We start from the raw sequence: 123,556 nt of genomic DNA, 5'->3' as shown, positions 1-123,556 counted from the left end.
GCAGCACACTGAAACCCCACCTCTACAAAAAATTAAAACATTAGGCATGGTGGCATGTGCCTGTAGTCCTAGCTACTCGGGTGGCTGAAGCCAAAAGGATCATTTGAGTCCAGGAGTTCGAGGATGCAGTGAGCTGTCACTGCACCACTACACTCCACTCTGGGTGATGGAGCAAGATCCTGTCTCTAAAATAGATATTCCTAAGCAGCATTAGAGGTCTGCTTCAGGTGAGTGATCATAAATTAAAAGTGAGACCAATGTGCATGGTTTTGCATTTTTCTGCAGGTACATTCAGTTGCTTGGGTGCAGTGAAGAATAGGTAGAAAGCTGGATTCACCCAAAGTTGTCGGTTAGCCAGACAAGCTCTAAGACATGAGAGACAGGCAAGGAAGTTGAAGATGTAAGCAAGAAACTGATTCTGATGATTGACCATGGGAATCTAAACTGAGTAAGGAGATAAGTAGAGCCATGAGTCAATAAATTGAAGGAGCTGCAGTGAAAAGAAAATTAAATCAATGGAAAGAAATTGAGATAGATGGATTGTCTTGGTGTGGCCTAAGATTTGTTGGAATTGGAATACCAGAAGAAGTGAACTGGAAAACATATGAGATAGTGACTAGAAATGAGAATGCTTGAAACTGACATCATGCAGAAGTTCAGTTACTGGTTACGACAGTTTACTAGGGTATTACTGCAGGAATGAATGGCTAAGGTAGAGTAGACAACAAGATTGTGGGAGGAGAGGAGGTCACAAAACTAAGAAGCAAGGATATTAGGTGAATTGTCATAGTATGCTTTGAGATAACCAAGAATTAGAGCAGGGGAAGAGTTGGTGAGAGTGAAAGTGAGCTGTGAGGTAAACTCTGCAGGGAACGAGGTGCAGTGACCCCAGGAGGAGGTAGTCAGTGGCACTGAGACAGCAGATAGTAGTGTCTTATGACATTAGACTCAAAGATGGGAAGTTTTTAGGGAGGGTGAAGGGGGAATGGTTCAGATTTAACAATAAGGAGCAAGGAGGATGCCAATCCCACTAAGTCCAATAGCACAGTTATGAAAGATAAAACAGCTACCTTGTTCTTATAGACTTTAATATTTTTTAAATTTTCATAATTTAGATCTAGATCACTTCTTGGTGTTTATTCCAATAATAATAAATAATATTTTTGTGTTACAATTGTAAACAGGATCTTTTTTTTTTTACTCTTTCTAGCTTCTCTATACCCCTCTTAAGCCCTGAACCCCAAACTGAACATGCCACTCCAGAATTTCTGAGAAGGATTTCATCAACCCTATACCTCCTGCCCATCTCCATTGTGACTATCTTAGTTCAGGTTCTCATGAAAGCCTCCTAACTCCCTGCAATCCACCCTCTACACTGATGCTGCAAGGAGTTGCTATATATTTGTTCAACTCCCATGTAGTTAAGCACCTACTAAGTGCCAGACACCGAGCTACATGCTTGTCTCTAATGTTCAGATCTCATCATGTCACTCGCCTACTTAAAAATTATAAAGGCTTCTTCCTGTGTCCTGTAGGATAGACCCACACAGGTGGCACACAAGTTATCACCATAGTCTGGGTGCTGACTGCCTTTCCAAGATCTTCTCCACCACTCCCCACCCCAACTCTACCCCCTTTGGCCATTTTTTTTTTTAAAGACAGGGTCTCACTCTTTCACTCAGGCTGGAGTGCAGTGGCGCGATCTCGGCTCACTGCAACCTTCACGTCCCTGATGCAAGCGATTCTCCTGCCTCAAACTCCCAAGTAGCTGGGACTACAGGCGTGCATCACCATGACCGGCAAATGTTTGTATTTTTAGTAGAGATGGGGTTCCACCATGTTGACCAGGCTGGTCTCAAACTCCTGACTTCAGGTGATCCACCAGCCTCCGCCTTCCAAAGTGCTGGAATCACAAGTGTGAGCCACCACAACCGACCCCTCTTTGGGTGTCTATATTCCAGCACCAGACCAACTTTTTTTCTTGACTGTGTGGTACCCTTTGTACTTCCATGCCTCGGCTCTTGCTACTCCCTCTTCCTGAAATGCCATCTCCTCTCCATTCTCCACCTTCTGAATTGCTTTTATTCTAGCATCCAGCTTCAGTTAACTAACTAGTGACTCTTTCCTGACCCTCTCAGACTGCATGGTCCTCCCAGACCACTTGGTTTATTTCCCTCCTGTATAACTTAATAAGCAATGTTTTGATTGTTTGCTTATATGTATATTTTCCCCATAAGCTTCAAGTTCCCCGTAGAGTGCAGGGATTGTATCTTATTTGTATTTTATCCCTGGTGCCTAACACAATGTGTGGTTTATAGTAGGTGTTCATTTAACATTAACAAAGACATGAATTTTAATATATAACATGAGTGTGAAGTTGCTATTGTGAGGGCTGTTCTAAGTGCTGTACATGTATTCATCCATGTCAAAAGACAAAATTACCAAAAACAAATAGTTTAAAGATCTTAACTGGCTTTTATTTGAGGTTCTAGAATTGGGTGACACCTCATTCTATAAAATAGAATAAGTCTTCTGATGAGCCGAGCAGAGGAGGTTGATTTATAGACACAAAGGGGCTGAGGAAAGCAGAAGCAGAAAATTAAAAAGCAGATTGATCTTTTCAACATAACTTTTCTTGTAAAGGTGAAAGCAGAGGGGACTTCCTTATCACATCTGCTAAAACTGGTCTGTTGGGGATTTGGCTATTACCTGTCTCTCTCTCCCCACTGATTTCTTGGAAAGTTAGATGAAGACCTTAGTTTTGGCTGGTGTTGGGGAACTTCAGCCTGAGTAATTGCATTTTGGTTTGGTCTGTTGGTTCTAGTGCAGGAGCTCAGTCCAAATCAATGGCCTCCTGTACATTTTATTTAACATGCATTTAATTTTCCAAATAACTCTAAGACTAGGACTAATTATTATCCACATTTTGGCCAGGCGCAGTGGCTTACCCCTGTAATCCCAGCACTTTGGGAGGCCGAGGTAGGCAGATCTCTTGAGGTCAGGAGTTCGAGACCAGTCTGGCCAACATGGTTAAACCTCGTCTCTACTAAAAATGGAAGTAGCTGTAATCCCAGCTACTTCAGAGGCTGAGGCAAGAAAATTGCGTGAACCTGGGAGGTGGAGGTTGCAGTGAGCTAAGATCAGGCCACTGCACTCCAGCCTGGGCGACAGAGCGAGATTCCGTTTCAAAAAAAAAAAAAAGAAAAGAAAAGAAAAAGACAACAGAAACAAAAAATTATCCACATTATATAGATAAGGAGACTTAGGCACAGAGTGGCTAAATAACTTGCCCAAAGTTACTTGGCTGTGACATAGAACATCCAGGATTTAAACTCAGGCTGACTGTACACTTGTATGCTTACTCAATACCGTATACCACATCTCTGTGAAAGACCTGCATCTATATAGCAGGTATGGCAGAAGGAAGACTCCCCCTACTCCCGCTTCCACACACATTCTACTTTTATGTATGTTTCTTGTAACAGAATGACTCCTACTGTTATATTACTGAGTGTAATCCACTAAGACCTCTGGATCTTTTTCTGTCATTCTGTTTTTAGTTCCTAAATCTCTTAGTCCCTTGCACCTATCCATATTAAACCTGGTACTCTTTGTGTTTGCTCTTTTGCTCTCTTTTTTTTTTTAATTTCAGCTTTAATTTCAAACTCTTTGTGTGGCAGAAGTTTATTTTTTTAACTGAGGTAAAATACACATAATTTACTATCTTTACCATCTTTAAGTGTACAGTTCAGTGGTCATAAATATATTTATATTTATATCCTTTTTTTCCCCTTTCATTCACTTCCTGCCCACTTCCCAGCCTCTGATAACCACCAATCCACTCTGTATCTTCATGAGATCAACTTTTTTAGCTCCCACAAATCAGTGAGAACATGTGAGATTTGTCTTTCTGTACTTGGCTTATTTCACTTAATATAACGGCCTCCAGTTCCCTACATGTTGTTGCAAATGACAGGGTATTTTTCTTTTTTATGGCTGAATAATATCCCATTGTGTATTCCTTTATTCATTCTTCCACTGTTGGGGACTTAGGTTGATTCCGTATTTTGGCTATTGTGAATAGTGCTGCAATAAACATGGGAGTGCAGGCATCTGTTTGTATATTGCTTTCCTTTCTTTTGGAATATATATACACACACACACATGCACACACACGGTAGTGTTATTTTTCGTTTTGTGGGGAACTTCCATACTGTTCTTCATAGTAGCTGTACTAATTTGCATTCCAACCAACAGTGTACGAGTGTTCCGCTTTCTCCACATCCTCACCGGTATGTTATTGCTTGTCTTTTTGATACAAGCCATTTTAACTGGGGTAAGATGATAATGAATTGTAGTTTGGGTTTGCGTTTCTCTGATGATTAGCAACGTTGAAAATTTTTTCGTATACCCATTGACCATTTGTATGTCTTCTTTTGAGAAGTGTCTGTTCAGATCTTTTGCCCATTTGAAAATCAGATTATTTGGTTTTATTTTTCTATTGAGATTTTGAACTATATATTCTGGTTAGTAATCTCTTGTCAGCTGGCTAGCTGGCAAATATTTTCTCCAATTCTGTGGGCTGTCTTTTCACTTTGTTGATTGTTTCCTTTGCTGTGCAAAAGCTTTTTAGTTTGATGTAATCCCAGTTGTCTATTTTTGCTTTGGTTGACCACGCTTTTGATGTCTTACACAAAAAGTCTTTGCTGAGACCAATATCCTAGAGCATTTCCCCAAAGTTTTCTTCCGGTAGTTTCATAGTTTTAGGTCTTTAATCAATTTTGATTTGATTTTTGTGTAGGGTGAGAGATAGGGACCTAGTTTCATTCTTCTGCATATAGATATCCAGTCTCCCCAGCATAATTTATTGAAAGGACTGTCCTTTCTCCATTGTATATTCTTTGCACCTTTGTAGAAAATAAGTTGGTTATAAACACATGGATTTATATCAGAGTTTTCTATGCTGTTTCATTGGGCTATGTGTCTGTTTTTTTATGCCAGTACCATGCTGTTTTAGTTACCATAGTTCTGTATTAAACTTTGAAGTCCAGTATGGTAGTATGATGCCTCCAGCTTTGTTGTTGTTTTTAGAATCTGGGTCCCTGTCATCCAGGCTGGAGAGCGGTGGCACAATTATGGATCACTGCAGCCTCAAACTCCTGGGCTCAAGGGATCCTCCCGCCTCAGCCTCTCAAATGGCTAGGATTACAGGCTTGTGCCGCCATGCCTGGGTTTTTTTTTCCTTTTTTGTAGAGAGGGGGGTCTCACTATGCTGCTCAGGCTGGGCTCAAACTCAAATTCCTGGCCTCAAGTGGTCCTGCAGCTTTGACCTTCCAAAGCACTGAGATTACAGACATGAGCCACTGCTCCCGGCCCTGTTCTTTTGCTCAGGATTGCTTTGGCTTTTCAAAATCTTTTGTGGTTCTATAAAAGTTTTAGAATTTTTTTTTTATTTCTATGAAGCATGTCATTAGTATTTTGATAGGGATTACTGTATTTGCCATTTCTTTAATTCCTGACACTTTTTCAGTCTCCAGAAAGTCAGAAATCCACTCTGTTCTTTATTTCTCTCTGTCTTAATCTCTCTCCTCTCCTCCCTTTCTCTCCCGCATCCCTCCTCCCCACCACCACCCCATTTTTTCTCTCTCTTTCTCTGTAGGTGAGGATCAAATTCACAAAGTAAGGGACCAATTGAGATCTTCAAATCCCCTACATCCTACAGAGGATTTCCCACTTTTCAATTAAAGAGGAATATTCCCATGTCTCTAATGATTTCCATTCAGAGGGAGATGCTTTTGTGTTAAATGCATATATGAAAGGTTTTCCATCTGACATCACTGAGTCTTTATTGCTTTGTTTCTGTGTGTTTGTGTGTGCGTTCCTAGATGTGTTTGTATTCATTGAATATTGGACCTTTCTCCACTATCTGCAGGGATCTCTTGACCCTAAAGTCCCTCATTCCACTGCCTCACATTCATCTTTAGCCTCCACTACCTCACACTGAGCCCCGGTAAGGGGCTCCTTTTCACTGACTTCTGGATCTCAATTCCTTGCAGTAAAGATGACTCCAAGATCTCCCTGGATTCCCACAGAGAAGCAGAGTCTGCCCTGGGAAAGTCCAGCCTCACTCTAACCTCACTCCCCATCTACACAATGAGATGCATCTAGGTTTTATGGGCATGGAGAGAAGTCACCATTCTGACAAGTCATGGGAAATACTCCCTCTCTCCTTCCTTCTGTTTGTGTGTCCCTTTCCATTTCTTATGGCTTCTCTTCCATGTCTCTCTCCCCTACCCCCATCCTGCTGCCTGTTTATTCTTTAAGCCTTACCTCCTAAGTCCTGATTGCATAGCTCATAAATATTCAGCATCTCCTAGGAGCAACCTCTGAATGGTATTTCACCACCCAGCATTGTTCCCTCCTGTAATCAGAAATGGGGCTAGACTTTTCTCAGAGTCACTTGCCTTCAACCCCTGAGCCCTCCACTTATCAGGATGAGGGCTTTATTTTCCTCTTCATGGTCTTAATCATAAAAAGATTTCTCACTGTGACTTTGGAGCCCGGTATAGATTCTAAGCTCCATCATCTCAGGGTCCTGCATCTCTAAATGTGAAAACTTCCAAATATTCCATGATAAGAAAGTATACCTATTCCAAGGCAATTACACTGGCATTAGAAAAGGAAAAGGAAATAGAAATGGGTCTAGAGTTATAATCCAGGTGGAAAAAGTATAAGCACTGTACCTGGCACATAGAAGATAGTCAGTAAATATTTCAATTATGCTGGATGATTTCCAGTGTGCCTATGAAAAAGATGGAATGAAAAATAAAACAAAGTATAACCAACAGTGGAATTAGGTGTGAGAGAATGCATACAACTTTTCCATCTTTCCTCCATTTTTGAATATTTTGTCATCCTAATTAATAACGGAAAAATATACAATTATCATTTAGAAAGGGTGAAGTAGAGGAAGGTGGGCAGGCAGATTACGGCCAGCTCCCCTTAGCACCCCAAGCTCCTGCCTCTGTGGGCATCGTAGGGCAGCCCAAGGCCGCAGAGGCTAGAGTCTCTTTCCCCCCAGGCTCCTGCCTCTGTGGGCATCGTAGGGCAGCCCAAGGCCGCAGAGGCTAGAGTCTCTTTCTCCCCATTGGTTTGGCACCAGAGCCAGCAAGGCCAGTTGTTTGTATTAGGGCGAAAGAGGGAACAAAGAGGTGGGAATAGGAAGTAAGTGCAGAGAATCAGAGAAGTGTGGTTTCTTTGCAAACATCCTCCCCAAACCTCTTTTCTATGATATTTTAAACAGATGTCATCCACGTTTGTCTCGAATCCTTCCAGACGCAGGGAGCTCAGAACCTGATGGGCAGTGCCTAGGGCAAGGTAAGGCAGCTCTCACAAACAGCAGGTCTTCTCTACAGACACCTGCCTCATCTGTTGGGCTGGTCCTGCCTCTAAATGATTGGTTCAGAAATGAATAGGAAGAGAGGCCGGGCACAGTGGCTCATGCCTGTAGTCTCAGCACTTTGGGAGGCTAAGACAGGTGGATCACTTGAGGTCAGGAGTTTGAGACCAGCCTGGGCAACATTGGTGAAACCCCGTCTCTACCAAAAAGCAAACAAACAAAAATTAGCTGGGCATAGTGGTGTGCACCTGTAGTCCCAGCTACTTGGGAGGCTGAGGAAGGAGAATCACTTAAACCCAGGAGGCAGAGGTTGTAGTCAGCAGAGATTGCACCACTGCACTCCAGACTAGGTGACAGAGCAAAACTCTGTCTCAAAAAAAAATAAAAATAAAAAAGCGGATGAGAAGAGAGAGCAGAGGTGGAAGTCCAAGATATAAGGAAAAGAATATCTCTTGGCATAAGAGTCACATATTGATTGAGACACTAAAGGCTGAAGGTCGAGCTCATTGTTTAACTTGCCTTGAGCCATTTCTGCTCAAAATCTACAAGAGGACTGAGGTTGGCAGAATTTGGGGGTTGGCTGTGTAGCAATGACTTGGGCCAGTATTCAGAAAAGCAGCTTCATAATCCCCATTTAAATCCTATTTCAGCACAACTTACGTTGGAGATGGGAGTGGGGACTATTCCATGGGGCTATTTCAGAAAGACCAGGGATGCTGTCAATGGAAGCTGTGAAAGTGTCTGTGTGTGGAGGGTGGAGACAGGGCCCATGTGTTTTGGGCTCTATTAACTATCTCCCTCCCATCCATCACAGCCTCCCCCCGGGCCTCCACAGCCCTGGCAGCTGGGTCACCCCGGGGAGGCTGGGCTCGGGGTCCCTAAAGGGAACTAGGCTTCAGGCAGAGCAGTGGAGACACATGTGTGCCGGGCTGGGATGGGGCCGGCGCCTCATTGAGAAGGGGGCTCTCCAAGCTGGGCTTCATTAGGGCAGTGGCACTAATAGGGAGGGGGTCCTGGGGGCTGGGCTGACAGCCAGTTACTTGCTCGTCTGCATTATGGATTAACCCATCTGGGCCTGGGAGATTGGCTCTGAAAGGGGCACAAAAGGAGGGGGGCGTGACCACAATCACACACTGAATTATCCCATCTGAGCGCAATTGTCCACCAACAAACGGGGCCTCAGGATGGTGACCCCCTTGGGTTCTCTTCATCCCCCATCCCTTGCCCCATAGGAAAAGCCAGAGATAAACTGCTGCCTGGTTAAAAAACAGGGTTTGGGGCAAGGAGGACAAGGATGCCATTCCAGAGAGATGAGGAATTTAGGGGAGAGGAGTGGGATTTGAGGTTCAGCCAGAGAAGCCAGGAGCCAAGCAAAAGTTCTCCCAACATACTTTTTGACTTCAACTGTCCACCTCAGAAACAAAGAATGACGTAAGAAACACACCTGTCAGGAATACCAGGCAGAATCCAGGAGCAGAGGGGCTCAGTCTAGGGGAAAGGCAAGCGAAGGACCAGAGTCAGGTGTCTTGCATCTCACCTGTCACCCCTTCTGAGGCTAATTGATTCCAGACATGAATAAGGGGCTCTCACTTGGGGTCTTGAAGGACCCCTGCCGTGCTCTGGCATCTCTGATGCTCTCCCAGTGGGAGTGCCCCAACCCGTTCCCCACGTCCTCCTCCAGGAATAAGACCTTGTGCGATGCAGGGTGATGGAGGGAAGAACAGGAGGGGGCGGCAGGCAGGGGGGCCCTCTCCTCTGCCTAATCCTCTCATTACCATCTCATAATCAGAATCACGCTTTCAATGTAAATGGGGATGTTAAATATTGGTTTCTCTAGACACAAGCTCCTTTGGAGAAAATTATTTATGCTCCCCCTTTTGCCAGTACTGGTGGCCCCCACAGTGGAGGGGGGGATGATGCAAAGCATTACTGAGGGCTGGGGGCTTTAGAGTCAGACTGGTGGGAAGGTGGAAGTGTCTGACTTCCGCGCGGGGAGACTGATTTGTTTTAGGTTGGCCTGGGCAGCCTCAGTTTCCCTGATTCAGCAGAAGAAACTCATCCAGAGGAAATTGGCTCATTTCAAACTCATCAAGACTTGGTAGGAGCTGATTGGCTTCCGGTCTCAAATCATTCTCGACTGGAGATCGATATGGAGTTGTAGATCCCAAAATCAGATTACTAGGGGAGGGGAAGGGCATTCACGGGAGAGCTCAGGCTCTTTGCCCTGTTGCCCATTGCTAGAAACTCCTGGCATGTCCCAGGGTAGTGACCTGCACTCTCCAACCACGGACAAAAAGTGACAATGTCCTTTCACATCCAGAACTTCCTGTTTGCCATTTCACAGCAGTCCTGCGACATAGGGAGAGCAGCTACCATTCCCAACTGGCAGGATGAGGCTCAGAGTGGATAAGCAACTCACCCAGGCTCACACAGCTGGTAGATGACAGATTCATATGGTAACATGGGTTATCTGAGTCCAAACTCACCCTCATCCCTTCACACCATGCTCTCTTAAAATTCAGGCTACTACTCCTCTGCCACTTGTAGGGAGATGGGGAACATTTGGTGTGTCCGTGTTTTGACTACAGAAGAGTGTGCATTGAGGGTGTGCGTTGAAGGCATGGGGGTCACTGCCTGAGGTCAGGCAGAGGTCACTCTCAGCTCTACTGCTGCAGTTAGGACACAAGGATGCGGACTGCTGGAAAAGCCATCACCCTGCCTGCTCTCTCTCTCTGTTCAGTGGCTCCATCCCTCACTGCCTTGTCTCTACTCTGGGTTCAAAACTGGGAATGAATGTGAATCACAAGAGTCTTGAGCTCTTGGCCTCAAGTGATCATCCTGCCTCAGCCTCCCAAGTAGCTGGGATTATATGCACAAGCCACAGAGCCCGGTAAGTTAATATTAATAGTAATAATAATTGCTTCTTCTCACATTTGCTTAGCATTTTACAGTGTACAAAGTCCCTCTCTGGGCCAGGCATGGTGGCTCATGCCGGTAACCTCAGCACTTTGGGAGGCCAAGGCGGGCAGATCACTTGAGGTCAGGAATTGAAGACCACCCTGACCAACATGGTGAAACCCAGTCTCTACTAAAAATACAAAAATTTAGCTGGGCGTGGTGGTGGCCACCTGTAGTCCCAGCTACTTGGGAAGCTGAGGAAAGAGAATCACTTGAATCCGGGAGACAGACATTGCAGTGAGCCAAGATTGTGCCACTGCACTCCAGCCTGGGAGACAGAGTGAGACTGTGTCTCAAAAACAAAAACAAAGCCCCTCTCTGGATTTGAGGGTATGATTTGATGCTCACACCCCCCTTGAGAACTAGCACCACAGCCTTATGCTAAGGACAGGACACAGGTTCTGGCATCAGCGTGTGTGTGTTCACTTCCGGCTCCACTGCTTATTAGCTGGGTCATTCCTGGCAAGTAGCAGTGCCACCTGAGGCAAGTTAAGACCCTGCTCTCTGCCTCAATGTCCTTATCTCTGAAGTAAAGACGATAATAACAGAGCCTACTTCCTAGAGCTGTTGGGAAGAATCAATAAGATTATACACGCCAAGTGCTTGGAGAAGTGTCTTGCACTCACTAAAAGCCATTTTTAGGGCGGGTAAGGAGTGTGATCCCATCTTACAGACGCAGAAGCTGAGGCTCAAAGGACTAAGTAACTTGTCTAAGGTTACTCGGTTGGCACGGCAGAGCTGATCCTTAATTCGGATCTGGAATGCAATCTGCAGGTGGTCTGGGACACATGCCCAAAGTTCCCTGAGGAGAAGAAGAAAGTGGCGGTCTCCTGAGGTCCTTTGTTGTGTTTTAGATGGCAAGGCAGGCTCTTTTGCTGTTTAGCCGGGTTAGCCACAAGCGGAGGAGACCGACTTCAGTGCGGCCGGTATGACTTGGGGCGACCCCTCTTCCCCCCCCGCCCCTGGCTTGAGGCGGCGAGAGGAGCCTGGGGCACCATGTGGCTTGCGCTAAGCCGCTACTAGAAAGAGAGGGCGGGAGATGCCTTCGGAGGACCCCCTCCAGGGCCTCGGAGAGGCCTTCCGCGGCTCAGCTCCCTGCGTTTAGCTTTCTCCTCATTAACTCCCCGGCCTCATTAATCAGCCCCGATGAAATGCGCCCCCGGGAACGCTGCCCGCCCGCTCCGCCGTTTGGCGCTTTAATTATCCTCCCAGCGGGAGGAGGCGGGGTTGGCGAGGCTGTGTGTGTGTGTGTGTGTGTGTGTGTGTGCGCGCGCACACACACACACACACGCGCGCGCGCGCGCGCACACACACAAACGCACACATGTATGCACAGGTCCGAGGATGGCCGAGCCAGGCAGAGCCCGGGTCGTGACCCAGCCAGAGCTGCAGACCCGGCTGGCCTCCCAGGATATTACCTCAGCCCCAGGCAGCCCTAATATCTCCTGGGCATCTGCCCAGCGAGCCTACTGCCAGGCGGTCGTTTGCATCAAGTCCCTTCCCTGCAAGGGAAGGGGGATCCTCTTTCTCTCCAAAACAGTCCACAAACCTTCATCTCTTTTGTTTAATTTCATTGACTAACCAAATCCTTACTGGCCTGCACCTACTTTGTGCATTGGGAACACGGTTGGGAACATGATTTAGGAGCTGGAGATACAGACATAGCCCCTGTCAGGCATCAGGAAGCTTCGACACCGGCCAGGAGGGAAACAAGTGAAAAAGCAAACCAAACAAAGAGCAAAACAACCCATCAGTGGCAAGGTCCTCATCTTAAAGTGAGCCAGAATGCTATGGAAGTGCAGAGTAGGACATGGAATGCAGTCAAGGCTTGCCAAAAAGGCTTTTCCTAAGATCAAAGCCTGGAGTGGGACTTAAGCTATAAGTGGGAGCCAGCCAGTGAAGCAGTGGATGTTTAAAGGAGTAAATAGCAAATACAGAGAGGACATAACATAGACAAAACTGTGTGCACAGAGCCCTGTGGCTATTCCGTCCAGCTGGAGGACAGAGTTGTGACAAGGAGACAGCATGAGGTAAGGAGCTAGCCATGGCAGAGCCCAGGACATGAGGAGCCTTGTGTGCTGTGCTAATGTTGACTTCGATGTAACCTAAAGGCAATGAGCAGTTAGTGACGGATTTTAAAGCCAGAGAGTGACATGGTTAGACATATGTTTTGGAAAACCTCATTGCGAGTGAGGAGGATGAGTTGGAGGAGGACAGGAATGGAGGAAGGGAGGCTAATTAGCAGGCTAGGTGGCTGATTGGATGTGGGAGGCAAAAGAGGGAGTGGAGTTTGGAATATTCCCAAGTTTCCTCTGCAAGGTGTGTTTGCAAATGGGGAGGAAGGTTATCTTGAAGTGGTCCCAGGTCTCTGGCTCAGCTCAACTTGCAGGTAAGGCAGAAACCAGCTGGTTTTCCCTGTTTGCTTTACCCTCGTCTTGGTAGGCAGCCAGGAGACTTGTCTTCCAGTCTCAGGAAGGTAAGCTACTCATCAGCTCTCTCATCTATAAGGTGAGAGACTTGGATTGGATCTGCTTTACAGACTTATTCCTGCAGGGCAGAGGGTCCAGGGTCTAAGAAGATCAAAGCATGCCAAGGCAAGAATGAATGCCTACTGAAGGAGGCAGTGCACCTCAGCCAAAGTCTGCTCTAGTCTTGCTGGAAAAGGACTCAAGGTTGCCAGATATTCTACAATGGAAGCCAGAGGTCAATGTTTTTAATATGACATCTTCTAATTTTAAAATGCCCAATCAAAATATACTTGGTTTGAAACACATGAGATATATTTAAATCCATTTGTTCATAAGTGATTTAAAAAAAATCATTGGTCACCATTAGGGGAATCTGAGGAATCACCTCATTATTTTGATAAATAATAAGGGAAAGAATCTAGCATTTATCCTGCCTTTCCTATTTGACGTGTACCTCTGCATAAACAAATCATTGATGACAGATTCTCTTTAGAGAAGTATTCAAGCTCATAAATGAAGAGTGAATCATAGAACTAGAATGTCACAACTTGGCAATCCCTAATGAAATAATGGGTCTAGACAATGGTCATCACTGACAAGCAGACATTACTTCGGATCGAATTAAACTATGGTCTATGAATTATTCTTTTAAAAATCCAGCATTAATTGATCAAGCCTCTATATCTAACAACCAATTTACAGGAAATGTAGAGGTAGAAGAACATGTTAAATGGCACCATGGGGATACATTTAACAAAATCCAGACTGTGGAAAATTCTACAGAACAAATGATCTGGTTTATTTAACAAATAAATTTCAAGTAAAAAAAGAGATTAACTGGGGGATTATCCGATTAAAGGAGAGAATGCACTGTGGAGATTCATTTGGATCCCAATTTGAACAACAATAAAGAAAAATAAGACAACTGGGGAAGTTTGAACATTGACTATATATTTGAGGACAAGGAATTATTGTTTTAGGTGTGATAGTGATATTATTATGCTATTTAAAAGAATTCTTATCTTTTAGGACTACTTTTTAGTACTTAAAGAAGAAATGATAGGATTTCTGAGATTTGCTTCAAATTCTGGAGGAGAGTGGGAGAATAGATGAAGGAAGATTGCCTTTGAATAGATTAAGTGCTGAAACTGGGTGGTGGGACTATGGGGGTTCATTATAGCATTCTCACTAATTTATATATATTTATGATCCACAATATGCTATTATGATGGAAAGTTTAAAAAACACTTTATGGACCAAAATGTGTTGGTGGCCTGGATTTGGTCCACAGGCTGCCAGACTGTGGCCTCTAAATCTGATGACACTTCAGCTTCCATCCAACTGTAAATTGCCTGTGAGTCCAAACTATCAGTGGTAGGACCCCTTATTACTAGACTTTGATTCCCCAAACCTTTTTCTGGTCCCTTGTCAGGTCCTTTCCCAGAGGTTCCCATCCCACAGGGAACGCGGTAGTGTGGCAGAGAGGAGCATTAAACAAAGCCATGACGACCAGCCAGAGTTCCCTGGGACGGAAGATACCAGAGGATTGGGGTGCTTAGGACTGGGGTGCTTGGAGCAGGGCGTCTGGAGCTGTCACAGACTAGCGCTGCTCCTCTATCCAATTCTCTAGCCTCCATGTTGAAGATACACACTGCATCCGGCCAGACCCACTTTTTACCTGAGCATTCCAGAGCCCAGCCAAGGCAAAGGCATCTACTACCCAGGAAAAAAATAATAATAAAAGGCTGAAGGCTCCCCTGCGGAGTTCGGGTTAGAGAAGAGGGTGGTCAATCTCAGGGAGACAGAGCGATTGGGGCAGAGGAGGGGAGAGAGTGAAAGTCCCCTTGTCCGAAGGCACGTGAGAAGGACAGTGCAGCAGACAGGCACGGAGCTATTTCCGTGCGGTCTCTTGTCTTACTGCATGCCCCCCGCCCCACGCAATGAACTACCCTTCCCTTGGCACGTGTCTGCGGCGCTGGCTGCTCATTTAGAAACTAAGGGGCCAGCTCGCAGAGTGCATCGCGCGGGCGGCCGCAGAGGGGACGCACAATAGGCAATCAGCGGCCGCGGAGCGGGAGGGGAAGGCGCGGGGGCGCTGCCGGGGGCGCCCGCAGCCTGCGCGCTCCAAGGGCGCTTCCATCCCTCCCCAGCCCCGGGGCCTTTTATTGTTCGCTGGACCAGCTCCTGTTCGTCGGACTGGCGCTGGCGTGGGAGGTTTGGCGAGAGGCGGTCTAGGCCGTTGCCCAGCCCGGGATCCTGCGTGCAGGCGCGCCCTCCACTCGCCCGCGCTCCCACCCAGGTGTCCGCGTGCGGGGATTAGGCGGCCCGCCGGGCTCCCGCCTCCTCCATCAGCCGCTAATGGGCCGCCCTCGGCCTGGCCCCCGCGCCATTGTGTGCGCGTGGGGGTGACGCCGGGTCTCCGCGGCGCGGTGGAGGGTGACCGCGCGCCGCTGCCACCCCGCTTCACACCTGCTCCCCGCCCCCAGCCCCGGCCGCGCTTCGTGTTCCCTCCCTCCCCGCGGGAGGGGTCTCAGCTGGGGCTGCAGTTGGTAAAGAGGCCGTGGAGAGGCCGGCGGCGGCCCGAGGAGGAGCCATAAATTTGGAGCAGATGCGGCCTGACAGTCACCCAGCCCGGGGAGGTGGGGGAGGGCTCTACGCCCCTCCCAGGCCGCGTCTTCTGGTTTGCAGCTGAGTTAGATGGATTCCAGGCCGAGGTGACCCGGGACTTTGGACACACGGAGCCTGTGCTCCTCACTCCCCCACCTCTGCCGGCCGCCCATTGTGTGCCCACGTGCAGGGAGAAGGAATAGGGGGCAGGGACATGTCTGCATTGGCTTATGATTTTCCCCCTAAAAAAAGTCGTTTTCCAGCAGAGACTGTGACAAAGTCGGCCACCCTGGCTCTGAGCTGGCGCTTTTTGACAGCAGCCAGAGAAAAATATGGAAGATAGTAGAAGCAAGCTTCAGCTGTACATTCTGCACTATTTTTTAAGTGCCTGTTTTGTGCTAGAAAGGTAAGGAGGCACAGGCATACAGGATGGGGAGATGGGAAAAGGTGGCAGAAAAAATACCAAGGACTAATACTTGCCATACTATAAGTATTGTGTATACTGTAATTCTGCACATTAAATAGTATTTTCCTTTAGAAAGTGGCAGTTCCTCCAGCAGAGGAGGGAGCAGGGTGCAGTGTCTCGGGGGGTTGATGGAGTTCGCTCTCAATCCGGGTATCCCATCCACAAATATATGTGTGTCAGGGGTGCTTTCCGCGGATCTGGAAGGGAGTGAAAAGAGCTGGAGCTGCACCCAGGTGGGGTGGACACAGCCCTATTTATCTTATTTGCTCTGGGTACTGTAGGGATTCTTCTCTAGTGTCGCTTTAATTGAAGACTGAGTCTCCCATCTGAAGATCTTGTGACCAAGGGTGATTGGAGGGTCAGTGTCCACAAAGCTGGTGCTCAGTTGGCAAAAACCTCTGCAACCTCCCTTTGTGGCTGTTCTCTGCTCCCTCGAACACTCTGGGCTGGACTGGGTAACTAGATTGGCTTCTAGGAACCATTGCTTCTCCCCTTAGCTCCCACTCCGACAAGTCTCCCTGGTCTGTGCCCACAGGATCACCCTAAGACTAGAGCAAGCTTGTGCAACCCACGGCCCATGGGCCGCATGCAGACCAGAACACCTTTGAATGCGGCCCAACACAAATTCATAAATGTTCTTAAAACATGATGAGGTTTTTTGCAAAAAAAAATTTTTAGCTAGTGTATTTTATGTGTGGCCCAAGACAATTCTTCTTCCAATGTGGCAGGGAAGCCGAAAGATTGGACACCCCTGGACTAGAGATTCACAGCTTGCATGAAAATCACCTGGAGGCCTTATTAACCCTGCCCTACAGTTTCTGATTCCTTTGATCTGGGGTACAGACAGAGATTTTGCATTTCTGAAAGTTTCCCAGGTGGTGACAGTGGTGATACTGGGGGCCACACTTTGAGAGTACTGGCCTACAAGGAAAGGAAAATAGGGGCAGGTGAAAAAAGGAAGGAGCTGAAGTCTTCAGTGCTGGAGGAGGTTACTGGAAGCTGAAGCTCTCCAGGGTACTTGGGTATCTTCACCCTCTGTGAGGGATCCATAGGCCAAATCCCCAAGTAATTGTGGACATATTCCAGAATTCATATTCCAGTATTCGAGTGTGTGTGTGTGTGTGTGTGTGTGTGTGTGTGTGTGTGTGTGTGTGCGTGTTTCTGAAGACTTAGCACTCCCCCTAATGGCCTCAGATGATTCTGCACTCTCCTCAGCCTTTCAACGGGAAGCAAGAATTACTCTTATTTTCCCAGCCTAACTTGGTTATCCACTCCCATCTCCTTGTCACTGATGGAGCGGGGCATTGTCTTACACATTTGTTTACAAATTGAAGTGCATAGTTTTTTTTACACAATAGTTTGTGTACTAATGAATGAATTAGTGCTATCTTTCCTCTTTAGGAGAAACTTGTTCTCCTAAACTGGTAGGTAGAACCACCTACCAGTGTTCTAAAACACTTCAAATGTGTTCATAGGGATTGAGTTCCAGATGGTTGCCTAAAAATTCTCCCCAAGGTGTCGGTGCCGTTGTCATCAGTTGGGAACTTTTGGCTGGCGGCAAGCACAACCCGAGTCAGAGGTTAAGGATGGATTTGCAAAGTGGAATTTTTAAGTGTGGTATATGGACAGATCAGATGAGAAAATCAGGTGGCATTTTATTTCTCACCACCAGGTGGCAGACCTAACCTCATTAATGAGAATCATCCCTAGACTTGAAGCCTGGCCTGAATTCTACTTTTTTCATATATGAGCCACGGCAAAAGAGCTGTTTCTCTACTTAAATGACTCAGAAATTTGGGGTAGGGAGAACAATGCTTGAAAATATCTTTGTAGGCCGCGGTGGCTCACGCCTGTAATCCCAGAACTTTGGGAGGCCGAGGCGGGTGGATCACGAGGTCAGGAAATAGACCATCCTGGCTAACACGGTGAAACCCCGTCTCTACTAAAAATACAAAAAATTAGCCGGGTGTCGTGGCGGGCGCCTGTAGTCCCAGCTACTTGGCAGGCTGAGGCAGGAGAACGGCGTGAACCCGGGAGGCGGAGCTTTGCAGTGAGCGGAGATCGCGCCACTGCACTCCAGTCTGGGCAACAGAGCGAGACTCCGTCTCAAAAAAAAAAAAAAAAGAAAGAAAACATCTTTGTAACTGCCGCCAATGTACTTGAGTAATCCCCTGAGCTTCCTGATACGTGAGGAAGGGCTCGCTGATATTTTTTTTCCTTCTGGAAAGAGGGAAAACATGTGGATGTGACAAAATGGGTTACCTAAGAAAAATGTAAGCAATCTAACTTCTAACCAGAGGTTTCTGCCAGGGCATAAACACATGGCAGCCCTAAACAGCTTTGCAGGCACATGGCTTCCTTCGCTTCCAGCCCGTCTGGCAGGCACCCTCTTAATTCCTACCAATTTAATTCCTACCACCCGAGTTCTTTGTTCTGTCGCCCATATTGAAGTTTCCTCAAACTAAAAATGAAAGCTTTATTATAATTCTGGAATCTACTCAGGGCCTTCTTACTAAATTCTAACTTGCAGTATATGGACATGTGGTTGATCTCTCCTTTATCCCAAATGATCTTGACCCTCAGATCATAGTCAACGTATAAATTAAATTCAACCTAAATCATATAACTATAGCAAGGGTTACACACACACAGCAAGAATGCAGGACGGGCGCGGTGGCTTATGACTGGAATCCCAGCACTTTGGGAGGTCAAGGTTGGCGGATCACCTGAGATCAAGAGTTCAAGACCAATCTGGCCAACATGGTGAAACTCCATCACTACTAAAAATATAAAAATTAGCCAGGTGTGGTGGCGTGTGCCTGTAGCCCCAGTTCTCAAGAGGCTGAGACAGGAGAATCTGCTTGGGAACCTGGGAACCTTGAACCTGGAAGGCTGAGATTGCAGTGAGCCAAGACTGCACCACTGCACTCCAGCCTGGGCAACAGAGCGAGACTCTGTCTAGAAAAAATAATAATTATATATATATATCTTACAGGAGGGGTCAATGAATGTTTTGGGAGAAGGGCAGTGAAGATTTCTGTTCTACACACCTTTCTCATCTCAGGGCTATATTACAGCAGATACTGACAGTATAGTAGCTTTCTTCACAATGTCAAGATCAGAGCAGATCTATACCTTACATAGAAGACAGAAAATTGACTATACCAACATCAGGTCCTCTAGCATAGGTGGGACATTACCTTTTTAGCCTGCAGGGCTTAGTACTTCTTTCAGCTGATTGGCTTTAGGCCTCTTCCTCATTTTGGAAAGGGCAAATCTCAGGTGCACACTGAAAATCTTAGACTAAGTAGCCTGGTGCAGTGGCTCACGCCTGTAATCCCAGCACTTTGGGAGGCCGAGGAGGGTGGATCACGAGGTCAAGAGATCGAGAACATCCTGGCCAACATGGTGAAACCCCGTCTCTACTAAAAATACAAAAATTAGCCAGGCGTGGTGACATGCACCTGTACTCCCAGCTATTCGGGAGGCTGAGGCAGGAGAATCGCTTGAACCCAGGAGGCGGAGGCTGCAGTGAGCCAAGATCGCGCCACTGCACTCCAGCCTGACGGCAGACTCCGTCTCACAAAAAAAAAAAAAAAGAAAGAAAATCTTAGACTAAGTAAAACCCTCCAGCCCAGAGTGCTTCTCTGCATTGGGCAATTCACTCTCACTGCCAGAGCTCCCTTATACACTTTAAATGCTTATAAATACACTAACAGACAGAGCCTATGGGAAACAATATAAGAGGATTGGATAGTAAGTATTTGGTTTTTTCTATGTAGTATGTTAACAGAATCAGTCAAAATATATTTATGGAATGCCCACAGGCTACATAGCATGGTACTTCACCCTTCATTGAAAATCCATTAAAACAATTACTGGGTCATGCTTGGAAACTTTTTTCACAAAGGAATTTTCTTTAGTTGCTGGGTGGACAGGAACTAATTTGAGATGCAAAACTAACAACCCCATTTGAACTAGCAAGCCCTTATGTAAACCACTACAAGTGATATGTTTGAATTTATTTGCACCTGTGCCTGTATATATGGACTTAAAAGCTAAAGATATCGTGGTATTAATATGCATATAAGGGAAGGAGAGTTTTAAAAGTTAGTGAATCATCTTCCACTAATGCTTGGTAAATGTTTACCAAGAAGGTTGTGCCCTGGTTATAGGCCGGTAATGACCACCAATAAATAAAACTGTTTTCACCTCTATAACGGTTATGGAATGTCATTCCTTCTTGCCTTTCATACCAGGAAAACTAGGCTGAAGAAAAAAATCACTTCTTTTTAATCAAGGCAAAAACAGACTCACCCAACCAAAAACCAACCCTTGGTATTTGAAATTAGTTTATTAACATAGGGAGATTTCATATTTTTTTATTGTTTTCTCCCACCACTAACTTTAAGACTTTAACAACCTTTATTAGAATACACACACATCCATATATATATATATTATTTGGTTCTGTCTTCTCTAAATCATTTGTTTAACAAGGAATTTTTTTACTTAAGGCACTGGTATAGAAAATGTACCCCATTTCTTGCATATCTTGCATGTTATGGGGTCTTTTAAGTGTTTCCAAGTTTAGTGGAATCACCACCATTTCTACCCCTGGTCCATATTTTTAGTTTCAGATCTTCTCTGCAACCACTATCCCAGTCCAAAACCCTCTACTGTATTCGCTGTCTTCTTAGTGCGGAGGAGAAAGAAAGAGCAGGGTTGGGCAGAGGGTCTTATTCTGCCTTAAAAGAAGGTTATACTTTCTGTCAAACGATAGAACTCTGACTGACTTAACGAAAAATACAGTAGTATAAGTTTAGACCCAAGGTCAGATAGTCCTGGGGCTAAAGCTCAGATCCATCACTTAGCAATTATGTGATTTGCTGCAAGTCACCTAACTTCTCTGAGCCAAGGCTGCCCTTCTCACTTGTAAAGTGAAGCTTAAATAAGATAATGCATGTGAAAGGCTGGGTGTGGCAGTTGCACCTTAGTCCTTGCACTTTGGGAAGCCAAGGCCTGTGGAGCCCTTGAGCTCAGGAGTTCAAGATCAGCCTAAGCAACATGGCAATAAGCTGTCTCTACAAAAAATACAAAAATATGCTGGCTGTGGTGGCATGTGCCTGTATTCCTAGCTACTTGGGAGGCTGAGGTCAGGAGTTCAAGACTAGCCTGAGCAACATAGTAAAAACCCGTCTCTACAAAAAATACAAATATGCTGGTCATGGTAGCACATGCCTGTAATTCCAGCTATTCAGGAGGCTGAGGTGGGAGGATCGCTTAAGCCCTGCAGATTGAGGCTACAGTGAGCTGTGACAGTGCCACTGCACTCCAGCCTGGGAGATACAGTGAGACCCTGTCTCAAAAAGAAAAAAAAAATGCACATGAAATGCTTAATGTCTGCCCTACTACAATGCATCAGAGAACAGAAGTTATTAGTATCTACCGGACCCAAACCTCTTGAGAATAGAAGCTTGCTTCACTTCTGTTGCTTTGGGCAAAACTTCACCTGTGATCAAGAGAGTATGTGTGTGTGATACTGTGAAATATATATTTGGTCTCCTCCTGTCTCCTGACATATAGCTTCCCAAACCCTTGGAATCTCTAAAGCAACAGGAGTCTTTTGCATGCTAATGAGGTAAATGGTGGCCCAGCCATGATTAGAGGGCTGGGACTTTCAGCCCCACCCTCCAACTTCTGGGGAAGGGAAAGGATCTGAAGTTTGGGTTGGTCACCAGTAGTCAATGATATAATTATTCATGCCTACATAATGAAGCTTCCATGAAAACCCAAAAGGACAGAGTCTGGGGAGCTTCCAGATAGCTGAACACATGGAGGTACCTGGAGGGTGGTGCCCTGGAGAGGGCATGGGAGCTCCGCACCCCTTCCCTGTGCATCTCTTCCAGCTGGCTCTTCATCTGTGTCCTTTGTAATATCCTTTTAATAAATGGGTAAGTGTAAGTAAAGTGTCTCCCTGAGGTCTATGAGTCACTCTAGCAAATTAATCAAACCCAAGGTGAGGGCCCTGAAAACCTCAATTTATAGTTGCTTGGTCAGAAGCACAGGTTACAGCCTGTGCTTATGACTGGCGTTTGAAGTGGGGCAGCCTTGTGGGACTGAGCCCGCAGCCTGTGGGATGTGACGGAGCCTGTCTCCAGGTGGAAGGTGTTAGAATTGAATTGGAGGACGCACAGCTGGTATCTGCTGGAGTTAGAATTGGAGGACGCACAGCTGGTATCTTCAGTTTTTTTTTTTCTTGCCTCTTTAGTATGCATGTGCAAATACAACAGAAAACTCATTGATAGCTAAGCACAGTGGCTAGCACCTGTAATCTCAACACTTCGGGAGACTGAAGCGGGAGGATTGCTTGAGGCTAGGAGATTGAGACCAACCTGAGCAACACAGAGGGAGAGACCCAGTCTCTTTAATTTTTTTTTTAATTAGCCAGGTATGGCAGCGCATGGCTGTAGTCCCACTTACTCAGGAGGCTGAGGCAGGAGGATCACTTGAGCCCAGAAATTCCAGGCCGCAATAAGCCATGATCGCACCATTGCACTTCAGCCTGGTGACAGAGCAAGACCCCATCAAAAGAAAGAAAGAGGGTGAGAAAGAGAGAAGGGGGAGTGGAGAGGAAGGGATGAAAGGAAGGAAGGAAAGGAAGAAAGGAAGGGAGGCAGAAAAGAAGGAAAGGAAAGGAAAAGAAGAGAGAGAGAAAGAAAGAGAAAGGAAGAAAGGAAGAAAGAAAGGAAAGAGAGAGAAAGAAAGAAAGAGAGAAAGGAAGGAAGGAAGAAAGAAAGAAAGAAAGAAAAAGGAGAAATCTCATTGAACCACCAAATCCAGGATACTGCAGCATAGGACTTTCTTTTCTGGGAAAAAGCTGTGTTTTGAGCAGGATTAAAAGATGACCAAGATCCTTTGCCTTTCTCTAATTGTTGGTCAATTGAGTTGGATCCTTCCAGAGACGGACACTGAGACAAGCTTTTGAGTGCAAGAAGTTTCTCTGGGGAAGATCACCAATAGGAAAATAAAGGTGTGAGAAGGGCAAGAAGCCAATACAGGGTAAATTGTGGATATCTGGGGCTTAATTCCTTCAGGGAACTCTGGGACAGATGGTTTAGGATGCACCTCAGAGTTTTCCTACCTGAGGGGCAAGGAAGTTGGGATATTTATCTACCAACCCTCTATCCATCGTTTGTTAAGATCCACTTCTGGGAGCACTAACTGTTGCAGGCACAGCCTTGCCACAGAACCCTAGAGGCCAATACTGCAGCTTTCCTAACAGAGCTTGCAAGAGACTCTGTGTGGCCTACACGCCTGCAACAAGCATCTCTAGCACCATGGAATTACCAGGCACATGGCCCAAGCAGAAAGGCCACTTAAACTGCAGCTAGAACCTGCTGCGAAGTGTAGTCTTGCTCTGGGCCTCCCTCAAAATCCGTAGCCTTCTGAGTCACCCAATACATGGGTGGGAGCAGTATTCAAAGAGGTGTGTTGCTGTCTCCAAAATCCAAAATCCCAGCAGTACCATACCCCTAAGTGGAAGAAAAGCAAGGTACAAGAACTTGTCCTCACCCTGGGATGTCTTGGCATACCCCAGACAAATGGACCCCTAAAAATGTCACTGATATGGGAGGCCCTGAGTCATTTTGGGGTTTATTTTCTCACCTCTGGTGATATAATTGACATAATGTATTAAAATAGGGAAACTGCATGGAGTTCTGGGGTAAATATCAAGAGAAGCAAGGTCTTTCAGGCAATATTTTGAGGCTGCTCTTGGAAAAGGCCTTTAAGATTCTCAGAAGCCGTGACTGCAAGGTTCCTTCAGACATTGCCTTAAATCATTCATAGGTTTTCACAGGGGTTCTTACAACCATACCCTTGATGTGATTTTTGGCTTTAACTTTCAGGAAGTCCAGGTCTTGCTCTGTTGCCCAGGCTGGAATGCAGTGGCTCAGTCATGGCTCACTGTAGCCTCTAACGCCTGGGCTCATGCAGTCCTCCTGCCTCAGCCTCCTGAGTAGTTGGGACTACAGGTACACACCACCACTGACTTTTTTTTTTTTTTTTTTTTTTGGAAATGGTGTCTCCCTATGTTGCCCAGTCTTGTCTCAAACTCCTGGCCTCAGGCAACCTTCCTGCCTCAGCCTCCCAAAGCACTGCCATTACAGGCATGAGCCACCACGGCTGGCCAACTTAGACTAATTTTTACCAGCTGGGAAAACAGAGGACAAGAGACAGTTATGTTTTCCAAACTAGCAAATCCCTGGGCTTCTGTAAATCCTCTAAACTTTGCTTATAAGCTGAATGGTTCCTTCCTTTGCTCATCTCTCTTTTCTTGCATGTTATCATACCCAGGAGAAGCCAAGTGGCACTTTCAACATTATGCCTGGAGATCTCCTTAATCATGTTTTTAAAATGTTATTAGGTACATTTTTTTTTATCTTTTAAGTTTCCCCAGAAAACATTTTGCCAATTATTCCAATGAGGACATAACACAAGTTGCCCTTTCTTCAGCCTGCAGTGACTGTTTTCTCACTGCCTTTCCAGCTCTGGTTGCCCTTTCTTCCGCCTGCAGTGACTGTTTTCTCACTGCCTTTCCAGCTCTAGCCGCTGTTGGTTTGCCATTTCTCCAGCCTCTGCTCACAGCTTACTTGGTGCTTTTCCAGCCTCTAACCACCAACTGGTCTAAGGGCAGAATTCCAAGAGAAGTAGAGTGGAAGCTACAAGCCTCCTAAGGTTAGGCTCTAGAACAACATCACTTCTGCCACACTTTATTGGTCAAAGCAAGACACAGGGCCTCTCCACATTCAAGGAGTGGGGAAATTGACCCAACTCTTTATGAAAAGAGTTGTAAAATAATGGAAAAGTGTTTTTCAATTTGCATCAGACATCTTTTCACTAAAACATGGATAGACCTATAGAATAAATTCCTAAACGTGAACTTGCTGATTCAAATGCAAATATGTATTTGCAATTTTGTGATGTATTGCCAAGACACCCTTCACAGAGGCTGTACCAATTTTGAATTTTACTGCCAATGCATGGGCGTGCCAGGTGAGGTTTCCCCAGATCTCACAACATGGTGTGTTATCCAGAATACAGAGTTTTTCCTCTGCCCATATGACAGGTAAGAATGGCATCTCCCTGTAGTTTTAAGTTGTCTTTCTCATATTCTGAGTGAGATTGGGCATCTTTTGTTTAATTAAGAGCCAATTACATATTTTTTCTCAAAACTGGCTATTCATAAGTTTGCCATTTTCTATTTATTTTATTGGCTTGTTATCTTTCCGTGCACTCAAGAACTAGCATATGTTAGGAGTGGGGTATCTGGATACCAATTCTGGGACAGGCTCTCTCTAGACTCTGGACTAAATTTTCCTTAAATAACCAATTTTGGTCTTGCTGAGGTCAACAAATTCTCTCTTCCCCCAGGAAAGGCCATCAGTATGAGGAGAATATAGTAGCTTAATTAAATAAAATATGGCCAATTTCACTCATTATATGCAAAGTTTACTTACTTCAGACCAGCTCGCTACAAAATAGGAGGTTCCCATGATTACCCTCAGGTTCAATAATTTTCTAGAACGACTCACAGAACTTGGGGCTGACAATTGTAGTTTTATTATAATGACAGGATACAAATTAGAACAAGCCAAAGAAAGAGACACATATGGCAGAATCCAGAGCTAAGAGCATCCTCAGGAATGTGTGGCAACCCAAAAAGCTCATCCTAGTTTTGACGTCCAGACTCTCTATTGAGGCTTCAGTAGATAATAACTCAATTATTACATGGGTATAATTGAGGGTGGCTGGAATTGGCTAAACACAATTTCCCACCACCTTCCCTCCCTGGAGGTCAGGCTGATTTCACTCCTGTAACTCAGGACATTTCAAGGGATTCGAGGGAAACTTCCAGAAGCAGAAACAAAGCTCAGACCTTTCTTTGCATAGTGGTAATTCTTCACTACACAAATACCAGTAGTTTTTCTTTGTTTTGGTTTTTAAATCTTAATTTAAAATGTATTTTTCTACAAAAATTAGCCCAGTGTGGTAGTGCACCCATAGTCCCAGCTATAATACTTCAGAGACTGAGACACAAGCATCGCTTGAACCTGGGAGGCAGAGATTGCTGTGAGCCGAGATCATGCCACTGCACTCCGGCCTGAGTGACGGAGTGAGACTCTGTCTCAAAAAAAATAAAAATAAAAATAAAAATAAAAATAAAAATAAGGCCGGGTGTGGTGGCTTACGCCTGTAATCCCAGCACTTTGGAAGGCCGAGATGGGCAGATCACAAGGTCAGGAGATCGAGACCATCCTAGCTAACACGGTGAAACCCCGTCTCTACCAAAAATACAAAAAATTAGCCGGGTATGGTGGCGGGTGCCTGTAGTCCCAGCTACTTGGGAGGCTGAGGCAGGAGAATGGCGTGAACCCGGGAGGCGGAGCTTGCAGTGAGCCGAGATCGCGCCACTGCACTCCAGCCTGGGTGACAGAGCAAGACTCCATCTCAAAAGTAGATAGATAGATAGATAGATAGATAGATAGATAGATAGATAGATAGATAAATAAATAAATAAATAAATAAAATAAAATGTAGCTTTCTTACATAGTAGCATAAAAAAACAGCCGACACTTGCCTTTCACAACTTGTGTGGCCAATCCCATGTACTTTTGATAGGTTTTGGTCCATTTCTGAGTTGTATCTTTTTTCCTTAAAGGACTGGGGCATATATATACCTCCCATGGAAGGTCCCCTTCATTTTCCCTATGCTAATGTGATCTTGTACAAAGTCTTGGAAGGGACAGAGTGTTTTTCATGTCCTCTCCACCTTCCTTTTCTGATATTTCCAGTAACCCAATCGCCTTCCTTGTTCCCTGTGCACTTTGTTCACTGTGCCCAGGTCCTCCGCTCCTGCTTTTCACTCTTAGCCCTTGCTGGGGAGAGCACCGTTCAAAATTTACTAGGTTACCATTTTCACCCTACTCTCTAGTTATCTGCATGAAAAAACAATATAGTGAACTCTTTTTTATTTCTTTTTCTTTTTTTTTTTTTTTTTTTTTTGAGACGGAGTCTTGCTCTGTCGCCCAGGCTGGAGTGCAGTGGCATGATCTCAACTCACTGCAACCTCTGCCTCCCAGGTTCAAGCGATTCTCCTGCCTCAGCCTCCCTAGTAGCTGGGATTACAGGTGCCTACCACCATGCCTGGCTAATTTTTGTATTTTTAGTAGAGATGGGGTTTCACCATGTTAGCCAGGCTGGTCTCGAACTCCTGACCTCAGGTGATCCGCCCATCTCAGCCTCCCAAACTGCTGGGATTACAGGCATGAGCCACCATGCCTGACCCAATATAGTAAACTCTTAATGTTAGGCTATTAATGTCTGATAACGGATTTAGTGTGTTCTCCCTTTCAGGTATATTTGATTTTGAAAAAGAAATTTTTGTAAAGCACATGGGGATGATTCTCTAATTGCAGAATTTCAGGCCAGAGGGGAAGATATACTTAACAGAGGTCCTGATGAGGGAGTGAACCATGTGGATATTTGGGGAAAGGGTGTTCCAGGCAGAGGGAATAGCAAGTGCCAGGGTTCTGAGGCAAACGTGTGCTTTATATACTCTAGAATCAACAAGCAGGCCAGGGTGGCTAGAGCAAGGGAGGCAACAATAGGAGATGAGGTCAGAGAGGCAACTGAGTTATTCTGATTGTTTGGGTGAAAGTAGACTGAAGATGGGGGAAGGGGTAGAAGCAGAAAGATCTCTTAGTTGGCTCTCAAAATAATCTAATCAAGAGATAATGGTGGCCAGAGGTGGTGGCTCATGCCTGTAATCCCAACACTTTGGGAGGCCAAGGCAAGTGGATCACCTGAGGTTAGTTAATTCAAGACCAGTGGGCCAACATGGTGAAACCCCATCTCTACTAAAAATACAAAAATTAGCTGAGTGTGATGGTGGGGCATGCCTGTAATCCCAGCTACTCAGAGGCTAAGGCACAAGAATCACTTGAACCTGGGAGGCAGAGGTTGCAGTGTGCCAATATCAGGCCACTGCACTCCAGCCTGGGTGACAGAGTGAGACTCCATCTCAAAAAAAGAAGAAAAAAAAGGGTGGGGGTGGAGTGATAATGGTAATGGTGACTTGAAACAGCAGTGGATGCTGTAAGAAATCCAATTTAGAATAAATTTTGAAGGTAGAGCCACCAGAATTTGCTGATATATTGGACATAGGGTGAGAAAGAGACAATGACAACTCCATGGTTTTTAGTCTGAGCAGCTGGAATGATGAGGAGGACAGGAAGGAGCAGGTTTGGAGGGGAAGACCAGGAGCTGTTTTGTGCAAACAGTTTGAGAAGCCTGCTAGGCAATGTGGAGATGTCCAGGAGGTGGCACATTATATAAGTGTGCAGTTTGGAAGAGAGGCTTGGCCTGGAGATATAAATTTGGAAGCAATTAGCATATGGATGAGTACTAAGAACTGGGAGACTTGTGCCCTCGATGTGGCACCATTTTCTGGGGTGATCAGCCTGCTACTTGGTGGCAGGTTGATTATATTGGACCTTTTCCATCGTGGAAAGGGCAGAGGTTTGTCCTCACCAGAACACACACTCCGGATATGGGTTTGCCTATCCTGCACACAATGCTTCTGCCAAGACTACCATCTGTGGACTCACGGAATGCCTTATCCACTGTCATGGAATTCCACATAGCATTGCCTCTGACCAAGGCACTCACTTTACAACTAGAGAAGCGTGGCAGTGGGCTCATGCTCATGGAATTCACTGGTCTTACTGTGTTCTCCATCATCCCAAAGCAGCTGCATTGACAGAATGAGGGAAAGGCCTTTTGAAGTCACAATTACAATGCCAATGAAGTGACAGTACTTTGCAGGGGTGGGGCAAAGTTCTCCAGAAGGCTGTGTATACTCTGAATCACAGTCCAATATATGGTACCGTTTCCCCCATAGCCAGGATTCATGGGTCCAGGAATCAAGGGGTGGAAGTGGAAGTGGCACCGCTCACCATCACCCCTAGTGACCCTAGCAACATTTTTTCCTTCCTGTTCCCGTGACATTACATTCTGCTGGCCTAGAGGTCTTTATTCCAGAGGGAGGAACGCTGCCACCAGGAGACACAGCAACGAGTCCATTAAACTGGAAGTTAAGACTGCCACCTGGCCACTTTGGGCTTCTCTTACCTCTAAGTCGACAGACTAAGAAGTAAGTTACAGTGTTGGCTGGGGTGATTGACCTAGACTATGAGATGAAATCAGTCTACTACTCTACATTGGAGGTAAGGAAGAATATGCATGGAATACAAGAGATCCATTAGGGCGTCTCTTAGTATTATCACGCCCTGTGATTAAGGTCAATGGGAAACTACAACAACCCAATCCAGGCAGGACTACAAATGACCCAGACCCTCAGGAGTGAAGGTTTGGGTCACTCCACTGGGTAAAAAACTACAACCTGCTAAGGTGCTTGCTGAAAGCAAAGGGAATACAGAACGGGAAATAGAAGAAGGTAGTCATCAATACCAGCTACGACCATGTGACCAGTTGCAGAAACGAGGACTGTAATTGTCATGAGTATAGCCTCCTCATTTTAAGAACATATTTGCGCATGTATATACTTGTACTAAGAAAATATCTTCATTTTATTTCCTTTCTTTTTCTTTTATCATGTGACATAGATTTATGGACTTCATGTCATCATTTAAGTGTTGTTAACTTTATGTAATAGCATTTAGGTTAAGGATTAGTGCACTTCCAGTTGTATGAAGGATAGCTGTATTATATTAGGCATAATTATGACCTTATTATTGTCTTTATTTGAAGATTATGTATAATTTCAGGAGATGCGTATGGGTTCAAGTTGACAAGGGGTGGACTTGTGATGGTTAATATTGAGTGTCAACTTGATTGGATTGAAGGATGCAAAGTATTGTTCCTGAGTGTGTCTGTGAGGGTGTTGCCAAAGGAGGTTAACGTTTGAGTCAGTGGACTGGGAGAGTTAGACCCACCTTCAATCTGGGTAGGCACCATCTAATCAGCTGCCAGCATGACTAGAATAAAGCAGGCAGAAGAACATGGAGTGAGAGAGACTTGCTGAGTGTTCCGGCCTTCATCTTTCTCCTGTGTTGGATGCTCTAAGTTCTTCAGCTTTTGGACTCTTGGACTTATACCAGTGATTTGCCAGGGTCTCAGGCCTTCAGCCCCATACTGAAGGTTACACTGTTAGCTTCCCTACTTTTGAGGCTTTGGGACTTGGACTGGCTTCCTTGCTCCTCAGCTTACAGACAGTCTACTGTGGGACTTCACCTTGTGATCATGTGAGCCAATTCTCCTAATAAACTCCCCTTCATATATACATACATCCTATTATTTCTGACCTTTAGAGAACCCTAACTAATACAATATCCATGTTAGTGGTGGCAAATCCGTAGGGGTCTACAGCAACCTCAATGTTTGCCTCCTCAGAAGAAAGAATTCAACCAAGAGGCACAAGGCAGAGTGAGAGACCAAAGCAAGTTTTAGATCAGGAGCGAAAGTTTATTTAAAACTATTAGAGTAGGAATGAAAGGAAGTAAAGTACACTCAGAAGAGGGCCAAGTGGGCGACCTGAGAGATCAAGTGCATGATTTAACCTTTGACCGGGGGTTTTATACATTGGCATTCCGTGTGTGCGGTGGCCTGCCAGCAGCTGGGAGGGGCCACATGCACAGTATGTTTACTGAAGTTGTGCACGTGCTCACTTGAGGCGTTCTTCCCTTACCAGTTGAGTGTTCCTATAACAAAGTCATACACCAGTTAAACTCTGCCATTTTGCCTCTTAGTGAGCAGGCTTGAGCCTACTTGCCCAACTCCTGAGATTTTATCAGGAAGCTGGTCAGCTTATCAGCAAGTTAGCCTGGAATGGTTTCCAGGTCTTTCTATCTATTGGGAGACTGCCTTTCCCTGGCTCCAGGCAGTGTGACAGTGAGACAGACAGTGTGACAACCACCTGACCATCACATGATGGTCGCCTAGACATTCCTGTTGTGGCTGGTGGGGTGGGTCTCTCCCTCCCCGCTCATGTCTGTCTGACTACCTACTATAACATCAGGATCCCTCCCCTGAAGCTTTTAAACAAATATATGGCCAGATAAGTGAGTATGGTGTGTGTTTAACAAGCATCTGGGTAAATAAAGGTGCATAAAGCATGGGAACATAAAATGGGAAAGGGAAGGGAGTGGAGAATCACAGCGCATTTCAAGGCTGTATTTCAGGATGAAAGGAAATACATATGCGGTTTGTCTCAAAGTTATATCTTCAGATTGGGGAGAAAGGAGGAAAGGAAACAAAGTTTTAACATGCAATTTGAAGCCAAGCTGCTCAGTTACAAGATCATCAAGGAAGTAAGTGTAAACCAAAAATAAAATTCTAAGGCCTCTCAACCATCTGAATGGACTTTCCCCTCAGCCAGGGCATTCTTAAAACTTAACCAGAGAGACTGGTTCAGGACATGATGGAAAGTGGGGGCCAGACATGCCTCATTATACCTCTTCGACATTAATATCGATACTGACCTTTGAGTCTGATAAAAAGCATTTATAATCTATTCTGTCTGCAGCCTGCTACCTGGAGGGTTTATCTGCACGATTAAATTTCAGTCTCCACTACCTCTTATTGCAACCCAGACATTTCCTTTCTATTGATCCCAGGTCTTTAGATAAACTCAACCAGTTGTCAACCAGAAAATTTTAAATCTACCTATAACCCGAAAGATCCCCCACCCAACATCCCCCCGACTCCTGCCACCCTACCCAGCTTTAAGTTGTCCTGCCTTTCTGGACCAAACCAATGTATTTCTTAAACATATTTTATTGCAGTTTCACGTTTCCCTAAAATACATGAAACCAAACTGTACCCCAACTATGTTGGACACGTGTTCTCAGGACCTCTTGAGAGCTGTGTCATGGGCCATGGTTATGCATATTTGGCTCAGAATAAATCTCTTCAAATATTTTACAGAGTTTGACTCTTTTGGTTGAAATAAATGTAGTTAAAAAGAAGAGATCGAAGGACAGGTTCTGAGGCACCAGCAAAGGAGACTAAGAAGTAAAATGATATACTGATAGAAGTAAAGCTAGGAACTAGGAGAGCATAGTGTCCTGAAAACAAAGTGAAGAAAGTGTGTCAAAGAGAAAGGTGAGACCACCCATGTCAAATACTGCTGGCTGGTCAGATAAGATGAAAATGAGACTTGACTATTGGATTTAGCCATGTGGAAGGCATTGGTGACCTTGATGGGAGCACTAGGGTTCATGGAGGGTTAAAGCCTGATGGGCGGTGTTGACTCAGAAAAGAATTTGCGGGTGGGGAGGAGACAGGAACTGAGCATAAAGTACTAATCAGGCTTTCAAGAAGTTTTGGTTAAAAGAGAAGAATAATCATTTCTGGAAAGGCAATGTTGTTGTAGGACTTTCTCCTTAGTTCAGGTAAAAACGGGGTCCTTGTCACACGACCATGAAATATATTAGGCTCACCGACATTTTGAAGGGTGAGAAGGGCAGGGTTTATTGGGTGAAAAGGAAAAAAAGGGAAACAGGGACTCGGCAGAGCAAGTGTCCTGCTAGTAGTCTTCCCACCTCACAGATTGAATCCCAGGTTCCACCCAGAACAGGAGAGGCCAGGCTCCTTCCCTCTGCAAACTGAGTGAACTTCCCAAGGCTCCACCCCAGTGAGCACTCCTCCCAGTGCCCAGATCAGTTGGAGGTTCTCTGGTGACCCCTTTATACTCAGCTGTCTCAATGTGAGGAGGTCCAAAGACCCTCTCCCCAACAAAACAACTGTGACTGGTGAAATTATTTTTTAAAATAACAACCTTTTAAAGTCCCTGGAAATTGTCCTAAGGACATGCAGTAAATGAAGAAACATTTATTCAAGAAACTCTACTAAATCTTGGTAAGAACAGGGAGAGTCTGTGGCACTTAAGCTACTATCTGCTCCCTCTCTTGCCCACTTCCCCCAGCTCAGCAGCATAGATGCTCCACTCTGGGTAGCTGCAGCCATGAAGACAGGGCTCCCAGCCAAGCACTGTGCTATCTCCCTGTTAGGGGCAGACCACCAGCATTTCTCATACCCCCAAACTCTATGTTGCAGAGGCTAAATTCCAGGGAGGTGCTCCCAAGAGGTTAGGAGCTCTCTTTCTTCATCCAGATCCCATTTTAGGTCAGAGGCTCTATCCAGGAGTAGCAAACCAATAATGAAACCGCCTTTGCAAAAATTTTATCAATGAGAAAATCATGAGAGTGAAAGAGATCTGAGCTAGCCCACCCTGGATCTTGTCTATCCATTAACCATTCCTGGGCTATTGGGTGGAGCTAACTTTGGAAAACATTTAGGGTATTGTTTAGATGATAACAGGCATTGCCCAAAACTCAGCAGCTTTTATAAAGCTCATGGGAGGCCATCAGGCTGCAGAGAGGAGCCTAAATCCTGCTAAGGGGCAGACAGAAGTGATTGCCAGCCATTACTCCAGAGGTTATAAGATATGCAACTTCCCCAATTATGCCTGCAGATAACACCACTATTGTAGGTTGGCCTTTTGGGATATCTTTTCAGGTTTTTCACATGTTTAACACCCATGGCTCGACCTGGACCCACCAACCCCATTCCTGTGGCCCCACCCAGCAGTAATTCAGCCCACAGGAGGATGGCTTCAATCCCCTTGATTTCATCTGCGGCCCAATAATTCAGCAGCAAGCCTAGCCACCCCCACCCCTTTCCCCTAAACTGCTTCTGAAAAACCCCTAACCTACCAGTTTTGGATGAGATTATTTGAGCACAAACTCCTTCTCCCAGGTGGTGTGGCTGACCTTGTGTCTACTAAACTTTTTCTTTACTGCAATGCTGTGGTCTTTTTTTTTTTTTTTTTGAGACAGAGTCTTGCTCTGTCACCCAGGCTGGAGTGCAGTGGCACGATCTCGGCCCACTGCAACCTCCACCTCCTGGGTTCAAGTGATTCTCCTGCCTCAGCCTCCTGAGTAACTGGGACTACAGGCATGCGCCACCATGCCCGGCTAATTATTGTATTTTTAGTACAGATGGGGTTTCACCATGTTGGCCAGGATGGTCTCTATCTCCTGACCTCATGATCCACCCGCCTTGGCCTCCCAAAGTGTTGGGATTACAGGCGTGAGCCACTGCACCTGGCCGCTGTGGTCTTTATGCTGCCAGCAGGAAGAACCCCTTGGGTGGTTATAGTAATACTGGGGCCCCAATCGCCCTAACCCTAGTTCACTCATAGGGCAGAGGTTCCACATGAGGAAAGGCGAGACAAAAAGGCCAGAGGCTGACCACCTCCATGACGTGCCCTGCAGGTCACTCTGAAACAAGCAGGCCACTGTCCCTGCCACCAACTTGGAAGCAGTAGTACTGAGATTTTGCACAGGAGAAAAGTAGGCCATAAGAGCAAAGAGCACCTATGCTTTCCCCAAGGGAACTGACTTTATTTGGAACCAAGTGTAGGGAAGTTCAAGCCTAGGGGCACTTTTTCAAAACAACGAAGATGCTGGTGGTAAGCTATTAAAAGAAGGCTGGTAGCTCTATGAGAACAATAAGCTAAACTGTAGGCTAGCTAGTGTACCAGAGAGAACCAGGGGAAAAGACAGCAAAGAACAGCCTTCCTGGGGTCAAGACAAACCTCAAAGACTGTCTTTCAAAACTACCCCTGCAAAGGGGCCCAAATTTAGTGGATTAGATTACGGAGCAATTTACACCCCAGGTTATAGCATAAGACAGTAGAGCAATTTGTTGGCAATTAGTGGAACCTAACAGTTGGGTGCAAATAGAGATGTAAAAATCCTCAACAAAATACTAGCAAACTGAATCCAGCAACATATAAAAGGGATTATATGCCATGACCAAGTGGAATTTATCCCAAAAATGCAAGGTCGTTTTAACATATGAAAGTCATTTAATGTAATCCATCCACTATACAATATTAATAGAAAAGAGGACAAAAATCACATGATCATCTTAATAGAGGTTGAAAGAGCATTTGAAAAACCAACACCCCAATGTCCCTTAGCAATAAAAATACGCAGCAAACTAGGCATAGTAGGGAAATTCCTAAACCTGATAAAGGACATCTACTAACAAAATCCACAGCTGACATCATTCTTAATGGCAAAATACTGAATGCTTTCTCTCTAAGATCAGAAATAAGACAAGGATATCTGCTCTTGCCACTGCTATTCAACATTGTATTCTAGGATCTAGTCCGGGAATTTAAGCAATGCAGTGAAGTAAAGAATATCCAGATTGGAAAGAAATAATAAAACTCTCTCTATTTCTTAGATGGCATGATCTTGTATATAGAAAATCATAAGGAATTCACTGAAAATATTAGCATTAATAAACAAGTTCAACTAGGTCACAGGCTACAAGATCAATTACACACATCAATAGTATTTCCATACACTAGCAATGAACAATCTGAAAGTGAAATTAAGACAATACATTTACAGTAACATCAAAAAGAATCAAATACTTAAGAATATATTTGACAAATGAAGTTCAAGATTGCCACATACATTATTAAAAGGAATTAAGAAGACCTCCATATATCAAAAGATATTTTATGTTCACTGATAGGAAGACTTAATATTGTTAAGATGGTATCTTAGTCTGTATGTGCTGCTATAAGCAAATACCACAGACTGGGCAATTAGAATATACATTTATTTCTTACTGTTCTGGAGGGTGGGGAAATTCAAGATCAAGACACCAGCAGGTTCGGTGTCTCATGAGGGCTGCTGTCTGCTTCCAAGATGGTGCCTTGTTGCTGCATTCTCACAAGACAGAGAGAGTGACTGCTGTGTCCTCACACGGCAAAGGTAGAAAGGCAAAAGAATCTAGCAGTTCCCTCCAGCCCTTGTATAGGGGTACTAATCCCACTGCTCTCGTGAATTAATGACCTCCTAAAGGCTCCAGTGTTACAGGTTAAGACTGGCTAGGGCTGGTGTCACAGGTGATAATAGAATTTACCTAGACAGTTGTGGGTAAAGGAAAGCAGATTTTGGGCCAGGCACGGTGGCTTACTCCCGTAATCCCAGCACTTTGGGAGGTGAAGGCGGGTGGATCATGAGGTCAGGAGTTTGAGACCAGCCTGGCCAACATGGTGAAACCCTGTCTCTACTAAAAATACAAAAATTAGCCGGGCATGGTGGCGCATGCCTGTAATCCCAGCTACTTGGGAGGCTGAGGCAGGAGAATCGCTTGAAACCAGAAGGCAGAGGTTGCAGTGAGCTGAGATTGTGCCACTGCACTCCAGCCTGGGCAACAGAGCAAGACTCCATCTCAAAAAAAAGAAAAAAAGGAAGGCAGATTTTTTAGAGAAAGTATGAAGATACATTACAAGAGTGCAGCAGGCAGCACAGCAGAGAAGGTGGGAGACATCTTTGGGAACAGACTGATATACTGTTTGCAGCATTTGAAGGTGAAACAGCTGAATTCTAGAAGACACAAACTTGACTAGTAAGCTGAGATGCAAATGCTGAAAGGAAGGAGAAGGGCTCCTCATAATGAGGAGGCACCGAAAAATGACATCCGAGGTTGAGATGTCGGGGAAGGTGAGGGAGAAGGAGCAGATGGAGTAAGTGTAATTGAACATAAAAGTGGTTTGTCAGGGGAAGCATGTGTGGCCTCCATCAGTCCACCGGATTGGACAGAATGGAAGAGAGTAAAGGAAGGGTGGTTTAGAATGTCAGAAGAGTCAGTGGGGCCAGAGAATTCGGCCAGGCATATCTGACAGGTTCGGCAGAGATTGGGATCCCGAGAGACAGTCAGGAAATCCTGGACATAAAGAACTTGAGACCACGTAGAGAAATTATGTCAGAAGAGGTCAAGCTGTAAAACAGTATTGGAGACAAGGGTTCCACCCAGAGGCCAAGCCTCCTGGTCTGGAAATTTATAAAGTGGCCATTTTGTTATTACATGAGAAAATTAGATGTTTCTTTTTGAGAGTCTGCGTGTCAAATTTATCCCAATGCTTTAAAATGCAGCCCAGGGGTGAGTATGAGGGAATGGAAGGGCTTTGTCCCATAGTGGGTCCAGGAAAGAATCTCTGCTGGGGACACGAACCACAGTTTTCTTGGGGGCATCTCACTGAGGGAAAAGGGCTCCCCTCACATTCACTGAAAGACTCTGAGATGCACTTTCCAAAGGGGCAGCCCACCTACTGGAAAGGGTCTCCTGGCACTAGGGCCTCGTGTTAGATGAACACTGGGTGAGCAACCCCAGGTCAGTGCAGGTGCAAATTACACTGAGTGCTCAATCCAGGTACGAGGGGAAAAGACTGAAAGAAAACTCACCATCCCAGTGCTGTTTGGGTGATGGTGAAAGAAAACTCACCATCCCAGTGCTCACCTGGCTTAACACGTCTGGAGCTGGCTGGTGGCTGTCTTCACGGAAGAATTTAGGGTGAGAAAGAGGGGGTTTGAGTTCCCCAAAACATGTGTGGATTCATCCTGGTCAAGCTGCCACCACCAATTATGCCCCGCATAGGGATAGGGGACTTCTGACCAGAAAGGATAGGAGACAGCCTTCCTCCCTTTCAGGCAAGGCAGCCAAACCTGTTCACCCCCTGGACTTTAGGCTACACCAGGGAGTCGCCCTGGCCAGTTGCCATCACTTGCCAAAGGGATACTAGAGATTGTCAGCTAGAAGACTGAAAAGAAAAGTAAACTCTAAACTCTCATCCAACTGGGCAGCAGTCAAATGTCTTTCCACCAGGACCTTCTGCTCTGCCAGGGAGTGGCCCCGGCTAGGACTGTCAGTTGTCTCCAGGCCCCAACACTGTTTGCCAAGAGGTTGGGGTTGAAGGGTGAGAAGGGGAGAGTTCCCCATATGAGCCACCAAAATATCATGGGTTGCGGCTGGCTGGGGCTAGAATCCAAGGTGATAAAAGAATTTACCAAGACAGTTGTGAGTAAAGGAAGGCAGATTTATTAGAGAAAGCATGAAGATACATTGAAAGAGTGCAACGGGCAGCACAGCAGAGAAGCGGCTATCCGCCAAGAGGCAGTTTTAAAGGGTCGTGCTGGAGGGGACTACATGTGGATAAGGTGTGCAGATAAGGTCGTGCTGCCAGGGCTATATGTGGAGCAAGATATTTGGGAACAAAATGTTGTACCAGTGGGTTGTTTGCAGTTAGCCATTTCTCAGAACAATTACTCTCCCCGACCTGGGGCCCTTTCCTTATTGTTGCTTACTTATCAGGACTCCACATCCACCTCTTTTGTTTGTTTGTTTGTTTTTGTTTGTTCGTTTGTTTGTTTAGAGACGGAGTCTCGCTCTGTTTCCCAGACTGGAGTGCAGTGGTGCGATCTTGGCTCACTGCAACCTCCGCCTCCCGGGTTCAAGAATTTCTCCTGCCTCAGACTCCACAGCAGCTGGGACTACAGGTGCATGCTGCCACACCTGGCTAATTTTTTGTATTTTATTTTATTTTATTTATTTATTTTTTGAGATAGAGTCTCACTCTGTCACCAGGCTGGAGTGCAGTGGCGTGATCTCGGCTCACTGCAACCTCTGCCTCCTGGGTTCAAGTGATTCTCCTGTCTCAGCCTCCTGAGTAGTTGGGACTACAGGTGCGCGCCACAACGCCTAGCTAATTTTTGTATTTTTAGTAGAGATGGGGTTTCACCATGTTGGCCATGATGGTCTCGATCTCTTGACCTTGTGATCCGCCCTCCTTGGCCTCCCAAAGTGCTGGGATTACAGGCGTGAGCCACCGCGCCTGGCCAATTTTTTGTATTTCAGTAGAGACGGGGTTTCACCATGTTGCCCAGGCTGGTCTCGAACTCCTGAGCTCAGGAAATCCACCCACTTCGGCCTCCCAAAGTGCTAGCATTACAGGTGTGAGTCACCGCGCCCGGCCTTTTTTTTCCTTTTCTTTTCTTTTCTTCTTTTTTTTTTTTAGACAGAGTTTCACTCTCGTTGCCCAGGCTGGAATGATGCAATGGTGCAATCTCAACTCACTGCAACCTCCACCTCCTGGGTTCAAGCAATTCTCCTGCCTCAGCCTCCCAAGTAGCTGGGGTTACAGGAGCCCACCACCATGCCTGGCTAATTTTTTTGGTACTATTAGTAGAGATGAGGTTTCACTATGTTGGCCAGCCTGGTCTGGAACTCTTGACCTCAGGTGATCCACCTGCCTTGGCCTCCCAAAGTGCTGGGATTACAGGCGTGAGCCACCATGCCCGGCCATCAACCTCTTGATGTAATCACATTGGATCTTAGGTTCTATTGTATGAATTTTAGGAAACACACATATTCAAACCATAGCAGATGTCAGTACTCCCCTTCTACAAATTGATCTACAGATTCAATGCAATCCCATCAATATCCTAGCTTTTGGCTTTTTTTTTTTTTTTGCACAAATTAATAAGCTGATGCTAAAATTTCTATGGAAATGCAAGGGACCCAGAATAGCCAAAACAGTCTTGAAAAAGAGCAAAGTTGGATAACTCATTCTTCATAATTTTAAAACTTACTATAAAGCTATAGTAATGAAGATAGTGTAGTACTGGCATAGGGATAGATATATATTGATGGACCAGATGAGAGTCTAGAAGTAAATCCTCACGTTTACAATGAATTGACAAGCGGGTCAATTCAATTGAGTAAGAATAGTCCTTTTCATGAACAGTGATGGATCAACTGGATATCCAAATGCAAAAAAAAAAAAAAAGAAAAAGAAAAAGAAAGCTGGATTTCTCCCTCATACCGTACACAAATATTAACCTAAAATGAATTATAAACCTAAGTGTAAGAGCTAAAATTCTCAAAGTCTGCAAAGAAAACATAGGAGTAAGTCTTTGCGACTTTGGGTTAGTCCTAGACTTCTAAGATTTGACAGCAAAGGCACAAATGACAAATTAAATAATTAGGTGACTTGAACTTCATCAAAATTTAAAACTTATGCTTCAAGTGATGTTATCAAGAAAGTGAAAGACAGCCAGGCATGGTGGCTCACCCCTGTAATTCCAGCAACTCAGGGAGGCTGGGGTGGGAGAATCTCTTGAGGCCAGGAGTTTGAGACCAGCCTGGACAACATAATGAGACCCTGTTTCTACAAAAAAATTAAAAAATTAGCTGGGTGTGGTAGCCTGTGCCTGTAGTCTTGGCTACTCAGGAGACTGAGGTGGGAGGATAGCTTGAGCCTAGGAGTTGGCTGGTTGCAGTGAGCTATGACCATGCCACTGAACTCCAGCATGGGCAACAGAGTCTCAAAAAATTTTTCTTCTACATGAATATGCATAGCAATATTATTCATAATAGCCAAAAAGAAGAAACAACCCAAATGGCCATCAACTGATGAACAGATAAAATGTGGTTTGTCCATACAATGGAGTATTCGTTGGCAATAAAAAAGGATGAAGTACTAATTTATGCTACAATATGGATGATCCTTGAAAACGTTAAGCTAAATAAAAGAAGCCAGTCACAATAACCAACATATTATATGATTCCATTCACATTAAACATTCAGGATTGGCAAATTTATAGGAAGAGCAAATGTATTAGTTGTTGCTTAAGGCTGGGGTGGTGGGAGGAAATGGGGAGTGATAGCTAATGGGTATGGCATTTCTTTGGGTGATGATGAAAATGTTCTAAAGTTGATCATGGTGATGGTTGCATAACTCTGTGAAGGTATTAAAAATCATCAAAATGTACACTTTAAGTTGGCCAATTATATGGTTTAAGAAAGAAAAAATAAAATATTAAAAAATTTAATAAAGTAGCTATATCTTTTTTTTTCTTTAGATGGAGTCTCACTCTGTCGCCCAGGCTGGAGTGCAGTGGCACAAATCTTGGCTCACTGCAACCTCCGCTTCCCAGGTTCAAGCAATTCTCCTGCCTCAGCCTACCAAGTAGCTAGGATTACAGGCACATGCCACCACGCCCAGCTCATTTTTGTATTTTTAGTAGAGACGGGGTTTCGCCATGTTGGCCAGGCTGGTCTCCAACTCCTGACCTCAGGTGATCCTCCAGCCTTGGCCTCCCAAAGTGCTGGGATTACAGGCATGAGCCACCGCGCCTGGCTGTGCTCTATCTCTTTTTAAAGGGAGAGAAATTGGACAGTAGCTGGAGGAAGAGGGTAGGTTTTGAGATTTTTTTTAATGAGACAAAAATAATGAAAGCATGATATACTGATAAGAATGATCCAATACAAGGGGAAAACAACTGCTGCTGAAGGAGTTAGAAGAGAAACTTTCTGGAACAATGTCCTTGTAGGTAGAGATGATAGCATTTAGTGCTTAGGCAGAGGCACTGATCTTAGCTAAAAGTATAGACTAATTAGCACTAACTAGAGGTACACCATGCAGGTAAGTAAATGTGTTGGGAGCTTTGATTCTAATCCTTTCCATTTCTTTTTCAGTGAAACAGGAAGAAAGATGATGAGCTAAGAATGAAGATTGGAGAAAGAGATTTTCAAAGTTTGAGGTGGCCAAAGGCATAACATAGTTCTATAGGAGAGTGAGAGAATGAATTAATACGAGAAATGAAATGGTTGCTGAGCCACATTAAGAGCTCACTTGAAATCTGTGGTCACATCTAATTGAAAGGAAGACCAGTTGGCATAGTTTTGTGGGTTTTTTCTAGCCATAAGCAGTTATATGGTGCAGGCGTGACATAGGCAGACAGCTGGATTTAAACAGGATTGTGGTTTTGCCAAATGGATACTACAAAGAAAGGAAGGAACCAGTGAGCTGAGAAGTAATAGCCCTCACTTACAAGGGCTGAGGGGGAAATGAGACAGCCAAGTTTGAGTAAGAGCCAGAAAGTGTAAAGAATGATCAGATAAGAGATTGAGGACATAGGGATTTTTTTTTTTTTTTTTATCACCTACCCTGAATACCAGAGGATTTTGGAAGGGGTGAGTAACAGAATTGGAAAAGAGAATTTACAGAGTCTCTTGGTTACTAAATTCCAGAACATTTAGAGTGTCCTCAGATTCTTGGGCTTCTCATGGTGAGTCTCTTCAATGGGTAAAAGGGCATGATGAGATTGCTACTGGTGGTTCCAAGTCAGATAGTGTGACAAGGCTGTCAGTGTTAGATAGGAGTGGGTTTGGGGATGGGAGCCCTTCCATGCAGATGAGAGGAAACAGCATCAGTGATCTTTCATTGTGTTTAGTAGTACCAGGCTCCATGCAAAGTACCCTTCATGAATTACCTTATTTATGCCTCATTCTTTCCCATGAGGTAGGCATTATGTCCCCACTGGGCAACAAATGTGACACAGACTACCTTCAGTGTTACAGTGGCCCAGGGTGGGCTGCACCATGGAAGGGAGGAAACACTATTGCATGATTTCCTCCAATACTTCTTTTTTGAACAACTGATTTTCCTTTCTTAAAAATCACAAGACCATCACTTCTTTCTCAGTAAGAAAACAAAGACAAACAACAACAAAACAAAAAACCAGCATTCAGTCTAGCCAGTACTAAACCAGTTGCATATTTATTTCAGCCCTTTTTAGAATTAACAAATGTAGGGCTATTTAAAAAAACATTTTAACAAGCTTTATTTCTTAGAGCAGTTTTGAATTTATAGAAAAATTGAGCAGCAGTACAGAGAGTCCCTCCCTGACACCCCCCACCCGGCACCCCACACAGTTTCCCCTATTATTAACATCTTGCTTTAGTGTATAGTACCTTTGTTACAATTGATGAACTAATATTGATACATTAGTATTAACTAAGACCCATCATTTACATTAGGGTTCACTTTTTGGGTTGTATAGTTCTATGCTATGGGGTTTAACAAATGCATAATGTTACATATCTGCCATTACAGTATCATACAAAAGAGTTTTACTGTCCTAAAATTCCCGTGCTCTATCCCTTAATCCCTCTCCTCCTCCCCCATGGTAACCACTGGTCTTTTTACTGTCCTTATAGTTTTACCTCTTCCGGAATGTCATCTAGCAGGAAACATAGTCTTTCAGACTGGCTTCTCTCACTTAGGAATATGTATTTAAGTTTCTCTCATGTTTTCTCACGGCTTGTTAGCTCATTTTTTTTTTTACCAAATACTATTCCATTGTGTGAGTATACCAGTTTGTTTATCCACTCTTCTATTAAGGGGCATCTTCCTTCCTTTCTGGTTTTGGTAACTACGAGTAAAGTTGTTTTGAAAATTCATGTTCAAGTTTTTGTGTGGACATAAGCACTATTGCTGGATCACATGGTAAGACCATGTTAGCTTTGTGACTGTACATTTTGCATTTCTACCAGCCATGAATGAGAGCTCCTGTTGCTCCACATCCTCGCCAGCATTGGGTGTTGTCAGTGCAAAATGAGTAAAATGTAAAGCGTTGGGTGTTGTCAGCGTTGGGTGTTGTCAAATGCAAAATGAGTAAAATGTTTTGCATTTTACTCATTTTAATAGGCGTATAGTGGTAATTCATTGTTGTTTCAGTATACCAATCCCTAATGACATCCTTCCATGTTCATAGTTTTCATCTGTTTATCATCTTTGTATAGATCTTTTGCTTATATTAGGAAATTGAATTATTTGTAATTCTTATTGTTGAGTTTTAAGAGTTCATCGTGTATTTTAGATGCAAGTCCTCTATCAGATTTGTATTTTGCATATATTTTCTCCCAGTCTGTGGCTTGTCTTTTCATTCTTTTAACAAGCCTATTATTGGCTGGGCGTGGTGGCTCATGCTTGTAATCCCAGCACTTTGGGAGGCTGAGGTGGGTGGATCACGAGGTCAGGAGTTCAAGAACAGCCTGACCAACAGGGTGAAACCTCGTCTCTACTAAAAATACAAAAAATTAGCCGGGCATGGTGGTGGCACAAGCCTGTAATCCGAGCGACTCAGGAGGCTGAGGCAGGAGAATCGCTTGAACCTAGGAGGCAGAGGTTGCAGTGAGCCGAGATAGTGCCACTGCACTCCAGTCTGAGCGACAGAGCGAGACTCCGTCTCAAAAAAAAGCAAGCCCATTATTATTATTATTATTATTTAGGAACACGGTCTCACTACGTTGCCCAGTCTGGCCTCCCGAATAGCTGAGACTACAGACTACAACTGGCTTAAACAAACCTGTTATTTTGAACTAAGTTAGTTCATTTACTATACTATTTTTTATGTCAGAATAATATTTCATGGAATGAATACAGCAGTGTTTACTAACCAGTCTCTTACTGCTGGCTTTGTAGGTCAATTCTAATTTTTGACATCATCAACAGTATCGTGCTGAACAATCTCGTGACTAAATCTTTGTGTGCAGTCTTGTTTTCTTAGCATACATTTCTAGAAGCAGGACAGTTGGATCAAAGGGTTTTTATGTTGTTGAAGTTTTTGATATTTATTAAAATTGTCCAACAGAAAATTTCTCCCAGTTTACATCTTATTAGTAGAGTAAGAGAGAGCACCTATTTTCCCAATCTCTTGTCAAGTAGGTACGATAACATGCTCTATTTATTTATTTATTGAGATGGAGTCTTGCTCTGTTGCCCAGGCTGGTCTGCAGTGGTGGCATCAAGGCTACTACAACTTCTGACCCCTTGGGTTCAAGTGATTCTCGTGTCTCACCTTCCCAAGTAGCTGGGATTACAGGTGCACACCACCATGCCTGTAGAGATGGGGTTTCACCATGTTGGCCAGGCTGGTTTCGAACTCCTGACCTCAAGTGATCCACCCACCTCCGCCTCCCAAAGTGCTGGGATTACAGGCATGAGTCACCGTGCCCAGCCATCACATGCTTTAGAAATGGAAATTGCTTCTTTTGTTCTTCCAAATATAAAATAACATGCTTATTCTATCATTTAAAATTATTTGCAAACTGAAAGGTTAAAAACAGTATTTCATTATTTTAATCTGTATTTTTAAATTGCTAATGAAGTTAAACATTTTGTCAGAAAAAAATAAATTATCTTTAGTGTCACTTAAATGACATGAATTTGATGGATATGTAACAGATGATAACATTCTTTTTTTTTTTTTTTTTTTTGAGATGGAGTTTTGCTCTTGTTTACCAGGCTGGAGTGCAATGGTGCTATCTCAGCTCACTGTGACCTCCACCTCCCGGGTTCAAGTGATTCTCTTACCTCAGCCTCCCAAGTAGCTGGGATTACAGGCGCCTGCCACCATGCCCAGCTAATTTTTTATATTTTTAGTAGAGACAGGGTTTCACCATGTTGGCCAGGCTGGTCTCAAACTCCTGACCTCAGGTGATCCACCCACCTCGGCCTCCCAAAGTGCTGGGATTACAGGCATGAGCCACCAGGCTTGACTGATAACATTCTTAAAATAGCATTTATTGAGCACTTACTCCAGCATGTTATTTTGCCAGGTATTACATAAACATGTACAGAATAATCAATCCCTAACTGCTAACAAGTCACAGTCCAAGAAAGTCAACGACTAGTTTACAAATGTTTATTGAGTGTCTAGTATTGCCTGGAACTACTTTTTATAATAACTTTATTAAGGCATAATTAATATACAACAAAGTGTACATACTTAAAGTGTACAATTTGATAGCTTCTAACATAGGCATACAACTGTAAAACTATCACCACACTCAAGATATCCACCACCCTCAAAAGTTTCCTTGTGCATCTTTGTAATCCTGGCTGATTCTGGCCCCTCTGTCCTCTCACCATTTCCGGGCAATCACTTTTTGTTATCATATATTAATTTGCATTTTATAGAATTGTACAGAAATTGAATCATGAAGTATATATTCTTAGGGAGCATGGTCTGACTTCTTTGACTTACCATAATTATTTTGAGAGTAATCTTTATTATATGTATCAATAATTCATTTCCTCTTCTTAATCCAGCTTGTGTGTGTCAGAGGTTTATTTCTTTCAACTGCTAGGTAGTAAATATACCACAATTTGTTTATCCATTCTTTTGTTGCTGGACATTTGGGCTGTTTCCAGTTTTTGGCTGTTACAAATAAAGCTGCAATGAATATGCATGTATATCTCTGAATGAACATATGCTTTCATTTTCCTTGAGAAATGTCTAAAAATTGTATGGCTGGGGCATAAGGCAGATGTATGTTTAACTTTTTAAAAAACTGCCAAACTGTTCCAAAGTGGTTGTGCATTTATCTATCAGCAGGGTGTGAGAGTTCCAGTTGCTCCAAATCCTCATCAGTTAGTATGATTAGTCTTCTCAATATTAGACATTCTAATAGGTGTGTAATGGTATCTCATTTTGTTTTAATTTGCATTTTCCCAATGGTCAATAATATTCAATACCTTTTTGTGGGCTTATTTGCTATCTATATATCCTCTTTTGTAAAATGTATGTTAAAATAATTTCTTAAATTGGATTGTTTTCTTATTATTGAGTTTTGAGATTCTTGTGCATATTTTGGGTACAAGTACTTTATCAGATATGTAATTTACAATTACTTTTTTTCCGAGTTTGTGGCTTATCTTTTTATTCTCTTAACATTATTTTTCAAGGAGAAAACATTCTTAATTTTAATGAAGTCCAATGTATCCATCCTTTTTCTTCTATGGATTGTACTTTTGGTGTCAGACCTAATATCTTTGTCAGTCTGAGAGATATGTCAGAGAGCTGAGCAGCCATGACAGCCTATTTCAATGAACAAGACTGCAAGCTCTTGAACCCCAAGCAGGAGACCCTAACCCACATACTGCTGGAGCTCACCAGATCACTTTTCAATAGGATGGATTTTGAAGACTCGGGGATGGCAGTAAATTGGAATCACCACCTGCCTCCACCAGCTGCCAAGACAGTGTGGTTGGGAACCTCCCCAGGACAGTCATCAGGAGCTCTCAGGCTGAGAGACACACACAAGTGCCCCATGTGCTTGAGGAGGAGGAGGCTGTTGTTGGGATGCCTTGCCATTAGCTTTTCCATTCTAACTGCATTTTGCCCCGGCTAAGCAAGACAAATCCCTGTCCCTTGTGCTGCCAGGAGCTGCCCGCTGATAATGACACTTGTGAGGAGCACAGAGGAGATAAGTCTCGAAACAGCAGCAGCAGCACTGTCTGGAGAACCTCTACAGAGCCATGTGCATATGAGGAGGCTGGGGCTAAGCAATGGCTCTCTACAAGGTCCTCCTCTTACACCTTGAACCCTCATTAAAGGTTTCTTTACCCACAAACACAAGAAAATATCTTTGCCTAATCCAAGACCACAAAGATTTTATCCCATTTTTTTTTCTGAGAAATTTTAGAGTTTCAGATTGTTACATTTAGGTCTAGGACCTATACCTATTTTGAGTCAATTTTTGCATATGGTGCAAAGCGTGGATCCGAGTTCATTTTATGGATATCCAATTGTTCCTGCACCATTTGTTGAAGAGATTATTTTTTCTGCGCTGACTTGCATTTGTACCACTGTTGAAAATCACTGATCATATATGTATGAGTCTATTTCTGGGACAAAACCCTTTTGAGGATTGTGTAGCACGGTGACTCATTAATCCTCTCTAACAATTGTGCCTCAATATTCTCTGCTATTTCATCCATTCTTCTAGTTATGGTGTTAGCTGAAAGAGGAACATGTGCCACCTTTTGAACAGCAGCCTCTCCTAAAAGTTCATGACAAATGTCCTTAGCAGCAGGCAGGATCAACTCTTCACCAATACTAAAGGGCTTCTTAGCTTTAATAACGTGGTTAGCCACTACGAACAATGCTCTCAGTACAGACACACTTAATGAAGTAGTGGCCTTCAATAATTACTTCTGTTCTCCGTGTTCATGTTTTTTCTTTAGAAAAACTCCAAAGGCTTGTCTTTTAATGCAGGGTGCTTGGTCTCCAGGTGGTGAAGCAGTTTTGAAGTTTTCATGGCTTCCTTGACTAGTGGGTCAGCACATAATATACAAATTGGGCTTAGAGAATGTGAATCACCTGTTGCAATTAACCCATAATTTAAGTAGAAGTTTTGGCATTTTCTTTTTTTTTTTTTCTGAGACAGAGTCTTGGTCTGGCACCCAGGCTGGAGTGGAGTGCAGTGGCACAGTCTCAGCTCACTGCAACCTCTGCCTCCTGGGTTCAAGAGATTCTCCTGCCTCAGCCTCCTGAGTAGCTGAGATTACAGGCACGCACCACCATTCCCGGCTAATTTTTTTTTTTTTTTTTTTTTTAGAAACATGGGTTTCACCATGTTGGCTAGGCTGGTCTCAAACTCCTGGCCTCAAGTGATCCACCTGCTTCAGCCTCCCAAAGTGCTAGGATTACAGGTGTGAGCCACCATGCCCAGTCTGGTATTTTCTTTTAAGTGCAGCTTTCTTTTTGTTGGCAGTCTTAAGAGTCTTCTGCTGTCTCATCATTGGGTCTCTCTGACTTTTCAAAGAAGCTCTCCAGTGTCGTTTGCTTTTTACTCATTTTAGCTAGGGTTAGCTTGTGGGCTTACCAAAACTGTGACTGAGACAAGTGTTCAGTGCAGCAAAGAGGCACAGACAGAAGTGGTAAATAAAATAATGGGCAGGCCATGCACAGACTAAATTAAGTGTCAGATTCTGACTTAAAACTTGCCACCAGATAGAGCTGTGCAATTGAAATACATCGACTCACTTGCCTCTATAAAGTCTGCCACCAGATGCAGCTTAATTGTCACTTGCCACTCACTGATAGGGTTTTGATATGAGTCTGCAGGCAACTGTTTTATTATGGTCTCTGTGCAGTCAACCCTCTCTGCTAATGTTAATCTGTATTTGCGGCCACTCCCCAGCAACAAAATACCTACCTCCTAGCTATGCTGCCTCAGCTCCACCTCAGATCATCAGGCATTAGATTCTCATAAACAGTGCACAACCTAGATCCCTTGCATGTGCAGTTCACAATAGGGTTCACGCTCCTATGAGAATCTAATGCTGCTGCTGATCTGAGAGGAGGTGGAGCTCAGGTGGTAATGCAAGTGATGGGGAGTGATGGGGAGTAATGCAAGTGATGGGAGCTATAAATACAGATGAAGGTTTGCTGGCTAGCCTGCTGCTCACCTCCTGCTGTGCAGCCCAGTTCCTAACAGGCCATGGACAGTACTGGTCAGTGCCCCTGGAGGTTGGGGACCCCTGCTCTACCTAATGCCTGTTATCTATGGGGTCTTCAATTTGGCTGGTGAGAACTGAAATTATTCCTGGTTTGTATGTGCTCCAAGTATTCTTCTCTTCATACTTTCAGGTGATTCTTCCCCTGGCCTTGGGGTGCTTTGTCACATGCATGTACTGATATGTGCACAGCTGAAGAGCTGAGATCTTTTGCAGATCTCTGAGGTTCTCTCTGTGCATCTATTTTCTTTCTGGTACTCTGCTCTACAAACTCCAGCTGCCTTGACCACTCTGGAATTTCAACTTTGTTTCCTCAACTCAGGGACACCACAGAACCTCAAAGGATCCTCCTCCCTCTGCCATGGTCGGGAAACTCTTTCCAGCTAGTAATGTTGGGCAATTGCAGTACTCACCTTGTTTGTTTCCTATCTCAGTGTTTACTGTCCTTGATTGTCTGATGTCCTATGTCTTGAAAACCAGCGTTTCATAAACTTTGTCTGGGTTTCCAATTATTGAAGATAGAAGGGTATGTCTTTTCCCTGTTATTCCATCTTGGTTGGTGGGGAAAGCCTGCCTGGCATTCTTCTAAGTGCTGAATCTATTGGAAGTGAACAAAACAGACAAAGTCCTCGGCTTCAAACAGCTTACATGCTAGAAAGAAAATGCAGACAATAAATACATGAAAAAAATTAATATGCATAAACAAGTGTTTTCTGAAAATAAGTGCTGTTGACAAAAAGGTAACAGGCCTCTCTGGGGAGGTGACATTTGAGGAGATGAATTACAAGAAGGGGATTGTCACTGGAAGAGCTAAGATAAGAGTGTTCTAAGATAAGGAGATATGACAACTCCAAATGCTCCAAAACAGAAATAAGTTTGGCTCGCTTGATGGGGCAGATGAGGTCAGGGTGGCTGGGGCATATTTGAGGTGGTAGATGAAGTTTGCACAGTAGGTTAAGCTCAGAGTAAAAAGGGCCTTACAGATTGTTGTTCCAAATACCCATTGCTACGTACAAATACCCCAGAATTCAGTGGGTTAGAACATACAACAATAATTCATTTTGCTCACAAATCTGGGGGGTGCCTGGGGTCAGCTAGGCAGCTCTCAGGATCTCTGATATGGTTGTCGTCAGGTGGTGGCTGGGGCTGGGGTCATCTCAACACTTCTTCATTCACAAGTCTGGAGCCTGGAGTAGGCAGAAAACCAACTGGAGGCTGGAATCTTTCTGGTTCATTGGCTATCTTTATTGTTCTCTTTGTGGTCTCTCCGTGTACACTTAGGATAGCCTAACTTCTTACATGGTGGATGAAATGCTTCTGAGCAAGTATCTCAAGAGAAACTGCCAGAAGCTGCAGGGTATTTTCAAATCTAGCCTTAGAAGTCACAGTGTCACTTGTATCGCATTCGGTTTATCAAGGTAGTCACCAAGACCCACCCACATTCAAGGGGAGGAAATATAGACTCAATTAATTTCTTCCTGGGAGAATGTCAAACAATGTGCAGACATGTTTTAAAACCACCATAGGCATGGCAAAGAGTTTGGATTATATCATTCCAAGGGAAAGTCATTGGTGGATTTTTTTGTTTGTTTTTGAAACAGGGTCTTGCTCTGTCACCCAAGCTGGAGTGTACTGGCTCGATCATGGCTCACTGCAGCTTCAACCTCCCAGGCTCAAGCAATCTTCCCACCTCAGCCCACCGAGTAGTTGCAAGTACAGATGTGCACCACCATGCCAAGCTAATTAAAAAAAAAAAAAACTTTTTGTAGAGACAGGGTCTCACTAGGCTTGGGTTTTTAAAAAGAGAATGACGTGCAATGATATACAATTTTAATCAACTGCTCCATCAGGATTACTAGATACAAAATAAGATAATCGATTAGTATTTTTATATACCAGCAAAAACAATTAGAAATTAGCCAGATGTGTTGGTGCATGCCTGTAGACCCAGCTACTTGGGAGGTTGCAGCAGGAGGTTTGCTTGAGCCCCGGAGGTTGAGGCTGCAGTGAGCCATGTTCACACCACTGCACTCCAGCCTAGGTGACAGGGCAAGACCCTGTCTCAAAAGAAAAAAAATAGAAAATAAAATTTAAAAATGATACCACTTACAGAAACATTTTAAAAAATCAACTACCTAGGAACAAACTGAACAAAAATGTGTAAGACCTTTATGAAGTAAATAACGTAATTTTATTGAGAGACTAAAGGTTTATACCATTTCCAAGGACTCTAAGGGTGATTACTGTACAAATGTCAGTTCTCAAATTGGTCCACAGATTCAATGCAATACCATTCAAAATAACCGCAGTTTTTTTCTGTAGAATTTGACAAACGAATTCTAAAATGTATAGGAGAATGCAAAAGATTAAGAATAGCAAGCTACTCTTGGAAGAGGAGGAGGAAAAGCAAGAGGGTGAGAAGGAGGCACTTGCTGTATTCGACATAAGACTTACTATAAACTCACAGTAATTAAAGCAGTGTGATATTATTACAAGCAACACAACTAGAAAAATGGATAGACAAACAGACGAATGTAATAGAAGAGCCCAGAAACACACTCATGCATATAGAGACACTTGTTTTTGTTTTGTTTGTTTGTTTGTTTGTTTTGAGACGGAGTTTCGCTCTTGTTGCCCAGGCTGGAGTACAATGGTGCCATCTCGGATCACCGCAGCCTCTGCCTCCCAGATTCAAGCGATTCTCCTGCCTGTGGCCCTTTGGGGAGTCCAGACCTAGGAGCTCCCCGAACCAGGGCTGTTACACCCTCTTTGGGACTCTGCAGTTCCTGGTGTCGCCAAGCTTCTGGGAGCCACCACATTCCCTGGTACCAGCAGCAGAAGCTGCTCGTGGTATGCCTGGTCCAGCCGCAACCTCACAGGGAGCCAGTGCCCATGCTGGCTCCTGGAGCTGCCCAACCTGCCATAGCTGATGTGCCTGGCTGTGGGCAGTGGCCAGACCCCACACTTGCTCGCTCATGCACCCCTTGCTGCTCTGTGCCTGGCTTACCCTTGGCAGGTGTGGGATCTGGGCTGGTAGCATGAGCTGAGTACAGCCTGCCAGGCTGAGTGGGCAGAAGGAACCTAGTGGGCCCAAGCAAAACTTGGGCAAAGGCACCACCAGCCACAGAGATTTCTGGCTGGCAAAGCCACATCCCAAGGATCCCATGATAATAGGAGGAGGGGTTTTTGTTGTTGTTGTTTTTCAGACTTGTGGGACAATGACAGAAGGTTAAAGTGGTAATTTAAAAACTCTTTGGAGGGCTGGGTGCAGTGGCTCATGCCTGTAATCCCAGCACTTTGGGAGGCAAAGGTGGAGGATCACTTGAGCCCAGGAGTTTGAGACCAGCCTGGGCAACATGGTGAAACCCCATCTCTACAAAAAATACATAAATTAGCCGGGAGTGGTGGCACATACCTGTGGTCCCAGCTACTTGGAAGGCTGAGGTGGGAGGATCGCTTGAGCCTGGGACCAGAGGTTGCAGTGGGCTGAGGTCACACCACTGCACTCCAGCCTCAGTGACAGAGTGACACCCTGTCTCACACACACACACACACACACCTCTTTGGAATCTCTGATTTAGAATATGATTTAGGCACAACTCTCCCTTTCATACACACCAAATACCTTATGACATTAAAACATTTATCACTGGGCTGAATGAGAGTTAATTTTGTTTTGATAGATGTTTCAGATTCTTTTACAGTCCTCACACAATGTTTACTGTGAACCAGGCACCGTTCTAAGGACTTTACCTGTATTAATTCTCTCAACAATGCTGTGACGTCATCCTCATTTTACAGATGAAGAAAACAAGGCACTGAGAGCTTGGTTAAGTAACTTCGCTGAGGTCGCAGAACTGGAATTTGAAGCCTGGCAGTCTGACTTTAGAGTCCATATTCTTAACTGAGGTGCTAGACTGCATCTTTCTTTGGAAAAAAGGGAAGAGGATATCATAAATTCGGGAACTTCCTCAGGCTTCTTCTGTTAGCTTATAAACTATGGTAGCATTTTCATATGACATATGAGAACAATTATCTCCTCCTCTACTTTATCCCTATTGCTTAATCCTTTGGCTTTTCAGTAACACCCAAAGACAACCAGTCATTCTCTCCAGTGAGTCTCAGAGTTAAAAATTTAGCTGTCTTCAATAAGAATGATACATTGGACTTTGGGGACTCGGGGGCTCGGGGGTAAGGGGAAGGCTAATGAGGGACAAAAGACTACACATTGGGTACAGTGTACATTGCTCGGACGCACCAAAATCTCAGAAATCACCACTAAAAACCTTATTCATGTAACCAAACGCCACCTGTTACCCCCAAAAATCGATTGAAATAAAACAATAATTTAAAAAAGCACATACCCCCTCAAAACATAGTTGACCTCAGCTTAAAAAAAACTAACATACATTTGTTATTTTAAAAAATATTGCATAGTTTATTTGCATTCATTGGTCAGCATCCTCAGTTATGTCTGCTTTGAAAGAAAAATCCGCTGAGGTTTTAAGTTAATGATCCAAGATATCCAATTAAGATTTTCAGCTTTGAAAAATACGGAAATACGGTACAGCTGTGTACTGGATGTGGTGTGCTACTGTTAAGTTCCAGCACTTTAAGGAACGTTTCAGGAGTGACTAATACACTAATTCATTACCAGAGGTCACAGAGCTGTCATAATTGACAGTGTTCTTTGAGTACGAAAAACCGGAAAACGATGCAACTTCCAAAGCACGGAGGATGGAGAATGGTATTGGAAAGTAACTTTTCTGCTGGGCTCAGGAGTTTTTATACGCTCAAGCTACAGACAACTGTGCCAACGCAATAAAGACTAATGTAATCTAACTATTCTACAAACGGCCACACCTACCCAGATTAACTGGAAAACAATAGTTTATAACTGGAATTAAATAGTTGCTGTTCTTTAATTAATGAGATCGGTGTTCTTGAAAAGCTACAGCGTACGAACTCTACCCTGGTCCATATCCGCTTTTTAAAGCCTTCCCCAGAACCGCTCTCACTTCAGCCTTGGTGCCTTCCCGGATATACCCTCCAGAGGCTTCCCCGGTCCCCATCCTGGACGTCAGCCTCTGCACCTAGAGGCCGGCTTAGAGGGAAGACGGGCACAGGCGGGGGAGACAGGAGAGAGAGAAACGGTCAATTCCTCCTTAACTCCGGGCCCCCTCGCGGGCCTCACCCCTCCTCTCGGGGGCTGAGATTGGAGAGGAAGTGGGAAGGCTCCAATCTGTTCCTCACTCCAGCGCCCTCATGCCCCCACCCTTCTCTTCAGCTCGGGGCTTCGGCGCGCCTCGTCCCCGCCCTTCGCCCCGGGAGAGGAGCGGGCGGCGTGGGAGGGCTCGCGGAGAAAGGCCCAGGGGAGTGGACGACCTCCGCCCGGCAGCCACATCGTCGGCAGCAGAGACCCGGAGCCATCCGCCCGCGGGCGAGCCAGGCCCGAGGGCAGCCCCGGAGACCGCGGTGGCCGGATGCGCGGGCGCGTCACTTCCGGGCGGTGCAGCGGCGGCCGCTTGGAAGATGGCTGCGCCCTGTGGCTCGGAGCTGCCCGCCAACTCGCCGCTAAAAATTCCGAAGATGGAGGTGCTTTCCCCGGCTTCTCCTGGTGGCCTGAGCGACGGAAATCCATCGCTGTCCGACCCTTCCACGCCTCGGGGTGCCTCCCCGCTCGGGCCGGGCAGTGCGGCGGGCTCGGGGGCAGCGGCGTCCGGGGGTCTCGGGCTGGGGCTGGGGGGCCGCAGCGCCGCCTCGTCCTCGGTCTCCTTCTCCCCTGGTGGCGGCGGTGGCGGGGCTGCGGCAGCCGCCGCCGCCGCCTGCCGGGGCATGTCGTGGACGCCAGCCGAGACGAACGCGCTCATCGCAGTGTGGGGCAACGAGCGGCTGGTGGAGGCGCGGTACCAGCAGCTGGAGGGAGCCGGCACGGTGTTCGGCAGCAAGGCCCCCGGGCCAGCCATGTACGAGCGCGTGTCCCGGGCCCTGGCCGAGCTGGGCTACGAGCGGACCCCGTCCCAGTGCCGGGAGCGCATCAAGGTAACCGGCCGCCCGGCCTGGGGCAGCGAACCAGAGGCAGAGAGAAGGCGGGGAAGCGGGCCTCGGGGGCGGGGGCCGGTCTGAGGGCAGGGCGCCCCTCCGGGGCCCGGTGGGCGATTCGCATCTCCTCCGCCTTTTTCTTCTTTCCCTGGGAAGGGGGCTTTTTCCCAGATGGCCGCCAGCCCGTAGGTTTCCTGAGTTTGAAGTTGGGCGTGCCTGCCGCCGCCCCTCTTTCTTGCCAATTGAGGATGTTCCTGCGCTCTGAAGTTGGTAGTTTCTCATTGTGCGCCGTGCGGCAGTCCCCGTGCCGCTGGCGCCTCTTGCCCCCACCGCCGGGGCCCCTCGCTTTGTTCCGGGCGGAGGGGCTCCCAGGCAGAGGCTTACCGGCCGGGGCAGGATTGAGGAAGGGCAGAAGGGGGGGCATTGAGCCCCTAGTTTAGGAATAGTTAATAAGTGGCCATAGCGGAGCCACAGAAAAAGCGCCTTGGGACGACTGGCCTTTGTGTCAGTCGCTTTGCTTCTATCTTGAGCTACGAAGGACGAGTAAGACTAGAGATGCTTTGGAGAATTGGAAAGGCTTGATTGTAGCCAGATTGTGTATTGTTACCGCGGAGTTAGTGTACACTATGAAAGTTAGCTTGGCCAAGAGTTGGTCTGGAATTTGGATTGTCGATGGCTCCAGAGTTAGATTGGCTTGAGGCCCTGCGGTTTCTTAGGAAGCTCCTTCAGGAAAGCCAGTTTTTCCCTGCTTCAGTTTCTGTGCCGGATGTGGTGACAAGTAGAACTCTCAGTGTGCATCTGGCCGTCCTTGTGTACCTGCATGTTTAAATGCAGAGGCTTAATTTGGGCTAGAAATCTTAGCCAGGTTAAGATTTTGCTACTAGAACTGACTTTAGGCGTTCATATTTGTATTATTGGCAGATAAGGAGTTGTATTTTAGTTAAGCTCATTTCCTCATCGTAGTGGCTGCTAAAAAGATTGTGATAGGATTCTCCCAGTTTTTACTGAACTACTTATCCTATTATCTGTGCACTTCTTTTCTGATACAGCTGGCACTTTTTCTGGGAACTTCTTGAGGGGGGATAAAAACCACCAAGAACAATTATAAAATAAGAATGATCACACTAAAGAGCAATAATAAAGTCTAATAGGCGCAATCATGAGTTAGAGTAAGCTAAAGGAGGGAAATTGCACCAAAGTTCTCCAGGTCTTGGCTCCAGTAGTATTTCTTTGGGGATGTTGTTGCTTAGAAAACTTGGTCCAGAAACTAAGATATTTAAAACCTACTATTGTTCAAGGAATTTGCCACCCATTAATTACTCCATTACAAATTTAAATTAGTGTATTTGATAACATTTATCTTTGGGACTTCTTAAGCTTTCTCTTTTTTTAACAAAGATATTAAAGTAGTAGCTAACAGGACAAAGCTACTCTTCTCTGAATCTCATTTGTTCTATTCAAAGTCATTAAGGTTAAATTTTAATTTTTATTTATTTATATTTAGAGACAGGATCTCCCTCTCTTGCCCAACCTGAAGAACTCCTGGGCTCAAACAATCCTCCCCAGTAGCTAGGACTGCAGGCATGCCCCACCACACCTGGCTCATTAAATTTTTTTTTTTTTTTTTTTTTTTTTTTAGAGACAGGGTCTTCTACGTTGCTCAGGCTGGTTTTAGCTCCCTCGTCTCAAGCTGTCCTGCCTCAGTCTCCCAAAGCACTAGGATTACAGGCGTGAGCCACCGTGCCCAGCCAAGGTTAAATTTTTGGGAGACTTTTTGTACTGTCTTGGCTAGCGTCTATCCATGACCTCTTCTTGAGTTTAGAAGTGCATTTTAGGCATTTTAAACTGTTTTAGCTTGATTGTTTTCTGTCTGTAGAAACTTCCCAATCACGCAGAAAAAGTGTGTTGTCAAAACCTCACGGAATATAAATCTCTCCATAAAATTGTTTCTCAACCAGGGAGTATCTAATTGGGTTGTTTCATTGTCCAGTTATGAGAAGGATAACTTAAAGCAAGAAAAGGAGATTTATTTGAATAATTTTTAAAAGAGGATTGGTTTACCTGTGTCCAGACAGGTAAAACCAAGTTGACCTCAAGCTCTTAGGATATTTTGAGAATGTACTGATGAGTATGGGTTCTCTGATCCATAGTAGCTGTTAACAAGGAGGGCAGATAACTGTTTTGTGTTTTAAAGTGCTCTACTCTTTATGTGATTTCAATCAAAGAACCCAGACTTTTTCATTAGTAATGTTGAGTTTTCCTGCCAGAATGATAAGCTCTCTAAGGACAGGTTCTGGTCTCTCTTATTCACTGCTGTACTAGCATATGGTAGACACTACTTTTTTTCATTTGTTTTATGTTTATTTTTAATGGAGGCAGGGTTTTGCTCTGTTGCCTAAGCTGGAGTGCAGTAACGTGATCATAGCTCACTGCAGGCTTGAACTCCTGGACCTAAGTGATGCTCCCACCTCAGCTTCCTGAGTAGCTAGGACTACAGGCATTTACTACCACGCCCAGCTAATTTTTAAATTTTGTATTTTTGTTTTTTTAGAAACAGGGTCTCACTGTGTTGCCTAGACTGGTCTCAAACTCCTAGAATCAAGCGATCCGCCTGCCTTGGCCTCCCAAAGTGCTGGGATTATAGGCGAGAGCCACCACATCTGGCCTTATTTAATTAATTCACCAAATAAAGTCTAGAAAGAGAATATTGGAAAATATAAAAATCTGCAGCAGTATTATTCAATAATACTGCTGTTTAACGAAAAAACAGACTTTGGAACCCAGTCTGAAGAATACTGCATTTAAGGAGATTTAGTGTGAATGTAATCTTCAGCACAGAAGCAAATGTGGTCACTGAAATCATATTCCTACACAATTATGAAGTGGATGTTCAAGTAACTCAGATTATGCTTATGAAAATAAAACTGCTATCTTAAAATCTCAGAGAATCTCAAACCTCTGAAAACAAGTCATTAGATCCCAGTTTCGGAAATGCAGATTTAAAACAAGTAGTTCAAAAATCTCTTTCACTTTGTGTTGATGAGAACTACAAAAAGAAACTTAGTAATACTTTTTGCTTTAGATTTTACAAAATAGAAGCAAAGTAGTAAGATGTGGAAAAGGAAAAGGAGGAACTTCTTATACAGACTAAAGTACATGTGAACTCAATGTCAGAGGCTCACACAGAAGGAATATATGTGAATCAATTACATTTCTGGGCTAATATATTTGAAATTCCTGTCAAAAATTCAATTATGAGCCAGGTACAGTAGCGCTTCCCCGTTGTCCCAGCTACTTTAGAGGGTGAGGTGGGAGGATCGCTTGAGCTCATGAATTTGAGGCTGCAGTGTGCCATGATCATAGCACCTGTAAATAGCCACTGTACTCCAGCTTGGGCAACATAGTGAGACCTGGTCTCTTAAAAAAAAAGAATTCAACTATGAAAACCCAGTAAATAATTTCTTCTAACTTGAAAAGGAAGAGCTATATAGCAACTTTAATTTTTCCATGCAAACCTTCCTTTAGTCAGATAATTTCTGATTAGCAGCCTTCCCCACATTGTATAAAGGATCAGAAAGCTGAGCCTTATTGCACCCTTTTCTGACCACCTTCCTGAATCACCTTAAAGCATGTCACTTATCTTCTCTGGACTGTGCCTTGGTCCTCTTATCTATACAGTAAAAGTACTAAAATTATAAACATTGAAATTGAATTAATAATTTAACTCTTGGATTTTGAGACTAACATCCTACTTTTTAATACTGTCTAAATGAACATGTTTCTAAGCACACAAGATTTTAATTTACAGTCAGATATGAAAATTTGTTTATTGCTGCAAAGTTTGATTTTGATGTCTGTCATCTTATTGGTATTTGTTCTATCGTTTGGGTAAAACGGATGTGTTTGACACTGCCTTACTACATAGATTGTTTATCTTGAAGTTTTGTTGCATTTTTGTTTGTTTGCCAGAAGAAAATTTGTCTGCTAACAATTCCAGCCCAATTTTGGAGTCAGATACACAAATCTAGGTAGTTTTTTATCTAGTGATTGCATGATTTTTCTCTTTTACTGTAGGCCTTTTCATATCTCCAGTCACCAAATACTTAAGTGCTTACTATGTGGAGGGCTGTCTGCTAGGTGTTAGGATGAATAAAAGAACAGTAGTTTTAAAAATAAAAATAAAAATAAAAGTGTAATACACACTCCTGTAGTCCAAGAGCATAAAATCCAATTGAAGCTTGTGTACAAACATCAATGAGTTAAAAAGCTGGACAAGACAACACAAGGGATGGAATGCAAGGCGGTACTTGATTTAGTGTTACTTGCCTAAAGCAGGCTATAAGTGTGATGACTTCAACGGAGTGACCAGTCTCATCGCTGGCCATACTGTAGTAGTTGAAAGACCTATCTAGACTTGGAATTCATGAAAGCATTCACTCTGAGCCAGATGCTGCATTCACACTTCAGTCAGTTAATCTGACGCACTGCAAAACTCATTCTCAAGTCCCATATTTTTGGGTGTTCTCCAAAAATTTGCCTCTTGAGAGTTGGCTTTATGTCTTTGAAACAGATGTGTACTTCTAGCTGTGCCTCGAGATGAAATGCAAGGTGATTGAATGTGACCTAAAAGACTTGCCTTTTCTGAATCAGTGCTGGTCGCTCATCAGACAAATTTAAAAACGGTAAAAGAGGCCGGGCATGGTGGTTCATGCCTGTAATCACAGTACTTTGGGAGGCTGAGGCAGGCATATCACGTGAGCTCAGGAGTTGGAGACCAGCGTGGACAACATGGTGAAACCTGTCTCTACCAAAAATACAAAAAATTAGCCGGGCGTGGTGGCACACACTTGTAGTTACAGCTCCTCAGGAGGCTGAAGCGGGAGGATCGCTTGAGGTTGGGAGGTGGAGTTTGCAGTGAGCTGAGATTGAGCCACTGAACTTCAGCTTGGGTGACAGAGTGAGACCCTGTCTCAAAATAAATAAATAATAAATAAAAGATAAAAGAGTCTTCTGCCCAGAAAACAAAATGATTAATTTTCTGGGGACATTGCTTAGATTTATTCATCAGTAATTGTCATCATCTTTGGAACAAATTTTGTACTCTAACAGGAAAACCACTATATAGTATATTTGGTCTTTCATTTTAGCTCTGAAGCCTTACAATTATTTGTAAGAACCAACAGGGCAAAGATAACTAACTTGGAGCAAAAAGCTCCCATTGTCCCTGATAAGCATTTTAATCCACTCCGCCAATCTCTGAGGACTTCTCTTTGGCGTTTGCAGACAAGACATTTCTTCTACCTTCTCATTGAAAGATTTCTAAGAAATATGATAAGCTTCTCAAATAGGTTTAGATTTATTTCCTGTTATTTTTTATATATTTAGTCTCTGTTGTTACCATCCCAATGTTACCTGAAATCTTGTGCCTTCCAGTTTGCTTATCTGCTTGTGAATTTGACAGATGCTTGATGTGTATCCTCAAAGAATAGACCATCTTTGACTACCAATCATACACTTATATTTAAGATTTCAGTTTTAGAAGGAAAGGAGCTAAGAAGCACATGTTAAAACTGAATGAGTGGAATTCTGGGTTTATTTTCTGGCATTTTTGGAAATACAGTGAAGGGTGGAGTTAAATATTCTGGTTACTTCATTAAGAGGATATGTTAAAGGAAAAAATAATTTAGAAAGCATATAGTACAAATAGTACTGTTCCATAAAATTTTGTGATGATGGAAATATTCTCTGTCTACCTCAGTTCAGTATGATAGCCACTGGTCACGTGTCTGTTCAGCCCTTAAAATGTGTGGCATTGTGCCTGAGAAACAGAATTTTAAATTATATTTAATTAATTCAGTTTTAAGTTATAAATAGGCATATGTGACTAGTGGCTACCATATTGAACAGTTTCAGGTAAAAAGTTGTTATTCACAGTATCAAATTCATCTTTGTAAAAGGATTCTCATGGCCACCCACTCAAACCTCTAGGGGGAGCTCAAAGTTCCTTCTTGACCTTTCTGTCACTTTACCCCTGTGTAGGAGGAACCTTGATAAAAGTAAAAAAAAAATGGCCTGCCATTCCAGGAGGTGGTGCCAGGAATAAAAGTCTTATAACTTCAACTCAATGGGGCAAACAGTGCATATTCTAGGTTCCCTAGGACAGCCCTGTCCAATAGAATTTATTGTGATGATGGAAGTGTTCTGAATTTGCACTGTCCAGTACGGCATTACTAGCCACAGGTGGCTCTTGAGGACCTGAAATGTGGCTAGCGTGACTGCAAAATTGAATTTTTAATTTTATCTAATTTACATTTAAATAGTCACCTGTGGCCAGTGACTGTTTTGTTGGCCGGAACAGCTTTTGAATAATGGGTGTTCAAACTTTTTGCTTGTGTACTCCCAAAAGGCTTTGAAACCCATGTATCCTCTGGAAGATTTTTAAGCTGACATTAAAATTTTTCATGATGTGTTTGGAAATTTATACGAGGTTAGCAGGACATAGAAAATGTTAAGTCTGGTATGAGATGAATATGATGAGAATTGGCGATAAAATGTACTGAATAACAAACTGAATCTGAAAAATACACATTAAATCATTATTTGTGAGTTTTACCAACTGTCTCTTGAAATTTTTGCTGTTTAGGAAATATTCAAGTTACATTTAAAAGAAACAGTATCACTGGCCTATATTGTTTTTGTTATTCTAAATTCAGGGGCCAGGATTGATAACTTAAACAATATAAATAAGAGGGGGAATGACAGGAATCCCTAAGGTTTCAAATTGCCTCCATCAATTATTAAAGGAGACTACCCCAGTTAAAGACTGCTGCTTTAGAACTCAGTATCTTTTTGATATCTTTCTTGGCTGATGTAGTGGTGCTGGGCTCCTGAATTCCCTTGCCGTTAGAAAGCCAGAGGGAAACAGGGAAAGGTTACAGGGGAAAAGTGTGGAGCTTAACTTTTGGCTGAAGTTCAGGTATTTGGAGGTGGGGAGGGGATTTAGACATTTTGCTCATTCCCTGTCATCAGATTCAACTGACAGATTCATCACAAGTTTTCTTTAAATGCTAAGGTCTGAAATAAGGTCTTTATTTTTTTCATTATTCATCAACAGATAGTGCCTACTGCAGTAAGTCCGAGAGTTACGGTAGTATACCATCACCTTCAAGATGTCCATCTTCTAATAAAGGAGTCAGATTACTAAAGAACCAGTTACAATATTGTGAACAAGGTCTTGTGTGTCATGTTAATGTTATGCTTATGGTGCTACAGGAGCACACACATCCTAGGCTTTCAAAAGGTGGATCCTGAAGGGTGAAGGTGGACTCAAAGGTAGATGAATAGTTGGTGTAAAAGCTCAGAGGCAGCATAACCTAGAATAGTGCCAACTGCAAATATAGTGAGATATACTTACCAAAGAATGCAAAACTGGAAGCATCCAGACAGTGACATACTTTCAAAAATCTTTAAGTGTTCAGCTGTTTAAAAAGTCATGCTTTTTAATTGAAGAATAATTTGCCAGTAGTGCATGGCGTGTGGTGAAAGAGTGATGTGGGAGCCGTAAATGATGCCTTGGTGGTGTCATAATCACGTAGAATGGTGGAGCCAGTAGTTTTGGGATGACATTGTAGTGAACATACCAATTCCAGGTCATTTATATGTTGTGATGAGTAACAACTTTTTTATGGTGTTGAATTGCAGTTGTGCAAATATCCATTACATATCTCATTTCTTAATTTGTATACTGGAAAGTAAAACCAAAACAGTGCATCTTTTTTTGACCACAACTCACAGGAAGAAGAAATATATTTTACCCTGGGACCTAGTAGTTACATGACATATATGTATAACTGAAACAGATTTCACAAAACAGTGATTATAGCCAACATATCATATTTTCTATGTGCCATGCACTATTCTAAGTGCTTTGTAAATATTAACTTAATCCACATAATGACACTATACTGAACTACATGTAATATACTCTGATATGTTCTGTTCTAATTGAAGGCAGACACTCCAGCTGTAGAGCCTCTTTCATAACAGTATACACAGTGAATGCACCTAACACAATACCTGCCCCTGGTGGGGCATCTTTCTCTGCCCCACATCCTCCTCCTCCTCCCCAGTGCTTGTCAGCATTGGCTCCCCTTTTCACCCCAGTCTCTGTGGTACCTCTCATCTTTCCCCTTCCCCAGCCACAGCCTTGCCTGTCTCCAGAAATGCCCTCACCAAATGCTGGTGCAAAGAAAGTCTGGAAGGATGGAAGCTGCTGATCCCACTGGTATTGGGCAGCGGGCTTACTCCTCGGAGACTGGCAGCTCAGGGTCACATTGGTGACCCTTCTGTCTGCACCTTTCTGTCGTTTCATTTATCCCTTCTCCAACTCTTGCCCTCAGCCATTTAGGAGAGTGACTCGCCTGACCTCCCAGTGCAGGTGGGGAGGGGTCCGGAAGTCTGTGCTTCTCACTCACCCCATACACTGAGTTCTAAGGTTTTGATGCTGTAGCCCCTAATGATGCCTTGTTTGTCTTGCACATTCACGGAGCAGCTGTAGGGGCCAGAGTCTCTCTCCTGGAGACCCTCCAGCCACAGGGACAGTTCTAGGGGGGCATGGAGTAGACCAAGGATACTCCAGGTTTGCTTGTTGTGACCCCATTGATGGTCAATGATGGCATTCTCCAAATGTCCCTCACATGCACCCATTCTTCCAACCTGAACCAGCTCCCCATTCACCTTTTGTCCCTTGCCCCCTTTCACTGTCCCTGGGTCCTCTTCACCACAATAGTTCACTTCTTGGTCCCTTACACGTTACCTCTTCATCTCCTACTTGTGTTTAGAAAGGTGGTCACAACTTGCTAAAATTAATTGTACAACCCACTAATGGGCCATAACCTACAGTTAAATAAAAGAGGACTAGAAGATAATACAGTGAGATCAAGATTTTTTCATTCATTGTGTTCTTTTAGACTGAACATATTGAAACTCCAGAAGCATTAATTTGCAACATCTGTCCCAGATATTCTGGTGAAATTATATTACATAGTTTTAGATAGCTTGAGCCTAGGCTTTGAGATAAAGGGTGAAGCAGGGGAGTGGGAAGTAGTAAGAAATGAGACTGGAGACTTAAACAAGAGGTCAGGTGATACGCTAAGGCGTTTGGACTTTATTCTAATCATCAAAGGATTTTAAGCCAGGCAATGACATGGTTAGTCTTAAATTTTAAAACAGTCCCTGGCTGTAATGTGGAGAATCAAAAGGGTAAGACTGGAAGCACAAAGATTATTTAGAGGCTTCTTGCAGTAAGCTAGATGGAAAGTGAAATAAAGCAGTGGTAACGAAGATGGAGACACAAGAATAAATTTCATATACATCAAAACTGAGGACCTGTTTTGAAGAATCTGGGAATTTTAATTTCCAGAATTTGTTAGATCCTAACCTGTGAGACAACTCACTATCTACTTCTCTACCAACTTACACAGAGGGTTCTTGACTGCGGTCAAAGACCATAACAGTATTTCATAGCTGAAGTTTTCAGGCTTGATTTCTAAGAACCCAAGGAAAACCAACTGAAATACCAAATGAAGACAGTCCTGTCTGTGTTGCCTCTACCATATACTCTCTACAGACTCTTCAGTTCTGCTTCCCAATCTTCAGAAGTGATTATCCTGCTTTCCCCCCTACTTTTCCACAATATTACCAGAGAGTAAGAACTAAAATTCAGATCCAGTATTTCAAATGTTAAGTGTCATGTAGCTAGATACTTAGATTTGTGCTCCTAGTGTTACGTTAACATAGAACCAGCAGTTTTTTTCTGTGGAAAATTGTATCTGTGTAATGTTAAAACAAATGAAATAAAATAGAAGGAAAAACTTTCTGAGTTTCAAAAACAACAGACCAGTACTCTAAAGAACTTTTTAAAACAATTAACTGTTAGGATTGCAGTTATGATTGGATATTATTTAATTCTGTTTCTGATGTGGGGTTCCTCCACTGTGTTCTGTGTGCTATTAATATTTACCATTGCAGAAGCTTCATTCAGTGTTGAAAATGAATGCTTAGTGGATCTGTGCCTCTTATGCATATGTTACAAATTATCTGGAGTTCCTAATCAATGCAGAGTTCCCCTCCCCTCCGATTGTTCTAAATAATTGAAAGATGTCTGCTGTGGAAAAAGGCATGTATTTAAATCTGTATGATTCTCAACTATCTTTAGTTGGGAAAGGTCCTTGAAAGCCAATGGAAATACTTTTTTTTTTGTTGGCACTAATCAAGTGAGTGTTACCTTTTCACTTAGTAGGATGTGTTGTTACGCTAGTAAAATAGAAACCTGTGTTCATTCTCAGGTATTTTAGAAACAACAGCCATCATTTTATTTTATGTGTGTGTTCTTGGCTGTATTCATAAATTATATATTTTGGGCTATCAAATATTACTTCATTCAATATAAATAACAATAGTAGAAGTTGTTTACTTAGATATGCTTTCTAGTTGCATTTTCTCAGCCTATGTAAGACTACTTTGTTGTAATAGCCTTTGAAATTTACAGTACTGTCTCTCTACTATCTTCAGATAACTTGATTCAAATAAACCAATTATGTTTGTAATTGATATTAATAAAACCAGAATAAAAGTTCATATCTACCCAAAACTGCTTTTATTATTTTTTTAATTTGCAAATACTTTTCTCTAAAGGGAAATAGCTGGTTTATAATTTAGAAAGAATAGGATAGGTCAAAAAGCACTTCAACCTAATATTTGGTATCTCCACTACCTATACACCATCTTAAGGAATTTTCCATTCATTCATTCAACAAAAATGTATTGCACCCCATTAACATGTTAGGCATTGATTTGGGCTCTGGGAATACCTCAGTGAACAAAACTGACAAAACCCTGCCTTCAAAGAGCTTACATTTTGGTAGAAAATAATGTGATATTTAAAATATATAATTAAGCAATTAACACAATTAGGGAAAAAGACCCTCAAATATGATATTCATTGATAAATCCTTGAAGTTGAGCTCTTTCATTATGCTTATGAAAGAAATTCATTTGCTATTGTTATATTGAGAATGATTTACATGATTCTATATCATTCCTTTGTCTTGTGTATATCCAGTTGTCATTGAGGTTTGTACTACCAAGAAGCAAAGTGCTACATTCTTACTCATCAACCATCAGTTCATGAGCATCTGCTGTTGTGCCAGGCATTATGTGGAGCCCTAAAGAGTCAGTTTTAAGGAAAACCAGGAGAGATCCCTTCTCTGTTATACAGTTTAGGAAACATGGTTAATAGTTGGTTGGGCCTTGAGCAATCAGAGTTGTGCCAATTTTACAACAGTACAAATAATTACTTTTTTCCTTATGTAAGTAATATAAGCACACTATAAAATTAAGAGGAAAAATCAGGAAAAAAATTCTAACTTCTTCACTGCAGCATAACCATATATTCATGAAACCTTTTGTTATTTTTCAAGAAACAGTAGTGGTAAGTCTGATTTTAATTCCAGTAAATTTCGATACACCAAAAAAGGAATGAAAGATCTACATGCTTTTTATTTTGTTTAACTCCAAGAGCATATGTGGGTTATTCATATTTCTTATTTCTATTCATGCTGAGTTTTGCCTGCCTTCTGCTTCTTGTAAACAGGTTGCCCAGCGAGTGAGGCCTATTCCTCACTCTGCATGGGTAGTTAGGATTCCTTTTTCCCCATTGGTTTATATGTCAGTGTGTTAGTCACCATATTCTTGCCAAGGCTATAAATCTTTCAAAATGATTAATTAATTGGCTTTTTTTTTTTTTTTTTTTGAGACAGGGTCTTGCTCTGTTGCCCAAGCTAGAGTGCGGTGGCACGATCACCTCAACCTCCCCAGGCTCAGGTGATCCTTGCACCTCAGCCTCCTGGTAGCTGGGCCTACAGGCATACAGCACTAAGCCCAGTTAATTGTTGTATTTTTTTGTAGAGATGGGGTTTTGCCATGTTGCCCAGGCTGGTCTCTTAACTCCTGGGCTCAAGCAATCTGCCCACTTTGGCCTCCGAAAGTGCTGGGAGCCACCACCCCCAGCACTAATTGGCTTTTATCTATAAAGGAAGAACTGAGCAAAAAAGTCAAAGAAGCTATGGCAGTATAGCCAGATGTTTGTGAAACTCGAATAATGTATGAGCAGAAAGATGTTTATTTTCATAGGTACTCCTAGGTATAAACTCCTTTTACCTATAGAGTTCACATGTTAACACAAACAGTTGTGTGAAATACTTTGAATAAAATGAAAAATCAAAAAAATCATTGAGACCAGCCTGGCCAGTATGGTGAAACCCCATATCTACTAAAAATACAAAAATTAGCCGGGTTTGGTGGTGTACACCTATAGTCCCAGCTACTCAGGAGGCTGAGGCAGAACAATCGCTTGAACCCAGGAGGTGGAGGTTGCAGTGAGCCAAGATCGCGCCACTGCACTCCATCCAGCCTGGGCGACACAGCAAGACTCCAACTCCAAAAAAAGAAAAGTCAAGTTGGCATTCGTTTAATGATGCTTTAGATGATGTGGTTTAGCTGAAGCTTGCTTTTCTCGACATGCCTCTGACACTGATTGCTAGGGTAAGGGTTCTTTTGAGTATGTTACTCCTACATGTTATTCCTACCCATGTTGCGCCTCGTGATACCACACTTTGCTGCACTACTTTATTTGAACTAACCTTAATTCATAAGGCCCCTTGGTCTCCATATGGTGTGACTGTATCATTTTTGTAATAATTATAATAATAATGCAAACATTTACCGAGTGCAGGCAATTGAGCAGACACTTTGAAATGCTGTTTTCTCATTTAATACAGCAAATCTATGATGGAGGTACTGTTACCAGCCCCACCATATAGATGAAGAAATTAAGGCACAGAGAGATTAATTTGTCACAAAGCTTGCAGGTGGTGACACTAAGCAGTGTTTCTCTGGAACCCATGCTCTTCTTAACCACTTGCTTATGTCACCTTTTTCTGAATCAGCCCATCTTTATTAAATTTTGAAAATTGAAGTCATGTTTTTGGCAACGATGTGATTATCAACATTCATAAATACGATACCAAAATCATATAGTGACACCCAGATGGACAGCATTATGCTGATATTTCTTGTCATTGAAATGAAAAGAATTTTTAAAATTCTTGGAGATAATTTATCGTTTCCTAAGATTAGAAACACAAGGAGATTTGGAAGTCCTGAGGAAGAATTTAAGATAAGTATTGAAACCTAATAAGTAAAGACTTAATTGTAGATTCATTCAGTCATTCATTCAAGATCTCAGATAAATGATGGCATTTATTGGATCACCAACTCCTCCAAAAAGAAGTAAGTTTGAATTATAGGAGCAGAAACACAATGTAGAATTACTTTTTGACAGTAAAAGCAGGTAAGGATGTGGCTTATCAAAGGAGGCTGTGGAATGTTCACTACCTTATGCCTGCCATTGCTTACCTAATATGTAAATGGTTTGAGTACTTCTTAGAGATAGATGATGGGGATGAGATGGACTGTTTTTTAATATATGATATACCAAACAAAACACATCAGCATATTGAGAAAGCTAAAAGTAGAATCAGGAAATAAGAAAACAGAGAATGCCAGCTTGGCGTGGTGGTGCACTCCTATAGTCCCAGCTACTCAGGAGGCTCAGGCAGGAGGATCACTTGAGCCCGGGAGTTTGAGGCTGTTGTGCATAATGCTTGCCCCTATGAATAGTCACTATACTCCAGCCTGGGCAACACAGACCCCATATTAAAAAAAAAAAAAAAATGATGCAGGGCAACATAGCAGTAACCTAGGTAAATATGTTAAACTAAATATTAAAATGAGCTATGAGCTTCCTGGCAACGGTAGCAAAAAAGTAAATACAGTGACTTGCCATAATTTTCAGTGTCTTCTGAAGAGAAGTATACCAGGTCTTAGTTTTGAAACTAAAGATGAACTTACATTAAAGACACTGAAAGTGACTTTGGATAAGCTCTTAATGTTTCTCTGCCTTATTAATAATTTTCTTGTCTGTAAAATAGGGGTGCACCATATATAAATATGATACATATATCTTAATACATATGTAATATATACATAAGATACATATATCGTAATATATATGTAACATGCTACCCAGATCCCTCTTCCAGGAATGAGACGCTAGTCCCCCCCAAGCTGTCTGGAATGCTGACTGCTGGTGGCTTCTGGTTGATTTCTTCAGAATTTCACTCTGCCCAAGGCAACTGTCTCACCCAAGGTGAGGCCCCCCCACTCTCTGGTGGCAGCCTGAATCCAGTGACTGGTCAGTGCTGAAATACCAAGGTCCAACCTCCTTGCCTCAATTCGGTATAACTCTGAAGGACAGCCTGAGTTCCATACCTCATTTTAGGATTAGCAGAGGCTGCTGTTGCAACTCTACTTTAACTTCTTTCTGTGCCCAGCCCTGCTTCTCAGTCTTTCACATGTGTGGTTCCCAAGAGCCTTCCCCAGCATACCTGCACAGTCTCCTCCGACTCTCTTTCCTGGGACACTCTCTTTTAACATTATTGTTAAGTAGGAATGATCATGTAAATTGCTTAGCCCAAATTTCAGCACACAGTTGGCACTCAGGAAACGGTAGCTATGATTTACCTTCATTACATGGCACGTTGAGCCATGTGAGCCGTGTAAGGAAAATGTTTGGTTTTTGTAGAAGGTACAGATATATTTTTTCATATGGTCGTTTCTCTTAGCAGTCTTCATAAAGCTAAGAATAGAATATAAAAATTCTACCAAATGAGCTATAAAAATAGTTATGATTGCCTGAATTTATTTCTAACAACTTCCTAACTAAGTTCAGATCACCCAGGATAGTTGCTTTTAATAAAACATGCTTATTTTCAGGTTTTTCTTAGAAAGGATATGTGTCAGGATATGAAGATGTATTCTGTTCTTGCATTGGTGACCTGTAGTTTACACTGTGTAAATGCAAAAAATATATATTTTTTGAATGTTTACATTTTCACAAGTTAATGAATCTGGATTTAATGTTTGTACCCAGAGGTCTTGAGAGAAGATTTCAGATAACCTTAGTTTTTGTATGATTTTATCTGCCTATCAGGATTCTTTTTCTCATAACCAAATGTGTAAAATCTACTAATGGAAACATCTCTATTATAGGTTATCTTTGCACTATAGATGGTAGTTTTTAGTGAGAAAATAACTACAGAACTGAGAGAATCACATGGTCAACAGATGAAAGGAATAAAGTGGCCTACTGCTTCAGGGGAAGCCTGCTCTGCACAGTCTCCCTTTTAAACATTGGTCTCATGAATGGAAACACCTTCGTATTTGGGAAGCAATACGATGTTGTAATGGTAAAGCTGTGTGCGGATTTTTGAGGTGGCGGGGGGGTTTTAATTTTTAGACATGGTTGTCCATGGAATAATTAGTTCGTAGTGGAGGGTGTTTGGGAGTACTTTAATGAAGACTGGTTCTCCCCTGCTATGCCAGAAATATTTTAGATAATTTTCTTGCATGTGTTTTAGATATCACATACTAATAAAAGTATCATTTTTAGTGTATCTGAATACCTCTTTGATGTAGTCCCCCAAGATGTGAACTGAGAAAAAGATTCAAAGAGGTGCTGACTTAGCAACTTCAGAGGTAATGTAGGAGGTCAAATGAAAATAGCCTCTAATCCCAGTCAGTTCTTTGCCAACAACTGATTTTTTTTTTTTCCCTTTCAGGTGAGGAGGAAGTTCTAGACAAATAGTGTTATCTGCTATCTTTGGTGACTGTAGCTACTACCTATTGCTGCTTATATACTGAAATAGTTCAGTATACCCTACTTTTTTGACCTTTATTGTTGTAAATAGAAAAGCACCTGAGAATTCCTTGTCTTGAAGGATTCTTGTACCCTAAAGAAGCTCTTATACATGAACATGCATGCTAGGTGTGACCTTTACAAGTATTACTGCTCATCTGAGATCATTGTATGAGTGTCCATGAGAAGCACACATAGCATAGGGTCAGAAGCTTTATGGTTACATGAATTGAGTTCCTTGAGCCATGGAAGATGTTTGTTTTTAACAATTAGTATTGTCCTTCTTTAGGGTTTTTTTCTTAGTAATCTGAATGGGCATGACGCTCAGCTGCTAGCATGAAGGAACCTAGAAAACTTAGAACTTGATATTCATTGACAATCAAAATTTCCTGAATTTTATATTTTTTTAAAGTTTTGTTTTTACTTTCTTTTATTTTTTATTTTTATTTTTTGAGACAGAGTCTCACTCTGTCACTCAGGCTGGAGTGCAGTGACACAGTCTCAGCTCACTGCAACCTCTCCCTCCTGGGTTCAAGCAATTCTCATGCCTCAGCCTCCCGAGTAGCTGGGACTACAGGTGTGCATCACCACACTCGGCTAATTTTTGTATTTTTAGAAGAGACAGGGTATCTCCTGTTGGCCAGGCTGGTCTAGAACTCCTGGCCTCAAGCCATCTGCCTGCCTTGGCCTCCAAAAGTGCTGGGATTATAGGCTTGAGCCACTGGACCTGGCCCTGAATTATTAATATATATTCTAGGCAAGAATCTCTTCTCATGGAGGCAGTATTGACCAGTTATAAACACAAAGTGAGTGAGTCATTGATAGCCAGATTCAGAATGAAGTGCAAGCTGATAGGATTCAGTCCTGGACAGTTCCCCACAAAGACTGAGGCTCCAGAGAGGTAAGATCTCTTCGTTTGTGGTGGTCATTCTGTTTGACCCGATTAAAATCAGAAAGCAATCGAGTCTTTCCCCCTTCCTGTCTTTGACAGAACTACCTTACATTCTTGACTATTTCATTTGCTTGTTTACTTTGTAAGGCATAAGAAATAAAATGTGGACAGGGCTGCAGAGCTCCCTTTGGCACATGGCCTGCCCGCCCAAAGAAAGGTATAACAACAAGAATGATAGATATTTTTAAAATAGCCTTGCCCAGCTATTTTCAAAAGGTTTCAGGAGCCCCGCCCATCAAGATTCATTGATTTGATAATTTATTTTAGTTAAGCAATGAATTTTCTGATGTTCTTTGCTAAGAAAAATTTTATCCTCTTGCTAGTGATTTACTGCTTTAAAATTAGCTTAAGTATGTATTGAATAAATATATATTTTGAATAAGCCTCATGTGATTAGCACTGTTCTAGGCTTGGGGAATAGAGACAACCAAGGTAGATAAAATCCTTACCTTATGGAGCTTACAATCTAGTGAAATAACTTCTTAGGAAACATTAAAGTTTCTTAAGTGGCATTTGATAATTTTCATATGCCAAACTCCTCTTAAAGGAATACTTATCTTTGGGCTTTGCTTCCTCATTTGTTAAGTGAGGAAGATGAACTAGATGATCTCTAAGGTTCTTTTATGTTCAGAACTTGTATTACGTTTTTCTATTTTTATTTTTTTTAGAGACAGGGGTCTCACTCTGTTGCCCAAGCTGGAGTGCAGTGGCGTGATCATGGCTCAATGCAGCCTCTACCTGCTAAGCCCAAGGGATCTTCCTGCCTCAGCCTCCCCAGTAGCTGAGACTGCAGGTGCACACCACCACACCCAGACTAATCTTTTTTTTTTTAAGTAAAGACAAAGTCTTGCTATATTGACCAGGCTGGTCTTGACTCCTGGCCTTGAAGCGTCCTCCAGCCTTGGCCTCCCAGAGTGCTGGAATTATAGGCATGAGCCACTGATTCCGGCTCCATGATGTTTAGAAGATGGAGCCTGGTTTGTAATTAGAACCTTAGGCAATTCCACCCACCTTTAGTGGATCAGTATATTACAAAAAGTGTTATAAAGAGACATTTGCCAAAGACAGTGATATCAGCAGGTGATGAAGAGTATCAAATGCTGCAGGGAAGTTAAATGAGTTAAGGACAAAGTTTGAGGACCATTCAGTTATTAAGAAGACATTGGCCAGGCGCGGTGGCTCACGCCTGTAATCCCAGCACTTTGGGAGGCCAAGGCAGGCGGATCACCTGAGGTCAGGAGTTTGAGACCAGCCTGGCCAACATAGTGAAACCCTGTCTCTACTAAAAATATAAAAATTAGCCGAGCGTGGTGGTGGGTGCCTGTAGTCACAGCTACTCGGGAGGCTGAGGCAGGAGAATCACTTGAACCCAGGAAGCGGAGGTGCAGTGAGCCCAGATTGTGCCACTGCACTCTAGCCTAGGCGACAGAGCGAGACTCTGTCTCAAAAAAAAAAAAAAAAAAGACATTGATGATCACAATAGGAACAGTTTTAATAGAGTCATAAATTAGACTGTGATCCCATTGGTTTGAGGATTGAATTATTGTAGACATTGCCTATTCCTGTGAGACCCTTTAGACATTAGGCAGTGTTAAAGCTGGAAGATGTGAGAGCTTAGCCATAGAGACTACTAAGGAACGTAGTCAAGACTTACTTTACTATACTTGTTTCTGGATGTGTGTTTTTCTGTTTTAAGTTGTTACTTGAGGTAGTTTATCTGGCATCTATATTGATAAGTTAATCAGATAATAAGTGATCAAGTACTGTGTGATGCAGTTGGAACAGATAATCAGCATAACGAATCATTTAATATCGCTTAATTATTACTTCAGAAAAAAGATTTCTTGCCCAGCAGGTAGAAAGAAGTGCTATATTTTTTAAAAGAGTAAAGTAATATCCTTGTATGCTTTCACTTTTTTTTTTTTTTTTTTTTTTTTTTGAGACAGAGACTCCCTCATGTCGCCCAGGCTGGAGTGCAGTGGCGCGATCTTGGCTCACTGCAACCTCCACTTCTCAGGTTCAAGTGATTCTCCTGCCTCAGCTTCCCAAGTAGCTGGGACTACAGGTGCCCACCACCACGCCTGGCTGATTTTTGTCTTTTTAGTAGAGACGAGGTTATGCCATATTGGCCAGGCTGGTCTCAAACTCCTGATCTCAGGTGATCCGCCCACCTTGGCCTCCCAAAGTGCTGGGATTACAGGCATGAGCCACCGCACCCGGCCCTTGTATGCTTTTACTGATAGAAATTATTTCCTTCAAGAAACAGGAATTTGGCTAATTTACCTCTTAAAGGAAATATTAATGCTGCTTTATCTAAATGAACAGGATAGTGAGTGAACTGATAATTGTACTTAAAGTAGTTGTTCCAATCTTTAGAATCTCCTATAAAATCTAAGATACAAGTTTACCTTATTTTAGGGTTTCAAACTAATGTATGTTATATTTTATGGAGGAAAGAACTACGTAATGTAGAGCAGAATTTTTTAACAAGAGGTTCTTGTATGAGTTCTTTAGTGAGTCCAGGTACCCCCTTGAAATTGTATGGGACAGGTTGTGTATGTGTGCATTTTTCTGAGGAGTGGATCCATGACTCAAAAAGGTTAAGAACTTCTGCCCTGGAAAGGAAAAGCAAAAGATTGAAGAATAAAAACATTTTGTATTTGCCAAAACTTGTTCTGTAGCAGTAAGTGTGAAACAAGTTTGCTACATTTTTCTTTTTGGTTTTACTTTGTTGGGGCTTTTTTGTTTGGTTGGTTTTAAAGGATTTAGGGGATTGGCAAGTCAGTTTGTCAGATGTCAATGAACAGAAAACCTAAGAAAAAAGGTAGCAAAAGTTCTGCTGGCCCCAGATGGATTTTGCCTTAAGTAATTTCCTAATCATTAGTTACAGCTCTGTGTCAAAAGATGTACATAGAAATTTATGCTAGATTCTTAACATCTTTCTTACTGTGTGCAGAAATGTTTTTTTATTTATGTATGCTACATAAGATATTTTCTTTCCTACTTTTATGCTCACAGTAACAAAATATAGCTCAAGAAATTAATGTTTTTCTTAAAGATATTAAATGGTGTTTTGTTGCCTCAATTAACTAAGAGCAACTAGTTTTAACAGTTACAATAGTAACTTTAAAGGAATAAGAAAGATCTATTTTGCAAAGATCTTGCTTCACAATACAAATCTGCTTTAGTCTGAGGTATCATTTTTAACAGTTTTATAAGAAAATTAGTCACTGGAAATTTACTCCCAGTGTAATTTCTTCATCTCTCGTGGAGCATAATATGTGATTTTTAAGGCCTTGTTTGTGAATAAGTGTGCTCTTTAATCATTTGGGTAAAAGGAATCTCAAATTTATCATGTGTACTTGGCAGTGGATTAAGATAACTATGTAATCCATTTCCAGTGTGGCCAGCTTGACAGCTACATTTGAAAATCTGTTTCACTGCTTGTTTTTTCTTGTAACATTGTTTCCTGCTATTATAACTAAGCTGTCCTCCTTGCAGATTGACTTTATTTTTCATCTGACATCTTAGACTGATCAAGCCAATGTTTTCTAAACAATACATTTATATAGCTGTTATGCCTTATTTCTGTTCCTCCACGTTATAATGCTCCATTCCATGTATGGTCAGTTAGCTAGAACAGTGTTTTTGTCCTGGTGAATATTTTATGATTGTATGAAATGGGGCAAACTTTGAGAAAATTATTAAGTCAATACTGGAATTGGTTGGCATATGCCTTTATGATTTATTTAGTTTGTTTTCTACTTTGCCCTACCAGGGAAGAATTTAATTCTTCCCATTTCCTGAAAGTCAAAGGATTGGAGGACACTAAAGCAAAATAAACCTTAATCTCACCCCAAAAGTAGCTTAGGTAATGTCAGGAAGGGCTTTGATGAAACCACTGTCCCTGCTTATAGATCTTATTTTCCAAGCCTTTCAATATTTTATTTGCCCTTTTCTGAACTCTACAATTTCCCTCTCTTGTAGCTGGTTCGATGCCCAGAACTGAATGCTGTGCTCCAGCTGTGGCCTCACCGGTGCTGAATAGAGAGGAAGAGCCACCTTCATAGCTTACATGTGATTCCTCTGCTTATACAACCCAATACTGGATTTACTTACTTTGGCAAGATAGCTGCATTGTGCACTGTATTTAATGTTACGTGTACTGTAACCCTGGGTCTTTCTCTACATTGCTGCCGTTAAACCCCCAATCCTGCCAATCTAAAACTCCTGCCTTTGTTTACCTTCCCCCTCCCCCATAGACTCCCCATACATTCATCCACAATGAATGTCATCTTTTTATTCTCTCATTTCCTTTTACTCTAATCTTAAACTTTGGCAAAACTTTCACTCTGTCCTATAAATTGTCAGTTGTCAGCCATCTTATTTTTCTCCCTGCTTTGGTAATGGGACATCTTTGAAGTCTTTTCTCTGGCTCTTTTCCCTTCATAGTCATGAAGCACTTGGCGTGGTGGATTTAGTAAGCATTCTCTTGCCATTGCTTCCAAATCAAATACCATGAACTCCTCTGGGTTGACCACCGATCAAGTTGTTACCTATGCTTTAGTTCTTCAGTCCAGGTTTTCCTGACTCCTCCTGACCTCTATCCCTACAGCTTCTTTCAGGATACAGTATTCTCTCACAACTCTTCCTCCAGGGGGAGACAACAGCATCATGTCAATTTACCGGGGAGATTTCCGACAGTCAGGAAAATTACAATCTCTAATTGTGAATAGAATAGTTTTTAATAATTTTAAGCACATTTCTGCCCCTGCCCCAGACCTTAATTTTTAGAAACTATTAAGCTTAAGTTACTACAAATTTCTAGGATGAGTAAAATAAAGGAAGAAGAAAGGGAAGCAAGATTTTTGTGTTGAATAGGACATGGTTCTCCAAGAAAGCCAAATTGAGGTTCTTGTTGGGTTTGAGAGCTGTCTGAAATGGGAATTGAGGCTTCGTTTTTCTGAGCATTATTGTAATCTCAGCTCTAGAGTAGGTTTTTAAGTGGGTTTATTTAGGACTGTTGACACGCACAGTCTTAATTACATGCTTTGGCTAATTTAGAGTGTGGAAAGTGTAACCTTTTTTGCTTTATTGTGGGTGATAATTGGAAGGTCTCCATAGTTCCTTTTTATCCATCTCTAAACTCCCTCAAGTTTAACTAAATCCCAGTGCTTCTTACAGTACCAGTCAAGCCGAAGTTTCAGTTCTTACTCTTTTTTTTCTTAGTTGATGTGATTTAAATAGCCTCTCCTTGGATCTGTGGTCTTTACTGAACCCAGAAGTTACCTCTTAAGTGCATTTATATCTTGAGAGAGTTAAAATCAGTTGGGAAATCTTTTTTAACATGATTTCAATACATCAAATTCCTATCATGGATTTAAAAGTTACCAAACATCTTTCCTTCAGGCCCCTGATATTTTACATACTAGCATAGTGCAGTATTCAAGTGTATTACAAAAGTACACTACAAAGTAAGAAGTAGCAAGATCTGTTAGTGTCTTTTGATAAATTGTAAAATGTGTCACCTGACTTTTCTTCCATATCTGTAAGCATTAGATACTGCTAGTTTCCTTATTCACAATTACATAAGCCAAGTGAAGTATTAAGCTCAATTTGGTGGTTCCAAAGAGAGTAAGAGTCTTTGCTGTGGTTTCCTACCATGTCTATTGCCAGAGATTGGTGGCTTTGCTTATGCTTGTGTCACTTCCTGATATGTGTGGCACCTTTCTTGAAAGGAATGTTAGTTTTATTCCCTGACTTCCGAAATAACCATCAGCAACAGAGCCAACTGGGCCCTTGTGTGTGCTGAATGCTTTTCTCCAGGCAGTCAGTAAGTAGTGAGCAGTGGCATGGTTTCCTTCTCCATTTATGGCCTTGGAAGGGTGAAAGGGACATGGTTGGGACTCTCCATTTACGGTCCTTGGAGGAGTTGAAAAGAGTGGTTGGGGTGTTCTTGGAGGCAGAAACTAGACATTGTGAGATAAAAATAAATTGGCAAGGGATGTTTGGAATTCAAATTCCAATCCCTGCAAGGAGGGCAGAGGGCGCTGGGAAAGGGGGAGTGTGTAGAAAGTCAAATGAGCTCTGCCGCAGGCATTTGTCTCCTTCCATTGGAAGGTTTGCCCATGACACACATTTGCCAAGTTCGTATTTCTGGTTTGTTCTAGAAAGTTTTGTCTTATGTAATTGTGACTATCTTTTACAAAGAGGAAGAAGAAACACTTTTTAAAAAGAGTGTATTGTTGGAAACCTCAGTTCTCTAAGGCATCATTTGAGGCTCCAGAAGAGATCTCAAGAAAGGGAGGATGAGGCAGATGTTTGTGCAGGGGGTAGGCCAGCTGGCTTTAGGGTGGGAGACTCTTAATTGTTGCTCTGTTTTTGTGTGAGGAAGATCATCACACATGTCATGCTTTTATTATTCCTTTTATGCATCTAGATTTCTGGCTTCAAGGGACAAATTTTTAAGTATCTGATAGAGTGTCTTGTAGATTGTCAACTGTGATTTAAAGATACTGAACTTCCTGGCTGGGTGTGGTGGCTCATGCCTGTAATCCTAGCACTTTGGGAGGCCAAGGCGGGCGGATCACCTGAGGTCGGGAGTTCGAGACCAGCCTGACCAACGTGGAGAAACCCCGTCTCTACTAAAATTACAAAATTAGCCAGGCAGGGTGGCGCATGCCTGTAATCCCAGCTACTTGGGAGGCTGAGGCAGGAGAATCACTTGAACCCAGAAGGCGAGGTTGCAGTGAGTCGAGATGGTGCCATTGCACTCCAGGCTGGGCAACAAGAGCGAAGTGCTGTCTCAAAAAATATATAAATAAAGAGACTGAACTTCCTTGGAGGCTCTGTAGAGATTATTAAGAGTTGTTTTAGTTTGGTGAAAATAGTTAACATATTGGCTTATGGAGAGCAATCTCACGTTTAGGATAAATTTATTCTGGCAGTGCCTACAAATTAAGTCTGAGGTGAACTACTTTTGAACAGTTGAGTTAGAAAGTATTTGGTGGCCACCAGGGAAAAGAGATCTTATTTCAAGAAAATTATTAGTGAAACTCAGTAACGTAGAAGGGAGATTAGAAGGAACAAAGGGAGGCAGAGATGGGATAGAGACTGGTTGCAACTTAACTAAATTTGGAAGCTGGGATTAAGTCCTTGATTTATCTTTTGAAATGCCATATAAGATAGCATAAGATGTACCATTAAATTCAGGAAACTGGGCTAATAATCAGAAATATGTGTTAGAAATAAAGACCATGGTAAAAGTGGAAGGGTTGTACAAGAGAATAAAATTATTCAGGTTTTGTCTGTGGATTTGCATAATGATATTTATTTGCTGTGTGCCACATGGCAGAAAAGGAAGTGAAATAACACCCCTCTGTCCCGTCCTTTTCCCCAGAAAGAAATCACTGGCTTCATTTGTTGGTTTGTTTAGCTGGCAGCTTGAGTTGGTAGAACAGACTAGTAGATTGTCTAGTTTTAGACGTAGGTATTAGTGTACTGTTTCTTGATCATTGATGTTTGAGACCTGGAATTTGTAGCATTATTGATTTGACCTCTGTTTTAAATTTTAGCGGCTTCCACAAAGACTGAGTTAGTAAGGAATACAACTATGTAAGTAATATGTTTTACTAGCTAATTTGTTTAGGCAATTATTTTTACCCTGTATTCATTCCTTCTTAATCAAGAGTAAGGCAGGTATTCTTTGCTTTGGGAAATTCTTCTTTCTGTCCTCCCTTCCCTCACTTTTTCCAAATTCTGGGCACAACAGCAGCTCTCTCTCTTCTGTGGCAGGTGTGCATCCTATTGGCTGGCTGGTATTTCTTGTTTTTTTTCCCCCCTTATTCTTTTTAAATGGGGGTGGGGGTATAAAAATATGTGTATGGGGTACATGCAATAATGTTGTAATGTTTCTTGTTGTTTAATGGATAATTAATTGCAAAATGTTTTAATTATAACATGTTTGAGTAAATGCTAAATTAGTATTTTTTTCTAATATAATAATGAATTTGAAATCTAGCATTCCTGTAACAATGTGTCTATGTTTGTCTGTCTGTGTCTGTCTAATAGTAATTAATATCTGTGGTCCGTACCTGGAAGAGGAAGTACAGCTTTAAAGGAATAACAAAAGACTTTGTGTCTTAGACCCTTCGCAGGTGTTACAGTCGGGTGAAAGAACATGGTGTTGGGAAAAGAAAGAGCAGTTACACATTTGAACAGTTGGAACAGGTGTTTGGTCAGGGAGGATGGGATGCTCAGCCCTGCCAGCCTGTACTTATTAACAGTAGTGGCTTGTACCAGGAGCTGGAGTCAGATGGCAGCACTATGGAGGACTATTCACAGGAGGACTGGGGAAACCACAGTCAGGATCTCCATGGCTATCCAACAGATCAGGAATTGGGTAAGAAAGCCAACATATATGATACTTATGTTTGTGTATATTTATATACCTTTATGTATGTGCACCAGTACTTATTACCTGTAATTATCTTTGGTACTGTTCCCTATCGTGGTCAGCATAAGGCATAAAGGGCATCTCTGCCTTGTATGTCTTTTATGAATTTGCATGTCCCAGTCTATTTGGGGCAATGTGGGCATCCTTGGTTTAGCCTTAAACTGCCAACTGGTGCTTGGTGTTGTTCATTTGGCAAGTTGTTTACCAGCAGGATTCCCAAAGACACAGAAGAATTTCTAATTCTGAGCTGTACAAGTACACTCAGTGACAGGTAACATCCTATGCAATTCTAAATATCCTGTACCTTCTAGTTCTAAGATGACTGCTAAGATAATGACTCTTGGCCCAACTGCTGTAGATGTTGTTCTTAGGAATTCCTTCTTTTATCCCAAATACATTTTTCTTTTCTGTTTATGATTTGGAAAAGGTCTTCTCTCAGACTTGAGCCTGAACACAAAATGAGGGGAAGCCTCCATTTATCTTGAATAGAGCTGTTATTTGAACTGTGTGATCATGTTCCTTCAGACTTCTTAAGGGATCGCATCCCAACAGTAGCTGGAATTATTTATACAGTCATAGGCATTAAAAATGGAAAATAAAATTCCTGATCATCAAATCTAAACTTGTAGGGCCTAACTAAGAGTATATATGTAGTTGTGGGGTTGTTCTGTTTCTTTGCGCATTACATGCTCCAATTTTTATTTTCATAATTTGATTTCATAATTTGGAAGTATTGATCAATCAGCCATTGTACATTAACAGGAGGTTATGTAATGAGTGCTCACTTAGAAGGATATATTCTTGCTCCCAGCCCTTGGTACTCAGGCAGCCCCCAAGGAAGTATAAGTAGGATTGGCAGTATAAACATGCTCCCTGAGCTTTAGATAAGTCCATGGACTCTGTTTTTTACCAAATTCTTGATGATAGAAAAATGTTAATTCCAAAGAAAAAGGACTAAATGCTAATATGTTTCTTAGCAATGTTGTTTTAAAAATACTCTTCAAATATTGGAAGACAGTCAAAGAAGAAAGAGGTTATAAAACGATAAGACTAACAGCGTATAAGAAATGGACTTAACGATTAGAAGAATAAAAGGGGTAGATGGTAAGCGATCACTACCGATTAATTTCAAAGGAGTAATAAGGTCTAAATTACTTTGGCATTCCATAACACTGGTTTTGCTGTAGAGAGTTAAGTCACTCAAACCTTTGGGAAAAAAGCAATATGCAGAATATGTTGATCCTGACATTGGGGGAATAATTGCTTTGTAAAACCTACATAGAAAATCTAAATGGAACAGAATTATTTGTATTCTTGTCCTTTTAAAATCATGTCTGCAGTGAAATTAAGCTTTAAGCTCCTAGCTAGAAATCCACTGGTGACCTTGAAGAATTTTATACTTGTAGAGCTGGTTTCTGATGTTACATATAAATGTATGCATCTCATTATATAAGAGCTATATTTATAAATCTGACATTGGACAGTGTTTGACACTAGAATAAAAGCCTGGTTTTGGAAAGTATGGAATGATCAGTAAACATAGCTGCTTATCTACATACATGCATGCCACCACTTAGGAAAGTATAACTTTTTTCAAAATCTTTGCTTTTCAGATGAAATACCTGTCACAAAGAGAACATTAAAAATAAAACAAGAGTCTTCTGAAGAAGCACAGTAAGTAGATGCTTCACCTTTCCAGAAAGTGTGTCTGCCTAAGTTTAATGACCATTGGGAAGACCAGAAAATATTTAGACATGTTATGAAAGTTCCGGCCATTCACCAAGGAGGCATGTCTATTCATTCTTTAGATTTAATCAGGGACTCACTTAAAGCTATTAGAAAGCATCACAAACATAGCATCACTGGTAATTCCAGGAACTGTGATGTCTATACATTCTTTTTTTTTTTTTTTTTTTTTTTTTTGAGACAGAATCTCGCTCTGTCAACCAGGCTGGAGTGCAGTGGTGCGATCTCTGCTCACTGCAAGCTCTGCCTCCCGGGTTCACGCCATTCTCCTGCCTCAGCCTCCAGCGTAGCTGGGACTACAGGCGCCCGCCACCACGCCCGGCTAATTTTTTGTACATTTAGTAGAGATGGGGTTTCATCGTGTTAGCCAGGATGATCTCGATCTCCTGACCTGGTGATCCGCCCACCTCAGCCTCCCAGAGTGCTGGGATTACAGGCGCGAGCCACTGCACCCAGCCAGATGTCTATACATTCTTTCGTATCTTAGCTTAACCCTTCCAGTGATTATCTAAAATGTTGAGAATTTTGTATAGAAGAAATAAATGTGTTACAGGAAGACAGATGTGTTTTTGGTATTTGCCTGTGTGTGGATGTGGACATCTGGATGTTTAAGGCACAAAGATGAGTCACAGGAACCTGAGTTTATCTGAGGTTAGGTGAAATGATAGGCGGACCAGAGGGACACCTGAAGTATTTTGGGAATCAAAAAGAAAGCTCTTAGATGACCTATTATACATTTGGAGAAGAAAGCAGTTGCTAGAGGAAAGACTAAGAAAGTCCAGGGACAGAGTCCTCCCTGGTCCACACAATTTGATCTTCCCCGAGTTTAGCATTATCTTTTGTGCAAGGACATCGTAGTTCTTGGAATTACCAGTGACATTATATTTGTGGTTCTTTTTAATAGCTTTAAGTGAGTCCCTGATTAAATACAATTACTGAGGAGAATATACTGACCGAAAATTTATGGGGAAAGTAAGGAACGCCATTCATTTTTTTTACCTGTTAACCTTGGAGCATTGATAGCACCCACTTATTCTTGAGTGCTTCATCCCACACATGTGATCTTGATGTCTGAGAGATGGTAGAGAAGAGGCAAAAAGGGCTGTGATAGGTAACAGGCAGCACAACAAGAAAACATTAGTTGTTTTTTGTTTTGTTTGTTTGTTTGAGACAGAGTCTTACTCCATCACCCAGGCTGGAGCGCAGTGGTGCAATCTTGGCTCACTGTGAGCACCTGTAATTCCAGCCCGAGTAGGTGGGACTACAGGCGCGTCACCATGCCTGGCTAATTTTCGTATTTTTAGTAGAGATGGGGTTTTGCCATGTTGGCCAGGTTGATCTCGAACTCCTGACCTCAAGTAATCCACCTGTCTAGGCCTCCCAAAGTGTTGGGATTACAGGCGTGAGCCACAGTGCCCGGCCACATTAGTTGTTTTTGTTCAGCAAGCCACCACTACCACCTCCCCTTTGTAAATGCTCATTTCTTTTTCAGAGTCTCTCTTTGGAATCAAAGAATTCCCATTGTCATCTGATTCCATGTCTGGAAAGAGGGTGAGAGTTCAGGGATGAGGAGTTTTTCCCCCAAATTGTAGCCATTATTTCATTCCTCAAAAAAGAAGCTAATCGCCCACATCAGTAAGTTTAAGGCCATTTCTTATTGGGAAGTAGTTGTCTTTTAGGAGTGTGACATCAAAGTTTACCAAAGGAAGGGAAGCTGATTAATGTTGTAAAAAATAAGTTGGGCGTGATGACTCATGCTCACGCCTTTAATCCCAGAACTTTGGGAGGCCAAGGTGGGTGGATCGCTTGAGGTCAGGAGTTTGAGACCAGCCTGGCCAACATGGTGAAACCCTGTCTCTACTAAAAATACAAAAATTAGGCTGGGTGCAGTGGCTCATGCCGGTAATTGCAGCACTTTGGGAGGCCAGGGCAGGCAGATCACGAGGTCAGGAGTTCAAGCCCAGCCTGGCCAACATAGTGAAACCCTGTCTCTACTAAAAATACAAAAAATTAGCCAGGCATGGTAGCGGGTGCCTGTAATCCCAGCTACTTGGGAGGCTGAGGCAAGAGAATTGCTTGAACCCAGGACACGCAGGTGCAAGACTCTGTCTCAAAAAAAAAAAAAAAAAAAACAGCAAAAAATTAGCTGGGCATGGTGGCACACACCTGTAATCCCAGCTACTCGGGAGGCTGAGGCACAAGAATTGCTTGAACCCAAGAGGCAAAGGTTGCAATGAGCCGAGATGGTGCCACTGCACTCCAGCCTGGATAACAGAGTAAGACTCTGTCTCGAAAAAAAAATGTGAGTTATTACAAGGCAAAGCGCGGTGGCTCATGCCTGTAATCCCAGCATCCTGGGCGGCCAAGGTGGGAGGATTGCTTGAGCCCAGGAATTAAAAACCAGTCTCGGCAACATAGCTAGACTCTCATCTCCACAAAAATTTTTAAAATTCACTGGGTATAGTGGCATATGCCTGTAGTCCCAGCTACTCAGAAGGCTGAGGTGGGGGGTTACTTGAGTCTGGGATGTCAAAGCTCCAGTGAGTCATGCATTCCAGCCTGGGTGACAGAGCAAGATCCTATCTCCAAAAAAAAAAAAACAAACAAACAATAAAAAGAGTTATTACAAATGTATACCTTCAAACCTTTATTCTCCAAAAAAGTCACTGGCTTTAGAGATTCTGAACAAGGTCTGGGTAGGCCATTTATTTTCCAGTGCAAGAGTTTATTTAAAACGGTTCTTTGCAGGGTCTGACTATAGCATTAGTGCCATGACAATGCTGAAAAAAATAACGTGATTTGGGCATGGGATTTCTTTTTCTCTGTAGGTATAGGTGGGATTAGCTGAACCTGGCTAATCCCCTAGTCTGCTCATTTATTCAACACACGTTTCTCAAGTGCCTACTATATGTCAGGCATTGGGATACTTCATTGAGCATAATAGACAAAAATCTCTGCTCTCCATCCCAACTCCTTAGCGTAGTCCTCTGTAAGATCAATAAAACATTTCAAAGGAGGGCAGGGAAAGATGGTAGCTATGAAAGATAATTTTCCTTTAAAGCATCGACCTATGCAGAAATATGGTCTATGTCTTAGCCTCATAAGCACCACAATCAGACATCATAAAATTGACCAAGCGCTTTTGTCTCCTCTGAGAAGAGGAATAATTCCCTGAGAAGGTAGTGATTTCATCTAGATAGCCACTCCCATACTTGAAAGCTTTCAAGACAAACTAAAGGATAGAGGGTAAATTCAGGGCAGTCTTAGCTCCAAGAAGCAGCTGATAACAAAATATTAATTCTCTGCCATCTTGCAAAGAAAGTCAAGGAGAGCGAGAGGACAGACTGAGAATGGCCATGTGAAGCCTCCCCAGAATGTTCCCAAAGCTCCTCCCCTAGAAGGTATGAGAATGTAGCAGGAAAAGTCTCAAGGATCAAGCTCCTTCCAGAGCCCTTTTTCAAGAAGCTGTTAGCACGCACACCCCCCTTTCTTGCCTGTATATGATTGTATGTAAGTGTGGTAGTTGAGTGTTTTTATAGGTTAAACCCGTAATTGATGTGGAGGGTAGTAGTTTGTTGCCAAGTTAATATTTAACAAACCAATCTTCCAGTATCAAAGTTTTGCTGTACTTGAGAAGCAAACTTTATATAGCTTCATATACATACAAATTACATGATTTAAGCAGCCCGTGAAATAAAAATTCCAGCATTTTCTGTCTTCTTCTGTTAAGTATATGAGTCAAAATTGAAATAATTCCTATATTTTTGCTTCCCTTTATAAAGGGTTTTCTAGAACAGTCTCAATTTATTATCTTGAATGTTGCTCTCTTGAAATCTAAGCCTAATGTGAGCCTTTTCCATCTGAATTCCCAGATCTTAATTCTGTGCTAACCTGACTTCTATTAATTTTGGGATTAGTAATGAATTTCAGACAAATAGAAAATGTCATTTTAAAAAGGTCATTAGCCGTAATCAGTTGTATATTTTCCCACAGCACACACAAAGCCCATTATTGGACTTTCTGAATTTCCAGGTTAGAAATTAAGCTGTTAATTATTTTAAGTGACGCCAGATACTTTTCTAAATACAGCATTTTTCACCTTATTTTGGTAGGTAGGTAGGTCTGAAGGCCATCATAGACATAACAGCCACTTTAAAATATTATGATCCATAGATTTCTGAAATCCTAGAGTCTAAGGTATTGATTCTGATTATACAGTGAGGCTGTAGAAGTCATGGAAAGCAGTTTATCATTAATTCTTAGAAACTTGCTAGGGGTGTGTTTCTTTTCATTTTAATAGGTTGATTGTCTAGACTTACACTGCCCAGTACAGTAGCTGCTAGTCACATGTGGCTATTTAAATGTAATTTTAAACTAAATATAATTAAAAATGTAATACCTCAGCCACATTTCATGTTCTAGTGGCCACCATATTGGGCAGCAGATACAGAACATTTCCATCATCACAGAAAGTTCTATCTGACACCGCTGTTCTAGATACTTAGGGAATTTGACTTTTATTTCTCTTTCCAGGAAGAGAGACATCATGCAGAATATTGTACAGATTTTGGAATCGGTACAGTTGAAATGGGAACTTTTTCAGAGCTGGACAGACTTTTCAAGGCTCCATCTTTCTAATAAACTGGCCATTTTTGGAATTGGTTATAACACCCGTTGGAAAGAGGATATCCGTTACCATTATGCTGAGATCAGCTCCCAGGTGCCCCTTGGCAAGCGACTTCGGGAGTACTTCAACTCTGAGAAGCCTGAAGGACGGATCATTATGACCCGAGTGCAGAAAATGAACTGGAAAAATGTTTACTACAAATTTTTAGAGATCACTATTAGCGAAGCTAGGTGCTTGGAGCTGCACATGGAAATTGACTGGATACCCATTGCCCACTCCAAACCAACTGGTGGGAATGTTGTTCAATATTTATTGCCTGGGGGTATTCCTAAAAGCCCAGGCCTTTATGCCATTGGCTATGAAGAATGTATTGAGAGGCCCCTCTCACCACACATGGAGCAACGTTCCCTGGACCCAGGAAAAGAGGGCCGGGTTGACCTGGAAACCCTTTCAGCACAAGCCTCATTACAGGTGGAAATAGAACCCACCCGAATTATCTATTGCTACCTCGGGATTGCTGAGGTCAGGACTCTACAGCAGTGCTTATTTTTACATTTCCAAGCGAATACCAAAACCTTCAGCAAAGATTGGGTTGGTATTAACGGGTTTTTGTCTCAGAACTGTATTGTGGATCCCGGAGTTTCCCCCAAATCCATCTACATCAAATTTGTAGAAGTAGAGAGGGATTTTCTTTCCGCAGGCTCTTTAGTTGAGTGCCTGGAAAAAGCCATTGGATACCCCTTAAAATTTAACAACTGAATGTCATCCTTCATAAGGATTTGGGCTCTTAGCTTCTTCTTCTCTACTCACTTCCCATTACCCGGACCACCCCTCATCCAGATGCCGCCATCAGACTTCATGGAAACCCTTTCTTCAATTGGGCCAGTACGACTTCTAAGGAATCATAGTAGACTTGGGCCAGAAAAAACAGACCTCACCTGAAAATGCTCATTTTGAGCACGCAAGATATGTAGCGAACTTGCATGGTGGGTCAGCTATTTCTTTTTTAAAAACAGAAAAACAATTTTTAAATGGATTTTAGAGCCCTAATATAAACAAATGTAGGTACATTCCATATTGGACAAAACTTATACTTTGAGTTTCATATGAAATTGAAAAATTGTATTTTTTTCACAATGTTTCATTTTTACACATCTCTATGTCTCTATATAAGTAATATTTACAACCCTGAATAAATAAGCAATAGATAATGGCAAGTTAAATCTTGATTCACAGTTAAAAAGACTGTTTTTCAATATCACCCTTAGCTACTATTGTATATAATTTAGATTTTCATTTTTTTCACCAACCAAGTGTTTTGCTATTTCCAATCAGTATTGCTTGCAAAGACCTTTGTTTCTGTGATGTACCAACTTTACAGTTGTGTTGCCATTTAAACCTTTTTTAAAAAAAAAAAAAAATTAAAGTAATTCCTGGCCCCTTGGCGTACTAGTTGAGCTTTTTGTAGCAGAGTGTGGCTGCACTGGCAGTGGGGGCTGCGCTCTGACTTGACTGCTAAGAATGAAGAGAACATACAGAGCAGGGTATCTTCACATCCTTTCATTCTCTATACCTCACTGACCAATGTCATTATTTACTGTCAGAGTACCAAAGGTCACTGAACATCTCATTTTGTAATTCTTTGAAAAATGACTAAAAATGACTAGGATAATCCTTTTGACCCTAAGTACATCAATTTGTAAAAGACTCATTCCTCATCTTTTACACTCAGTACTCAGGGGCAGCTCTCAAGGAGTACAACTGGAAAACTGATGTAATCTTGCTATCTCTCAAAAGGAAGGAAGATCCAGTAGAAACTTTTTTTTTTTTTTTTTAAGACAGGGTCTTGCTCTGTCACCCAGGCTGGAGTGCAGGAGTACAATCATAGCTCACTGCAGTCTCGAACTCCTGGGCTCAAGTAATCCTCCTGCCTCAAAGCTTCCTGAGCAGCTGAAACTACAGGCTCAAGTGCCACCACGCCAGCAATGTTTTTCACTTTTTTTTTTTCTTTTTTTGGTAGAGACAGGGATGGTGCTATGTTTCCACCGAGCTGGTCTCAAACTCTCGTCCTCAAGCAATCCTCCCACCTTGGCTTCCCAAAGTGCCGAGATTACAGGTGTGAGCCACTGGGGCCAGCCCAAAAGTATTTTTTTAGGAGAGGGAATTGAGAAGTATGAGTCCATTAGGAAGGTAACTGTCATGTTTAAATCTTTCAGAGATTTCTAATGGGCCAACCACCACTCCACTTAACAGGTTCGTACTCTTGGCTCAGAATCGCTTACTAATAGAGTAGTCAAGGATCACTTTGGTCTCATGGCAGGAATTTGTTAGATTGGTTATTTATCTTTATGATTTCCCAGCATCTCTCAGGTGCTCTACTTTAAGTGAGCCGCAAATCCAGGTAAGAACTCTCGTTCTTCTCATTTTTCTGTACTATTGAAGATATAGTTACATATTAACAAAAAGTGTTCTTTTCCTGCAGCCTGAATGTTCTCAAATCAGTGATTTTCTCATTCTGATGCCTGTTGGTTGATTGATGCTTATTTATTTTTGTAGTAACTAGAGAGCTTATAATCAGTGAGATGGCTTTTATTTCTGTTATTTGAGTCTGGGGTTATGGAGTTGGGTACTAGTTCAGGGAGTATATAAATAAAATGAGAATGTTTTGAGTGTAGCACCTGTTCTCCCCGGGCAGCATCTATAGGCAGGGGCCTGAGGAAATCCTCTTGAGTTTGCTCTTTGGAACTTAGAATTCTGATCCTAATGGCTGAGGCAGTCTTGACCATCTTTTAGCCGTAATCCCATAGTATTCAGTGCTAAATGCTGTAGGAAAAAGCATTATTACCAGGAATTCTTCATGGCATCTCTAAAACGTTGCCACTGACCAGTCCCAAAACTAACATTATGCTCCATGCATTTTTTTTTTCTGCATCTTCCCATTGTTATTAGTTGCTCAGCTGGAGCAGAACATTTGGGGAACATTTCGTGAGGATGTTTTAGACCTACCAAACATTACCGAGAAGGGGACATTGCTAGACCCACTATGAGCAGCATGAAGAAGATAGCAAAGGCTGGATCCAATAGATGTTTTCATCATTTGCCTTGGGATGGGTGGGGGTAGAGGACAAAGATGAGCATTGGGAAATGGAGGTTTACCAAGAAAGTAGCTTGCTGATACTGGATCTCCAGTCTCTTTGGCCAGAACAGTCTAGAAAAGAAGATAGCAGGATGTCAGATAACTATGAGCACTGCTGAAAATAAGAAATGGAATATTTAGACCTTAATGAAGCCTTATAACTGATTCGAGGGGGACAGAGAAAGTATATTCAAATGTAAAGGTAAATATTAGGAATTACTTTCGGAATCTAACATGAGATGTGATTGGAAGAAACACTAATGACCTGCAAGTCTCTAACATATGAAACTATGAACTAGCTCTTGCACACGTTTATGTAAGCAGTTCCCAGGTCGCACATAGATCATCTGTGTCAGCATTCATGATTTACACCAGGGTGGAGAGCAGTCCACCCTAAAATGCATCTTGGCGAAAACTTTCACAAAGTAATGGAGCTGCTCTGCTGACCTCTACGACTTGACTGCCTCAGGGTCAGAAGAAAGAAATAGCTGAAATAGGAGACAGGAGACAGTGAGGACAATTCTTTAGGGTCAAAGAATCTTGAAGAGACTGCCCCTGTGTCACATGGAGACATTCACTGACTACAAATCATTGGTTGCAGCTTTACTTCCCATGTCACAAGTCATTTGGGATCTGAATTCTGAAGGAAAAGTTAGCTACAGGGAATGAATGTTGAGGCTACACCTTACGTAGCACTTGATCAGGATAAGCACAGCCTGTGTGATTAGATACTTGGTGTTTCTGGGTTAGAACCAAAAGACTTTGTACTTCCTCTCTTGGAAGGAGTTACTTATTTGGGGTGACTTGTCTGGAAACAAAGGAGGGGTGTTTACAAGAGATGGTTTGCAATGCAGACTAAAGCCAAGAAAAATTTGAGTGTGATGGAATAGGAAAACCAAACCAACAGCCCCCAACCCCACCACACAATCTGCTTGGTCAAGTCCAAGTTTGTAGCTCCCTACACAAGAGTGTGAGACTGGCAGGTATCTCTTCCTGTTGTCTGTGCCGCCACTGAGCTGCCAAGTACTAGATTCTAGGGTTTGCATGAGCAGTTTCGTGTTTGCATAGGCGTTTCTCAAAGCCACTGCATGGCAGGTATTTGAAGAGGAGCCAGGCAGGTCACACTAGGAAGAAGCAGCTGAGAGGGCGTATGGGGCACTGTATAGAAAAAGATCTTGTGTGAACTGTGGGCCCAAGCACTACACTCTGTTAAAACAGCAAAACTATCTGCAGTAAATGGAATCCCGCAGGCTTGGCTGCTTTTCTTCCCAGACAGGTCTGCCCGCAGAGCGGGCAGCGCCAGGAATTCGTTGTTATGCTTTCTGCCCTCACTGACCTTTGCTGGGTGGTTGAGCTGTGCTGGGATGTTTGAAGCATCTTTTTTTTTTTTGCTGTTGGACAGAAAAGCAAGAACAGGTGCGTGCCTTTCTGTAAGGGAGCGGCGGCCGCCAGAGGGCGCAGAGGTGCCTTTTGACCGAATGGTGCGGGAAGGGGGGCGTTAAATTCAATTCACAGCGAACAAGATCTAGTCTCGGGAATTAAAGGATCAGAGCGCGCCTGAGCCTTTCGCTGCGGGGATGGGAGGCACTGAAGATTTGGGGGATGAAGAAGAAACGGAGGGACTGTCCTGTCTTCCTTCCCGCAGCCGCCCCTCCTCCCCAGTCAGCATCAGGCCCGTACGCCGCTCATTTCAGGGGCTAAGCTGGGAGTAGCACGCACGTTGCCTCAGCTTCCTGCTCAGCTCCCGGGACTATCTTGTGCCAACCTTCCCTGCTCGGAGTATGAGGCACAGGCCGGGGTAATCCTCCAGCCTGGGGTGGGGTCTGCTGAACTCGCGGAGCGCTTTTTCCTGCGCGCAGGTGAAGATTCCCCTTTGGCACGTCCCGGGGCGCCCTGGGCTCCCGCGCGACCTCTGCCGTCCCCCTCGCTGCCGCGCTCCGGTGGCCGCGCAGCCCCCGCCTCCAGGAAAGCCACAGATTCCCGCTGTGCAAGGGAGCCCGCGCGGCCGGCGCTCCGGCCTCTCCCTGCAGCTGGAAAACGCTGCTCCCCTCTTCCTCCTTCAGGAAGGCCGCCCTGATTGGGCCGGGGATGCGGCACCCCCAAGTTTGGAGCCAGAGCCCAGGAGCGTTTACATGTCAGGTCTTACGGGTGGTTCTGACTTCGGATAGTCCCCAAATTTCCCACCCTTCCTGGTCACCCTTCCTATCCCACCCCGGCGGAAGGGGAGGTTACGGCTCAGGATAGTTCTGGAGCCTCCTCTTCCCCCTCTACTCCCTGGCTGGCTCGTGGGGCATCAGAGCTTACCTCACCCCTCCCTGCGTCCAGACCTGGAGGAGGCCGCAGGATCCCGCCGTCCGCGCGCTGGGGGCGCCCCCGGGCGGCGGACCCCGCGCGCCCCGCCCGGGAGGACGGCGACCTCTCCGCCCCCTCGAATGCCCCGCCCCGCTGTCGCCGTCGGTCCCCACCCCGCCACCGGCACACAGGCGCGCAGACTTGGGCTGGAGCCGCCCTGGGTGTCCGCGGCTCGGCTCCCGCGCACGCTCCGGCCGTCGCGCAGCCTCGGCACCTGCAGGTCCGTGCGTCCCGCGGCTGGCGCCCCTGACTGCGTCCCGGCCAGGGAGGGCCATGATTTCCCTCCCGGGGCCCCTGGTGACCAACTTGCTGCGGTTTTTGTTCCTGGGGCTGAGTGCCCTCGGTGAGTGAAACCCGGACCTGGAGGGGACTTGGGATGCGGGATGGGGTGAGTTCGACCCTGAGGGAGAACTTTGGCCACTGCTGCGGAACTGGGTCCCACGACTCGCCCTCCTCCCCTGACCTCCTAATCCCACTCCAGGGCATCACTGGCTGGCGCTGACTTCTCGCTTTGTCGGGGACAGCCCCCAGTTTGGGTGTGGGGGCGGATGGCGGGGGGAGGTAAGGGCATCTCTCGGAAGACCTGGATACCTCTGGGGTGAGTTATCGGAACCATTCCTCACCCTGTCCACTCCCCACCCCCCACCCAGCAGAGCCGGATGAGCTGAGCCGCTAGATGAGACACTGGCTAAAGAGCTTAAGGACTTAACTCTAGCCCCCTCTCATCCCCGACCCCACATACAAGCTGATGAGGAAGATCCCCCGGGGAAATACCCCTGGTCCCCAGGCTTGACACACGCACTTCGTGTCAATTCCCCAGCGCAGATGCTCTCTCTTGCCCCCTCCTGCTTCCTGCCCTGGAAATCAAGGGAGGTGCCCCAAAAGGACGACCGTGAGGTCATTTGGGACACAGGAAATGGGGGAGGGGTTCAAACGCACAGAGAAACAGAATTGTGACCACCCCAACCCCCAAGGCTCACCACCCCTATTGGTTCCCAGAGCCAAAGGGAAGAGGGGAAATTGGGAGGAGGGTGACCAAGGGTCAGAGAGGAAGGGAACCTCCTTGGAGCAAGTGTTTGGGAAGTGTTGTAGGCCTCCAGGGGCGCTGGCTTCAGCTGAAGCTGGGGTGGCTCAGAACTCCATCTGGGAGAGGACCCGGCAGGACTAGGCCCTTTTAAACTATTTCACTTGCTGTCCCTCAGCTTTCTTGCCATCTCCCTTCAAGGATCTCGAATGGGAGTGAAGGGTGGGTTTAGCTATATTGACTTTAACTCATTTCTCAGGTTGGAGGATGTCAGGACAAGTAAGGCCTGGAAAGCTGTAGAGTGAAATTCTACAATGATGGGGACAGAGATGAGGATCACCAGTGTCCCCTTTAGCATGTTCTGTGCTCCACAGGTGTCGGGGCATGCAATATTATAGTCCTTGGACAAAATGAGTCTCAAGTACAGCCCCCCAGGCCACACCAAAGCCACAAGTAGCCTTCTGTCCCTCTGGGCTTGGTGGGCCTGCTCCAGGATCCCTCAAACTTCTCATCCCGCCTTTCCCAACTTCAACTTCAGCTCTGTTCCTTCTGCATTCCACCCCAACTCTATCCACCTTCCTTGTGGGGGGTGGGGGCTGGGGGAATCTCTGAAGCCAGGGAGGACAGTTCAAGTTGACTGCCTGAGTGTCCCAGGCTTCACCTGCTGCTCATCTGCAACCCTTTGTCCTACCCCAGCTTTGAGCCTCAGTTTGTCAGACTGAAGACCTGGACTCAAAAGTTCCAATCGGCCCCCCTGGGGGGTTGCCCAGTTCCCGCCAGCCACTGGAGGGTTAAATGGCACTGGTGACCCCGGTGCAACGTGCAGGCGCCCGGCTCCGCTCTTCTGGGCTCTGGAGGAGGCTCTCCGGCTCAGTACGCTCCTCGGCGGCTCAGTGCTGCTGCCCCTGGGGCGTGAGAAGCCCGCGGGGGGAGTTTCTCAGAGAAAGAGGGAGACTAAAAATAGCCCCGGGGAGCGGGCCCATTTCGCTCTCCTTCGGCCCCTGCCGGCTCCCTCACTCTGGCCTCGGAGAGGGCTGTGGGCCGGAAGGGTCCCCTTCTTGGGCTGTCCCAGTGTCCTTCGATCAGACCCAACCAGACTCCTTTTCTCTCCCAGTGGCTCCGTGGACCCTGGGACCGAAAAAACCGGACCAGTTGGGTGACTTCCGAGCCAGCAGACACCCAGGAGGCAGAGCAGAAAAGCCTCAGGCCCTCTTCTGTTCCTAGTTTCTGACAGGGCGAAGGGCAAGGAGCATGTGCCCAGACCCCAGTGTGTCCTTTACTATCTCTTTTAACTCTCCTCTACCTTCTGGAAAGTGGAATTATAAATGTGGGACCTGGGGAGGTCGCTGGTGGTCTACAAGGTGAAGGAAGGGCGCGCCCCTTCTGGGCCCCAGGCAGTTTCCCGGCGGAAACCCTTTCTGGCCGCCGGGTGTGTGTTGTAGAAAGGCTGGGGGAGAGCCGGCAGCACCTGCAGGCTCCAGGCGTGCCCGGCCTCAGCGGAATGGCCAGCGGGCCGGGTCCCCAGGGGGCGTCCAGCTCCTTGAGGCGGGGATTGTTTCCTCCCGTAGAGCCTCCGGTCTAGTGGCCCCCCCTTCATTGTCTTCTGCCTTATCACTGGGTACAAATTTCCTGCCCAGACCACAGAGATCCTCCAGGAAATGGGAAGGGGGATGCTGCGAAGGCCAAGTAACAGAGGTGGGGGTTCTGTACGGCGCAGCCGGGAAGCGGTGGGGGAGGCTTGCATCCTGGCCGGATCGGCTCCTAGCCCTTCGAGGCCTTCAGCCTGGCTCTCCTAGGGCGAGGGTGGAGAGCGGGGCCTGGCTGCGGCCTCTTCCCGCGGCGTTGGCCGCCTGCTCGCCACGCGGAGGTGGCGTCTTCCGCTCCGAGGCAGAGGGCCGAGGCCTGGAGGGAGTAGGGCCAGGGACTGGAGCGGCCAGCATCCTCAGGCCTGGCCGTGTGCAAGCCCAAGATTATTCCCCAAAGGGCTTACCAGTTGGCTGCTCTGTTGCCTCCCCGAAGGGCAAAGGATGAGTATTTCTGGACGCCGAGGTGCAAACGATGGCCCCCTCCTTGAAACCAACACCCCGGTCCACCCCCTGAGCGCCGGACACACTCAGGGGAGGCTTCCTACTTGTCTAGAGACCGTCATTCGCTCTCCCCTTAATTCCTTGCCACCCGAGAGTTCTCTGCCCAGATCGCCCGAACCCCAGAAGGGCTCCGAGGAGCTTTCTGGGTTTCAATCCTCCGTTTTCCGAGGGAAGCCCGCCTCTGAGATTGCGCGGGAGGGCGGGGAGCATCGCATTCACTGGGTCAGGCTTGGGCGCTGGGCTGCTCTGCTCTCTCCAGCTCCTGGCAAGTTCAGAAGGAGCCGCAGGGTTAATAGGTAACCAGACGGCCTCCCAAACCCCTCCGCCCTTTGAGAACTCGGGAGTGAGGGACCCTGGCGGCCCTGAGCAGCATCTCTACTCTCCCTCAGGAAAACTAGGGAAGCAAGTGGGCTACGTGGAGCGTACAACAGAAACAGTCGATCTACCCTTTCTCCTGATATCTTCCCCTCCTCGCTGGAAATCTGCCCCCTCTCTTTGATGCTCAGAAATCTGCGCCTCTGGATACGAATAAATGCATATAAATGTGTCCCCATCCCCGCTACAACTGCAGAGGCTGGCGGTGGAGAGAAGTCGTGATGAAATGGGAAGCAGGACACTGAGCCAGTGGTCCCTGGGCACCCCTTGAGGCTTCCAGGGGCCGGACCCCGCAAGGTTCCTCTTTCCAGTTAAAGCGACTTTCCTCGCTCTCTCGTGAAGCCGCGTCGGGCAGGGTCCGCGGGCGGAGCTGGGAGCCGGTCCTGGGCACTCACCCTCGCTCTTGTCTCCAGCGCCCCCCTCGCGGGCCCAGCTGCAACTGCACTTGCCCGCCAACCGGTTGCAGGCGGTGGAGGGAGGGGAAGTGGTGCTTCCAGCGTGGTACACCTTGCACGGGGAGGTGTCTTCATCCCAGCCATGGGAGGTGCCCTTTGTGATGTGGTTCTTCAAACAGAAAGAAAAGGAGGATCAGGTGAGGGAAGAACGCCTGTCAGCCAGCGGCAAGTTGCGCCCAGCGGGGGTTGTAAGCAAAGAGCTGGTAGCGGTGGGAGGGGTGGAGAGGGAATGGGGGCCGGGGAAGGAGTTTCAGGCAAAAGCAGAAGTCTTCACCAGTTCAGTTTTTGTTCTGATATTGGAGACTTCCCAAACAATTATCTTTTGCCGGCTTTCCCTAAAAATCCAGCACACAAAATACTGTAAAAGTGGAGAGGCATTTTACTTGGTTATGAGGGAGGAGAGGAGGAGGGGAAGAATGGAAGTTGAGGACTGGGAAACGCTTAGGGGAAGTAACACACACGACTTATAAAAGTTAGCATATTTCTGGCCTGACTCAGTGACTCATACCTGTAATCCCAGCACTTTGGGAGGCCGAGGTGGGCACATCACTTGAGGCCAAGAGTTCGAGAGCAGCCTGGCCAATATAGTGAAACCCCCGTCTCTGCTAAAAACACAAAAATTAGTCGGACATGGTGGCACCCGCCTGTAATCCCAGCTACTTGGGAGGCTGAGGCAAGAGAATCGCTTGAATCCACAAGGTGGAGGTTGCAGTGAGCCAAAATCCAGCCACTGCACTTCAGCCTGGGCGACAGAGTAAGACTCTGTCTCAAAAAAAAAAAAAAAGTTAGCATATTTCTGTTTTCACATTCTCTGCTTTGAATACTGTCAAGTCACAGGCCACTTCTCTTCCCAAATGATTCTCATCTGTCACCTTGCCCCCCTTTATACCACCTCGAGAGCCAAGGGGCCATCTCCTCCCACAATCTCCCACCCATCTGTCTTGACACCAGGCTTACATCCAAATACAGATTTACCCCAGAAGAGAATGAAACAAATGTTCAGAACCCCTGAAAACTGTGTTCAAGGAAGTCATCTGGATTTTTTTGAGACAGGGGTCTTACTCTTGTTGCCCAGGCTGGAATGCAATGGTGCAGTCTTGGCTCACTACAGCCTCTACCGCTCCTGCTCAAGTAATCCTTCCACCTCAGCCCCCTGAGTAGCTGGGACTACAAGCACACGCCACCATGCCAGGCTAATTTTTGTATTTTTTGTAGAGACTGTGTTTCACCGTACTGCCCAGGCTGGTCTTGAACTCTTGGACTCAAGCAATCCACCTGCCTCAGCCTCCCAAAGTGCTCACAGGCATGAGGCAACGTGCCCAGCCTCATTTGATACTTTTAAAATACATTTTTAATATTTTTTTCCTCCAAGATGCCTTCCCTATTGTGTAAGTTTCAGGTCTTACAAACCTGGATCCACTCCAGCAGTCTGAGTTGCATATATACATACCTCCTATTTACATGTCCCTCCTCCCACTATTATGTCACCTTTCTAAACACCGCAATTGGGAGATGAGACAATGCGCAGGAACCAAGAACTGTTCTGGTGAAGAGGACCCAGGGGCAGCGAGAGGGGGCTAGGGACAAAAGGTGAATGGGGAGCTGGTTCAGGTTAGAAGAATGGGTGCATGTGAGGAGCATTTGGAGAATGCGAGCTGGGGGAGGGAGAGTGGCTGGGCCTGTAGGCACAGTAGACACATGTAGTAATGACGGGGATGTGTTATGCCCCACACCAGGTGTTGTCCTACATCAATGGGGTCACAACAAGCAAACCTGGAGTATCCTTGGTCTACTCCATGCCCTCCCGGAACCTGTCCCTGCGGCTGGAGGGTCTCCAGGAGAAAGACTCTGGCCCCTACAGCTGCTCCGTGAATGTGCAAGACAAACAAGGCAAATCTAGGGGCCACAGCATCAAAACCTTAGAACTCAATGTACTGGGTGAGTGAGAAGCAGATTTCCGGACCCCTCCCCACCTGCACTGGGAGGTCTGGTGAGTCTCTCTCCTAAATGACAAAAGTTGGAGGAGGAACAAATGAAGCGACAGAAGGGTGCAGGGCAGAGGGAGAGGATCTGTGGGTCTCCTGGGTGTGGTTTTAATCTGTCTCCCCCTGCCCAGTTCCTCCAGCTCCTCCATCCTGCCGTCTCCAGGGTGTGCCCCGTGTGGGGGCAAACGTGACCCTGAGCTGCCAGTCTCCAAGGAGTAAGCCTGCTGTCCAATACCAGTGGGATCGGCAGCTTCCATCCTTCCAGACTTTCTTTGCACCAGCATTAGGTGAGGACACTTCTGGAAACAGTGGAGACTGTGGCTGGGGAAGGGGAAAGATGAGCGGTACCACAGGGACTGGGGTGAAAAGGGGAGCCAAGGCTGACAAGCACTGGGGAGGAGGAGGAGGAGGTGGGGAGGATGTGGGGCAGAGAAAGATGCCCTGCCAGGGGCAGGTATTGTGTTAGGTGCATTCACTGTGTATACTGTTATGAAACAGGCTCTATAGCTGGAGTGTCTGTGTTCAAATTCCAGCTCTTCTAGTGACTAGCTGTGTGACTCGGTGCCTTCTTTCCTGAATTTGTAAAATGCGGATTTTACACATATCAGCTTGAACTTATTAGTGTGACTTGAACACACCAGTTATAAAAAAAATTTTTAGGGATAACTGAAACATTTTTAATATGAAGTATTCGATGATTTTAGATAGTTATGTTATTAATTTCCTAGGTGTGGCAATGCTATTGTGGTCATATGGAACAACATACTGCTTTTTTGGAGATTTATGCTGAAGTATTTACTTTAAAATATCTAAGTAAAAGAAAGAAATCAAATAAATATGGCAAAAAGTTAGCAACTGTTGGATCTAGGTTGTGGGAATATGGATTTTCATTTTGCCTCTCTTTCTACTTTTCACATGCCCATTTTTATAATAGTAGCTTTTTCTTTTTAAAAATAATATTTATTACCTCACAGGTTTGTTGGGAAATTGTGGTAAGTTCATACACATAAAGAATCTAGAGCAGTCTTTGGCACAGAGTTAGCAGCCAATAAACATTCACTGTTTTATTTATTTATTTATTTATTTATTTTTATTTTATTATTATTATACTTTAAGTTTTAGGGTACATGTGCACAATGTGCAGGTTAGTTACATATGTATACATGTGCCATGCTGGTGTGCTGCACCCATTAACTCATCATTTAGCATTAGGTATATCTCCTAATGCTATTCCTCCCCCCTAAACATTCACTGTTATAATGATTAGTCCATATAGTCCTTTCAACACCCTCAGGGAGGTCATATTGTCCCCATTTTACAGATGAAGAAATGGAGACCCTCAGATATCAACTAACTTGCTTAAAGTCAGTCACATGGCCTGTTCTGGAACCCACGTTTACCAGTTCCTGCCCCAGTGTTCTTTCTCTCTCATCACACTGTCTTGCCGAAATAAAAGTAAAATGGTGTTTTGGTTTCTCTGTGCTTCACTTTCTCTGTGGCCTCCTGTTGGATATCCACTGGGGGCACTGACTGAGGAGTGGCAATGGAGGTTATTGCACTAGTCAGTCTGCAGCTGGGAGCCAAGCCCAGCTGTCACACCTCTCCCCCCATCAGGGAATAGACAAGCCGTGACTCCCAGAGGGTCAAAGGGGACATTCCAGAGGAGGGACAAGATTTTTTTTTTTTTTAATGGGAAAGAGGGTCCCTGGACTGATGGCTAAATTGTGTCCACAGATGTCATCCGTGGGTCTTTAAGCCTCACCAACCTTTCGTCTTCCATGGCTGGAGTCTATGTCTGCAAGGCCCACAATGAGGTGGGCACTGCCCAATGTAATGTGACGCTGGAAGTGAGCACAGGTCAGTGAGGGGTAAGTGTGGTTAAGAAGAGTGGTCAATGCTGGGGGAGGGGTTGCAAGTGGGGAGGAGGCCTGTCTGCTGAGGCCTCTCTCTGTAGCAGGGCATGGAGCTTCCCCTGATCAAATGTTTGTACAAATGGTTGGTCAGTGACTGGTCATTTCCTGCTCAACAGCCACCCCTCTTCTTGACAGGGAAAAAGAGGGAATGTGTATGGTGGCAGATGGGGTGGGGAGAGTGGGATTGGAGAGGGGTGAGAACCCCTCAGCTGGGTGTCCTCCTCTGACACGACGCCTTTTCCAGGGCCTGGAGCTGCAGTGGTTGCTGGAGCTGTTGTGGGTACCCTGGTTGGACTGGGGTTGCTGGCTGGGCTGGTCCTCTTGTACCACCGCCGGGCCAAGGCCCTGGAGGAGCCAGCCAATGATATCAAGTAAGTGTCCCTGGTGTCTGCTGCAGCGGGGGCTCTCCCAGCTCTCCTCACAGAGGCTGGGAATTCAGGCAGCTCTCATCTATTGGGATGGGGTCAGTGGCTGAAACATCATTCCTATGGGCAGGTTTTAAGGGAGAGGGAAACGAGTATTGAAGTGTGCAGGCAGAGGTGGCATATAAGACCAAGCAGGTAGAAACTCTCTCCTCCTTCCCCCACCCACTTCTGACCTCTTGTTATTTCTTTGATGACTAGGGAGGATGCCATTGCTCCCCGGACCCTGCCCTGGCCCAAGAGCTCAGACACAATCTCCAAGAATGGGACCCTTTCCTCTGTCACCTCCGCACGAGCCCTCCGGCCACCCCATGGCCCTCCCAGGCCTGGTGCATTGACCCCCACGCCTAGTCTCTCCAGCCAGGCCCTGCCCTCACCAAGACTGCCCACGACAGACGGGGCCCACCCTCAACCAATATCCCCCATCCCTGGTGGGGTTTCTTCCTCTGGCTTGAGCCGCATGGGTGCTGTGCCTGTGATGGTGCCTGCCCAGAGTCAAGCTGGCTCTCTGGTGTGATGACCCCGCCACTCATTGGCTAAAGGATTTGTGGTCTCTCCTTCCTATAGGGGTCACCTCCAGCACAGAGGCCTGAGTCACGGGAAAGAGTCACACTCCTGACCCTTAGTACTCTGCCCCCACCTCTCTTTACTGTGGGAAAACCATCTCAGTAAGACCTAAGTGTCCAGGAGATAGAAGAAGAGGAAGTGGATCTGGAATTGGGAGGAGCCTCCACCCACCCCTGACTCCTCCTTATGAAGCCAGCTGCTGAAATTAGCTACTCACCAAGAGTGAGGGGCAGAGACTTCCAGTCACTGAGTCTCCCAGGCCCCCTTGATCTGTACCCCACCCCTATCTAACACCACCCTTGGCTCCCACTCCAGCTCCCTGTATTGATATAACCTGTCAGGCTGGCTTGGTTAGGTTTTACTGGGGCAGAGGATAGGGAATATCTTTTTAAAACTAACATGAAATATGTGTTGTTTTCATTTGCAAATTTAAATAAAGATACATAATGTTTGTATGAGATAAGAAACAAGTTGCCTTTTCAAATTAAGAATTCTTGAAATTAAGCTTCAGGAGGATGCAAAGTTGACCCCTTCCCAAGCTGTGTACCCAGGAGGGCCTCCCCCCACAGGCTTAGAGCAGCTCTTCTAGTGTTTAGAAGGGTCCTTGTTTGTCACGTGGAGAAGGGGAGGAGACTCTAAGCTACTCTGAACAGCAGAGGGATGGAGTTGATACGCTTTCTGCCGGAGCTTGAGTGCTCCCGGCTAGGGGGTACGTGTACCTCATCTGCTTCCTCTTCAGGGACAGGGGAGAGGAAGCTCACGTGGGCTCCTCTCCCACACCACGGAATCCTTAACAAAACACTTCTTGCCCATCTGGAAGAGATCTCTGTTGTTACTGAGGGAGAGCTGGGCATAGTATGAGGTGCAGGTCTGTGTCCAAGTTCTGCCATGTTCTTTCCTACCAAGGGTGAGGTCTCCTTTAGGTCTCAGTTTCTCTGCCCCTAAAATGGAGTGGCTCTGGAAATGGAGAGATGCTCATTTCTACAGAGACTCCTACCTCAGTAAGTGGTGAAATGAAAAGCCGTGTGGACAGGAAGGGTCTGCGGCCTGGGGCTCACACTCACAGTGAGGCTCCGAGGTGGGGACGCCACTTGCCAGCTCTGGGGTATCAGGACGCCTTCCAAAGTCAGCTTTCCTTCCGTCTCTGCAGAAGGCCCACCCCAAGCCCAGCGCTTTTCCCAAGGCCTGACAGCTTCAGACCTTGGGGAAAAGAGGAAGGAAGGAGGAAGAAGGGATAGAGGGATTGCAGAATCGGGGCTGGAGGAGAGGAGGGAGGAGCACTTTTTTTTTTTTTAACCTGCGGTGCCGGCCTCTCCCCTGTTTGCTCTGAGATACCAGTCTCGCTCCTGCCCAGCCCGGGCGGCTGCCCTTGGGTGCTCCCTTCCCTGCCCGACACCCAGACCGACCTTGACCGCCCACCTGGCAGGAGCAGGACAGGACGGCTGGACGCGGCCATGGCCGAGCTCCCGGGGCCCTTTCTCTGCGGGGCCCTGCTAGGCTTCCTGTGCCTGAGTGGTGAGGAGGGGCCGGGCGGGACCACGGCGAGAGCTGGGGGGCATAGGCCTGGCTTCCCCGGCTCCTCGGACCCACTCTGTCCCCGCCAGGCCACATGAGGCTGCCGTGGGCGGCAGGGGCCCTAAGGCGCCTGAGGTGAGGCCGGAGAGGGGGTGTCGAAGGCCCGGTGGGCGTAGGAGAGAGACCCCCCAAGCCGGCGAGCGAGTTGGGCCTCTCCGCGGCACAGGCCTGAACCACTCCACCACAGGGCTAGTGTTTTCCTTTCTCTGCTAAACACACACACCCTCTTACCTGGCCCGGTTCCGGCTCTTTCACCCACAAAGACCCGGCCCCTCCCGGAAACCTCAGGTTTTGGGAAGGGAGGGGTCGGATTGAGGGGAGAGGGTTGTGCTCTGGGGAGGGAGCCCCAGCTTCCAATATAGATGCCCGGGGGTGGGCCCGACCCTCCAGATCACTGGAATTTGGGTTCCCACCTCCCTCTGGTCCCTGGCCCCAGGGCTGGCCGTGGAGGTGAAGGTACCCACAGAGCCGCTGAGCACGCCCCTGGGGAAGACAGCCGAGCTGACCTGCACCTACAGCACGTCAGTGGGAGACAGCTTCGCCCTGGAGTGGAGCTTTGTGCAGCCTGGGAAGCCCATCTCTGAGTCCCATCCAGTGAGCTGAGAGCGACTGCATGAAGCTGGGTTGGCCTGGAGGGACAGGAGCCCAGGATGAGGGCATGGGGTCGGGAGGGGCGTTTGGGGATCAGTATGCTTGGATGAAAAGGTAAGTGGGCTCTCCCTAGATCTTTTCAGAGCTGCAGTCTGCCTGACTCTATATCTTCCTTTCCTCTCCCATAGCTCCTATTTCCAACTCCCCTGCCTTAGTGTATCCATTGACACTAAGGTGTTGTGACTGATACCAAGATAATATGCTGCCTCTTCTGCCTCTCTCTTTGAGAGAGAGAGAGAGACCAATGGATCAGGTTCATTTAGCACCTGAAAGGGGGTGGTGTTTGGGGACAGAGAGACCTTTGAAGTTCCAGCTTAAGGGTATCAGCCTCCCTGGCTGATGTAAGTCAGGGGCCTCTTATACCCACTTTGATGAGGAAGGACTGTAGAGTTGATGCCAGGCAGAAACAGGCACATATGTGTGTCTTCTGCCTCTCCCCAGATCCTGTACTTCACCAGTGGCCATCTGTATCCAACTGGTTCTAAGTCAAAGCGGGTCAGCCTGCTTCAGAACCCCCCCACAGGGGGGGTGGCCACACTGAAACTGACTGACGTCCACCCCTCAGATACTGGAACCTACCTCTGCCAAGTCAACAACCCACCAGATTTCTACACCAATGGGTTGGGGCTAATCAACCTTACTGTGCTGGGTAAGGCAGACTGGGGATCCACGAGCCACATACTCTTTCACATACTTGGGGGTTTGCACTGGTCTTGCTAAATCTCTGGTTTCTGACTTTTAGCCCAAGCACACAACTGCACTGGGGGCCCCAAGTGAAAATACTCCCTTTCCAAGTCTTCTAATTCAGATGGTCATACTGCAACTCCACCCTCCACCAAGAGCATCTCCTCCATCAGAGCCTAATAACAGAGTGTGTGAGAGGAAGTCCTTCCCATACATGGGGATCTGAGCCTGCTCCCAGCAGCTCCATCATGGGGGAGGCTCTCATCGGTAGTTGGATTCTGTCCCTCCCAAGGTCAATGGCAGAGAAGGGGAGTGGCCACCAAAGGAACAAGGGCCCCTATTACTGAGCACCAACTTCGTGCTCAGAGCTTCTGTCTCACCCCAAACTAGAGCCTGTTCAGAGATGAGCAACCAGAAAAACTATCAAAGAGACTGGCAGTGTTTAGATGGAAAAGAGAAGGCCTCAGATGGGTGTATTACTGCTGGATTCAACTATCCAAAGGGCTGTCATGTGGAGGAGAGATTTTAATTTCTCTTTGTGGGCCCAAAGGGCAGGAACTGAAACCAATGGGTGGAGGTTATGTTAGCACACATTTTGGCTCAACATGAAGAAGAATTTTCTCTAACAATCAGAATTTCCAATAGTGGAAATCCCTCAGTTCCTGGGGATGCAGTGGTGTGTGGACCCAAGAGGACCACTGTTTGATTGGGGTATTGAAGTAGAGAATGTAGCACCTAACGGAGTTGGGAGTGGGGTTGGAAGATTGCTGAGGAACTTTCTGTTTTTTTTTTTTTTTTTTTTTTTTTTTTTTGCAGTTCCCCCCAGTAATCCCTTATGCAGTCAGAGTGGACAAACCTCTGTGGGAGGCTCTACTGCACTGAGATGCAGCTCTTCCGAGGGGGCTCCTAAGCCAGTGTACAACTGGGTGCGTCTTGGAACTTTTCCTACACCTTCTCCTGGCAGCATGGTTCAAGGTAAGGGCCCAGGGCATCAGGAAGAGGGTACTGGAGACGTGGGCAAATCTGGTCTCTAAATCCCACACACCCGTATTATCCGTTCCATGACTAGCGGTATGACTCAAACCACTATACCTTTCCCTGTCTCTTCCTTGGCTTCCTGTATTGTTCCCTCCTGCCTGTCTTTCTGCAGTCTGTGGCTGCATGATCCTGGGAGTATTTCTCAAGCTGAATATACTACTGATATCCTGGAAGAGAGTAGAGGGCAGGGAGCAATCTGATGATGACCACCCGTCTGCCTTGGGGAGATTTCTTTTAGGTTTCCTAAGGGTCATGGACCACTTCCAAACTTCTTAGAGAGGAAACTGAGGCAGAGTAGCACGGACTGGCAGGAATCTTTTAACCAGTTTCTTTGGAGGAGCCTTAGTTTCTTGGCTTCCTCTTCCTGGATCCAGTTCTCTCTCCAGCCCCAGCAAACTCCTTTATCAATCCAGAAATGAATGACCCAACCCCAGATCACCTTCCTGGTATGTGCTCTGCCTTCTAAGGCAAAGGTAAACAGTTTAGAAAAGCATTTGTGTCAGCTTACAGCCACCCTACAGGATGCAGTCTCTAGCAATCAAGCCTTTTACCCCAAACCAGGAACCTGACATCAGCCAGTAAGCACCCCACCCCGACTCCATTGCCAGTTTCTGAATCCTTCATGAGTGTGCAGTCCTCCTCCTCCCAAAAAGGCAGCTATGTAGGGTGGAAAGAACAGGTAAGTTGTAGCAGCTTTGGAAGTCCTCTCTGGGTCACCTCAGACACACTACTTCCTTCTTCTGAACCGGTTTCCTCCCCAGTAAAAAAAAACCAGTTGCTCCCTGACAGGATTGTTATAAGTTTGACATGAAATGTGCTGTCCTCATACAGCTGCTCACTGAGTTGAATGAGTCGTGGAACACTTCCTCTTCATCCTCTAGATGAGGTGTCTGGCCAGCTCATTCTCACCAACCTCTCCCTGACCTCCTCGGGCACCTACCGCTGTGTGGCCACCAACCAGATGGGCAGTGCATCCTGTGAGCTGACCCTCTCTGTGACCGGTAGGGACGCTGGGTGGAGGCCAGGCCAGCAGCCTTGTGTTGGGGAAGCTGTCGGCTGGTGGGCCGAGGAAAGCCTGCAATTCTGAGGGTCCTGTATCTCCTTAGAACCCTCCCAAGGCCGAGTGGCTGGAGCTCTGATTGGGGTGCTCCTGGGCGTGCTGTTGCTGTCAGTTGCTGCGTTCTGCCTGGTCAGGTTCCAGAAAGAGAGGGGGAAGAAGCCCAAGGAGACATATGGGGGTAGTGACCTTCGGTGAGCAGGAGGGCTGGGGAGGTGGTGCAAGGAGGGAGGAAAGGGCTTGAGTTAGAAGCGGGTGCCTGCAACCCTCAAACTCCGACATCATTCAGTGTGTTTAGGGGCAGGAGGTGTTGTTCAGCCTTGGAATTTGCTGGTGGCAGCAGTATAACCTGTGTGTTTGAGGGTACAGGCAAGCGGTACAGGGTGGAGTGGCTGGTCCACAAGCTGTGGCAGGGAAGCTGTTTGCAGGACTGCCCTGCCCCTCCTCATATTTAATAAAGTTTACTTTTCTGTTCCGAAGGCATTTTCATATATTTTAACCACCTGGGAGTAGTAGTGGCTTGTAGATGCCAGGAAATGGATTTGTCCTGAGCAGTCAGCTGAGTTCAATTCTTCTGTGGAGGAAATCAGGAAAGGGGAGGGGAAACTGCCTCTGTCATCCACTTTAGCTGCCAGTCAGGGTCTAGGATAGGGATCAGAGCAACATTTCTCCAGGTGGAGTCCTCAGATTACCTGGACAGAAATCACCGGAAACTAGTTATACATTCAGATTCAGGCCACTTCTAGCCTTCCTATAGTTGTGCGTTGGGGAGTGATGAGGCCCAGAAATTTCATTTTAACCAAAGTTCCGCAGATTATTCTCAAGCACAGTGAAATTTAAGAGTCCCCAGGTTAGAGGACGGCCCTCCTCTGCAGGAGGCTTCTACTGTTCACTCAGAACTTGCCTATACCCATCAGGGAGGATGCCATCGCTCCTGGGATCTCTGAGCACACTTGTATGAGGGCTGATTCTAGCAAGGGGTTCCTGGAAAGACCCTCGTCTGCCAGCACCGTGACGACCACCAAGTCCAAGCTCCCTATGGTTGTGTGACTTCTCCCGATCCCTGAGGGCGGTGAGGGGGAATATCAATAATTAAAGTCTGTGGGTACCATACTGTCTCCTTCTTCTTTCTGCTGGTATGGCGAATTCCTCTAGGCGGCTCAGAGTATTAACAGTAAGAGAAGGAATGGGCTTGAAGTCCGAGAAAAGGTAGGCAGGAAGTTTGGTTGGGTCAAAGGGGTAGGTTTCAACCTAGGTGCCTCTCCACTTCACCCCACCAGCCCCCGATTGTTGGTTTTTGGTTTGGCCCAAGGAGACTTGTTCAAGTTCCAAGCGGAGGCCTTGTGCACCCGAACTCCCTCCCCCTGGCACCCTCTGAACACTTGGACATTCCTCTTTATTGTTCACATTCCAACCCAGCACAGTCACATGCACACACGGAGATTAAAAACCTTTCGGCCACAGCCCCAGGAGCCCGGCGGGGGGGAGGGCGGGACCGACAGGGGCGGGGCGGGGCCGTGGAAGACTTCTCCTACCGAGCCTCCCAGGCGCTCGGCGTTTGCATAAACAAGAGAGCTGGAGAGGCTGCCCTCAACAGTGCGCTGGGGAAAGGGGAGGGAACGTGACAGGCAGGTGTGGGATAGGGACTTCTCTTCCGGTCAGAGCAAGGGGCGTCCGAAACCAAAAAAACCCTCTTCCCTTCATCTCGCCCCGGATCCAAAGTCTTGGGGCTAGGCTGGGGCGGGAGTGGCACGGAGATGTAGGGCGCCCCTTTTAGCTGCGCACAGAACGAAAAAACTCGTTTTTTCTTTAAGTGAGTGTGCTTGGGTAACGCTTAGGGCGCCCTCCGCAGTGCGCGCAGGAAAGCGCACTGAGGCTGCGGAGGCAGAGCTGCATGCTGGGTGTGGGAAGAGGTGGGCGAGAAGCAAAAGAAGGAAGATTGGGAGCGCATGGTTTAGGGTGGGGTGGAGTGGAAGGGCAAATGGGGACCATACTAGACTGCAGAACTAACTAAAAGGGCACGGACTCAGCGACTCCGCGACGGAGCCTGCCTGGGTGAGGGAGTCTCTGGGACGCAGGGGGCTCCTGTAGCTGGCAGGTTGCTGGGCAGGAGGGGGTCACAAACACGGCAGGGAAGTCTCGTCGCTGCGAAGGGGACGCGGCATCCATCTCTCCTCGGGAACTGAGGAGAGAAAAGGTCTGAGAACCTGCCCTCTTCTGCTACTTCCTCTCCCCCCCACCCTTCCCCCTTTCAGTACCAGGATTCTTTGGGCGGTGAGTGCCAGAGGGCCCCAGTCACCCAGAACCCCCACCCCGAGTCAAAGCGCTGAAATGAGCCCCGCGGCAGGTACGTGTGCGCGCCGCGATGTATTTCTGCCCCTTGGCCGGGCTTGTGCAGCCAAATGGGGTGGCTGCGCATGTCTTGGTCCAGTTATGTCCCCGTCGCAGCCTCGGGCGTCTGGATGTATCAGAAAACCCGCAGGGGCAGGGTGCATTTTCCCCGGCTGGGAGGGGTGAGGGAGGGCAGAGGGAAGGGCTGGGGATTCGATCCTTTTCTCCCACTCACGGGTCCCACCCCGCCGCCTAGGGGCCGTGTTCATTACCTTTGAAAATGCTCAGTTCTTCTTCGGTCCAGGGCGGGGCAGAAGGGAGGATGCAGAGGGAGAAACAGGTGAGCTCCTGGAATCCGCGCAACCCTCAGCCTCTTCCCACCCACCCACCTCCCATCTCGGATTTCTATCCCCCAACCCTTAGCTCCCTCCACGCCCCCTGCACCTCCAACCCGCCCTTATTCTCCCCCTGCTCCTGGGGAGGGCTGGGGAAGGGCAGCTGTCAGCCAGCCGCGCGCCGCCCGCCTCACCTGGCCTAGTCTCCGCTGGGGCCGCCGCCCGCGCCTCCCCGGGCCACCCCAGCTCCGCCAGGCCCCCCAGGGCCCGGGCCCTTCCGGCCGCGCTCTCCGCTCTTTATCTTCTTCCGCGCCATGTGGCCCCGAAAACTCGCCTGGATTTTGGCGGCGGCCGCGTTGGCGCCGGGATCGTCCAGCGGGATGTCTAGAATGTCGTCGTCCGGCTTGGAGCAGGCGTTCTCCTGGGGGCGAAGCAGGAGGGTTCTTATGGGGTCACTGGGTCTTGATCCGTGGGAGTGGGGTAGGAATAGAGCCCTGAGGGACAGGGACTATGGCGACGCGGGGGTGGGAGGTACAGAGAGGGGTGTCGAGCCTGGAGTAGGGCTATGGCAGGGACACTCACTGGGGCATGGGCAGCGACAGGCGAAGAAGGTTCAGGGCCAGGTGGACAGTCATGTCTCAATTCAGGAAAGAGAAGTGCGGGCAGGATTGGGTGCGGGAGAGCCAGGCCCATCACCAGCACCGAGTTAGGGGTCTGCAGAGCTGATTGGCTGGTGGGTTTGGAGGGGCAAGGAAAACAGCAGCAGGCACTCCTGGAGTGGCCGCCTGTCCCCCTGCTCTCAGAGGGTACCTCCAGCTCAGAAGGACCCAGTCTGAATCCAGGGTTTTCCGTGGAGAGGATGGAGAAGCCTCAGTCCGCCAGCCCTCTCCCCAGTAGAAATGCAGAAAGCTCACAGCTGGAATTAGGGAGAGGATGGGGATACTAGTCAGTGAGCCAGCCTCCCCCGACCTAAGGCTAGAGGCCCAGAGATCGTTTTCCCATTGACTCTTCATTTTCCACTGCCCAAGGATGAACTCAAACACAGGAGATAGGAGATGATTTGGATGAAGTGATAAAGAAAAGGCTTCACTCCAAGAAAAAAAAAGAAAAGAAAAAGAAAAGAAAATGAAAAGACCTGCAGGAGCAAGAAGCCCTTTCCAGGGTGTGCTTATGAGGAAGAAGGGAATTATGGTGATAGCTACCACTTAAGCACTTACCTTGTTCCAGGTGCAATAACGGTGTTTTACAGGCATTATTTTATTTAGTCCCCCAAAATAAAGCTATTACATACCTTTTTATCATTACCCCTAATAAAACTAATGATTAGACTGTTTAAAAACCTACCTGGGTCATACGGACAGTTACCAGTGGACCCAAGATTCAAACCTTTGTATTTCAGAGTCCAGAATATATTTTTACCCCTACTTTGTAGGATAAGAAAATGCAGCCCAGTCAACCAGCCAAGGTCTACCATTTGCTATAGGTGTGTGGCCTTCGGCAAGTTATCTAATCTTTTCCTATCTCAGCTCCTTCCTCTAAAATATCAGGATAATGGTATCCACCTCTATGGGTCGTGGGGAAGAATAAACAGCATGATATGCATAAAGTCTCTTGCACAACCTAGCTGCTCAATAAATGGTAGCTTTTATGATTGTCTTAAAAATAACATTAAGTTAATGTGAAATAGTCATTTTTGCAGGCCAAAAGTGGTCATATAATAACAATTTCATATGGTTCAACCTAATAATAATCAGGCCCACCTCTATGCCCCAAACTAGGTTTCTGTTTCTCTGACAGCCTGCCCTGGCTGAAAGTAGAAGGCGTGAGGGGATTGATGGTATAGACTGCAGAGGAAAGGCTATGGAATGGAGAGGAATTCAGCCTCTGAGCCCTTCTGTTGCACTAACATTACTTGCAGTATTAGTGTGGGTCAGGATGGGGATGGTTACTATGAAGTTAGAAGGACGTTTCTCCTTTGATCTGGCTCTCTGGCTTCTAGGAATTTGCCTCCTTCTTTTTTTTTTTTTTTTTTCTTTTCATGAAGTCTTCCACTGCTTTGACTATCTTATTCTTCTAGGACACGAGATGACCAAGGTTTCACATAATAATGGTAATTCAGTTCTGCACATTAGCTCTCCCTGCCATCATCCATCCGGTTCATAGAAGTAGACAGGATATGAGCAAGGCTTCAGTGATCACTGTCCTAGCCAGATTCTGCCCCAGGACCACAAGCTTAAACTCCAGATGCCCAAGCCCCGGCTTATAAATGGCTCCCCTCGCCATGTTTCCCAAGGTTAGCCTCATTTCCTGGGCTTCACATTCTTCAATTCGTGCTCAAGATGCCCACAATCGATTTAAACACAGTTAAAAGGAGTTACATTTTGGTAGAAGAGTCAAAAAAAAAGAAAGAAAAAAAGAGTTACAAAAAGGCAGGTATGGTTGTGGAAAGGCCAAACACAGGTCTAGGGTGCTCAGAAAAGACTCCTTTGGAATGTTTTATTCTTAGAGCTCAAGTCTTTCTTGGGATATCCTCAGGGAACAGTGAGGCTTCTTCTCAAGAGGGTGACAACCATAAAAAAGCATTCCTGACCTACCTCTCCTCCTTGGCCTCGCAGCTGTGGAGGAGTGGGAAGGTTGAGTGGAGGAAGGGATATCTGCCTCCAACCACGCTAGACCCGACCTGCTGTCACCGCCCGCCCCAGCTGGATCCAGAATGGAAACCTGGAATAGCAGGCAAAGCCACCCCCGACACTCCATGTTCCTCCCCAGAACCAGCTCCCTCTCCTGCCAGCTGAATTTTCAGGACAGAGCTGCCAGGTGGCCAGTCCACAGGTGGAAGTGGAAGGAGATTGAAAGGACCTGGGAAGAGGTTCATTGGTCATGGTGCCTGGCTGGTGCCTTCCAAAGCCAAGGTTGCTGGTGTGTGCCTGAGAGTTCCATAGGAAGTAGGGACTTCTGGGAGGGAGGAGGAGGTGGAAGGTGCCCTGGTCAGCAAAGCGGGGGCCAAGGCTTCTAGTCCCAACTGGGCACATCACTTCATCTCTGAGAGTCTCATTTTCTTCAGCCACAACTAATGAATAAAGTCTCCTTCAGCTCCCAAATCCGAATAGCTTTAAGGATTTCCCCTGCTTGCTGCTTGTTATTATGTCAGGCCCTGTGCTAAGCGCTTTGCATATATTACCTCATTTAATCCCCATTCTGGAAGTCAGGAAACAGCCTCTGAGACATTTTGTAACTTACCTAAGGTCACTCAGTTGACAAACAGTGAAGTGATGGGATTCAGTAGCCTCTGCTGCTAGCCACTGCCTCAGGGCAGGTAATTATTTCTATGAATTCAGCAGGGCCAAGCCAACTAGACTAAGCAAAAGAAATGAGGAGGATCCAAAAAAATTCATGCGCTTTTTCATGCGCGGTGAATGCAGGAAAAGTCATATATATATATGGCTATGTAAATCAGCAACTGCAATATTTGAATCAGCATGAATAAAAAACCATTCCTCTGTCTCTTAAAAAAATAGGCAGATCTGTTTTCTTCTTCCTCATTTCTATTTGAGCCTCTGTACCAAGGAGAAAGGGGAATAAGACAGGACTAGATTCTTCCCAAACACCAGGTGATGCGGTCAGTGAGGAGAGCTCCAGAATCAAAAGATGAAGAAGGACCTGCCTCTAGCCCCCAAGAGGTATGCTGTTCTTCCCACACATCTCAGCTCTCTCCCAGCACTGAGTCCAGCCCTCCACAGAAAGGGGAGGAAAATGCCCACCCCCAGCCCTGCCCTTCCCCAACCCTCCACACATCACTCCTTCTTCTTCTTCCTGCCCTCCTGCACAGTCTGATAATGGTGCTCTCTCTTGCTCAGCCCTTTAGCCCTGCAGACTTAGGACAGGGCATGACTTGGGAAGGCTCCTGTGCACAGGGTGCACTGGAGGAGGTGCCCCAGGCCCTGGGCCACGGAGATAATTGTGTATCTGCTTCTCCTTTACCTTTTGGGTGGGTAGCCTCTCCTTTTTTAAGGGACACTGACTTCAACCATATCTACTAATCCCTCAGTATGGCTCCCTGGGCACTCAAGAGCAACAGCTCCAGGCAGGGACCCCCACATCCTACTCTAATTACTACTGCAGACACAGAGGAGACCAATTCCATTCCTTCCCTGGCCTCTTGGATTCTTTGTTTACTCACCTCTTTCCAGTGACCACGTCTCCCACTTCCCCTTCCCCAGCAATACTCCCCTGTCATCCTCACCTCTCCCCTCCCCCTTCCCAGCAATACTCCCCTGTCATCCTCACCTCTCCCCTCCCCCTTCCCCAGCAATACTCCCCTGTCATCCTCACCTCTCCCCTCCCCCCAGCTCATTTCCCAGAACCCACCATCCATTTATCTTCTCTACTTTATACAACACTGCTGGGAGGAGGGGCTCTTCCTCAGTGGAGCCCAGGAACCTCCATGAGGAGCCCATTTCTCCCTTCACAACCAAAAAATTGCTTCCTGTAGAATAACAAGCAGAGGGAAAAGGCTGGAAGGAGATATGTTATGGGGTGTTCTCCAGGGGGTGGGACTGTAGGTGACTGACATGTTTGTTTTTCATACTTTTCTCTAGGTTTTACGTTTTCTATTATGAGCAGATTACTTTTACAATCAGTAAATATTTAGAGGAGAGGTTAAACCACAGCTCTTCGAAGAAGACAGGGCTGTGTTTGAATCCTGCCTCCACAGTTAGGAGTCATGCTTCCTTGGAAAAATCTAACTTTCTAAACCTCAGCTGGCACATCTGTGAAATAATACCTACTTCACAGGGTTGTTGCTATGATTAAATATAAAGTGCTGGCTACAGGGCAGGCATTCACAAACTGGCAACTATTACTTAAACTAATAAGAGTTAAAATAGCAACCACCACCACTTGCCCCTAAGTTTTCTCTGCCTCTCTGTACCCAGACATGGAAAAGTCTCACCTATTATAGAACTGGGCTATCCTTTCCTTCCAAAGCCCACTTTTTTTTCCTTACTGTGCCATAAGGTGGCAAAGTCAGTAACCTCGTGTATCATTAGCTGGTTGACTGAATGACTGAAAATACAAGGACTCTGGAATAGTCTTTCTCCAAGTGCAGAGGCAAAAAATAAATAAGCAAACAAATAAATTTCATATACGTATGATCACTGTAGTCTTCCAGTGAGGCAGGAGCCAGGGCCTATGCCAGGCGCTTTCATACCGAGTCACCTTAGCAGCAAACCCCTCGGGCGCTGGGCACTTGCAGTACCCAGGTTTCCGCGTGGGCGCTGACAAATTGCAGACACTTCCTTCCCTCGCCAGCAGGGCTCTCTCGCGGTCACTTCACCCAGCCCCTTCCGAGCGAGAAGGCCTTGGGGGCCGGGACAACCCCTCCCCAGAACCACCCTGACTAGGCTCTTTGCAGCCAGCATCACTACCGAGCTAACCAATATGGACCAGCCTGAGCTGCACAGGGCGCTTAGGCGATCGTTGGAGAGTCATGAGGATCAGCCTGTCCGCCCACCGACCGCGGCGCAGTGGGATGGGGAACGGGGTGGGGGCCGAAAGACGGGAGAAGGGAGTCGCTGCAGTGTCTCCAGGCGATGGTTTCCAGCGTCTCACTGGGGAGGAAGTTCCTCCTGTCATCCAACCCGCAGTTCCCCTCTTGCAGAGCCCTGCCGAGCTCCCAGTCCAGCCTAGGCTGTCTAGCGGATGGGCGCTCAGACGCCCCCGCGAGTTGAGGAGCATTTTTCCTAGGGCTTCCAAGTCGGGCGGGCGCCTTCCACCATCCACCACCCACGTCTCGGCAAGGACCCCTTTTCTTTCTGCTCCTAGGTCTTCCGCATCCACTTCCATCCCTCTCTCGCCCTCCAGGGTTTTCTCAGGCGCCTCTCGCAGCGGACCCCGCCAAGTGCCCCTCCCCCGGGCCCTCTAACTTACGGTGCAGCAGTCCATGCTGGTGTCGGGGGTCCTCTGCGGGGACGAAGGCTGGCGCAGGGCGGGGGTGGGGTCTGTGTGGTGCCGGGTGGGGGCTCTGGGGCAGTCGGCCGCCAGCCGACCCGCGCCGAAACAGCAGCTCTGCTCTCGGGTCCGGTCTCCCGCGCTCGGCTCCGCTCGCGAATGTAACCTGAGCCCCGCGGCCGGGAAGCCAATCAGGAGCAGCCTCCGGCAGGGTGGGCGGGGAGAAGTGGAGGGAGGACCACGCCCTCTCGCGGCTCTCTCCGCCGCGCTCCCGCTCCTGCCCCAGCCCCTCCGCCTACACGCTTGTATCCAAGCCTCCTACACACTCCATCCTCCCGGGCGCAATCCCCTGGCTTGCTAGGCGGCAGACTGCCAGGCAGATGTACGCCGGAGTAGGCAGAAGGAGGCCCCCGACACCCCGAGCACAAACACCCACATCTGGGCACAGCACCTACTCCCGCTCAGAGAAAACCACGCACCCCTCACCCATCCCTCCATACTTCCACAACCTAGCAGGAGTCCCAAATATGGCTCCCTTTAACTTCACTCCCCCTCAGTCCGCAAAGAAAGGCTCCCTAACGGGCGGTAAAAAGGTCTCATCATCACTCCTGCTACAGACGGAGAAACCTGTTGGTACAACCTGGCGATGGGCATGCGTCCACACAAAAGCTCACAAGCCCCACATGTCCACATATGATTTTCCCAGGCCTTCTTCCAGCATACAGACACTGCAGATACAACCTGCAAAAATAACTACGCAGCCCTTCAGTTGCAGGTAAATGCGGACACCCTGTTGTGGGCGCCCGCGCGCTCACGCGCGCACACGGACAGTCACCCAACTCAAGCTGTCGGCATGACGTATCTATTATCGATCTGTCTACATGAGCTGCAACAAACAACACCATATATGCACAACACCTATTTTGTATGTATTTATATATGGGCACAGACTTGGAAGAAGTATCCTCCTCCCTTTCATACCAGACTCTGCCTAACCTTTTGATCTGCTGCCTCAGAATAAGACAAAAGCTGGCCATCCTCGCCCTTGCTCCTGAGAAGAAGAAAAATACCCTAAACCTAAGTGTAGAGAATTCGAAGTAATTGGCTCTTGGGTCCATGATGAGGCAGGATGTGGGCTTCGTGAGAGGCTGGGAAGGGGAGCTATGGAAAGAGCATCTGGGAGGGACAGACTGCCACTGTTGTGGTCGTCAGCCTCCCCCAACTCGGCAGGGTACAAAAGCTGGCAGTGTGGCTTGTTATGTGGGTAGGGTAGGCCTTCTCTGAGAAAACCAGAAAGTCTTTCTCAGCTAAGGTCCCGGAGAAGGGAAGGAGGAAAGGATGGCTCCTGCTGGAAGCAAAGGTGGGAAATGCCCTGTGGCTCTGGTTGGGACAGCAGATCCTGAGACAGCTCTGCTGTGCATCCCCAGTCCTTGGCCATGACCAGGGACCACATGGCGGTGACATGCTTCCTTTCCACCTAGATGTTTGGGCCCGAGGCTCTGCTTGCCAAAGGAAAAATGAGTGGGAGAGAAATGCCTGAGTCCATTCAGGGTGGGGATAAGGTTAGCCAGCTTGGGGTCCCAGGCTGAGCTGGATGCTGGCCGGGATTCCAGGGCTTGGGGTGTAGGGGTGTCTCTCCCAGCATGTTTGGGACCCACCCACTTTTGTAACGAAAAATCTGTTCCCCAATCTGTCTCTGGCACATCTTCCATCTCCCCACCTCCTCCAAGTGGCCAGATGTCCTGGGAACTCAGGTCCTTGCCTAAATGACGCGCACATCTGTGGCCTTCTGTTGTGCCAATTCCTGCCGGACTTCAACTCCAGAATCCAGAGAGGAGAGGAAAGGGGGAAATTGGGGGACAGAGTGGATACCAGGCCTAGACTCCGTGCTTTTCTCTTCCCAAATTAGAGCTGAGGAATTCGGGATTTGGTGAGTTTGCAGTAAAGTCTCCCAAGTTGCTAGGCAACATCCCTCTGCAGACTGCGCTGCCTCTGGGCCCTTCTTCCTGCTGGTCAGAACTGAAGGGGGGGTATCTTTACAACACTGCCCCCCCACCAACTCCCACACAGGCAGCACAGCCCTTCCCTCTTCCTGAAGGACACCTTTGTGTGGGGTGAGGGTGTCTCTGAATACTGGAGGGCCCATAGGAGAACAGATACGGCAACTGTCAGTTCCATCCGCAAAGCAACCATTTCAGCAACAGCCCACTCAAGGCGCCTACGCAGAACTGGCCACAGTGCTGGCCCTGGGGGATGGGCAGGCTCTGAGGTGAGGAAAAGACAGAGAGGAAGGCAGAGCCTGAGATGAGAAGACAGACACTCACAAACTCAAATACCAGTGGCAGGAGCAGTAACACATATGGCCTCATAGAAATTACACACACAGACCCAAAGATGCAGACACACACACTGCCCACACACCCAGAGACACACACCCTGCACAGGTTGTCACCCACTGACATCCAAAGACATGCTCAGCGTGGGCCCCTTAACCACTGTGGGGCCAGGGCACCCACTAGCGCTGGGGAAAGGTCTCTCTTCTGAGCCTCTAGGTGGCTGGGGTTTGTCAGCAAGGTGGGCTGGTGGGACTCAGCCTGTGATACTCAAATAGATGAGCTAGGACAAAGGACAGATGCAGTAAGGGATGGCTGGGTCTGCCTCTGCAGGCTCTGGTCTTTGGCAGAATGATGCCAAGTTATACTCCCCATGGTAACCTGCCTGGCCTAGGGCCTGGGTGCCACCGGTCAACATTTGGAGTATGACCTACTGTCCAGATGGGCTTGGACTCGTGGTTGTTCTTGACTTTTCAAATTTTAAAGCTTCTCACCTACAGTCTCCAGCCCCCATAGCTACTGAAGGAAAACTGCTGGCCTGGAAAGGAGATGAGCTCTGGAAGGGAAGGGCCAGGTTAGGGAGGCAACTGGGGCCTGTTGGTGGGTGCCGTGGGATGGAACCAGCAGGAAGCATGGAGGTGAGAGGGGTGAGGAATAGAAGCCAAGGCAGGCGAGGGATAGACAAAAGAGAGGATAAAAGATGGATTAGTGGGAAGCTCCTGTGGTCCAATACAGATTCTTCTTGGGACCGATGGAAGGGGATTTGGAGAGGGTTGGTCCTAGTAAGCAGGCAGAAAAGCCAAGGCACGTGACAATCTATTTCCCAATAACTTGTGGCTTCCCCTTCTCGGAGTGGGCACCTTCTGAACTTCACATCCTGGCTCAAGCCCGTGGAGGGACCCATAATCAGAAAGGGGCTAGAAAGTAAGAGGCCTGTGTCTTTGGTGGAGCTGATCTGGGGGCTTCTTAGGTCAGGATTTTACCCATTTGAGTGGAGGGGGTGGAGGTAGCAGGAAATTCAGTTTTCTCTGCAAATATTTCAGCTTTTGCTGTTGTAGTATTTTTAGCAACCTGGTTGGCAGAGGAGGAGCCCGGGTACATTTTTAAAGGGGCCTCTGCCAGGCTGGAGGCCTCTTCCCACCCTCACCCCACATGTCAGAAAGGAGAGGGGGAGAAAGCACATGGCTTAAGGGGTCCATTCAAAGGTAGAAATCAGGTTTGCTGGACATTAGGTGACCGTTGAGTCATTTTCACCAGTAGTCATTTTGTTCTGTCGTTGTCAGCATCATGATTGTTACCGGCATTATCAAGAGGAGTAAATATTTCTTGAACTTCTGTTATGTTCAGGGTGCTGCTAGGGAGGCAATACGGAAGGCTTGATATAATATATTTCCTAAGATGGGGAAATAACCAATATTCTAGAGTGAGTTCTAGGCTAAATCTGAATAGCACTTTACAAAGTGCTACCACATGCATTATTTAAAGTGGTGCTCTCGAGAACAGTGTGAGGAGGTATTACTCTTTCTTTCTTTCTTTTTCTTTCTTTCTTTTTGAGACAGAGTCACACTCTGTCACCCAGGTTGGAGTGCAGTGGCACAATCTTAAGCAACCTCCACCTCCCAGGTTCAAGCGATTCTCCTGCCTCAGCCTCCTGAGTAGCTGGGATTACAGGTGCTCACCACCAGGTCAGGCTAATTTTTTTGTATTTTTAGTAGAGACAGGGTTTTGTCATGTTTGCCAGGTTGGTCTCGAACTCTTGGCCTCAAGTGATCTGCCTGCCTCAGCCTCCCAAAGTGCTGAGATTACAGGCATGAGCCACCGTGCCCAGCCTAGGAGGTATTGTTATTTCTAACCTCTTTTTCTGAGGAGGAAACTGAGGCTGGGAGAGGTTAAGTGACTTGCTATTTGTCCAGCATTAGATCTCTGATGAAATGCAGAACTAGGACTAAAACCCAGGAGTTCTGACTTTGAATTCTGCATTTCTCCTGTACAGTGCTCCTAGCGTAAGCTAAGCAAATCAGACATAATCTCTTTTCTCTTGGATGTTGTAATCCAATGGAAAAAGTACATATACGTGTGTGTATAAAATAATGAACGATAGATACGAAAGGAATTAAGCAGACAGTAAATGTTCTGGGAGTTGAGGTGTGGAAGAAATGACTGAGAATTTGGATGGTCAAGGAAGGCTCCCTGGATGATGGTTTGAAGCAAGCGTGAATCCAAAAGTATCTGAGACAGGTATCAATCAATTTGGAGAGTTCATTTTGCCAAGGTTAAGGATGCACCTGTTGACACATCTTCAAGAGGTCCAGATGACATGTGCCCAAGGTAGTTGGGTATAAGCTTGCTTTACAAGTTTGTACAAGGGGTACAGTTTGCTTTTATGCTTTTTAGGGAGACATAATACATCAATCAATACTTGTAAGATGTACCTTGGTTTGATCTGGAAAGGTGGGATAACTTGAAGCTGTGGTGGAGAGTGGTGGCTTCCAGGTTATAGGTAGATTTAAAATTTTTCTGATTGGCAATCAGTTAAAGGAGTTATTATCTAAAGCCCTGGAATCAATAGAAAGGAAATGTCTGGCTTACCATGATAAGCAGAGTTTTATCATGCAGACAAAGCCTGCAAGTAGCAGGCTGCAGAGAGAATACATGGTAAATGTTTCTTATCAGACTTAATGTCTGTGTTGATGTTAATGCTGGTCGGCTTTTCCTGAATTCCAAAAGGGAGGAGGGTATAATGAAGCATGTCAGACCCCCTGCCTTCCCATCATGGCCTGAACTAGTTTTCCAGGTTAACTATGGAATGCCCTTGGTTGAGAGGAGGGGTTTGTTCAGATGGCTCAAGGGAGCCTTAGAATTTAATTTTTGGCTTATGCAAAAATATGACTTAGATAAGTGAAGAGGGCCAGGAGTGGGCAGAAGAGCATCTGAGGCAGAAGCAATTGTGAGCTATGCACCACACTTAGTGTCCCTGTGAGTGCATGCCACCCCAGCCCAGAAGGGCCCTGAGGTCAGCAATCCCAGTATCCTTCCTCTTACCCAGGGTTTTATGTCCAAAGCTCAGTGCTCTGAATTCATCTACAGTACCATAGCCCTGCTGCTCCTCTGAGCTCTAATGCACACCTGCCCCTTGCTCCTATAGATGTGCCAGGTGTCTGGATCCTCTGCCTTCATCCCGTTTTTTCTAGGTCTCAGATGTAGTTCAAAATCCTGGATGTGGTAGCTCCTTATTCCTATTTTGCTCCAAACACCTACTTGTTCTTACCTTTCCACCTCCCTTTCCTCAGCTTGCTTCCCCACCTCTCCTAATGTGTGAAAGCTCTGATGGCTAAGCAATGTGTGTCCCTGCTGGGCCTGCACATCCTGCCTGCAAACATTAGACCAACACAATTTTTTTTTTAATAACAAGGCACCAACCGTTTGAATAACAAGCCCTAGAACAAACCTAATAATAAGCATTTCAGTGTTGGTTCAGACAACGACCTGTTTTAATTGATTTCTGCAAAAAGACTTACATGAGATGTAGTTTTTACCTTATTTCTTAGTCCATTTAAAGACGTTTGCTCCTTTTGTGGTTCTGCTGGATAGTCAGATCCAAGAAATTCCTGGTTTAACCAGCAATGCATGCCTGCTGAACCAAATGAGGTTCAGGCCATTCTCCCCAACATTGTCTACCTCTAGGCAGAAGGAAGGGGGAACTCTTATCCAGGAGAGCGATATTCTCTTAAAATCATCCAGAATGAGTGGCTCTTGCCTGAGTGTATGTGGTCAGCATCCCAGGCTCACACTTTTCCATGCGGATGCTCTCTTGGTCTGACAGCTTGTACTGATTGTTCTAATCTGGATCCACTGGCTATGGCTATGTCATTAATTTGGCATCTAGTATTTATTGCCTCATATTAACACTTAAAAAACTTTTTTATTTTAGAAAAACTTAAACATATGCAAAAGTAAATAAAGTAATGAACTCCACTGTACCCATCATCCACATTCAATAATTCTCAACTTATCATCAAACTTATTTAATTCATATGCCTTCTGATTCCCCCATTATCATTTCATTCATAAGTATCTAAGTATGTCTCTCTGAAAAATATGGACCCTTTAATACTTACTTTTAAAGCATATGTTCATTAGCCTATACATTCTGTGGGGAAACAGATTAGATTCTGAGGATCCAATGTACAATATGGCAGCTACAGTTAATAACACTATATTGTTTACTTGAAATTTGCTAGGAGAGTAGATCTTAAGTGTGATCAGCACACACACGTACACCAAAAATGGCACCTATGTGTAGTGATGGATGTATTAACTAATTTCATGTGCTAATCATTTCATGAAGTATACATATATTAAATCATTCCACTGTACATTTTGAATATATACAATTTTTATTTGTCAATTATACCTCAATAAAGCCTGAAAAATATAAAATGAAGGCTGGGCATGGTGACTCATGCCTGTAATCCCAGCACTTTGGGAAGCTGAGGCAGGCAGATCAATTGAGCTCAGGAGTTTGAGACTAACCTGGGCAACATGGTGAAACCCCATCTCTACAAAAAATACAAAAATTAGCCAGACATGGTGGTGCATGCTTGTAGTCCCAGCTAGTTGGGTGGCTGAGGTGGGGGATCACCTGAGCCTGGGAAGTCAAGGCTGCAGTGAGCTGTGATTGTGCCACTGCACTCCAGCCTGATAGAGCAAGACTCTGTCGAAAAAAGAAAAATACAAAAATGTAAAGAAAAAATAAAGAGATGAGAGATGTTTTCTTTACCACTGTAGCCTTAGCACAATATCCAGAACATAGTGGATACTCAATAAACAGTTTTTGAATAATTGAATGAATAAGGCGGAGAATGAAAGAATGTATGTCAGAGGAAGCAAGCAGTAAAGAAAAGTATATTGCTGTGGTCAGGCATGACCTTCTTTGCAGCAGGCCATAATTCTGTTAGAGGTCCAGGTATGTCTTCAGCAACAACTGAGAAGTTAGGCCTTAAATAGGGAGGCAACTCTTCATCTCTCTGAGATTTGGTGCTGGGGCTTCCATTTTGAGGAGTGGAGACAGAGAGAAAGTTGATGCTGAGGTGGCCTCTTTTGGGGAGCAGTTGGGAGATAGAACAAGACTGGGCCTGAAAGCCAGGAAGGAGCCACGTCTGTTCCAATGGATCTGGTTTAATGTCACTCTCTGTCTAGTTCCATTTTATTATTTCCTTCCTTTAACTTGGTTAAGCAATTCTACTTTGTCTTAGCTGTGTGAGGGGACATTCAAAGAAGAGTTATATACTTGGCCTTGGGCCAGAGAGGCCAGGGTGCTTGGTGGCAGTCAGCTTGGTGGCAGCAGTCCTTACGGAGGCATCACAAGAGGAAGTGACTTTTAGCCTTCGTGGCCTTAGTGTCCTGTCGCAATGCAGGGATTTGTTTCCAGTGCTAATCTTGGAGGGTTTTATTTTTATTTAAAAAGAGGAGACATTTCTTTCATTGGGTGGTCTGACATAGCAGATCCCAGTTGCTTAAATAAGCTCACAGGCTAATGACTTCTACCTACCAGGTCAAAGCGGCAGCCTGTTGGGTAGACGAAGACCACCTTTTCACTGCTGTTTATGAGGAATTAAGGGCCTAACACCTATCATCTCTAAACCAATCCAAGTCAGCCATCTGGCTGAAGATGGTGTTACCAATAATCATCTTCTACTGAGTTTTCATATGAGCTTCTCATATAAGTGTTGGCATGTTCTGAAGTTTTAGACTTCAGAAGAAAGAAGACATTGACAGGATTGTTCCAGTGGACTGTCGTCCACTATGGCCAAGATACAGATGAGCAGATATTACAAGTCAGCCATTGCAAGGCCTGGGTGGCAGGCCACGTGCAAGCCAAAGCTTCTTCAAGGGTATACCCAAAGTGAAAGATACTTGACATAGCCCTGGACTTGGATCATGACACAGGAATTGGTTATATGAACAAATGTCTTTCTTTATGTAAAAATGAGAGTTCTCTTACCCAGATAAGCCCTGGCTCTAATCTTGGAAAATGATGATTGTTTTGACTTTTCTTTTTCTTTTTGGTCAGACTGAAGCATTGAAAGGTAAAGAATTATTAACTACAAGTTTTTGCTATTCTGTAGTTTGGGTGGGACATTTAAGTTAAATGAGATAAGTAGCGATAGTTATTTGGGTTGCTGTATTTGTGTTATTTTTGCTTTGCCTTCACGGGATTGTGTGTTGGAGTGGGGTGACTGAGGGGAGAGCTGGGACGTGAGCTGTTTTTGGATTGGGTTGTTAGTGGAAATGTTCTCTCTGCTTAGAGAAAAGGCATGTTTAGAGAGAAGGAAATGAAAGTAAAAACCACACTTCATTTTGACCCTGGGGTCTTAGGATAAATTTTCCATGGATGTTCAGTGTTCATATATACCTAGTAGAGAGAGTCAAAGGTTTGTACTGGATACAATCCTATCTAGTAGATGTTCTTCAAAAGAGGAAGAATATAAAGCTTGATCCTTAAAGGAGAGATAATATTGCTGTTTTTTTGTTTGTTTGTTTTTAATTTGGAGTCTCACTCTGTCACTCAGTTTGGAGTGCAGTGGTGAGATCTCAGCTCAGTGCAACCTCTGCCTCCCAGCTTCAAAGCGATTCTCCTGCCTCAGCCTCCTGAGTAGCTGTCACCTGCCACCACTCCTGGCTCATTTTTGTATTTTTAGTAGAGATGGGG

At 45.2% G+C, this 123,556-nt stretch overlaps 4 protein-coding genes and 1 pseudogene across 9 annotated transcripts; 4 read left to right on the top strand and 1 right to left on the bottom strand.

Moving 5' to 3' along the window:
• The first annotated feature begins 46,416 nt into the window (after window positions 1-46,416).
• LOC101129843 (E3 ubiquitin-protein ligase RNF181-like) lies at window positions 46,417-46,965 on the top strand (annotated as a pseudogene).
• Window positions 46,966-54,081: 7,116 nt separating this feature from the next.
• On the top strand, window positions 54,082-89,249 carry MSANTD2 (Myb/SANT DNA binding domain containing 2). Of its 5 annotated transcripts, XM_063693622.1 has the most exons (5): window positions 69,063-71,696; window positions 75,735-75,824; window positions 80,049-80,148; window positions 81,816-81,876; window positions 86,482-89,249. In XM_063693622.1, the coding sequence occupies exons 3-5, from the start codon at window positions 80,073-80,075 to the stop codon at window positions 87,332-87,334; spliced, it is 990 nt and encodes a 329-aa protein (XP_063549692.1). In that variant the 5' UTR covers window positions 69,063-71,696; window positions 75,735-75,824; window positions 80,049-80,072; the 3' UTR covers window positions 87,335-89,249. The 5 variants fall into 5 exon arrangements, with proteins under 5 accessions (XP_018892487.2, XP_030871989.2, XP_004052397.3 ...); XM_004052349.5 differs by lacking the exons at window positions 69,063-71,696; window positions 75,735-75,824 and adding an exon at window positions 54,100-54,978; XM_004052350.5 differs by lacking the exons at window positions 69,063-71,696; window positions 75,735-75,824 and adding an exon at window positions 54,100-54,978 and having other exon boundaries at window positions 79,893-80,148.
• Window positions 89,250-91,981: 2,732 nt separating this feature from the next.
• Window positions 91,982-101,361, top strand: ESAM (endothelial cell adhesion molecule). Its single transcript, XM_004052347.5, has 7 exons — window positions 91,982-92,406; window positions 95,963-96,141; window positions 97,741-97,942; window positions 98,121-98,276; window positions 99,724-99,846; window positions 100,147-100,273; window positions 100,526-101,361. Exons 1-7 carry the CDS (start codon window positions 92,337-92,339, stop codon window positions 100,839-100,841), a joined length of 1,173 nt encoding a protein of 390 aa, XP_004052395.1. The 5' UTR covers window positions 91,982-92,336; the 3' UTR covers window positions 100,842-101,361.
• Window positions 101,362-101,579: 218 nt separating this feature from the next.
• On the top strand, window positions 101,580-107,063 carry VSIG2 (V-set and immunoglobulin domain containing 2). Its single transcript, XM_055355844.2, has 7 exons — window positions 101,580-102,406; window positions 102,903-103,060; window positions 103,559-103,766; window positions 104,618-104,776; window positions 105,721-105,840; window positions 105,946-106,090; window positions 106,814-107,063. Exons 1-7 carry the CDS (start codon window positions 102,346-102,348, stop codon window positions 106,944-106,946), a joined length of 984 nt encoding a protein of 327 aa, XP_055211819.1. The 5' UTR covers window positions 101,580-102,345; the 3' UTR covers window positions 106,947-107,063.
• A 208-nt stretch (window positions 107,064-107,271) lies between these two features.
• Window positions 107,272-114,688, bottom strand: NRGN (neurogranin). Of its 2 annotated transcripts, none has more exons than XM_019036938.4 (4): window positions 114,491-114,688; window positions 108,757-108,983; window positions 108,500-108,517; window positions 107,272-108,078 (listed from the first exon to the last, which is right to left on the bottom strand). In XM_019036938.4, exons 1-2 carry the CDS (start codon window positions 114,503-114,505, stop codon window positions 108,762-108,764), a joined length of 237 nt encoding a protein of 78 aa, XP_018892483.1. In that variant the 5' UTR covers window positions 114,506-114,688; the 3' UTR covers window positions 107,272-108,078; window positions 108,500-108,517; window positions 108,757-108,761. The 2 variants fall into 2 exon arrangements, with proteins under 2 accessions (XP_018892483.1, XP_018892482.1); XM_019036937.4 differs by having other exon boundaries at window positions 108,500-108,520; window positions 114,491-114,653.
• Between the last annotated feature and the right edge of the window lie 8,868 nt (window positions 114,689-123,556).

The sequence above is a fragment of the Gorilla gorilla genome, chromosome 9 (genome assembly GCF_029281585.2).
Source record: "Gorilla gorilla gorilla isolate KB3781 chromosome 9, NHGRI_mGorGor1-v2.1_pri, whole genome shotgun sequence".
NCBI classification, from domain to species: domain Eukaryota; kingdom Metazoa; phylum Chordata; class Mammalia; order Primates; family Hominidae; genus Gorilla; species Gorilla gorilla.
Note: the sequence above shows the minus strand (reverse complement) of the source record. Positions and strands in the feature narration are given on the sequence as shown.

Coding starts and splice junctions, on each gene's coding strand:
- MSANTD2 (XM_004052350.5), top strand. CDS start 54,202: ATGCCCCCACCCTTCTCTTCAGCTCGGGGCTTCGGCGCGCCTCGTCCC. Junction 54,979..79,892: donor AGTGCCGGGAGCGCATCAAG/GTAACCGGCCGC, acceptor TTTGTGTCTTAG/ACCCTTCGCAGGTGTTACAG. Junction 80,149..81,815: donor TCCAACAGATCAGGAATTGG/GTAAGAAAGCCA, acceptor TTTGCTTTTCAG/ATGAAATACCTGTCACAAAG.
- ESAM (XM_004052347.5), top strand. CDS start 92,337: ATGATTTCCCTCCCGGGGCCCCTGGTGACCAACTTGCTGCGGTTTTTG. Junction 96,142..97,740: donor AGAAAGAAAAGGAGGATCAG/GTGAGGGAAGAA, acceptor GCCCCACACCAG/GTGTTGTCCTACATCAATGG. Junction 98,277..99,723: donor TTTCTTTGCACCAGCATTAG/GTGAGGACACTT, acceptor TTGTGTCCACAG/ATGTCATCCGTGGGTCTTTA.
- VSIG2 (XM_055355844.2), top strand. CDS start 102,346: ATGGCCGAGCTCCCGGGGCCCTTTCTCTGCGGGGCCCTGCTAGGCTTC. Junction 103,061..103,558: donor CCATCTCTGAGTCCCATCCA/GTGAGCTGAGAG, acceptor GCCTCTCCCCAG/ATCCTGTACTTCACCAGTGG. Junction 106,091..106,813: donor TATGGGGGTAGTGACCTTCG/GTGAGCAGGAGG, acceptor TATACCCATCAG/GGAGGATGCCATCGCTCCTG.